General features: G+C 47.6%; 2 protein-coding genes across 2 annotated transcripts; both read left to right on the plus strand.

Annotated features, from left to right (window-relative positions):
- Positions 1-8,867: 8,867 nt before the first annotated feature.
- Positions 8,868-73,145, plus strand: LOC127048446 (butyrophilin subfamily 1 member A1-like). The gene is made up of 8 exons (XM_050948279.1): positions 8,868-9,317; positions 13,138-13,255; positions 18,335-18,682; positions 59,262-59,543; positions 61,425-61,541; positions 62,911-62,931; positions 63,021-63,047; positions 70,753-73,145. Exons 2-8 carry the CDS (start codon positions 13,141-13,143, stop codon positions 71,295-71,297), a joined length of 1,455 nt encoding a protein of 484 aa, XP_050804236.1. The 5' UTR covers positions 8,868-9,317; positions 13,138-13,140; the 3' UTR covers positions 71,298-73,145.
- A 20,370-nt stretch (positions 73,146-93,515) lies between these two features.
- On the plus strand, positions 93,516-113,721 carry LOC127047350 (tripartite motif-containing protein 15-like). The gene is made up of 5 exons (XM_050945470.1): positions 93,516-93,594; positions 107,662-107,808; positions 109,729-109,782; positions 112,372-112,441; positions 113,487-113,721. The coding sequence occupies exons 1-5, from the start codon at positions 93,516-93,518 to the stop codon at positions 113,563-113,565; spliced, it is 429 nt and encodes a 142-aa protein (XP_050801427.1). The 3' UTR covers positions 113,566-113,721.
- Positions 113,722-124,914: the final 11,193 nt, after the last annotated feature.

The following is a 124,914-nucleotide window of genomic DNA, read 5'->3' on the forward strand; positions in this document are numbered from 1 at the left end:
ATTAGGGGGCTGGAGCACATGACTTATGAGGAGAGGCTGAGGGAACTGGGATTGTTTAGTCTGCAGAAGAGAAGAATGAGGGGGGATTTGATAGCTGCTTTCAACTACCTGAAAGGGGGTTCCAAAGAGGATGGATCTAGACTGTTCTCAGTGGTAGCGGATGACAGAACAAGGAGTAACAGTCTCAAGTTGCAGTGGGGGAGGTTTAGGTTGGATATTAGGAAAAACATTTTCACTAGGAGGGTGGTGAAGCACTGGAATGGGTTCCCTAGGGAGGTGGTGGAATCTCCATCCTTGGAGGTTTTTAAGGTCAGGCTTGACAAAGCCCTGGCTGGGATGATTTAGTTGGGAATTTGAGCAGGGGATTGGACTAGATGACCTCTTGAGGTCCCTTCCAATCCTGATAGTCTAAGGCCATGGCTACACTGGCGCTTTACAGTGCTGCAACTTTCGCGCTCAGGGGTGTGAAAAAACACCCCCCTGAGCGCTGCAAGATACAGCGCTGTAAAGCCTCGGTGTAATCAGTGCCACAGCACTGCAAGCTACACCCGTAAGGGATGTGGTTTACGTGCAGCGCTGGGAGAGCTCTCTCCCAGCGCTGGCGCTCTGACCACACTCACACTTCAAAGCACTGCCGCGGCAGCACTTTGAAATGTCAAGTGTAGCCATATCCTAAGATTCTTCCCCAACAGAGCTATGTAATCTCAAGCACAAGAGCTAGAACTGCGTAAGGAGGAGCTGTAACGTTAGAGGAAGGAATGTTCTGTGGCTGAGGGTTTACGCTGAGACTGGAGATCAGGGTTATATTCTTTGCACTGCCCCAGCCACCCTGTGTGGCCTTAGGCCTGCTGCCAAAAGGGGGATAGGACGTCCCTTTCTAACAGTGGTGACTGAGTTTGCTGCTGGGGAATTAACAAAAGCTTTTGTAGATTTTGCTTTGGGAGAGAAGCAGGGGAGGATTTTCCCCACAAGGAGGAGGATGAAAGTCTTGGTTTGGGAATACAGTATTGCCAGCCCCAAATGTTCAAAAAGCATGTCATGCACGGCAGTGGTGTAGACTTTTAGGGAAGGTGTCTGTTCGGAAATACAGTCCACCAGGGAAATATTGGAGTTACTTTCCTGGGTGCACCTCTCATTGACACTCCTGCTCATTCCTCTTGGTATTGCCGATATCCAGTGATGTGTTCTGTGTGGACGTCCCTCGACCACCTGATGGCATCTGACACCGCGAGTGGCCACATCAGCCAAGCATAGTGTTGACCGACTCCACATTCTCTCAACACTTGCTCATTGCTGTGATGATCAACATGTGGGTTTGGACCTCGTAGCCCCTAGCTCTCAAGGTGTCGGCCAGAGGGGCATACTTCTCCAGATTTCAGGATCTAGCATCGTGGAAGGCTGGCTTCCTGTTCTCTAAGGGCACTGTGACATCCACCATGATGATCCTCATTCATGATGATGATGTCTGGACGCAGTTGGCTGTCCATTCCAGGGATTGCAGAGTTCACGGCAACCTTCCCCACGGGTGGTGGGATGGCTCTGATAAGGTAATTCTGGATGGAGTTGTGTCGCAGCTGGCAGGCTCTGGAGTGGGGCTTGCAGCTACATGGAGTGGGGTAGCATTTCATTAGCATAGCTGCATTTTCTGCAGTGCTTGTCCCGATTCCCGTGGTGGATGGCTCCATTCAATGGAATGCAGCTGAGCCTGGATCGGTGGATGAACCACCAGTTTGTAAATCAGGTGAAAGAAGTGTTTGCTGGCATCTCACTTGCAGGTCACCTCAAAGGCCTTACATAAGAACATGTCTTATAAAAAAAATTTGGTTGTCTGTAATTTTTTTTCTATACTATCTATAAAAAATATTTTCAGCAGTTGGCAACCACATGGGAGCAGGGAGACCCTGTTGCAGAGGTTTCTTGTGAGAGCAGATCTGGGAAGACGGACATGAGTCACTCCCATATTTGTTAACTTTTCTTCACAGAGTTTGTGCTGAAAGGCTCCTTGTCTCTGCAGGCAGGAATTGTAACCTTCAGACTTTACAGCAATAAATAATATAGGTAACACCATAAAACGTTCCCATATCAGTTTAACGGTTGCCTGATGGAAAGCGGCACATTAACTTTCTGGCTATTGGGAAGTTTCATTCTTAAGAAGAGAAGGAAGAAAAGTTAGAAAACTTCATTTAAAACTGAATGATGAAATAATAGTGGCAGATACTGGCTCACACAGGAGACAGGAATAATGGTACAGAACCCCTCAAGGGGCAAACTCTCACCCTGCCCCAATTGCCCCCTCCTGATGGCACCTCTACCTCTCCACTGCCACTCACCTCCCCATATTCCTCCTCCCAGTGTCCTCCCACTCCTTTCATCTTAGCTTGTTCCCTTCTGTCCTTGTCAGATCCGGCTTCATAATAATTTCCCTAGTCTATGTATGATCATATCAGCATTTTATATATATGTTAAGGAGATGGTTTCCAAGAATATCTAACATTTTGCAGACATGAAGGCGCTCTAGAGTTATTAAATACAGCATAATGAATAAATTCCTGAATGTGCTTACACATTGGTCAAGATCAGTGTTCTGGGTCTTAGACTTCAGGCATACTCTTTGCAGAAGATAAAGATTTTAAATAGTTAATACATATACATGAATCAAATATACAGAAAGAAAGAAAGAACTAAAGGTATTACTAACAAGTACTGACAGGGAGCTGAGAGCTCTGGGCTCTGGACTATTCCTATGGAAGTTGCTAACTTTCTGTTCTCTGTTTTAACTAAGTGTTTTCTACGCTGTGTTCCAGGCATCTGATAAACCCTTCTGCTTTTACTGTACTGGCTGAGAGTCATAGGAGCCGACTAGTGCTTCCGCCGGTGGGTACTCGACCCCCCTCTGCTATTTGGCGGCAGCTGGATGGGAAGTGCTTGGAAGTAAGTGGAGAAGCGAGGGCACGGTGCTCTGGAGGTGGGACGGGGATGCGGGGAGCTTGGCTGCCAGTGGGTGCAGAGCACCCATTAATTTTTCCATGTGGATGCTCCAGCCCCGGAGCACCCACAGAGTTGGCGCCTATGCTGAGAGTCATCCAGTCGGGAAATGGGGGGTGCATTGCTCCCTTTGGGCGTGTAAGTCTTCCCCAGCTGTCCAATCCAGGCAGACACACTGAAGGGAGCTCACAGCATGAACCAGGGCGGGGTGCTGAAGCTCTGAAGTTTGGTCCTAAGAGGCAGTGAAGCCAAGAGGCTTACTCCAGGGAAAGATTGTGGTCCTAAGGGGATTGACACACTAAAGAGGTCCTCCCATCCCACGGACTGTTCCAGAGCCCCGGACCTGTGGATCCATGACCAATAGTGACTTCTCCATGTTGCTGGCTCCCGTTGCTGGGAGCACACAGACCAAAATGGTGGCTCAGCAGACTGTGTTGATGGGCTGCTCAAACTTCCTGTGATGCATGGCGGCGCACAGCCAAGTATTCATAGAATTATAGAATATCAGGGTTGGAAGGGACCTCAGGAGGTATCTAGTCCAACCCCCTGCTCAAAGCAGGACCAATACCCAACTAAATCATCCCAGCCAGGGCTTTGTCAAGCCTGACCTTAAAAACCTCTAAGGAAGGAGAGTCCACCACCTCCCTAGGGAACCCATTCCAGTGCTTCAACACCCTCCTAGTGAAATAGTGTTTCCTAATATCCAACCTAAATCTCCCCCACTGCAACTTGAGACCATTACTCCTTGTTCTGTCATCTGCTACCACTGAGAACAGTCTAGATTCATCCTCTTTGGAACCCCCTTTCAGGTAGTTGAAAGCAGCTATCAAATCCCACCTCATTCTTCTCTTCTGCAGACTGAACAATCCCAGTTCCCTCAGCCTCTCCTCACAAGTCATGTGCTCCAGCCCCCTAATCATTTTCATTGCCCTCTACTGGACTTTTTCCAATTTGTCCACATCCTATTTGTAGTGGGGGTAGGGGCGGCTCCAGGCAGCAGTGCAGCAAGCGTGTGCCTGGGGAGGCAAGCCACAGTGGGTGGCCTGCCAGTTGCTGTGAGGGCGGCAGTCAGGTGGCCTTTGGTGTCATGCCTGCGGGAGATCTGTTGGTCCTGCAGCTTTGGAGGCAATTCAGCAGCGGGTACACTGAAGCCGCAGGACTGGCAAATCACCCACAGAAATGCCACCGAATGCTCATGACCGTGGATCACCCACAGGCATGCCACTGAAGCCTGCCTGATTACCATGATTGGGGCTGCGAAAAACATAGAGCTGCCCCTTAGTGGGGGGCCCTAAACTGGACATAATCCTCCAGGTGAGGCCTCACTTGTGCTGAATAGAGGAGAATAATCACTTCCTTCGATCTGCTGGCAATGCCCCTACTTATACAGCCCAAAATACCATTAGCCTTCTTGGGAACAAGGGCACGCTGCTGACTCATATCCAGCTTCTCGTCCACTGTAACCCCTAGGTCCTTTCTGCCACATTTCACCACAAACAAAGGACAATAGAGTGGTCACATTTCAGGAGGACACTAGGAAATATGCTATATAGTTGTTCAGACTCAGGCCTGCGTACTGTGGTGTGGTTGCTGGTGATCAGGATTGGGGCCTGGATTCAGAAATTCTCAGCCTAGGGTCTTCAATCAGTGTAGATGCTCATGCAGTGCGTTCTCAAACCCAGGGTTCATTTACCTGAGTTGCACTTATCCTGGGCTTACATTGCCACATGTAGGCATACCCCTATAGAGCCCTTTGCATCTCTGCACATGGCCTTGATGATGTTGATGACTTTAGCTGATTCTGTAGGACTGGAAAATATTCCACAATATGTGTCTGCACAGACTGTCAAGTGCCTTTCAAAATCAATGAAACTAATGAAAAGGGAAGCGAGCCATTCTGTACATTCCTCTGTGATCGTCCTCAGTGTGAATATTTGAGAGCCTGTTCTGCAAACTTTGCATCCACTGATTCTGTCATCCTGTGTACTATCACCTTGCAGCCAAGGCCGGCTCCAACTTTTTTGCTGCCCCAAGTGGCAAAGCGAAAAAAAAAAAAGATAGAGCCAATCGACGGTACTTCAGCAGCAGCTCAATCGCGCCGCTGCATTCTTCTGCGGCAATTGGGCAGTAGGACCTTCGTTCCCTGTCTTCCTCTTCAGCAGCACTTCGGTGGCAGCTCAAAGAGCAAGAGAGAGACTGAGGGACCCGCTGCCAAATTACTGCCAAAGACCTGGACATGCCGCCCCTTTTCACTGGCCACCCCAAGCACCTGCTTCCTTCGCTGGTGTCTGGAGCTGGCCCTGCTTGCAGCAAGTTTTCCCTACAACAGAGAATATGGTGACTCCTTCCCATTTGTTACAATCATACGCAGATAATTCCCAGTGAATTGCCAGCTCCAGGGGAGCCAAGTTAAAGTTGTGTGGGCATTTACCATAACATTGTATTTCCTGGTTTTCAGAAGTTTGAGTTTTGCTGAACTTGATATGCTAGAAGAGTGTGAGCTATCACTATTTACTTTGCATTAATGAAGTTTTTTTGCCATTTAATTCAATAAGACTTTTTATTCTCAAAGCTACTGATTCAGATTTTTGACACTCAAGATACAACTAACTAGTTCACTGGTAGTTCTGTTGAGAAGATATTTGAATGAATGAATAAATTGTTTATTAAACTAACAAGGCAGCAAATGTGTCAATAGAAATGTCGTGAATGTGGGGTTTTTTTGCTCTGTACTTGTGCGTTAATGATACATTGTTTAAAATCACTTCATAATGGACAATCAGCAATTCCAGAACTTTTGCCGTACGTATCTATTTGTGAAAATAAAGCTAGTTTATCACTTGCTTTCAAACAAAATACAGACAGGGCCTCTCTGTACTCCATTGTTAAGAAAAAAAGGAAAACAGTGTTAGAAAATTAATTTTTATGTAAAGAACCACAATTCAGATATTTGCATAGAAATAGAGTTCTCTGCCAAAATAAAACAACACAAATATATTTTAAATTATTCCACCAGTAAAATATTTCAAATCTACACCAAGAAATAGGATACAGCCTTTTTAGTCCCATTTCCATGGAAATCCGTATAACGACTCCTACTACCACCACCACCAACAACAACAATAACAATAACAAAACCGATAGGCTAACAGTACTACACATAACATTGTATTGCACAGAAGGTGGTATGGTGTTAGAAGTTGGTTTTGAAAGTGGCAAAATGACTCTGTGTTTTATAAACCTACACATTTATTATTATTCTTCCTTCAATTTAGGTGTATGAAGTTCCAGATATACTGAATCAATAATACACAAATGTATTGACTGGAATGGAGAATGAAAGGTTGTATCAATCATTATGTTCAGCAGTATTACATCATTCTCAGTTAGTTGTATTATGTGTATCATTTTGGTCCCCTGGACCACTTTGGAACCAGCTGCTCTGGGTCCTCATTGGTGTTGGTGTTAAAATGGTTTGGGGCCAGAACAAATTAATAACAGTGTGTTAGCCATTGGTTTTGATTCCTAAAACATTCTTCTCAAGGTAATGTGTTTATGTGTATAAATGTAATCCCCTGGGAGGATACCTGGGGTGGGAGGGCAGACAGGGTCTGGGATGGAATGGGTTAATGACATTATGCTACTAATCTGTTCTCATTAGTAAAATATTGTCCTCAAAGTAATGAACTAGATATATACATTTGATCTCCTGAACCACTTTGGAACTGTGTGTTACAGGTAGGGATGCCAATCCTCCAGGATTGGCCTGGAGTCTCCAGGCTATAAAGATCAATCTTTAATTAAAGATTAGTGTTGTGTGATGAAACCTCCAGGCCACATACGTCCAGCCACAACTGGCAACCCTAGTTACGGGTCCCTATTAGTGTTAAAGTGATTCTGAGATAGGACAGGTTAATGACAGTTTGCTACTAATTGGTTCTCATTGCTGAAATATAGTCCTCAAGGTAATGTACTACATGTATAAATGTCCTCGCCTCAGCCACTGTGCAAGTGTGCGTTCTGGCTCCTTTTTGGGGTTAAAAATTGTTCAGTGCTGGAATGGCTTAAGGACAGTGTGCTACTCATCAGAGCTCATTCATCAAACATTGTCCTGAAGGTAATGTGCATGGGAGGCAGGCAGAGCCCCCCTTTGGGGAAGCTAGCCCCTGGCTCCACCCCTTCCACCTGCCCCCCGGCTTCTCCCCCACGGCTGGAGCCACAAGCAGGGGAGCACCTGCCCAAAGAAGCCCAGGCCAGCTGCAGCTGCATGGCACCTCCCCTCTCCAGACCCTAAGCTGCACCAGGGAAAAGCATCTCTTCCTTAAGAAGCTTTTGCTATGTCCCATGCAGGTTCTGGGACAGCTGAGGAGGCGGTGTATGCTACTCAGCTTCCTGGCTTCATCAATAATCTCTCTGAAGTCTAGGGAGGGCACTGATGAACCCAGGAAGCTGAAGAGCACATACAGCCTCCTCTGTTACCCAGGAACCTGCATGGGGCATAATAAAGCAAAATGTTCCCTGCCGAACCCTGCAACCGGGAGTCTGGCGGCGGTAATGTGCTGGATGTGTAAGGTGTTTTGGTTAGCTAGCTCCCATTACAAAAAAGAAGGGGAAGAGTCGATGAGAAACCAGGATCCTGAGACTGATAATCCCCAGGAGCAATGGGTAGAGGCCAATGCTCCAGGTCAGCCTGATTGACAGGGCAGGCAGGCTAATGAGGGAGTCAGAGGGTCCCGTCCTCCATGTGAGATGGAACTGCCTGGATCAGATAGAGTGCGGCTGAGCTGAGGAGAGAGCCGGGGACCCGGGCTGAGCTGGGGATCAGAGCTGGGCCCGTCAGAGGGAACCACAGAAGCAGCCCAGGGAGCCGAAGGCAGAGCAGCAGAGAGTGAAACTGGGGCTGGAGCTGTCCAGAGCTGGATGTGGTGAGCAACTGGGGCCAGTGAGGGGAAGACTCTGGGCAAAGGGCCCAGAGCAGAGAGATGCCACTAGCCAAGAGGCCTTGCAGGACAGACTTGGAGGGGATCGTAACCCCGATTGGGGGCTGGTGCTGAGAAGTAGGGTCCTGCCACCTGAAGGCGAGTGGCCACCGCCAGAGCAAATGTCAAACCTGCAGCATCCCTGCACCACAGCCAGGGTGTGAGGAGGAGGCCTGGGACAGGTGAGGAGCAGACTGTGAACTGCCCTTATACTCCAGAGACTGTTGTTTTTGATGTCCCTGTGCCACAGAGCGGGGTGATGGGTTTTCCTTTAACTTTTCCTATTTTTTTCCCTTATTCTTTTTTTAATTGGTTGCTGTTTAATAAACTGTATGTGCTTTGAACTGTATGCAATGGTCCCTGGGTCAGGGAAGTGTTCAATGCAGAGAAGGAACCCTGAAGTGGGGACGCCCCAGCCCCTGTCCTAAGTGACCACGACAAGGCTGGGGGCTGAGCCCCCCAGGAATCCTGGGCCCAGCCTTGTTGGGATTACGAGGACTCTGCCACATGGGAGAGGAGCCCTCAAGTTCAGGCAGAGCTCTAGACAAAGGCAGTGGGAGCGGGAACTTGGATCCTTCCGCTAGCCCATTTCGCTGGATCAGTGTGTAAGCCAGGAAAGATCCCCACCCTATGGGGACCATTCCCCTGCTTACATATGTATAAATCAAGGCCCCTGAGGCACTTCAGAACTGTGTGTTATGGGTACTCTTTGGTGTGAAAATATTTCTGGTCTAGTGTGAGGTGGCCAGGTAGGCTTAGTAACTCCACAGGCTGCACCGGGAGGGAGAACCGGGGAGCAGGGAATTGATTGCAAGCAGGCTCAGCTCTGCAGGAATAGGCGGGACCTATAAAACCAGGAAGCTGGCAACAGCCAGGAGCTACTGGTGGGAAAGGGCAGTCCGACTCCTCCCTGGGAAGAGGGAGGAGAGTTTAGAGCTGATACACGCAGAGCAAGGCATGGAGCCGGGAAATGCAGGAAGCAGTCCAGGGAAGGAGCAGTGAAGGGAAAGCCCGGAATGGCTGAATTGAGGGTCCTTGGACTGGAACGTGGAATAGGGGGCAGGCCTGGGTTCCCCTAGCAGTCACTGAGTGCGTGGTATAGACCTGTGGGGCAGTGAAGGGGAGGACTGCCTGGGTCACTGGGGAGAACAGAGAACAGAAGGACTTTACCCCGGAAGCATGGAGAAGGCTGCATGACCAGACTGGAGGGCTGAGTCACAAAGTGGATGCTGTGGTTCCTGGGACGAGAGAACACCTACGGAGATGGTGCGGCTGCGTGCAAACTGTGGCAGCAGTGGGGTTGACCTTGGGAAACAATCCTCACAGTGACCAGGAGGGGGCGCCAGACTTGTGGTGAGTAGAGCACCCCATGGCCTCTGGAATGAGCGAATAATCAGTTCTCATTGCTGAAATATTGTCCTCAAGGTGGTGTAACATAGGTTTCATTCAGTTCCCTGAGGCACTTTGAAACCAAGTGTTCTGGATCCTTTTTGCTGTGAAAAGGTGGTTCTGGGCTGGAATGGGTTAATGCTGTGTGCTACTAATTGTTCTAAAATCTGAAATATTATCCTCAAGGTAATGTGCTGGGTGCATAAAAAAATTTTCCTGGGTTACTTTGGAAGTGGCTGTTCCAGGCCCTTGTTAGGGTTAAAGAAATGGTTCTGGGCTGGAACAGGTTAATAAGTGTGCTATTAGGTGGTTCTCATTCCTAAAATATTTTTCTTAAGTTTCTTTATTGCACTGTTTATTTAAACAGTTTTATTTATTCAAATGCCATTCTGGGCTGCTCCGGCTTTTATACCATCCTGATTTACAATAGGTGAGTGACAGGGGAATCTGCCCCAGAGTCTCCAGTGGGTAACTCCTGATTTACACCAGGGTCCTGTGTGTTTCTGCCCCCTCCCCCATGGCGTGTAACTCTAGTTCTCTGGTTTCCTTGTCTGGTTCAGTGTTTAAGCCGTTCCTGCTGCTGATCTCTCAGCCGCAAGGCAGGTCCCTGACTCCTGCCCAACCCTCCCAGGCCAGAGCCTCCTGGTGCTGCCCCAGGCCTGAGACTTATTTAGTGCTGATGCTCCATCGAGACATTGATCTTTTCCCTGTGGGTTTGCCAGTGTTAGGCCTAAATAAAAATATAGCAGACAAAACCAGGTATGCCAACCTGACCAAAGTCAGGCTAACAGAGGTTTGTGGGTAATCCCTGAGTGGAAAACACTGAGAAGCAGCAGCATGTCTCACAAGCGCTGAAAAAAAGTAAAATAAAAAAAAAGCTGCATTCCTGGCATAGTACCAAATATGCTGTGTTAAAAGCAGCTCGTTCAAAAAACTAATAAAAGCCCTAGTTTCCCAGCCTCCTTGTCTTCACTCCCTGGTTTTGTTCTTTGTTTGTTTTTAACTCCCCTACATTTCTAACTTTAGGCATGCATGTATACTAATGGTGTCTAGTTTCTAGTTGTTAAAAGAAGGGGGTGGGTTGCTCCAGTAAATAATTTATAATGCAACAAAACTGTCCATATAGGCTTATACTAAAATGTAAAAAGCGGGCTGGTTCTCTCGAAAAACAAGCTGCTCTCTATTGATTCGTGCACTTGTCAATAAAAAGCTTTTAATCGGACCTTGCTGGTGTTGCCTGTCTCTCTCGCGGTCAAACAACAAACTTTGCCGTCTGGGTTAAAGTCCCTGACACCAGGCTGTTCCTGGCAGCTCCTGTTTCAGCTGTTTCCTTCCCCACTCTCCCTGCTCAGACCCACACCAATGGAGAGCTGTCCCCCCAACTGCCCACAAATCCTCCCTCGCCCTATATGAAATATGGAGTGATAAGTGCATGAGCTGACAAGGGCCTGCTCCCGTAAATCCTCCCCGGAGAACCATCCTATTGGTGTCAGTGGGCTGCTGCTGTGATGGAGAGGGCAGGGCTCACTGGGGAGAGTAGACAATGGCAGGGGGAGGGGCAAAGGTGGGGGTGGATGGGGAGAGGAGTAAAGGTGCTGGGGGGTCTCTGGCTGGGAGCATCTGCATGAGCAGCTGAGACACTGCACCATGTGGACTACTTGCCCCCTGTCCTGCTCCCTGTTGTGGAGGGAGCTGGGGTGGGGGGGAGGGGTTCATGGGACTGGTTAGAATCCGGCCCATTGGCTCAGCCCCAGGGATCCCACAGGCATGCCCTGCCCCCGATCCCCACTCTGAGTGTGTCGTACCATGGTGCCGACCCAGACACAACCAGCAATGCACCAGCACTGAGCAGAGACAGCCCCCCACACGCCATCTCTGCTCTCCCATGGCTGAATCAGGCTCCCCAACATTCTGTAGCTCTGACCCTGCGTGACCCTGAGCCTCCCACCATTGTGCAGGTTAAACCACTGGTAGGGGACAGAGCCCTGAGCCCAGACAGTCTGTGCTCACCAGTAACAATAATTGACCCTTCTCTGGTGTCTCTCCCCAGAGGATCTCAGCTCTCCCCAGGTGTGCACGTAACCCGTGCCTGCTTGGTGTGGGTGCTCTGTTCGCGTCGAGTGGCACCTAGCCAAGTTAGAATGAGTCTGCTACAGCCTTGGCTGTGAGCCATGTGGCTTTTAGCTCATGCAGTGGATAGCGGCTCATGAACGAAGGCTTTGTCTACACTACCAACGTTAAAGTGCTGCTGGGCTGTGTAGTCGTGGCACCAGGGCTGGAGAGAGCTCTCCTGGTGCTGTAAAGAAACCACGCCTGTGAGGGGAGTAGCTACCAGCTCTGGGAGCACAACTCCAGGGCTGTAGCACTATCTCCACTGCCGATTTACAGTGCAGAAACGTGCATCACTCAGGAGGGTGTTTTTTCACCCCTCCAGGCAAGACAGTTTCAGTGCTGTAAAGTGGCAGTGTAGATAAGGCCTACGTTTCAGAGATCCCAGGTTCAATCCCACCTGCTGATGACCAGGATCTGTTAGCTTTGTACGCGTGCATGCACACACACTCCACACAGTCGCTCCCTCCCCTCTGAGGTGCATGCCAGGATGATTGTGGCAGCTGTTTCACAGCTGGCTCCCAATAAATAGGGTTGCCAACATTGTTAAGGTGTATTTTTATCACTTCCTCCCAATATTGTGATGATCATGATTTTATTATAAATAAGCAGCACTCACCTATGTTCACCAGGGGGATTTCATGTTGCTTTTTGCCTATCTCGCCATCCCCATGAGCCAGACTTTTATCGGTGGTCACTTACCCCCAAAATCACATCACCTAAGGTTGCTTCCAGTTCCAAGAAACCAGTCACTTCCCACAGATCAGTTGGTACCCTAGATCTTACACCAAAGACAACAACTGTAACCCATCCTGTAACAAGACATCTAAAGGTTTATTAACTAGGGAAGAGGAATAAGAATTATTTACAGGTTAAAACAAGCAAACATATATACATAAATGAGTTACCATCTAAATCGTAAGAGTGACAAAGTTGTAGTAAACTGTCAAGTTCAAGTGTCTTTCAGGATGACCCAGAAGGCAGTCCCTAGGGATCTCTGGCTTCAGTTTAGTGTTTCTGTCACTGGGAGTTCAAACAGCAAAGAGATGGAAATTTTACCTCCCTGTTTTGTTTTTACACCCCTTCACTGAGGGCTTGTCTACACTGGCAAGTTTCTGCACTGAAACTTTCTTGCTCAGGGGTGTGAAAAAAACCCGGGTCCCTTAGGGACAGCTCTGGCCGTGGCCAATAGGAGCCAGGCACCCCGCTGCCAGTGTGCTAACCCCATGGCAGGAGGAGAGCTGACCAACCCTGAGTGGGTTGGATTCTTTTCCCACCCGACCTGATCCTGACATGATGCTCATAGTTGGGTTGGGCCACAGGGCTTTAATGCACAATAACACCATAGGCAGGCCACACTCCTCACACTCAAGTTGTAACACAAAACCTTAACTCTTATCTCTGTAACATCATCTTGTCATACGCGTGTGATAGGCGCCCATGAATTGCTGAGCTGTATGATGTCTTGTTTTCCCTGGGGACATAGGAGGTCAGGGCTGAGTTCTGTGTTGTAGTGATAGAAGTCCCCACAGTATTTCAGAGTCTGACTGAATTTGCACACTTTGTAAAATGTACAATTAATGGCTTTAAAACAGATTTCTCCTTACAAGATGGTGCAGTTTGTCCCCATTGTAATCTTGCCTCCGACTGTTTTCTCCCCTGTTTCTCATCTCAGAATATGCCCAAAGATGGAAATTCTCCTGGTCCTTCCCAGCCCAACAGAAAACTTCTGTCTCTGCATTTTCTGTGCATCGTGTTCTCCCCTGTCGTCCATATTGTGCCCTCAGACTCAGGTAAGAATCCCTGTATTGCACGCAGGGCAATGCAGTGTTGTCGTGTACTGTATGGATTTATGCTTTGGTGCCACTAAGAGCAGAGGCACTTTACACAATTCTGAGAAATCAGCTTTAGTGGGGGTCTTGAAAGGGACCTACAGGATCAATGGGATTTCGGCACCTAAGTCTTTTGAAAATCCCAGCCTCAAAACTCTTTGCTCCTTTCCTGTGTTGACAACAGTGCAAATTGGTGTAATGTCACCATCAGAGAAGCAGTAGGAGAACATAGGGTACATTACAGGTACTTTAATGCTAACTTCTGGTTTCAGTCAAATGTACTTTTCTCAGGCAGTTTCTCCCTGGCTAAAACATCCCAGGATTCCCTTTAGACCAGAGATTAATTGCTGTGTGAAATCAGCTCTTTAAGATCCTGTGGTCAAAATTTGGTCTTAACATCCTGAATAATGTTTTGAAATATTTAATAGCACAAATGCTGATTCTTTCCTGCCATAGGGCTGTGCCAGCAGCATAAAGCAGCCATAAAATCATAGAATATCAGGGTTGGAAGAGACCTCAGGAGGTATCTAGTCCAACCCCCTGCTCAAAGCAGGACCAACCCCAACTAAATCATCCCAGCCAGGGCTTTGTCGTCAAACCTGACCTTAGAAACCTCTAAGGAAGGAGATTCCACCACCTCCCTAGATAACCCATTCCAGTGCTTCACCACCCTCCTAGTGAAAAAGTTTTTCCTAATATCCAACCTAGACCTCCCCCACTGCAACTTGAGACTGTTACTCCTTGTTTTGTCATCTGGTACCACTGAGAACAGTCTAGACCCATCCTCTTTGGAGCCCCCTTTCCGAAAGTGAGTGCATGCTATTGTAGGTGAGAAGAAACCTGTCTTAGCTTCCTGCACAGCCAGGGGACACAGTCTAGCAACCGGCTGGGTTCAGCACAGAACTTTTGGCATTCTACCCCTCTCAATCAGTTATTGGCCATCTGTGAACCAACATCATCTGTGAGAGTGAAGCCAGTGGAGACGGCATTTAGGGGCTATTTTATCGATAGTGTAGGGCAAAATTTTACCAAGCCATCACTTGAAGGCTGAGTCAGAAGAATATATTTAGAAGACTGAATTGCTGCATCACATATATTTTCTATGTGCTGATTGTTTATTATTATTTCCTATGCTTCTATAGGTAATAATAAACAATCACCAGAGAGGATCAGACAAGACATCCATCTAGTCCAGTATCCTTTCTTGACATGGGACAGAACCAGATGGCTCAGAGGAAGGTGAAATAAATCTTGTAATGGACGTATATGGAATAACCTGCCAATATGGGACATTTCCTCTTAGTTTCCCATCAGTTAGAGCAGAGGTTCCCCAATTTTTTCTTATTGCGTATACCTTCCCAGATCTACCTGCTGCCCATGCACCTATGCCAGAAAACAGGCTTTATATTTTAACTCTTTTAATACCAAAGCATTGTACAAAATGTACAAATTATAATACACATGAACATAGGATTGTAATGGCAATAATACATATCATTTACAGTTTTAGTTTTAATGTACACTTACTTTTGTCCAATTTAAGCAATGGGTTATTAAAATTGCTCATGATTAAAGTGATGAATGAGGTTGTTCGAGCACAGTGCATAATGTTTGGAGAGGTAGCTGAAAATTTGAGCCGTAAGTGGTTTTCTACCCAAAGATGCTGACGATACTTTGATTTCATTCCAGTAAGTGATTGGAAAATCCATTTTCACACAGGTAAATTGTAACAAACTGCATCAAAACCTTTACAGCCCTGTCTGACAAGGGGAACTTTGTGTTTCAGTTCAAAACTCTTTTGTTGGAACTCCAGCCTGAGTCTACCATCAGTGAAGATGTCCAGAAGATTCTCTTGTTCTTTTATGGACAAATCTTGTGGTGTGTTTTAGAGGGTTTATCCCTTCACCCTCTCACTCCCTGGTTCTTCTCACATAAACAGAGAGCCACAATACCAGAAGTCCGAAGTTGCAGACAATTTGATGTTTATTGGGATTAACATCCAGCAAGCAACGATTCCAATTTCCTTTTTTCCCAAATTACTTCCTGTTTGCCCCTAATTTATATAGTAATATACTCAGCTATATCTCAGCCAATCATTTTAATGAAATTTAACTAACCAATCCTAACATATTGTAACATGATTATCTAACCAATTATATCCCACCACCTTAATTGGTTTACACCCAGCAAAATTAATTAAGCAGCAGACAGAAACAATCGAAGAACCATACAGAGACCATACAGATTATCAATAGAGAAGTGGGGACCATAAAGACAAAAATAACAAGAAGTGAGGGTTTCACAATCACAACTATTGATAGGTGAGTTCTTGCCAAACAGGATACTATGAAACTACATTTTCTTTAAATCTTCCAGGCTCTTCCCTTTCTCAAGGCGACAGATTGGATTGTCTAACAGCCCAAAATTGCCTTATTTCAATGTGTCTGAGGACATGACCATATGCTTCCTAGTTTATGGCTGCCCCTGCTGTTTAGCCAAAGGCCTAGATGAAGAACAAGGCCTTAGATTATCCTAGTGTGAGAAGGCCTAAAAACAGGCAGACTGTGATTTTGACTCTTGTTTTGTACCTCTATAACTAGCGAAGTGATAAGATTACACCTAAATCCTTCAAGTACAGGTCATTACAGACAAGCCTGAACATCTATATCCTAACAGTGTGGTTGTGATGGAATTCCCCAGGGTGCAGCCTGGGACTGTGGAACTGCTGTGCCCCCTGAACTCTCTCCAGCCTGGGCTGTCTCTCACAATGCCTTGCTAGGGACCAGCAGCAACCCCTCCAGGTGCTGTTATCGCTCAGCAAAACCACATGTGGAGCCCTACTCCCAGTTAGATCGCATGAATGCTCCCAGAGCCACTCCTGAATCACACAGAGAAAGGCACCAACCAGATCCTTCCTAGCATTGTACCTCGGGAATATGCCATCTAATGTATTAATTGGTTCACAACGTCATCAATGGAAAGTGGATATAGAGCAGCCTTTGATAACTGAGCAATTTACCATTCACTTCAGGCAAACTCACTGGTGAAGATAAACAGTTAAACAAGTTTATTGACTATAAAAGGTAGATTTTTAAGTGGTATTAAGTGATAGTCAAAAAGTGAGAGTTAGTTACCAAAAGAAATAAAACATAATCATGCAGTCTAAAGTCTCAACCCTGTTAGACTGGGCAAAAACTAGACTGAGCAACAAGGGCAAGTGCAGAGTGCTGCACTTAGGACGGAAGAATCCCATGCACTGTTACAGATGAGGGACCGAATGGCTAGGCAGCAGTTCTGCAGAAAAGGACCTAGGGGTTACAGTGGATGAGCAGCTGGATATGAGTCAGCAGTGTGCCCTTGTTGCCAAGAAGGCCAACGGTATATTGGGCTGTATTAGTAGGGGCATTGCCAGCAGATCGAGGGAAGTGATTATTCCCCTCTATTCAGCACTGATGAGGCCACACCTGGAGTACTGTGTCCAGTTTTGGTCCCCCACTACAGAAAGGATGTGGATAAATTTGAGAGAGTCCAACAGAGGGCAATGAAAATGATTAGGGGGCTGGAGCACATGACTTATGAGGAGAGGCTGAGGGAACTGGGCTTATTTAGTCTGCAGAAGAGAAGAGTGAGGGGGGGGATTTGATAGCAGCCTTCAGCTACCTGAAGGGGTTCCAGAGAGGATGGAGCTCAGCTGTTCTCAGTGGTGGCAGATGACAAGTTGGTAGGTGACCTTTTGGCAGCAAGTGCTTCCCTATGTATACTTCAATGCACTGACATAGCATTGGGAATGACTGCTCTGATGTATGTCACTACTCCACTATGCCTACCAGCCATTGGCTTTGCTCCAGCACTGCAGAGACCAATACATCATGGCCAAATGATATCACATTAATTTATGAACCTGTCAAGCAACTGGGAAATTTTCCCAGCTGTTGTTCTGGCAGGCAGCAACTAGCAAACAAAATGTCCTCCTGTACTGCACCTTTGTAAATGTACCGCGTGTACACCAGAAGGTGAACTTTGCAACTGACCCCACACTTTAGGGTGATTGGAGGTGGGAATTTGTTATATAAAATATGGTAGTTAGTTTACTTCCAGATGTACCAATGAACACAGATATACAGAGATGCTAATGTACAGAGCCCTCATTTCCAATCACCGTACAGCATGGGTTCAGTTGTCCACCAACTGTCCAGTCTAATGGAGCTCAGCACTTAGGGTTTTTTTTTCTCAATTGTATAGGTTGCACTGTAACTATCTGCATATAACAGTGAACTATGGACAAATGGCTAAAGACAGACAGTATTAAAAATAATCTCATGAGGCATCAGTGATGAGATGTTGGGTTTTTCTTCCCCTTTCAGATTCAGTGAGTGACCTTGTGTACTGTTCTAATCCATTAGATCATAGAAGATGAGGGTTGGAAGGAACCTCAGAAGGTCATCTAGTCCAACCCCTACTCAATGCAGGACTGATCCCCAGGCAGATTTTTACCCCAGTTCCCTAAATGGCCCCCTTAAGGATTGAACTCACAACCCTGGGTTTAGCAAGCTAATGCTCAAACCACTGAGTTATCCCTCCCCCCCCAGGCACCAAGCTGTCAAAGCACCCTCTGATATCTGAATGCCTTGTGCTTGCATTAGAGAGGATAAAAAGAAGCACTTGGTTTCTCATGTCCTCTTTTATTCATCGCCTCTCTATACCAAACCATCCCAGTCTTTTCATTTCCTTCTTTTATATCTCTACTAATTGTTAGTCACAATTATGTAGACAGCACCCATCTAGAAATGGCAGCTCCCTGCTCCAGGGAGCTTACACTTCACCCATTAACTCTCACAATGTCCATGGGATAGGGGAAGAGAGAGAGATTAAGGCCATGAAGTGAGTCAATGGTGGAACAGAGACTAGAACCCCATTGTTTCTGGCTTCCAGCCCCACATGCAGTCTGTAGGACTCATCCTGCCACCCAGAATATATATTGTGGCCTGTTTTATCAGTTCTTTTTTGCCTATAATTTTCTGTGTCCTGTTTCTTTAACAGTGAATTTCAAAGTGGTCAGCCCTGCTCAACCCCTGATGGTGTCTGTGGGTGAAGATGCCGTGTTGCCCTGCCATCTCAGCCCCAGGATGAATGCTGAGGACATGGAGGTGAGGTGGTTCCGGTACAGCTTCCCTGAAGTGATCCATTTGTATCAGGATGGGAAAGACCAGCCTGAGCAGCAGATCCTGGAATACCAGGGGAGGACAGAGCTGCTGAGAGACAACATCACTGAGGGAAGTGTTGTCCTGAGAATACATAGCATTAGACCTGCTGACGAAGGACAATACAGCTGCTTCTTCCAGTCTAGCACCTTCTATGGAGCAGCCTTGTTGGAGCTGAAGGTGGCAGGTCAGTAGTTGGGACTGATCTGAGAATTCTCCCAATTAGGGTTGCCACATTTTAGAAAATAATTGATGATGTTTAGTTGCTGTCAGGTGAAGATTCATAGATTCTAGGACTGGAAGGGACCTCCAGAGGTCATCGAGTCCAGTCCCCTACCCTCATGGCAGGACCAACTACTGTCTAGACCATCCCTGATAGACATTTATCTAACCTATTCTTAAATATCTCCAGAGATGGAGATTCCACAACCTCTCTAGGCAATTTATTCCAGCGTTTAACCACCCTGACAGTTAGGAACTTTTTCCTAATGTCCAACCTAAACCTCCCTTGCTGCAGTTTAAGCCCATTGCTTCTTGTTCTATCCTTAGAGGCTAAGGTGAACAAGTTTTCTCCCTCCTCCTGATGACACCCTTTTAGATACCTGAAAACTGCTATCATGTCCCCTCTCAGTCTTCTCTTTTCCAAAGTAAACAAACCCAGTTCTTTCAGCCTTCCTTCATAGGTCATGTTCTCAAGACCTTTAATCATTCTTGATGCTCTTCTCTAGACCCTCTCCAGTTTATCCACATCTTTCTTGAAATGCGGTGCCCAGAACTGGACACAAGACTCCAGTTGAGGCTTAACCAGAGTAGAGCGGAAGAATGACTTCTTGTGTCTTGCTCACAAAACACCTGTTAATGCATCCCAGAATCACATTTGCTTTTTTTGTAACAGAATCACACTGTTGACTCATATTTAGCTTGTGGTCCACTATAACCCCCAGATCCCTTTCTGCCATACTCCTTCCTAGACAGTCTCTTCCCATTTTGTATGTGTGAAACTGATTTTTCCTTCCTAAGTGGATCACTTTGAATTTATCTTTGTTAAACTTCATCCTGTTTACCTCAGACCATTTCTCCAACTTGTCCAGATCATTTTGATTTATGACCGTGTCCTCCAAAGCAGTTGCAATCCCTCCCAGTTTGGTATCATCTGCAAACTTAATAAGCATACTTTCTATGCCAAAATCTAAGTTGTTGGTGAAGATACTGAACAGAGCCGGTCCCAAAATAGACCCCTGCGGAACCCCACTTGTTATACCTTTCCAGCAGGATTGGGAGCCATTAATAACTACTCTTTGAGTACGGTTATCCAGCCAGTTATGCACCCACCTTATAGTAGCCCCATCTAAGTTGTATTTGCCTAGTTTATCTATAAGAATATCATGCGAGACCATATCAAATGCTTTATTAAAGTCTAGGTATACCACATCCACTGCTTCTCCCTTATTCACAAGACTCATTATCCTATCAAAGAAAGCTATCAGATTGGGTTGACACTATTTGTTCTTTACAAATCCATGTTGGCTATTCCCTATCACCTTACCACCTTCCAAGTGTTCGCAGATTTCCTTAATTAGTTGCTCCATTATCTTCCCTGGCACAGAAGTTAAACTAACTGGTCTGTAGTTTCCTGGGTTGTTTTTATTTCTCTTTTTATAGATGGGCACTATATTTGCCTTTTTCCAGTCTTCTGGAATCTCTCCCGTCTCCCATGATTTTCCAAAGATAATAGCTAGAGGTTCAGACACCTCCTTGAGTATTCTAGGATGCATTTCATCAGGCCCTGGTGACTTGCAGGCATCTAACTTTTCTAAGTGATTTTTAACTTGTTCTTTTTTAATTTTATCTTCTAAACCTACCCCCTTCCCATTAGTATTCACTATATTAGACATTCCTTCAGACTTCTCAGTGAAGACTGAAACAAAGAAGTCATTAAGCATCTCTGCCATTTCCAAGTTTCCTGTTACTGTTTCTCCCTCCTCACTGAGCAGTGGGCCTACCCTGTCCTTGGTCTTCCTCTTGCTTCTAATGTATTGATAAAAAGTTGTCTTGTTTCCCTTTATTCCCATAGCTAGTTTGAGCTCATTTTGTGCATTTGCCTTTCTAATCTTGCCCCTGCATTCCTGTGTTGTTTGCCTATATTCATCCTTTGTAATCTGTACTAGTTTCCATTTTATATGACTCCTTTTTATTTTTTGATCATGCATTATCTTGTGGTTAAGCCAAGGTGGTCTTTTGCCACATTATCTATCTTTCCTACCCAACGGAATAGCTTGCTTTTGGGCCCTTATTAGTGTCCCTCTGAAAAACTGCCAACTCTCCTCATTTGTTTTTCTCCTCAGTCTTGATTCCCATGGGACCTTACTGAACACTGACTTAAGTTTTATGAAGGTTGTCACATAATTATCTTTATTCTGATTTCAGTAATTTCATATTCTCTTAAAAATCTACTTTGTGGGTCTATTACAGGAGTGAGTGGATGAGGTTCTGTGGCCTGTGATGTGCAAGAGATCAGACTTGATGGTCATGATGGTCCCCTCTGGCCTTAAAATCTAAGTCTAATAAAGCTTATACCTTATACTCTAATACTTTAGCTAAAGTTAAGCGATATTAAAAAAAAGCCCATGAGAAAGCTGGTACAGATAATTTATTAGTTAAAATTATTTAACCATTTCATGTTTTATATTATGTCATTCTTATGTTATGGTTTTGCCTAAGTCTCCTTAGCATTTATTGGAATGTTTCAAAGTAATCCGCCTAGAAGGAACACACACACGTTAAACTCCAAATATAATATTCAAATAATGGTTTAAAGCTATTTTCATCACTCTAGAAGCTAATCAGTACATTGGTACTTATGCCACATTAACCAAAGGTTCAAACAGTTGTAGAAATCTTTAGTATAAAAACAAATTTAACCTTTCTTTCCTCTCTTTTTGTAAGGAGATGTCAACTTCTTTTAACCACAAAATGTGTATTACTTCTAGGCTGATAAGTATGAAATGCACCTCGTTTCTCTTAGCTTTGCTTGCTTATAGCACAGAAAGTTTCCTGTTACAGATAGTGTCAGCCTGATTTATGAGTTCTTGCAGCCTCAGCTCTATTGACTTAGTATTTTTAGAGAACCAAGGCTAGACTTGTTAGTGAAACACAAGTGTACATTATATCCTGAAAGGTATTTATAAGGTTTTAACTTCAGTAAAAGTTTTCAGAAAAAAATATTTAGCTTAAAAGAGCCATGTTGTTACTTGAGTAAAAGACATACTTCTATTTTCTATTATATTTGCTACTTATCATTTGGAACTGGTGTGCAGGTGGGCTCTCAGGGTATGTCTACACTACAAAATTAGGTGGAATTTATAGAAGTCAGTTTTTTAGAAATCGTTTTTATACAGTCAATTGTGTGTGTCCCCACACAAAATGCTCTAAGTGCATTAAGTTGGCGGACTGCATCCACAGTACCGAGCTAGCGTCGACTTCTGGAGCATTGCGCTGTGGGTAACTATCCCACAGTTCCCGCAGTGTCCGCTGTCCACTGGAATTCTGGGTTGAGATCCCAGTGCCTGATGGGGCAAAAACAGTGTCGTGGGTGGTCCTGGGTACATGTTGTCCGGCCCCCCCCCCTCTCCCTCCCTCCGTGAAAGCAACAGCACACAATCATTTCTCACCTTTTTTCCTGGGTTACCTGTGCAGATGCCATACCACGGCAAGCCTGGAGCCCGCTCAGCTCACCGTCACCGTACATCTCCTGGGTGCTGGCAGACATGGGACTGCATTGATACACATCAGCAGCTCATTGCCTTTTGGCCGCAGACGGTGCATTACAATTGGTAGCCATCGTTGTCATATTCCTGGGTGCTCTTTTAGTCGACCTCAATGAGGTTGATCAGCGGCGCCTGGGCGGACATGGGAGTGACTCAGCCAGGTCGTTCCCATCTTCTGCTGAGCACCCAGGAGATGACGATGGCTTGCAGTCATACTATACCATCTGCTGCCAGCCTAAGATGTAAAAGATAGATGGATCAAAACAAGAAATTGACCCAATTTGTTTTGTGAACTCAACGGCCTGCTAAACCCAGGGTTTTGAGTTCAATCCTTAAGGGGGCCATTTTGTGTGACAGTTGTTTGTGTTTCTCCTTGATGCAAAGCCATCCCCTTTGTTGATTTTAATTCCCTGTAAGCCATGTCGTCAGTCACCCCTCCCTCCGTCAGAGCAACAGCAGACAATTGTTCCATGCAAAATCAGGTGAGGAGGTGATGGTAGCGTGGTGACAAGAGTGATGAGGACATAGACATGGTCATAGACTTCTCACAAAGTACGGGCCGGGCAATGTGCACATCATGCTGATGAGCTCTGCATGTTTGCCTGTGCTGATCAGCTCTCCACGCTGGCCAAACAGGAAATGAAATTCAAAAGTTCGTGGGCCTTTTCCTGTCTACCTAGCCAGTGCATCTGAGTTGAGAGCGCTGTCCAGAGCGGTCACAATGGAACATTCTGGGATAGCTCCCAGAGGCCAATACAGTCGAATTGCATCCACACTATCCCAAATTCGACCTGGCAAGGCCGATTTCAGTGCTAATCCCCTCGTTGGAGGTGGAGTAAAGAAATCGATTTAAAGAGCCCTTTAAGTCGAAAAAAAGGGCTTTGTCGTGTGGACGGGTCCAGGGTTAAATCGAGGTAACGCTGCTAAATTCAACCTAAAGTCGTAGTGTAGACCTGGCCTCAGTCTCAATTTGGTAACTGTAATGACTGGTTTCTTGAGCTAGAAAATGCAGGTCGTTTCCATTCAAGGTGTTATGGCAGGTGTATTCCAGTTCTGTTTCTGGATTTCACAGTGGGTTTCCTAAGGCCAGGTCTAGACTAGAAAGTTAAATTGATACAAATTGTCTTGCATCAGCCTAGTAGTGCATGTGTCTACATTTACGATGGTCTCCTTCTGATGTAAACAGTCCTTTACATCAACAGACTAACACCACCTCCCCAAAAGGAGCCAGGAGCAATCTAGTAAGGTAGATGAAGTGCAAGTGCAGATACCACATTGCCTACATCAACCCTCAAAGTCCTCCAGGAACCTTCTCACAATGCCGACACTGGCCACTCTATCCACAGTTGTGAACTCCAGTGCCCAGGGGTCACAAAGACTGGGATCCACGCCCCTTTAAAAGGCATTTTTTAAATGTCTTTTCCTGATTTCTCAGCTTGGCAAGCACACCAACTGTCCTTTCTTGTGTGCAACTGCCCAACCAACTAGGGCAGTTACACGCTCTGGACACACGCCTGTCTGGAGTAAACTGGAGGCATTGGATCTCCTGGGCCTATTGGGAGAAGAAGCTATGCAGGCACAGCTATGGAGCAATCATAGAAATGTGGACATTGACAACCAGATTGCCTGGGGGTTTCAGGAGAAGGAGTATGATAGAGATCAGCCGTGAAAGTAAGGGAACTGCCGCAAGCATAACAAAGTCAAGGAGGCCAACTGGCAGTCTGGAGCCAAGCTGCAGACCTGTCACTTCTGCAACAAGCTACATGCCATATGTGGCAGAGACCCCGCTGAACACCATAGATAACCTCCAAGGATCCTGAAACACAGCCCCCAACTGTGAACAGTGGAGGACCAAGAAGAGGAAGAGATTGGGAGATCTGTGGCAGGGGGACCCAGCTACGCTGTGAGCCAGGATCTTTTTGAGACTCTGCCGAAGTACAGCCAGCCCCCTCAGATGAGCATGCAGGAGCACATGAAGGAACATCAGGTAAGACGCATTTTTTCATTACAATTTGTAAATGGAGCCATTGCCACCTGCCCCAATCCCAAGTCTGAAGGACAGAAGTATTGACTTTTAATTGTTTCTTTCTTTTCCTAGTCTTACAGCTAGAGATTGAATGGTATCTACTTTCCAGGCTCTTATATGGACAGTTATGTGGGGAGGTGGAAAGGGCATGAGGAGCAGATCATTTATGTACAGAGGAATTGTATTGTACAGGGGTATCTCAAGGAAACTTTCAAAGGAGATACTCTGTAATTCTGTTCTGAAGGTTTCTAGGGTGACAGTCTTAATTTTTCCTCCATGGTAGGACACCTTCCCACACCAGTCCATGATGACTTCAGCAGACACCATTACAGCAAACAAGCTAACAGCACAGCACTCTGGGCACCTACAGGATACCAGCAGCAGCTGTTCTTTCTGTGCCTCCTAGAAACATAGAATATCAGGGTTGGAAGGGACATCAGGAGATCATCTAGTCCAACCCCCTGCTCAAAGCAGAACCAATTCCCAACTAAACCATCCCAGCCACGGCTTTGATAAGCCTGACCTTAAAAACCTCTAAGGAAGGAGAGTCCACTACCTCCGTAGGTAACCCATGCCAGGGCTTCACCACCCTCCTAGTGAAAAAGCTTTTCCTAATATCCAACCTAGACCTCCCCACTGCAACATGAGACCATTACTCCTTGTTCTGTCATCTGCTACCACTGAGAACAGTCTAGATCCATCCTCTTTGGAACCCCCTTTCAGGTAGTTGAAAGCAGCTATCAAATCCTCCCTCACTCTTCTCTTCTGCAGACTAAACAATCCCAGTTCCCTCAGCCTCTCCTCATAAGTCATGTGCTCCAGCCCCCTAATCATTTTTGTTGCCCTCCGCTGCTGGACTCTTTCCAATTTTTCTACATCCTTCTTGTAGTGTGGAGCCCAAAACTCAACATAGTCTCCAGATGAGGCCTTTTCCATGTCGAATAGAAAGGAATGATCACGTCATTCAATCTGCTGGCAATGCCCCTACTTTTACAGCCCAAAATGGCGTTAGCCTTCTTGGCAACAAGGGCACACTGTTGACTCATATCCAGCTTCTCGTCCACTGTAACCCCTAGGTCCTTTTCTGCAGAACTGCTTCCTAGCCATTCGGTCCCTAGTCTGTAACAGTGAATGGGATTCTTCCATCCTAAGTGCAGGACTCTGCACTTGTCCTTGTTGAACCTCATCAGATTTCTTTTTGCCCAGTCCTCTAATTTGTTTAGGTCCCTCTGTATCCTATCCCTACCCTCCAGCGTATCTACCACTCCTCCCAGTTTAGTGTCATCTGCAAACTTGCTGAGAGTGCAGTCCATGCCATCCTCCAGATCATTAGCGAAGATATTGAACAAAACCGGCCCCAGGACCGACCCTTGGGACACTCCGCTTGAAACCAGCTGCCAACTAGATGTGGAGCTGTTGATCACTACCCGTTGAGCCTGACAATCTAGCCAGCTTTCTGTCCACCTTATAATGCATTCATCTAGCCCATACTTCTTTAACTTGACAGGAAGAATACTCTGGGAGACCGTATCAAAAACTTTGCTAAAGTCAAGGAATAACAAGTTCACTGCTTTCCCCTCATCCACAGACCCAGTTATCTCCTCATAGAAGGCAGTTAGGTTAGTCAGGCATGACTTGCCCTTGGTGAATCCATGCTGAGTGTTCCTGATCACTTTCCTCTCCTCTAGGCGCTTCAGAATTGATTCCTTGAGGACCTGCTCCGTGACTTTTCCAGGGACTGAGGTGAGGCTGACTGGCCCGTAGTTCCCTGGATCCTCCTACTTCTCTTTTTTTAAGATGGACACTACATTAGCCTTTTTCCAGTCATCCAGGACCTCCCCCGATCGCCATGAGTTTTCAAAGATAATGGCCAATGGCTCTGCAATGACATCCGCCAGCTCCTTTAGCACCCTCAGATGCAGCACATCCGGCCCCATGGACTTGTGCTCATCCAGTTTTTCTAAATAGTCCCAGACCACTTCTTTGTCCACAGAGGCCTGGTCACCTCCTCCCCATGCTGTGCTGCCCAGTGCAGCAGTCTGGGAGCTGATCTTGTTCATGAAGACAGAGGCAAAAAAAGCATTGAGTACATTAGCTTTTTCCACATCCTCTGTCACTAGTTTGCCTCCCTCATTCAGTAAGGGGCCCACACTTTCCTTGACTTCTTCTTGTTGCTAACATACCTGAAGAAACCATTCTTGTAACTTTTCACATTCCTTGCTAGCTGCAACTCCAAGTGGGATTTGGGCTTCCTGATTTCACTCCTGGATGCCTGAGCAATATTTTTATACTCCTCCCTGGTCATTTGTCCAATCTTCCACTTCTTGGAAGCTTCTTTTTTGCGTTTAAGATCAGCAAGGATTTCACTGTTAAGCCAAGCTGCTCACCTGCAGGGGTAGCTCTAGGCTCCAGCAAAGCAAGCACCCGCTTGGGGCAGCCCATTTGCAAGGGCGGCATGTGAGCTGAGAACCAACAGGGGGCTCTGGGAGCTGTAGTTCCCTGGTTAGCTCCCTGCCTATAGAGCCAGCCCTGGAGCAGGGAAGGAACTACATTTCCCAGCATTCCCTTGGCCACTACCAACTGGAAAGGAAGGAGGGGGACCTCGTGGCAGCGTGCTGTGAGTGGAGAGTGGTAGGGAGACCATATTGTAACATTCAAAAAAACAGGACACTCCAGGGGGAGGAAAGCCCCACCCTGCCCCCATCCACTCCCTCCTGCCCTCCACAGAAACCCCCCTGCTCCCTGTCCTCTGATCACCCCTCCCGGGACCCCTGCCCCTAACTGCCCCCCAGCACCCCATCCTCTATCTAAATTCTGCTGCTCCTTGTCCCCTGATCACCCCCTTCTGGGACCCCTGCCCCTAACTGCCCCCCAGGACCCCACCCCCTATCTAAGCGCTGCTGGTCCTTGTCCCCTGATTGCCCCCTCCTGAGACGCCTGCCCCTAACTGCCCCTTTGGACACCACCCCCTATCTAAGCCTCCCTTCTCCTTGTCCCCAACTGCCCCTTCCTGAGACCCCCCCAAATTTCCCCTAGGAGCCCACCCTCTACCTGTCCCCTGACCAACCCCCGGGACTCCCATGCCTATCCAACCACTGCCTGTCCCCTGACTGCCCCCCCTGAAGCTCTGACCCATCTAACCCCCCCTTCTCCCTGCCCCTGACTGCCCCTCTGAACTTCTGACCCATCCAACCCCCCTTTACTCCCTGTCCCTTGACTGCCCCCCCCGGAGCCCCCTACCCCTTCTCCAACCCCCCAGCCCCCTTACCGTACCACTCAAACCAGTGTGTCTGGCTCCGCGCAGCTCCAGACACACTGCTGCATACATGCTGCCGTGCTCCCCCACGGAGCCCACAGCCCCCCCCTCCCCAACACACACACACCCAGCACCTGCCTTCCAGATTTGAACACCTCAAAATTCAGGAGTGCTCAAGCTCAGTTTGGGCAGCTGTTACTTCATTTCTCCCAAATCAAATATACTGATCCACTGTAACCTGCTGTAGAAAAAGTAGGATGAAATTGAGCAAGAAATGCTTCCCAGTGGTTATTAGGACTGGAATTGCTATTTTCAACAGCCAGTGTCTTTTCTGAGTTTTATTTGTTGAAAAGGAAGACAGTTATATTGCATTGTCAAATTCCCCATAGAAAGAAAGAGTGGAACAAAAGAATAATAAAGGCACCTCAACTTTTCCTCATTTATGGAGGACAGTCTTATAATATGCATCCAGAGATCCTCCAGTCACACAAGCTGAAAATTGTTCACTTTACTGCAGCTCTGTAACCATATGGGAACCAATCCTGTCTGTGTTCTGTGCACATCCAAAATTCCTGCCGAATGACCCGCCCTGGGAGCAAGTTACCAGTGACCCAGGGCTGTGGCGGAAGGAGGGTGCAGGTGGGGACGGGAGAGCCCAGGGCTGGGGCCGCAGGAGGTGTGTGTGGAGGGAACTGGTGGGGGGAAGAGGGGATCCTAGGGCTGGGGCAGCAGCAGAGTGGGGAGAGGGCCCTGGTTGCGGGGAAAAGGGGGAAGCTCAGCGCTGGGGCGACAAGGGGTGTGGGGGGGAGAGCCCAGGGCTGGGGCAGCAGGGGGGTGCACGGAGGAGCTCAGGGCTAGGACGAGGGGCAACCAAAATTTTTTTTGCTTGGGGCAGCAAAAAACCTAAAGCCGGCCCTGGTCGGCTGCCATATTTACTATTCTTTCTACACATCAGAATGCTTTTATCCTGCAACCTCGATAAGGATTCCCTCAGCCTCTCCTCATAAGTCATGTGCCCCGGCCCCCTAATCATTTTCGTTGCCCTCTGCTGGACTCTCTCAAATTTGTCCACATCCTTTCTGTAGTGAGGGGCCCAAAACTGGATGCAATACTCCAGGTGTGGCCTCATCAGTGCTGAATAGAGGGGAACAATCACTTCCCTCGATCTGCTGGCAATGCTCCTACTAATGCAGTCCAATATGCCGTTAATCTTCTTGGCAACAAGGGCACACTGTTGACTCATGTCCACTGTAATCCCCAGGTCCTTTTCTGCAGAACTGCTGCTTAGCCAGTCGATCCCCAGCCTGTAGCAGTGCATGGGATTCTTCCTTCCTAAGTGCAGGACTCTGCACTTATCCTTGTTGAATCTCATCAGATTTCTTTTGGCCCAATCCTCCAATTGTCTAGGTCACTCTGGACCCTATCCCTACCCTCCAGCATATCTACCTCTCCCCCTAGTTTAGTGTCAAATGCCAACTTGCTGTGGGCACAATCCATCTCATCATCCCAATCATTAATTAAGTTATTGAACAAAACTGGTCCCAGAACCGACCCTTGAGGCACTCCACTTGATACTGGCTGCCAGCTAGACGTGGAGCCATTGATCACTACCTTTTGAGCCTGATGATCTAGCCAGCTTTCTATCCACCTTATAGTCCATTCATCCAGCCCATACATCTTTAATTTGCTGGCAAGAATACTGTGGGAGACCGTATCAAAAGCTTTGCTAAAGTCAAGGAATAGCACATCCACTGTTTTCCCCTCACCCACAGAGCCAGTTATCTCCTCATAGAAGGCAATTAGGTTAGTCAATTAGGTTTAAAATACAGCCAGCTTTCTTGTTCTCCTTTCGCCCTCATATTAGCCTCTCAGGGGATCCTGTCCGTCAGTTCCCCGAGGGAGTCAAGGTCTGCTTTTCTGAAGCCCAGGGTCCATATTCTGCTGCTCTCCTTTCTTCCTTGTGTCAGGATCCTGAGCTCGACCATCTCATGGTCACTGCTGCTCAGGTTGCCACCCACTGCTACTTCCCATACCAATTTTTCCTTGTTGGTGAGCAGGTTAAGTGGAGCATGGACCCTAGTTGGTTCTTCCAGGACTTGTATCAGGAAATTGTCCTCACCACTCTCCAAAAACTTCCTGGATTATCTGTGCCACATCCACCACATCTGGGACTGGAAAGCAATGCAGTGCCATTCCAAAGCTGAAGTATCAATAACCATGTCTTCTTTTACTCCTGGGGGAATTCTGCAATAAGTTAAAAATTCTGTGCACAATATTTTAAAATTTTGCATATTTGTCAAAATAACACTATAATGATTTTGGGAATTTATTTCAAAATACCTGTCAGTAAGTATGTCTGTAACAATACAGAGAAAGGAAAAAAATACTAGGAAATGTTTTTTTGACAAATAGATTTCTTATTAGCCATATTAATACAGAATCTGAGCAATAATTCATATAAACTACAATACAGGACCATGTTTCCCACCCCCTTCAGAAGCAATGCAAAGGCTTGGGGGAGTCAGGGTAATGGAGTTGCTGCGGGGAGAGGGAAGTGACTGCTGGGAAGGAGCCTGGGTGTGGGTGAGAGAAGTATGGTGTGACAGATTGTACCCCTTGGGATGTCCCCTCGGGTGCTGGGACATGACCGAGACAGATTCTTCTGCCAGCCTGTGCCCTCCTTTTCCTGGATTTGCTGGGCTAGGCTCACTCTAGCCAAGAACACACAGGCAGGGCCACCCCCAGCTGCACAGAGACCTAGACCCATTCTGAGAAGACTCAGCTAAAGAGACTTGCCACAGCACCCAGATATCCACCCTCCTCCCCTCTCTCTTGGAGTACAAAGCCAAAGTTATATGAAATTTTCCTCTTCCCTCAGTGTGGAAGAGTGTTCAGAGTTTCTTGCTCCCCTCCAGTTAGAAATCACATAAACTGGGTTATATTATAAACCAGAAAGAAATGTGTTAACTATAACTGGTGTATTTTAAGTAGTTAAGGAGGTGGCAGATGACTAAGAAAATAAAACAGAGCATGCAAACTAAGCTTAATATACTAAAGAAACTTGTTGCATGTGAGTTCTCACCCTAAATATTGTTCTAAGAATCTTCCCAGGCCAAATGCCCTTCCAGCCTGGGCCCAGTTCTTTCCCTCTGTTCAGTCTTAGTTGTTCCCAGCAGTCATCTTGAGTGGGGTAGCCAGGGAGAACTGATGACCAGGACTCTGCACCCTTAAATAGTATTTGCATAAGGCAGAAGTCCCTTGTTCCCTAGTATGAAACAACCGCCCTACCCCAGCTTCTCGTGGAAATTCAAGATGGGTTCCAGTATCAGGTGACATGATCACATGCCTCTGCAAGCCCCTGTGGCCATTCTTCACAGGCTGACCAGGGCTGTCCTTACCCACACACAAAGTATGCATCTGCGTAGGGCACCAGGAAATGTGGGACACCCTGCTCTGCCTCATCTCCATAGCCCCTGCTCCATCCCAGCCCCCGCCCCCACTCCATCTCTTCCCCAAAGCCCCTGCCATGCTCTGCCCCGGCCCCGCCCCCACTCCCTGAGGACTGCAGCAGGAGTCGGGCCTGCACTCACCGGCGGCGGGAAGTGCAGGGATTCAGTCCCAGCCTGCTCCGCTCCGCCGGTGAGTGCTGGAGGGCAGTTCCCCTCTGCTCCCCAAGCCAGCCACCCCCCACGCAGAGGCCTGGGGCCAACTCCTCCCCTCCATGGGGGCGCTGCGTAGGGCCCCAGAATAGCTAGGGATGGCCCTGAGGCTGACCCCCACATCCACAGGAAGACAAAGCTCCTTTACAGTTGTAACCCTTCTGCCAGGTCAAATTGATAGCAGCAAGGGCCGGGTTCAGTACACAGGGGTCCCTTCCCTACAACGTAATGCAAAACCAGCTCGAGCCCCCACCCAGTGACCTGGGAAAATCTTACACACACCCCTGGGTGTCTCAAAGAGGCGATACTTCCCCTGTCACAAGCACAGAGTCTTGGTGTAGCAGAAAATGTTTAATAACATGAGATAAACAACATCAGTATTAAATTGGGAAAACACCTCAACTAGAACAAGAGTACTTGTGGCACCTTAGAAACTAACAAATTTATTTCAGCATGAGCTTTCATGGGCTACAGCTCACTTCTTCGGATGCATAGAATGGAACACACAGACAGGAGATATTTATACATACAGAGAACATGAGAAGATGGAAGTATGCATACCAACAGGAAGAATCTAATCAATTGAGATGAGCTGTCATTAGCAGGAGAAAAAAAAACTTTTGAAGTGATAATCGAGGTGACCCATAGAAGGTGTGAGGAGAACTTAACATAAGGAAATAGATTCAATTAGTGTAATAACCCAACCATTCCCAGTCTCCGTTTAAACCTAAGGTAATTCTATCTAATTTGCATATTAATTCGAGTTCAGCAGTCTCTCTTTGAAGTCTGTTTTTGCAGCAAAAAAACTTCAAAAACAAACTCCAAAGAGAGACTGCTGAACTTGAATTAATATGCAAATTAGATACAATTAACTTAGGTTTAAACAGAGACTGGGAATGGTTGGGTCATTACACTAATTGAATCTATTTCCCTATGTTAAATTGTCCTCACACCTTTTATGGGTCATTTCAATTTTCACTTCAAAGGTTTTTTTCTCCTGCTGATGATAGCTCATCTCAATTGATCGGACTCTTCCAGTTGGTATGCATACTTCCATCTTTTCATGTTCTCTGTATATATAAATATCTCCTGTCTGTGTGTTCCATTCTGTGCATCCGAAGAAGTGAACTGTAGCTCATGAAAGCTTATGCTGAAATAAATTTGTTAGTCTCTAAGGTGCCACAAGTACTCCTGTTCTTTTTGCAGATACAGACTAACACGGCTGCTACTCTGAAACCTCAGCTAGAGTTCATAGACCAAGCCATGAGCAAAGACCCACCCCAGGAAATTGGGCCATGTCCTTCTCCCTGGACTCCTGAGTCCAGCAACCCCAAAATCACCCCAAGACTCCAAAGTCCAATACCGCAAATGTCCGTAGAGTCCAGCAACCCAAAAACCACCCACAGTCCCAAAAGTCCCACAATCTAAAAGTCTCTGTCTCGGGTCAGTGCAGCCCCCGAGTTCAAGAGTCTATCTGCAGGGTTCCCCCCTCCCCACAGCCTGGGTAGAAAGGGGTACCTTACGTGATCTGGGGCCAACTGCCTTGCCTCTCCGTGGGGTTCTGCTTCTGCCTTCACCACAAACTGCTCTGCTCTACCAGCCACTCCACTCTGCTCCTTCCACCATCCCCACAAACTGCTCAGCTCTACTCTGCTCCACCAGCTGCTCTGCTCCACCAGACGTCCCATGATCCGCTCCAGCCGTCCCCACAAACCGCTCGTCTCTGCTCGTGCCGTGGGCTGCTCCAACCATCCCACAAATTGCTCCACTCTGCCAGCTGCTCCGCTCCACAATATAGCTTCAGGCTCCCCCACAGCACTCAGTGATCTCAGCTCAGTAATTTTAGCTCTTTAGTGATTTCAGCTCATAGCAGGAGACCCAGTGCTGGTGCATCATTAGCCCCAAGTGAGTTCAGCTCAGCAGCCTGTAACTAGATTCTTAATAGAATCAAAAATCAGCTCTGACATTCAACAGTGGAGAGAGAGGGGAGAAGGTACAATTGGTGCTTCTGAGTCACACAAAGGGCCCACACCAACCAGGTACACATACCTAACCCTAGTCTCTCTCAATTCACTGGGTTTTGGAACCCATGTCCCTTGTCTAGCAAGTGCTACTTAGTAGATGGTGAGACCCTCTGTCATAAAACAGGTTCATAGTTTTTCATTCACATAATCAGGGTAACAACACTTTATTCCTCCTGCCCCAATAACAGAGAAACTGGGGATCCCACAGCTGTCAAAGTGACCATTTTAGGCAGCCGTAGGCTATGCTAGGCGAGGTGCGTGTGCCTATGCAAACAAGATCAGCCCCTGAAATTCTTTTCCACACTCGCCATAATTCACCACCAGATGTCAGGGTAGAGCTCATCCTGACTCTGCTTACACAGTTCATTGTCAGCGCTGATGGGCCATCAACACTGTCTGGCTTTTCCACTGTTGTACCTGAAGTGTTATCAGGGGTGTCACCCAAAGTAGCATAGTTGAACTATAGATACATAGTCAATATTTCTATTTCAGATACAGAAATAATACAGGCATACAAACAGGATAATCATATTCAGTAAATCATAACCTTTCCACTGATATCTCACAAGAGTTATCTGGCATAAAGCATATCTTAGTTACCTCATATTCCTCCCACAAGCATAGAACCCCATGTGCCCCACATTGTTTGTCCTCCTATAATCTCATCTCCTGACTTGGCCCTACTGGCAGGACACTGCCTTAAGGAAGGCAGCTTCTTCTTTCCTACCGGCAGCTGAGGCTGGCCCAGTAGAGCTGCTCTGTTCTAGTGCCTGGTGGGGAAAAAGGCATAACTGCAGCAACTTTCTGGCAGAAGTTATTTTCTGCAGAAAAAAATTTGCTCAGCACATGAACTCTGCACATGTATAGTAGCATAGAATACACCCAGGAGTATTATTTTAAAGTTTTATGTGAATGAGAGGAAAGGGAGTTCTGAAAATTGTCTTTCACTGTCTATGATAACTGTAAATACAATGGTGCATTTGTGTGTTTTATCTGTAGCTGATACTGTTTTGGTCTTGAGTCACTCCAGCCACACCTGCGGAACATCTGACCCTCATTAAGAGGAGGAAGAAGAGAACTGAGGAGGACATGTTGCCAAGATCTTGCAATGTAGTGCAGCGTCAGACCATGAACATAGGACCTGAAGAGTGGATATGGCTGATACCCTGGAAAAGGAGACAGAAAAAAGGCAAAGTCCAAGAGAGAAATTCACTGGGATATCTTGGGGCTTCTCCAGCAACAAACACAAATCCTTCAATCTCTTGCTAAACTACATGTTCAACAAACACAGCCTTGTCTCCATTGTAACACCTCCCTAAGGCCCCCCCCCCCTCCAAAAAATTCAGTGTGAACTCAGGGGACAGCTTCACATGCACTGATTTATGAAAGATGGTGTATGTGCAGAGAAAAATGAACTGAAACGGATACCAATGTCCCTTTGTTAAAAGATTAATTTCCAGTCACTTAAAAGTTCCATTTGCTTTTGTTTGTATTTTAATTGCACACCATTATTTTGCATTGCTTTGTTATGTAATAAGGGTTGGGTTTTTTGGAAAATAAATGCGTCTTTAATTCACAGCATCTACCTCTCAGCGCCTAGCACTACTGTTCACAGTCACTACTTGTAACTGTGCAGGGCCACAGAACTCGTCGATGCAGCACAGCATAATAATTATCAATGTACAGCAAGCTCTGCGTAACTCAGAGGTGCATAAACAAACAGTGTTATAATGATAAATCATATGGACACCAAGCACTACAAAATATGTGAAATCCCCAAAACGTCAGGACACCATACATTCTGGTGTCCCTGTGGGCTGGGCTTGGCCTTTTGCATCCAAAAGTTCTGCAGCTACTGCTTATCATCACAAACCTGCGTTATGATGCACTCTCACCAGTCGGTGCTTGTTTCTCAGGCCCAGAAGCAGTGCAGATGTTCCATGAACACCAGCACTAACCTTGAATTTTTTTTTTTGCTATGTCATACAGGAATCCACTAAATTCTCATGTTGCCCATTTCTGTGGGTCTTCTTTTGGCTCTGCAAGTACCAGAGGATTGTTGCTCCTGTGTTTGCAATGCTCAGTGACAATAGTGCAGAGCTTTGCAGGTGCCATGCATGGTGGGCTGTGAAAAATGCCATGCAGATTTGTGCTATTTTAAAAAAGTGAAAATGATTATATGGATGGCATGATGTGATGGGAAAAGTAGCATAAGGGGAACTTGATCCCTTGATCCTAAGTATCCCCACATAGTTAATTTCTGTCCTTCTACGAATTGTCAAAATTTCCCCCAAGACTCTGCACTGGATGATACATGGGGATACCTACTCATGGTGCACAGCACTATGCATTGGCACAAGGACTTCTGGTGAGTACATGCACCACCAACGCAAGAAGCCAAGTATGCACGCACATGAGTGACATACCAACGATGGCGCGGCCACACTGGTGTAACATGCATCAACCTAACTTAGTAGCATAGATAAGGCCAAGATTCCAAAAAAGCAGAGTTCATATGGTGTTTACTTTTGATAAAAGTGTAGGTGTTACCAGACAGGGAAGGTCTTGGGGGCCAGCCAGTGGCCAGCCAGTTGTTCCTCTTATATCTTTCTTCAGGATGTGTTGCCTGGGAAGCAAAGTGCGAAATAAAGCAGACTTATTTTATCCCCTTTCTGATGGATAAGGGTATGGCTATACTTAGAGCTGTACAGCGCTGGGAGTTACAGCTGTCTTCGTACAGCTGTGTAGGGAAAGCGCTGCAGTGTGGCCACACTGACAGCTACCAGTGCTGCAGTGTGGCCACATTTGCAGCATTTGCAGCGCTGTTATGGGCAGCTATCCCACAGAGCACCTCGTCCCATTTTGGTGCCGTGGGTTGTGGGAAGGGGACCGAAGGGTGTGGGTCATTCCGCTTCCTGTCCCAACACCCCGTGATGCATCGCTTCACATCCCAGCAGTCACTGTTTTTCCGTCCACATTTGGCACCATTGTGCGTCTCCCAACAATTTCTGTGCAGCGCGATTTCTGTCGGAAATGGAGCCCTAGCTGCTGAGGACTTGGCTGATGAATGTCGCCAGCACATCACGTTTGGCAGTTGAACTATTGCTTCAGCTCCAAAGTGACAGTGAGGAGTCCGACGATGATAGCGAGTCACCTGACGCGTATGACACTAAATTGCTTGTGTCAGTAACGGAAATGCTCAGCACCGTGGAACGCCGCTTTTGGGCTCGGGAAACAAGCACTGAGTGGTGGGATCACATCGTCATGGAAGTCTGGGATGATGAGCAGTGGCTGCAGAACTTTCGGATGAGAAAAGCCACTTTCATGGGACTGTGTGCTGAGCTCGCCCCCACCCTGCGGTGCAAGGACACGAGATTGAGAGCTGCCCTGCCAGTGGAGAAGCAGGTGGCTATTGCAATCTGGAAGCTGGCAACTCCAGATAGCAACCGATCGGTCGTGAACCAGTTTGGAGTAGGAAAGTCGACCATTGGAATCGTGTTGATGCGAGTTTGCGGGGCCATTAATCACATCCTGCTAAGAAGAACCATGACTATGGGGAACGTGCAGGACATTCTGGATGGCTTTGCACAAATGGGTTTCCCTAACTGTGGAGGCGCGATAGATGGGACGCATATTCCTATTCTGGCACCACCCCACCTACCATCTGAGTACATTAATCGGAAGGGGTATTTCTCTATGGTTCTCCAGGCACTTGTGGATCACCGTGGGCGTTTCATTGACATTAACAAAGGCTGGCCTGGAAAGGTGCATGATGCACACATCTTTCGGAACACTGGCCTGTTCAGGAAGATGCAGGCAGGGACTTTTTTCCCAGACCAGAAGAACACAGTAGGGGATGTTGAAATGCCCATTGTGATCCTTGGAGACCCCGCTTACCCATTAATGCCTTGGCTCATGAAACTGTATACAGGGAAGCTTGACAGCAGCAAGGACTGGTTCAACTACAGGCTGAGCCGGTGCAGAATGACTGTGGAGTGTGCTTTTGGCCTTTTAAAAGGGCACTGGAGATCTCTGTATGGGAAGCTGGACTTGGGAGAAAGCAGCATCCACGCGATTATATCCACATGCTATACCCTCCATAATATTTGTGAAGGGAAGGGTGAAACATTCAGTCAGGAATGGACCTCCGAGGTTCAACGCCTGGAGGCTGAATTTGCACAGCCAGAGAGCAGGGCTACTAGAGAGGCCCAGCACAGGGCTACAAGGCTTAGGGATGCCTTGAGGGAGGAATTTGAGGCTGAAAACCAACAGTAATGTTTGGTGCCTTGCACGGGAGTGAAGTGCAGTGGTTACAATGTTAGTAGGAATCTGTTTTTCCTGAAATGATTTGCAGTGCCTGTTTCTTTCCTGGGCTACAGTATCTTTGACTTTCTGCAATAATGAAGACTGTTTTCAAAGCCAAGAATTCATTTATTGAAAAGAAAATAACTTTCTTGACAGACACACAACATTTTGGGAACCTGAAAGGGCAGGGGGTGGGTGGTGAACTGTACAGTCAGAGGTTTGAATATGTCCTGTCTGGAATGCTGTGCAATGATTGCTGCACTTCAGGATGAAAATACTGCATGGTTGAGTGCAGAGGGTAAGGGCTGTAGTTCTCTGGGCTGGTTGGTGAATGTACAGGTGTTGGGGGCAGCTGGTGGTGGTAAGAACCTGGATGCTGGAGAAGGGGGTTTGGAGCTGACATTGGGTCACAAGGGAAAGAGCTTTGGGATGGGCTGGGGTCAGCATGGTAGTGCTCTGCTGCATGGCTACGAGTGACTGGATAGAGTCTGCTTGGCGCGCCAGGATGCTTATCAGCTGTTTTGTGCTTTTCTTCTTAGCCGCTGCGTTTCTCTGGCGGAGCCTGCTTTCCCTTTCCCTCCAGTCCTGCAGTTTTTTATTCTTTCTGGCAGAGTGATCCATAACTGCTTTCAGCATGTCTTCTTTGCTTTTTTGCGGCTTCTTCCTGAGGTTTTGTAGCCTCTGAGCAGTGGATGATACGGACAGTCGAGTAGTCAAGGCCACTTTTCTAAAGGCAAAAATGGCAACAGTTAACAGAGGCTGCATTGTTTATAATCTCTCCCAGACAGTTATTCCCACACGTGAAGGAATTTACAATCTTCACTTTAGCATACTTTTCCCATACCCAACAGAGCGCACATAACCCACAGGAGCCACGAAATGGTGAGTAAGGGGGACTGATTGCTTCAGGGATGTGCAGGGGTTTCTGTGCATTGGGGAAAGCAAACTGCTGCAGGGGGCATCTACACTGAACAGTCTCCCAACATTTCCCACAGGAGTTAATCCTGGAAGATATCTTGCTGCTGCGGGTCACCTGGGAAGAGCGGGAGGGTCTTCTACAGCAGTGCGGATTCCGCCCTGGCCCCTATGCAGCTTGCCTGTGTGCAGCAATGGTCCCCCCACCCCTCGCGGCACAGGGGCGCGGACGCATTAGCCTGACTGGGACAAGGACCGCAGTGGCTCTCCCTATAAACTTGCACAAGTGCATTGCCCATGCTCTGGCTGAAACTTTTGAAGAGATTACCGGGGCCGATTACCGCGATGTGATAGACCACATCAATGGGCTATTCCACATCTAGGCATGCATGCGTGCAGCCCTAACCCTCCCTCCTCTCCCAAAACATTTCCATCCTGAAAATAAAAGCTGCTTACCGGGAACCTGCTCCTCTGCTTGTCCTTCACCAAGTACCGGCTGCTGCGACTGGCTACCTTCCTCCTGGCTTGAGAAGAGCTCCCGGCTGCATGCCTCCTGGGACTCTGGGGTGTCTCCCCCCACCCCAGTACCCTCACTCTCAGTTTCCTCCTCCTCCTCCTCCCCCCTCCCTTCTCTCCCCCCTCCCCCCGGCTCTGAAGTGTCCATCGTGGTCGTCAGATTGGCAGTGGGGTCACCCCCAAGTATCGCGTCCAGCTCCTTGTAAAAACGGCAGGTTGTGGGGGCAGCACCAGAGTGCCGGTTTCCCTCATGGGCTTTGCAATAGGCACTCCTCAGATCCTTCACTTTAACCCTGCACTGCACTGCGTCCCGGCCATGGCCCCTTTCCAGCATGGCCCTTGAGATCTGCCCATAGGTATCATAATTCCTACGGCTGGAGCGCAGCTGACTGTACAGCTTCCTCCCCCCAAACACTGATGAGGTCCAGCAACTCGCCGTTGCTCCATGCTGGGGCTCGTTTGGCGCGTGGAGCCATGGTCACCTGGAAAGATTCACTGATTGCACTCCACACCTGACTGAGCAAACAGGAAGGGGATTTTTAAAATTCCCGGGGCACTTAAAGGGTGGGTCACCTGAGGCCAGGGCGGTAGAGTTCGAACTGATGAGCAAAGTGGCTGAACAGGCATTCTGGGATACTTCCGAATGCCTCTGGAGGCCAATAACAGCACTTTTGGTGGCCACACTGGCGGAGCAGCACTGCATCACCAGCGCTGCAGTTGTTATTCCCCAGGCAGAGGTAGAGTACAACCAGCGCTGTATCCAGGGAGATACAGTGCTGTATGTGCCTTGCAAGTGTGGACGGTGAGTAAGTTGCAGCGCTGTAAAGCCACCACCAGCGCTGCAACTCTCTAGTGTAGCCATACCCTAAGATATTCTGAGGAAAAAATTGAAGTGTCCCAACAAGAATACAAGTTGTGCCTTAAGTCATCTTCAGACTATATAGTGAGAAAACAAAACCTCTCCGTTGCTTTTTTATTTTTAATTCTTGCAGTTGTTTATAATTTCTCAGTCTTTCAAATCTATATCTTCATTTGCAAAATATCTCAGACCATATCAGTTCTGCAATTGCGGTAAATGTTGTTTAGGCCATCCTGGTTGAGGATGTGATCAGCGTCTTGCCTTCAACGGGTATATTCTGTTCACCTCTTTTGAGTCTTCTCCTTTGGCTAGGTCTGCATGTCTCCATTTATCCTCCAAGTCACAGCTTCTCTTTTCAGCACCTGTTAAGGGGCTTCTCTGTGAAAATCCACTTTAATGTTCACAGACTTTATATGGAGAGTCTTTGGTTCTATATTTGTTCAGTAGCTCATTATGCAGTAATATAAAGTCACTTAAGAAAATGTTGGCCTGACACCAATAAGATGTAACAGTTAATGAAATAGTAGGACAAGAAATCTGTTCATATCCTTTTCTGAGTTCCTGGTTATTATTCCATTGACTACATTTGTAGGTTTCATTATTTGTATATACTAAGTGCTCTCTCATTAACTGATGTTCAGCAGTTAAGCATTTCTTGTGGTCATTTAGACCTCATAACAAGTTGGTTCACTTTAAAGATGCACTTCACCTTGGCTTTCCAGCATGCATTTAAGGGTATATTGTACTTTTTAAAATCATTAGCTAGGTATATGTTCTTACTTCTTACATTCTTTATTTTAAATAGAGAGCATTGCCCAAAAAACTTATCAGCCATGGTTATGGTTACCCTGGCAATGAAACTCCATAAACTGCAGGGTTCTTCTTATAGACTGTTAGCTTAAATCTCTGTCTAGTTTCTTTAAAATACCTTTACCTGCTAATGAAAGATTCTGCATCACCACAATACTGTATTAAATAACAACTTGATATATACACTGTATTATTCATTGACCAAAACCTTCATTAACACAGAGTTAAAGTTGCTCAGTTGTATAGAATTCTCTTCCACAATCCTCAGTTCAGCCAAACTTTTGAAAAAACCCATAGATGTAGAGTTCAGGTACGTGCCCATACAAGCTTAACTCACCCCCCCACCCCACCCCCGGGTCTGGCAATAGCCACTGGGAGTTATCTGCATGTACTCCAGGTGAATTCACTGTTCGTTCTCACTGTACTGAATGATGGCGGCATTAGATGGCCCAGCCTGGAAGAGTTGTGATTGTGATATGTGGTGATCTGGAGGGCTCTGGCTTTCTGGGGGTGTATGTGAGCCCCTTTCCCTGATTACTATGCATGTGATCAAAGGGAAGACAACCAAAGTACCTTTGGGAGATGCAGTAAGCCTCATCTCAGCACTGAGTTGTGTAGGTTGTACCACTAGAGGAGCACGGGGGTCTTTTCGCCATGGGGCTATCATTAGCTAAGTGGGAGATGAGTGAGGTCTGGAGGTTTCAGGAAGGGTAAGTGGCAGTACAGCGTTAGGTGGCATCGTGTGCAGGAGGATGAAGGCGTTGTAAGAGGAGCTGAAGGGAGATGCAGTGTTCGTTTTGTGGAGCAGGCGAAGTATCTGAATGCAGGGCAGGTGGAGGTCGCTCCAGTTGAGTACAGTGCAAAGTCCAAGTGTGAGTATGTGTTATGGGTGTATTGGGGCTCAAAGAGGGCAGAATTAAGGTTGGTGAGTATATACCTTAACTCTGTATCCCCCTCCGGTCCCCCGCCAAACCAACACATTAGACAGCAGCTCATCTCTGGGCTAAAAGCATTCCTGGGATATGTTAGCCAGGGAGTAACTGCCTGAAAAAACAACAAGGAGTCTGGTGGCATCTTAAAGACTAACCGATTTATTTGGGCATAAGCTTTTGTGGGTAAAAAGCCACTTCTTCAGATGCATGGAGTGAAAGTTACAGATGCAGGCATTATGTAATGACACATGAAGAGACGGGAGTTACCTCACAAGTGGAGAACCAGTGTTGACAGGGCCAATTAGATCAGGGTGGATGTGGTGCACTCCTAATAATAGATGAGGAGGTGTCAATTCCAGGAGAGGAAAAGCTGCTTTTGTAATGAGCCAGCCACTCCCAGTCCCTACTCAAGCCCAGATTAATGGTGTTAAATTTGCAAATGAATTTTAGTTCTGCAGTTTCTCTTTGAAGTCTGTTTCTGAAGTTTTTTTTGTTCAAGAATAGTTACTTTTAAATCTGTTATAGAACGTGCAGGAAGATTGAAATGTTTTCCTACTGGCTTTTGTATGTTACCATTCCTGATGTCAGATTTGTGTCCATTTATTCTTTTATGTAGAGACTATCCGGTTTGGCCAACGTACATGGCAGAGGGGCATTGCTGGCACATGATGGCTTGTATAACATTAGTAGATGTGCAGGTGAATGAGCCCCTGATGGTGTGGCTGATCTGGTTGGGTCCTCTGATGGTGGGGACAGATGAGTCAGTGGGGTTTGTTGCAGGAATTGGTTCCTGGGTTAGTGTTTGTGGTATGGTGTGTAGTTGCTGATAAGTATTTGCTTCAGGTTGAGGGGCTGTCTGTAAGCGAGGACTCATCTGCCTCCCAAGGTCTGTGAGAGTGAGAGATTGTATTCCAAGATAGGCTGTAGATCATTAATGATGTGCTGGAGGGGTTTTAGCTGGGGGCTGTACATGATGGCCAGTGCTGTTCTGTTATTTTCCTTGTTGAGCCTGTCCTGTAGTAGGTGACTTCTGGGTACCCGTTTCACTCTGTCAGTGTGTTTACTCACTTCCCCAGGTGGGTATTGTAGTTTTAAGAATGTTTGATAAAGATCTTGTAGGTGTTTGTCTCTGTCTGAGGGATTGAAGCAAATTTGGTTGTATCTTAGGGCTTCCCTAGATCCCCCACATCCCTAGATAAGTTGTTCCAATTGTCAGTTACCCTCACTGTTATAAATGTGTGCCTTATTTTTTTGGTCTAATGTTCCCACCATTGGATCTTGTTATGTCTTGGGAGATTAGAGGACCCTGTACAATCAGAAACCTCCTCCCTATGGTAGTGAATATAGACTGTGATAAAGTCACCTCTTAATTGTTCTAAGATTGAGCTCCTTAAATCTTTTGCTGTAAAATAGGTTTTCCAGAACTTAAATCGTAACTGTACCCCTTTCCAATTTGTCCACATCCTTCCTGAAATGAGGAATTAAATCTCATTGTGAACAGGGTGTTTCAAATAAAATTGTCCTTTAGAATTTCCACAATCTTGGCAAATGTTTTGTCTGCTGGTTTAGTAAGAGTCGTTAGGCTGTGTGGCAGGTTGTAAGTGTTAGCCTGTGACTGAGGTCAAAAGGGGGCCCCACAGATTGCTAAATCAGGGCAATCTGCAAAGAATGGGGCAGATGATCCCCCAAACTGGAGGTTATGTCTAATACACCTCTACCCTGATATAACGCGACCCGATATAACACGAATTGGGATATAACATGGTAAAGCAGTGCTCCGGGCAGGCTACGCACTCTGGCGGATCAAAGCAAGTTCAATATAACACGGTTTCACCTATAATGCGGTAAGATTTTTTGGCTCCCAAGGACAGCGTTATATCGAGGTAGAGGTGTACTTAGATTCACCAAGCCAGCAACAATGCATCTTCTACAATACCTTACCATTTACCCAGAAGCCAAACACAGCTCCCTTAAGGCACCCTAGCCTCGGGTTTCCACCCAGACAGCCAAATCAAATATGATGAAGTTTACTGAAAATCTTGTTCCTCATATAAAAAGTTCTAGCAATCCCAAAGTATCAGACACATTGCCCACCAGATCAATAAATATTTCAGATCTTACCCAAGCATATGTTTAAGGCTAATTCTTCTTAACTAAACTAAGATTTATTACAAAAGAAAAGAGTATACGTTAAAAGATTATTATACATACAAATATGAATAAATTCTTAGGTCAGTTTAATCTTAGAGATGGTGAGCTTTAGAGTTGCAAATGTTCTTTCAGAATTAGTCCATAGGTTACAGTCCAAAGTCAGGATGCTCCAGATGGGACAGGAAACCTCAGTTTTGTGACGCAAACTTCCCTTGAGGTTTAAGCAGATCTGAGATAATAGGATCAGAGTCTAAGAGTTTTCTCTAGCAGCCTCTTGACAGTAGGTGAATAATAGGTGAAGTATTGTGGCTTTGAAGTAGACCTCCTATTTCCCGAGCATCACTGGTAATTGGCTATTTGGATTAGCATAAGGCAATTGCCCATCTCCCACCATTTACAGGGTTTTTTTATTGCAGACTTCAAAGAGAAATGAAGACAATATTACCACATTCAGAGTTCGTCTACTGTTAATATTCCCTTTTGATCTCTGAATCAATAGAACATAGTGACAGACAGGAACCGTCTGGTTACACTGTTAACCTCTAACAAGATATAGTTAAACATACGCTACTACAGTCACTATCTTCTTCCTATTCTTTAACAATAAAAAGTCTACATTTCAAAGCTCTAGTCTATCTGACATGGCTGTGATAGCTCTTGGTAAGGAATAGCCCTAATTACTATTTACGTACTTTCTTAATATGTGTTTAAAGGTAGAATTTGGGTCATTTAGCCGGCAAGTTGCTTACCCCTTTCTGACTTACTGTCACATAGCCACCACTAATTTTTCTCCTCAGTTAGACCATTAGCTATTACAGGGGTCGGCGACCTTTCAGCAGTGCTGTGCCGAGGCTTCAATTATTCACTCTAATGTAAGGTTTCTCATGCCAGTCATACATTTTAACATTTTTAGAAAGTCTCTTTCTATAAGTCTATAATATATAACTAAACTACTGTTGTATATAAAGTAAATAAGGTTTTTAAAATGTTTAAGAAGCTTCATTTAAAATTAAATTAAAATGTAGAGCCGGGACCCGAACAGCGTGAGTGCCACCAAAAATTAGCTCACATGTTTGGTTTTTTTTTAATTTTTACACTTTTTTTGTGATTTTTAGCACAACTATTAATTAAAAACCTTTATTTATTTATTTTTATTCAATGTTGTATTTTTGACTTTAGCTTATATGGTACAACCTTTTGGGGTTGTGGAGGAAAAATGGTCTGGGGCCTAAACTTTGGTCAGGTGAACTGTATGTGTGGCCTGGAGGAAGGAGAAAAGCGAGGGGAGGTAAAAGGAGAAGGGTAGACAAAAATCATAAAAGCAAAACTAACCGTAGAAATTATAAAAGTAGAATTAACCTTTGTAACAGACTGTGATTAATAGATGCCCCGTGACAGAGCAAGAAACCACAAAGGGCAGAACTAAGAGAAACAGGAAGGCTTGCTTTGCTTTATTCCTTATATGGATGTAAAACTTTAAGGAAGTATATGTAATTTTTGTGGTGTTATCCTATATAAGCTCTCGCATTTTATCTGTCGGGGGGGGGGGGGGTCAGCTGCCTTGGCTGACTCCCCCATGCATCCATGTTTGATTGATCAATGACGGAGCCTCAGGCTGTCTGATCCAAAATCAACTGTGTGGTCAGTTTTCCACAACAGGGTTCAATTAAATACAATAACAAAGCATGGTTAGAATGAACAAGGGTTTTTTTTTGCCAGGTTATGATACTTTGTGTTTTTTACCAGGTCCAATTTTTAATGTTTTTTGTAATTAAGGCTCCCTGGACTTTGGCAATTTTAGTGAAATGAATGTACCTTTTTTTTTGTTTTTTTTTTTTTGGAACAGTCGTGGTTTAGCATTATACAGGGGAGAGGTTACCAGCCCGTTACCCTGTAATAACTGGGTTCCTCCAGCAGATGGTGGATGTATGGGGGTTTTGTTAGTGGACAAGGGAGAGGTTATTAGCATTTTACCCTTTTCTTTTTTTTTTCTTTTTTTTTTCTGTTTAGGAGGAAAAAGTATTAAAAGGAGGGACAGGCTGATTAGCAGTTGGAGGGTTATTTTGAGCTGGAGGGGCCCTTTTGCAATGAGAAGCCTGGGTTTAGGCAGTTAGTTTTTGGCACTTTACAACGATGTTGGTAGTGAACAGGACGTGGTTAGATGTTGATGGACCTTTATGTAGACCCGGTTTTTGGTTTTAGCGAGTGGCAGGCTTGCTTAGGATTTTGGGGTAGTGCTTTTTTTACCTGTGTATAAAAAGACCTGACACAATTTATTAGTGCACGGCAGTAATTAAGCATTGTGTTATTTATTAAATGAATGTTTATTTGGGCAAGGGCTAGAGGAAGCACTGCTGGAAGTTGCATTGGGCGCCCTGTTAGAATTTTATGTGGGCTAAGTTTAGTTTTTTGGTTGGGGGTGGCCCTTATGCTTATTAATGCTAATGGCAGGGCATTTGGCCATTTTAAGCTTGTTTTTGCACACATTTTGGCCAGTTTGTTTTTTATAATTTTATTTTTACGTTTTACTGCATTTTTTTTACTATTTGTTTAGTAAAATGAGTTTTACAGTTACTGTTGATACTTACAGATATGCCAAATTGTGGTACAAAATTTTTAAGCAACACTTTTATAACAGTTTTGGCATTTGCCCTTTTGCAAGGGAAGGCCTTAACCCAGTTTGAAAATACATTAATTAAAACTAATATATACTTATAATTACAACATTTAAAGTATCTGAATAAAATTAATTTGAATATTTACAAAAGGTTTTTAAGAAGGGTGTGCTGCTTTTTTAGCTTTAACTGCTTTTTTAATATTATATTGCTGACCCTCTTCCCTTAGTGAGTTTTTAGGAAAGACAGATGAGCACTGTATTTGGCCAACACTATTGCAAGCAGGTACGAGAGGCCGAGGGGAAGAGAAACAGAAGAAAGGAGCAGAGAACGAATGAATTTAATACTACAACTAACAAACTTAATGCAAAGATGATAGAACTTTAGCCCAAGGCCAGCTGCTACCTGCCAAGACAGAAGGGGGGGGTTAACCCCCGCTTGACCAGCTGCGAGAAAAAAAAAAAAGAACTAAGTGAGTCACAGGGCTGCAAAGATAACAGCCAGAACAGTGAAGGCCAAGACAGAAAAAAAAGCAGTTTTTGGAGCTGGGGATGTTTTGGAAAAGGAAAACAACAGACTACAAAGATGGAAAAATACCAACTATCAGGCAAATTAAAATTAGGTGCATACCAATTTTGCCTACCCCTGAGCTATTATATATTGTTCCAGTCTCTCAGTACAGGTGGGCTAGTCTTCTACTGAGCTATCAAACACATCCATTTTCCCCAAACAACCAGATGTTTTACCACTCACACTCCCCCCTCCCCCGCACAATTAAATGAGCAGTTTTGTGACGGTCCCAGTGATTGCAGGCTGCAATTTCCTTTTTGGTCTTTGGCTGGCTTCCATCTCCTTTTGCTTTTCATCCTCTCTTTTCTCTGTTCTTTTCTTATTTTTCTTGAAACTTCTCTTTTGACCTTCACTGACAGGAATTGCAACCTGTGAAGGGCCCATTCAACACAGTGAGTGTGACAGAGGTGGCCATTTCCTGCAATATTCTGGCCAACCTTATTGAATTAAGTTGAAGTATTTTAGGCATTGAAATTCAAAGGTGGTTGTGTTATTTTGGGATTGTATGTAATTTCTCTGGAGGGTAGACGTGACTACTGTAAACCCTAGGAAGTGATGTGAACTTCAAAGGACAATTTGAAACAATTGGCTAGCCAAGAATGAACTTTTAGTTAAGTGGGTTTCTCAGGAAATCTCTAAGGGGGAGTACAAAGGTATCCCTTCTGATAATGCAAGAACTGAGCCTTTTAAAGCTCTACCCTGAAGAGGGGACCTTTGTCTGCTGATCACCAGTTACATGAGGACAAGATCAGAGGCCCAGACTGTATAAAGGAGTGACTCGGAGAGTCATGGGATGGTTGTTCTGCACTAGCAGCGGTGATGATCTTGAGATAACAGAAAACCCCCTTGGTGGGAATTGAAGGACCAAACCCTACCAGAACCCTTGCTGGAGTTGCGTGATTCCTGACAAGCTATTTGCCTGCATGTAGGGTCTTTTAATGTTTTAATAATCTCTGCAAAGTTTTCACCTTAGGAATTGACATGCTTGCTTAGAAAGAGCTGTGTGGTACCTTATAACTGTGGGCAAATATACTGGTTTTAGCCTCTGAGGAGAAAAGCAAAGCAGGCCTGTGCAGGCAGTCTGACTTGCTGGGGAAATCACAGTGTACGGAGAGAACTATGTAGCCTGGGAATCCCGTTTTCCAGAGGGAATGAGTGTGTGTTTCCACCCAAAAGATGTGATTGCTAAGGAGCTGGAAGCCTGAGAGTGGGTGTCCTTGGTGGAGCATACAGGGGAAATTCGGTGCAGTTGCCCTGTACTGTGAGAGTGGGCAACAACAGGTGCTATAATAGTGTGAAGTTTTGTATAACGAGATCAGTGATTTCTGTGCTCAGCTTGCCTTTATAGCTATTGTATGAAACATAAGAAGAAGAAAAGTGGACCAAAGAATGGAACCTCAAAATTTTTTCATGAGTAAGAGACTGAACATGTGGTTTAGTTCTTGATATATGGCTTAATAGGGCCTATTTCATAAAGCTGAAAACAATTATGAGCTAGATGAGCTGAGAGGAAGAATTTAATCAGAAAAATGTAATAATTGGGAACCATTTGAGAACACCTTAGTAGATGCCCCATGTAAGGGGGCGCAGATGCACCACCGCAGCGCCTCCTGCTGGTTACTCTGGGAATTAGCTTAGTCCAGCTCCGGCACACCCTCTGTGGGTGGTGTCTCACCCATTGCTGCTCTCTCTGCTGTCTCCACCTTCCTTGGGACCCACGTTGCTCTTGGACCATGGCATCCTCTTCAGAGCACAGCCCTCCAGCTGTGCCCCCAACTCAGTCCTCCCCCCCTTCCGGGCAGGGTATCTGCAGTCCTCAGTCCGCACCTGCCGCCGTGGTCAACTGCAGTCCCAAAGTCTAGCCCCTTGCCTCAGGGGCCAGCAACAGTCTGCATAGGACCAGGCTTCTCCATGCCAGGTGCAGTGCAAGGGGGGAGGGGGAGACCCAGGCCCACCCACTACTCGGGATCCCAACCCTGGGACCCTCTGGCAGCAGCCAGGTCCTGCCCTCCTGCTCTCGCCTCTACTGCTCACGCTCCCTGGCCCACTTCCCGTCATACCTTCTTGGCTCTTTTTATCAGGGGCCTCAGCCTGGAGCTTACCCTCTGCTCCCCTGAGCCTGACCAGTGCTGCTATCCCTGAGAGCCAATCCTCTGCCCTTGCTTGTGAGGAAATGACTCTCCTCTGCTCTCCTGGGCAGCCCCTTATACCTGGGCTGCCCCCACAGCTGCTTCCTGTCTGGCTCCTAACGAGCCTCCCCTAATTGGCTGAAGGTTTGCACAGTCTCCCTGCCTGCTTCTGCCCCTCCCCCTGCTGGAGTGGGCCACCTATACCACTATACCCCCAAAAGTAAAAAAAAACCATGCTGCTTAAGAAATGATAGTTTTAAAGGGTAAGTGAAGGCAGCTAGAAAAAGATGGAAGAAAGGGGAAAGTGGTAATAATTCATTCAGATCTGAAGTTTGGAATTGTAGAAGATTGATAAGGGAAGACAAGGGCATAAGAAGAAAGCTATGGCCAGCAGATTTTTTAAATATATTAGGAACAAAATTACTTCTGAGAATGGTATTGATCCATTATTACATGGAAATAGTAGAATTATAAGTAGTAATGCAGAATAAGTAGAAGAGTTCAATAAATTTTTCTGTTCTGTATCCATGGAAACAGATGAAATAGTCCCATTTTATTGTCATGATAACACTCTTTCCGTTCCACTAGTATCTCTGGAGAATATCAAACAGAAGCTTCTAAAGTCAGACCCTTTTAAATCAGCAGGTCCAGATAATTTCATAGAATCTTAGAATATCAGGGTTGGAAGAGACCTCAGGAGGTCATCTAGTCCAACCCCCTGCTCAAAGCAGGACCAACCCCAACTAAATCATCCCAGCCAGGGCTTTGTCAAGCCTGACCTTAAAAACCTCTAAGGAAGGAGATTCCACCACCTCCCTAGGTAACCCATTCCAGTGCTTCACCACCCTCCTAGTGAAAAAGTTTTTTTCTAATATCCAACCTAAACCTCCCCCACTGCAACTTGAGACTGTTACTCCTTGTTTTGTCATCTGGTACCACTGAGAACAGTCTAGATCCATCCTCTTTGGAACCCCTTTCAGGTGGTTGAAAGCAGCTATCAAATCCCTCCTCACTCTTCTCTTCTGCAGACTAAACAATCCCAGTTCCCTCAGCCTCTCCTCATGAGTCATGTGCTCCAGCCCCCCTACTCATTTTTGTTGCCCCCTGCTGGGCTCTTTCCAATTTTTCCACATCCTTCTTCTAGTGTGGGGCCCAAAACTGGACACAGTACTCCAGATGAGGCTTCACCAATGTCGAACAGAGGGGAATGATCACATCCTTCGATCAGCTGGCAATTTATACAGCCCAAAATACTGTTACCCTTCTTGGCAACAAGGGCACACTGTTAACTCATATCCAGCTTCTTGTCCACTGTAACCCCTGGGTCTTTTTCTGCAGAACTGCTGCTTAGCCATTCGGTCCCTAGTCTGTAACAGTGATTGGGATTCTTCCATCCTAAGTGCAGGACTCTGCACTTGTCTTTGCTGAACCTCATCAGATTTCTTTGGTCCAATCCTCTAATTCGTCTAGATCCCTCTGCATCCTATCCTTACCCTCCAGCGTAAATACCACTCCTCCCAGTTTAGTGTCCTCTGCAAACTTGCTGAGAGTGCAGTCCACGCCATCCTCCAGATCATTAATGAAGATATTGAACAAAACTGGTCCCAGGACCGACCCCTGGGGCACTCTACTTGAAATCGGCTGCCAATTAGACATGGAGCTGTTGATCACTACTCGTTGAGCCTGACGATCTAGCCAGCTTTCTATCCACCTTATAGTCCATTCATCCAGCCCATACTTCTTTAACTTGCTGGCAAGAATAGTGTGGTAAAGTCAAGGAATAACATGTCCACTGCTTTCTCCTCATCCACAGAGCCAATTATCTCCTCATAGAAGGCAAGTAGGTTAGTCAGGCATGATTTTCCCTTGGTGAATCCATGCTGAGTGTTCCTGATCACTTTCCTCTCCTCTAAGTGCTTCAAAATTGATTCCTTTGCATCCAAGAGTTCCTTTTCATACAAGAGTTGTAAAAGAGTTCCGTGAGGAGTTCTCTGAAACAATGTTGATTTTTCAACAAGTCTTGGAACATTAAGGAAGTTCCACAAGTCTGGAAGAATGCTAGTGGTGTACCATTTTTTTAAAAGTATAAATGTGGTTGTCCTGGGTATTTATAGGCCCGTCAACCTAATACCAATCCTCAACAAGAGAATGGAGCAGCTGATATGGAACTTGATTAACAAAGAATTAAAGATAATTATCAGAGTGGTAGCCGTGTTAGTCTGTATCAGCAAAAAGAACAGGAATACTTGTGGCACTTTAGAAACTAACAAATTTAGTTGAGCATAAGCTTTCATGGGTTAAAGCCCACTTCATTGGATGCATGTAGTGGAAAATAAAGTAGGAAGATATATATTGTGGCAAATTGCTGGTACTGTTATGCTGGGTCTTGCGCTTTCTCTTCTTTGGGGAAGGTTCAGGGCGCCATTGCTTGCCTCTGAACCGGTATTTTAATTACCCCACTAGTGTCCTTGAGGAGGGGAGTGGAGAGGGAGGGACTTGGGCCCGCCCTCTTCTCCAGGTCCCAATCCAGGGGCCCTGAGGTTTGTGGTGAACCACTTGAACTAGCGGTTCCTTCCCCTGGGCTACTTCCCTCTCCTGCCCTTCAGCTTGGGAAAGGGCTTCTTGCCCTCCTTCTACACAAGCCAGGTGCCCCTTACCTAGGGTTTCTTTTGGATTTCTCAGCCCACCGCAGCACTCCTCCAAACTTTCCTTTTGTCTCTCTTCAGAACTGTTCTCTGCTCCAACTCCTTCAAACTGCTCTCTGCTCCAACCAAACCTTCTTGCTCCAACTCCCACACTGTCTGACTGAAGCAGGGGGGTTTTATCACACGACTGACTGCTGGTACTCTAATTGGCTTCAGGTGCTCTAGTTAATCTATAGCAAACCTTCCTCCCCTTGCAGGGAATAAGGCTCCCTGCTAACACTCTCCTGCTGCCCTCTGGCCATGCTGTATCACAATATATAAAGAGAACATGAAAAAATGGGTGTTGCCATACCAACTGTAACAAGAGTAATCAGTTAAGGTGGGCTATTAGAACCACCTGATCAACATCCTAAACAGCAAACAGGGAAAGCACCCTATCTACATTTAGCTCTTAAAACTGGATACTCTCATAAAAAATCAACCTTCCACACAAACTTCCTAGTGGCTGGACTTTACAAAACTAGATAAGCCATTTACAACACACACTTTGCTTCTCTACAACGGAAAAAGGACACTAAACTATCTAAACTACTACATGCCACAAGGAGCCACAACAGTGGCTCCCTTTGTTAGGATACAGATATTCAGGCCTGTCTGCAAAGGCCTATACTTTAAGAATTTAGGTGTATTCTTATCACTTAGCTAGTTATAGAGAGATAAAAGAAAGAATAAAAAATCACCGTCTGTCTGTGTAAGGGCCTTCTCTTACTGTGACAGTCTGAGGCCCTGTTTAGTCATGTTGAAATAAGACAATCAGGGGCTGTTAGGAAGGTGATCCGATTTATCACCTCCAGAGAAAGGGAAGAGCCTAGAAGATGTAAAAGGAAACTTAGTTTGTTAGAGTCCTGTCTGGTAGGAACTCACTTATCAATAGACACAGCTGGAAAACCCTTATGTCTGTATAATTGTAGTTTAGAAATCCTCACTTCTGTATTGTTTTGTATGTTTATTTGCATGGTCTTTGTCTGGTTCTGTGATAGCTTCTGTCTTCTGTATAATTAATTTTGCTGGGTGTAAACTAATTAAGGTGGTGGGATACAATTGGTTAAATAACCATGTTACAATATGTTAGGATTGGTTAGTTAAATTTCAGTAAAATGATTGGTTAAGGTATAGCTAAGCAGAATTCAAGTTTTACTATATAGTCTGCAGTCAGTCAGGAAGTGTGGGGGGGAAATGGGAACAGAGACTGAGGATGGGGGAATTGGGATCATGTTTTGCTAAAGGGGGAAATGGGAACAGGGGATGGGAACAGAAACAGGGACACAGGCAAGGCTCTGTGATGTCAAAGCTGGGAAGGGGGACACCGAGGAAGGAAACTGGAATCATGCTTGCTGGAAGTTCACCCCAATGAACATCGAATTGTTTGCACCTTTGGACTTCGGGTATTGTTGCTCTCTGTTCATGTGAGAAGGACCAGGGAAGTGAGAGGGTGAAGGAATAAGCCCCCTAACATCATTTACCCACCCAACAATATTGTTAAACTATCCAACTATAGTCTTAGCCCAGCAGAAGAATCTGTCCTATCTCGGGGCCTCTCCTTCTGCCCCTCCACCCCCACGAACATAATACAGTTCTGTGCTGACCTAGAATCCTACTTTTGACGTCTCTGACTCAAGGAATATTTCCAACACACCTCTGAACAGCATACTAATCCACAGAGACCTTCCTAGCAACACTACAAAAAGAAAGATTCTGGGTGGACTCCCCCTGAAGGTTCAAACAATACTGGACTTCTACATAGAGTGCTTCCACCAATGTGCACGGGCTGAAATTGTGGAGAAACAGTATCACCTGCCCCATAACCTCAGCCGTGCAGAACACAGTGCCATCCATAGCCTCAGAAACAACTCTGACATCATAATAAAAAAGGCTGGCAAAGGAGGTGCTGTCATCATCATGAATAGGTTGGAATATAAACGAGAGGCTGCCAGCCATTACCCTCTGATCCCACTGAGGGTTACCAAAAGAAACGACACCATCTACTCAAGAAACTCTCTGAAAAAGCACAAGAACAAATCTGCACAGACACACCCCTAAATCCCCGACCAGGAGTATTCTATCTGCTACCCAAGATCCATAAACCTGGAAATCCTGGATGCCTCATCATCTCAGGCATTGCACCCTGACAGCAGGATTGTCTGGCTATGTAGACTCTCTCCTCAGGCCCTACGCTACCAGCAGTCCTAGCTGTCGGAGAAAAACTCAGTTCTCGCTTTTTGTTTGGGTGCAGCAGAGTCAGATACTTTATTCTGTTTAGCAGCTACAACAGGAAGAGAGTGCACTAGAACATAGGGTCTCCACTTCCTAGACAGGTCTCTCCACAGGTAAACAATTACAGCAAGCATTTATACTTTTGTTACAGATAATAATAAGCAACAGCTGCATTTTGTTTATACATAGGTCATCCTGATATCTTGTTTTTCTCACTTAAGAGATGCCTGTCTACATATTGTATTATCTACACAAGGTTGAAAAACAACTTCTCACACAGTTCTTTTCCACTCGCCTCACGCAATCCTTGCTTGTACAAATCTCGTGTTATTAGGGTTACAGTTAGCCTAACTCTTGCTAACAGAGACTGTCATGCATGAAGATCCCCTACAAATCCATGTCAGTTCTTTCTGTACTTCCACATAGCTATCTTCGAGACACCACTGACTTCCTAAGGAAACTACAATCCATTGGTGATCTTCCAGAAAACACCATCCTAGTCACTATGGATGTAGAAGCCCTCTACATCAACATTCCACAGAGAGATGGACTACAAGCCATCAGGAACAGTATCCCCAATAATGTCATGGCAAACATGATGGCTGAACTTTGTAACTTTGTCCTTACCCATAACTATTTCACATTTGGGGACAATATATACCTTCAAGTCAGCGGCACTGCTATGGGTACCCGCATGGCCCCACAGTATGCCAACACCTTTATGGCTAACTTAGAACAACGCTTCCTCAGCTCTCGTCCCCTAACACCCCTACTCTGCTTGTGTTACGTTGATGACATAAATTTGTTAGTCTCTAAGGTGCCACACGTACTCCTCATTCTTTTTAAAGATAATTATATAATTAGTACAAATCAACATTGGTTTATGGAAAATAGATCCTGTCAAACTAACAATATCTTTGTTGACACGATAACAAGTTTGGTTGAGAAGAAGTATGGGCTGGATGAATGGACTATAAGGTGGATAGAAAGCTGGCTAGATCGTCGGGCTCAACGGGTAGTGATCAATGGCTCCATGTCTAGTTGGCAACCAGTTTCAAGCAGAGTGCCCCAAGGGTCGGTCCTGGGGCCGGTTTTGTTCAATATCTTCATTAATGATCTGGAGGATGATGTGAACTGCAGTCTCAGCAAGTTTGCAGATTACACTAAACTGAGAGGAGTGGTAGATACGCTGGAGGGTAGGGACAGGATACAGAGGGACCTAGACAAATTAGAGGACTGGGCAAAAAGAAACCTGATGAGGTTAAACAAAGACAAGTGCAGAGTCCTTCACTTAGGACGGAAGAATCTCATTCACTGTTACAGACTAGGGACCGAATGACTAGGAAGCAGTTCTGCAGAAAAGGACCTAGGGGTTACAGTGGACGAGAAGCTGGATATGAGTCAACAGTGTGCCCTTGTTGCCAAGAAGGCTAATGGCATTTTGGGCTGTATAAGTAGGGGCATTGCCAGCAGATCAAGGGACATGATCATTCCGTTCTATTCGGCATTGGTAAGGCCTCATCTGGAGTACTGTGTCCAGTTTTGGGCCCCATACTACAAGAATGATATGGAAAAATTGGAAAAAGTCAAGCAGAGGGCAACAAAATGATTAGGGGGGGCTGGAGCACATGACTTATGAGGCAAGACTGAGGGAACTGGGTTTATTTAGTCTGCAAAAGAGAAGAATGAGGGGGAATTTGATAGCTGCTTTCAACTACCTGAAAGAGGATTCCAAAGAGGATGAATCTAGAATGTTTTCAGTGGTAGCAGATGACAGAACAAGGAGTAACAGTCTCAAGTTGCAGTGGGGGAGGCTTAGGTTGGATATTAGGAAAAACTTTTTCACTAAGAAGGTGGTGAAGCACTGGAATGGGTTCTCTAGGGAGGTGATGGAATCTCCTTCCTTAGAGGTTTTTAAGGCCCAGTTTGACAAAGCCCTGCCTGGGATGATTTAGTTGGGGATTGGTCCTGCTTTGAGCAGGGGGTTGGACTAGATGACCTCCTGAGGTCCCTTCCAACCCTGATATTCTATGATTCTATGGTAATAATGTTGACATAATATACTTAGACATCTGTAACGTGTTAGACTTTGTACCACACAACATTTTAACTAAAAAATGATTATATAAAATTAACATGGCACACGTTAAATAAATTAAAAACTGGCTAACTGATAAGTCTCAAAATATAATTATAAATGGGGAATCATCATCAGATGTGTATTTCCAGTGGAGCCCTGCAGGGATCAGTTTTTGGCCTTGTGTCATCTAGCATTTTTATCAGTGACCTGGAAGAAAACAAAATCACCACTGATAAATTTTGCAAATGACACAAAAAATGGGGGAATGGTCAATAATGAAGAGAACTGGTCACTGATTCGGAGTGATCTGCATTGCTTGGTAAACTGGACACAAGTGAAGAATAGGCTAAATGTATATGTCTAGGACCAAAGAATGCAGGCCATGCTTACAGGAGGGGGACTCTATCCTGGGAAGCTGTGACTCTAAAACAAGATTTGGGGGTCATGGTGAATAATCAGCTAAATGTAAGTTGTTCCCAAAAGACCTAATGTGACCCTGGGATGCATAAACAGGGCGATCTCAAGTAGGAAGAGAGAGACTGTCTGGCACTGGTGCAACTGCTGCTGGAATAGCGTGCCCAGTTCTGATGCCCACCATGAAAGAGGGATGTTGATAAATTCGGGAGGATTCAGGGAAGAATTATGAGAATGATTAAATGATTAGAAAACGTGCCTGGATTAAAAAAGCTCAGTCAATTTAGCTTCACAAAAATAAGGTTAATGGCTGACTTCATTACAGTCTAAAAGTATCTGTAGGGGGAACAAATATTTGATAGAGATTTGATATTTGAGTAAGATCTGATGTATTAATTATTTTGGAGCAGTTCGGTATCCTGCATTATACAGGAGGTCAGACTAGATGATCACAAAATGGTCCCTTCTCACCTTGGATTCTGTGCACATAGTGATAATACCATTGATTCTCTCCTGGAGTCTTCTTATCCTCTGACCTGCACGTCTTCATTTCCCATTACATTAGCTTTTTTGTTAAAGAACCATCAGGGCGCATTTTTGGTGCCCCATGGAATGTTACTTCTGCACAGAAGTAACAAAATAAGGGACAGTCAATCCTGTGCTTTGGGTTGTTTTGTTTTTTGTTTTGTTTTGTTTTTTGGCAAGGCCTGCTACAAGATCTACATAGGCTTGATTTACTCCATCATTAATGAGGATGGAGTGTTTATCTTCTTTTTCCCCAGTAATGTAAAATACGGCAATGAATAATGTGTAACCCTTCTGCCTCTCTGAGTTGGCAGCAACAAGGGCCGGGTTCAGTAACCAGGGGTTCCATTTCAATAACACAATGCAAAACCGTCTCGAGCCCCCACCCAGTGACCTGGAACAATTACATACCACCCCCCCGGGCGCCTCTAGGAGGCAATACTTCCCCACTCGCAAGCACGGAGTCCAAGTGTAGCAAAATCCTTTTAATAAAGTAGGGAAACAATGTGGCATCACGTTGGAGAAACACCACAAACAGGATTATAACACAAACCATAAGCAAAAACCCACCACCAAGTACGTTTGGCAATGTCCTTTCCCCCTTAGGGTCTTAAGTCCAATCACCCCAAAGTCCAACAACCCAAAAGTCTCTGGTCAATGCCACCCCAGAATTCAAAAGTTTATCTGCAAAGTTTCTCCCCCTGCCCCAGCCTGGGTGGAAATGGGGGGGGGCGTACACATGGTGTTAAGGGAACCTTACGTGGGCCAGGGGCCAACTACTCCGCCTCTCCATGGAGTTCTGCTGCAGCCTTCACCACGACCAGCACCACTCCACCAGCTGTGCCTCTCCTCCAGCCGACCCGTGAGCCGCTCCAGCCGTCCCCGCAAACCGCTCCACTCCGCTCACTGTTCCGTGGGCTGCTCCAACATGCTGCAAACTGCTCCACTCTGCCAGCCACTTAGCAATAGAGCTTCAGGCTCCCCCACTAGTTAACACAGCACTCAGTGATCTCAGCTCAGTAAGCTCAGCTCTTTTAGTGATTTCAGCTTGTAGTAGGGGAGCCCTGGTGCTGCTGCACCATTGGCCCAATGAATTCAGCTCAGCAGTCTCTAGATGGACTCCTAATTGATTCAAAATTAGCTCTGCTCTTCAACAGTGGAGAGAGGAAAACATGCAATTGGCATTCCAGACCCTCAAAAGGAGCCCATACCATCAAGTACACACCAATCCCCAACCTCTTCCCCCATTCACTGGGTTTTGGCACTCATGTCCCTTGTCTAGCAAGCACCACCCACCTGATGGTGAGACATTTCTGTCACAAAGCAGTCCCACAGTTCCTCATCCACACAACCAGGGCAACAACACTCTACTCCTCCAGCCCCAACAACAAAGAAACTGGGGATCCCAGAGCTGTCAAAACAACCATCCCAGGCTGCTGCGGGCCACGCCAGGCGGGGTGGGTGTGTCAATTCAAATTACTGAAATTCCCTTCCACACTCCCAACAATTCACCACCAGATGTCAGAGCAGAGCCCACCCTGACTCTGCTTACAATGGAAATGTAGAAAAAATTAAGTTCCCTTGTGGGGCAATAGGAACCAGTTTGGCACTCCACCTCATTACGAACGGGAAAGAAATATATTACAGCGGGGGACAGCGAAGTTCTCCAGCCAGCAAAGCAGACACAGAAGCAGCGAGGGCAAGTTCTGCAGCAAGGACTGATGGGTACTGATGATGTCATCAGGGTACTGACTACAGTATTCACTCTGGACATTATCTCCCCTGTTCTCATTGGCTGTTTGCTGCAGCCCTTCATCAGTCTTCTTACCTCAACCTCACGCCATCTGCTGCCATATTCTCCCACCATCCTCCCCTCCCTCTTCTTCCTTGCCCTGACTGTCTCTCCCCTGCCTTCTACAACCCTCTTCTTTCCTTTGTCTCCTGGTTCAGCTCCTCCCCTCCTCTCAAAAACCAACCAAAAATTAAAAAGAAATACCATCCCTCCACCTAAAAGTCATGGTATTATCCCCCCATTTGGAGCCCATCATTCTGCTCATATTATTTCCCTTCCCCTTAACCCATTTAAACTGTAAACTCTTCAAACCAAGGATTGTCTACTGCTCTATGTTTCTACAATGACTAACATGGTAAGGCTCTGATCCTGGATAGTTCCTAGGTGCTACCATAATACTTACTATTATTATTCTACTTCAGGAGCAAACTCTCACTCTCTGCTGAATATTTACAGAAATGAAGATGGAGGATTAATAGAGGTTTCTTCTATTCTCTTCCAGGTTTGGGCTCTGGGCCCCACATCTCTATTGCTGACTATGAGGCTGGTGGGATCCGTGTGGTGTGTACATCGGGTGGGTGGTACCCAGAGCCTGAAATGCTGTGGAGGGATTCTAGTGGGCAGCTTGTACCATCACTGTCCCAAACGAAATCCCAACAGGAAAATGGCCTGTTTGAAGCTCAGATTTCTTTTGTTATAAAAGAAAGGACACATTCTGGTTTGAATTGTTACATAAGGAATCCCCGCCTCAACCAAGAAAAAGAATCAACAATTTACATAGCAGGTCAGTTCTCATCACAGCCAGAGCAAGTAATTGCCAACAAACACTACTAGTGATAAGCTTATATTAAAGTTATACTGTATATGCGTCCAGGGCTGCTCAAAGAGTATTCCATGTGCGTCTCCTGACAAGGGGTGTGCAAACTGCTCGTACACACTAGTGCAACCAGGGACATCTGCTGGTGAGCCTGGTGCCCATCCCATTGGGTGGGGCTGGGGACAGTACAGCCGCCGGAGGAAGTGCCGTGTTGTTTTTGTGTGTAATCCTGGTCACTCCATCTCAGAAAGGATATAGTGTAACTGGAAAAGGTTCAGAAAAGGGTAGCAAAAATGATCAAGGGGTATGGACCAGCTTCCATATGTGGACAGACTAAAAAGATTATACCTGTTCAGAAAAGAGATGACTCAGGTAGGTATGATAGAGGTCTATAACATCATTAATAATATTGAAAAAGTAATACAGAAGTGTTATTTACCCCTTCATATATCAGAAGAACCAGAAATCACTTGATGAAATTAATAGGCCACAGGTTTAATACAAACAAGAGGCAATACTTCTTCATACAACACAATTAACCTGTGGAACTCATTGCCATAGGCAGTTGTGATGACCAAAAATATAACTGGGTTCAAAAAAGAACTAGATGAATTCATGGCAGACATGTCCATCAATGACTGCTGGCCAAGATGTTGGTGACCCTTAATCGCTCACTATCAGAGGCAAGGAGGGAAAGGCAAGGGTGGATGTCTCCAAAATTACCCTGTTCTGCACACTCTGCCTGAAACTCTGGTACTTGCCACTTTCAGCAGACAGGATACTGGGCTAGATAGACCATTGATCTGACCTAGTCTGGCTGTTCTTATGAGAACTGGGTGCAGATTCATTGAAAGAAAGGGGAAGGCAAATTCTAAGGATGCTCATATGTCTCTGTTCCCAAGGGATGCAGAGGTGGATACGGAGGTACCCCAACAGGTCCCTGTGATGGGAGATTGGTTGTGGAGGAGCAATTGCCAGGGTGTCCTCGAGGCTCCATCACACTGTAGTCTCAACAGACAGTCTGGCCATAACAAATAGGCCTAACCTAGAAAACACGAACTTTGCACTCACTGATAATCTAAATCCAACCGTGAGCAATGTCTCCTTGACTAAATATATATATAAATATATATATATATAACTTGAGAAGGTAGACAAACATGGAAACCTCCAGAGATGGCAAACTACCTGAACTATTAGGAAATAATGTTTTAAATTATTATTCCACTAGAGAGAGGAATGTTTTGGTGATGGGTGTAGACAGCACTTCCACCAATAGATGGAGCTGTATCTTTATCATAGCATTAAGTAGGTGTATTGTACTTTATTATGTTGTTTTTGATCTGCAGGGTCTGTCAGGAAGTTCAGTCCTGGCTGTGATGCTGGAGTTGTTACTTGCAGTGTTCCAGTGAACCCCTATGATTCTAAGCATTGCATTATGTCATGTGTGAAGGAGCATTAAGGCTATGTTGCAAGTGAAGAAGCAAATCAACAAAGTGTTTTTGTTTTTTTGAGAGACTCGTTTCTGCCTATGTAGGGCCAATCTACAGAGCAAAGACAGAAATGCCAGGGACTTGCCTGCAATATGGTTGACCCCTGCCTTGGTTACCACGAAATTCCTTCTCATCACGTAGGTAGGCCCTAACTGTGTTCTGTAACAGGTCAAAGCTTGCACTTCCATTGGTTTCAGAGTGAAATGTGAAGGAACCTTATCTCAGTAGGGAATTTATTTGGAGTCTCAGGAAAGTTTCTCCCGCCCAATCACATTATGTTACTTTTGTGTGCAGAAGTCCTGCTGGAGGCATAATTCTCTCACTATTTCCAGCTTAATTAGGCTTTCTCTTCCAGACCCGTTTTTCCCAAGGACTTCCCTCTGGATGGTGGCTCTGGCTGTGGTCCTGAGTGTCCTGGGTTTTCTCATTTCCCCAGCCATTTACTATTGTTGGATGCAGCACAGAGAGAAAGGTAAAGTAATAGTAGGAGATTCCTTGGGTGAAACTGTTTCAGTTGAGAGAAATGCAGCAAATGGAGCTATTCTTTACATCTCACTAATGAATCCAAACCTATTTTTAGTGTCAGATAAAAACTACATTAAACTGTAAGTCAGGTTGGGAGTATGTATCTCTAACTCAAAGGTGAATGTTTTATGTATCCCAGAAGCAAACATCACACTAATTCAGCATAAAAAATCCCCAACAAGCTAAGGTCTGGAAGCACACAGTAACACCATCCAAACGGTTTTAATTCTGCCATTTAGTGTTAACTATACAATTACTGTTACTGCATGATAGAGACTAGATTAAAGTAGACACATTAGATCTTTTTTCAGTTTTTCCAATGTGTCGGGGGCCACCATCTTCCCTTCAGAGAAACCTGGCTCTATTCCATTTGCACAACCAGGAGGAGGGAAGGTGTGTGTATGTGACGCCAGCGTTTACTGTACAATCAGTGATGTAAAATTTAGCAAATCTCTATTGGGTAGTGCAATGGGTTATACCTCTCTAGCACCCCCTTAGGGTGAGAGGAGCACCACCTCTCATCTTTGCTTTCCTTTCCTGGATGGCAGAGTTACTGTAGTCTGGGTTCCAGATTTAGGGTACAGCCCTCCATCTGTACCTCTTAGAGACCCTCACCCTTTCTGGAGAGGAGGGGGTTAAGCAGCCCCCCAAAAAAGGACAGAGTGCCTCCAGAGCCCAAAAAAGGGCTGTGTCTGCTCAGTCTCAGACAGTGTAGAGGTCAAGAGCCTCTGGGAAGAGATCTGGTCTCTTGTATGTCCAAACAACCAAGGCTGGGTCCCAGTGCTCCATACAGAAAAGTCAGTCCCTCTACTTCCTCAGAGGGCCTGGCTGGCTGATGTTCTCAGGAGCATAACCAGTAAACAACCCTTATGCCCTGGGACTAGGGAGCTCTTGCTCTGTTTACTCCAGAGTGATCTGGGATCCTCCATTGTAAGGATCTGCCCTTCTCCAGGGTTGGCATGTCTCACAAGTGTACTGGGTTGGGGCTGATTGTGCCCAGAGAAGCTCGTTAACCCCTTCATGGCTGATGCAGGGCACTTCCCAGCCACAGGTGGACAGTGACCAAGGATATAGTGGCTGGGAAAAAGCCAGTGATGGAAACTTCATTAGGAATGTCCAGGCATTCAGACATTTAAGAGTTGGTTATTTTTTTACAGCTGTTTTTTGGGAATAACATTAAGTTAAGGTTAATAAAAGGGTTTAGTTTATGATAATTGTCTAGGCAATGGGGATTCATATAATAAAGAATCCTGTAAAGGGCTAGTTTCTATAACACGAGCTCTAGTAACATGTCCGTTTTTCTTTGTTTGTTTTAGGGAAACTCTTGGCTGAACTTCGTAAGTTCTGTTTTCTCATAATTAAAACGTAGTTAGAAATTGTGCCTTCTTCAGACTGTGTTCATCTCTGTGTCTGTGCTTGGTTTCAGAGTGGAGAAGAGCCCAAGTATATGCAGGTAAATCAAGCTGACATTTCATTTATGTCAAAATTCCTTTGCTTATTTTTACTAATCACACATAACAAGAAGGAAAAAGTCAGTTAAAACATTTAAAACTTAAAGTTAAGTAAGGCCTCATTTTAACAATTTCCTATATTCCATTTCCCTTTAGTGTATGTTTTGATAAACTTTTTTCTATGAATTCAACGTTTTTAAGGTAATTTCATTTAATTAAAGGAAAACGTGGATTTTAATTGAATTTTAATTTCCATCCATTTGCTTGAAGCATAGGCATCTAGAGAACTTGAATCACAAGTAAAAATGAAGTTTTTAAATAAGAAATCCAACATTCACCATTTTCTAACATAACAAAAGAAGAAAAAATTAAGCATCTGAATAAATGTGAATTACGCTATGTCGCTGATTAATTAAATATATGATATGAGCCCAGATCCTCAAAGTTTTTAGGCATCTAACTCTCATTGATTTCAATGGACGTTAGGAGCCTAAATACCTTTAGAATCTGGGCCACAAGGTATCCTCCTGGTTAGCAAAAAGAAGCACCAGGTGTAGTATAATTGTGAATCGATATGTTTTAATGGTTACCAGCTAATAAGAATCAATCTTTCTTCAGAAAAATAACTAAAAAGTCCAAATGCAAAACATGATGAAAATCAATGCTTTGAATCAAGGTTTCCTGCTTGCTTAATTAAATCATGATTAAAATCACTTATTTAAATCTCTTAAATGAATCCATCCTGCACCACCCCATAACCAGAAAGAGTTGGCAGCCTCATTTCCTTAAAATAAATGAAAGCACATCTGGCAGCTCACTTTATACTCCCTGATCTGGATGCTCAAAACAAGTTAATAGAATCATAGGGTCAGAAGGGACCTCAGGAGGTCATCTAGTCCAACCCCCTGCTCAAAGCAGGACCAATCTCCAACTAAATCATCCCAGCCAGGGCTTTGTCAAGCCTGACCTTAGAAACCTCTAAGAATGGAGATTCCACCATCTCCCTAGATAACCCATTCCAGTGCTTCACCACCCTCCTAGTGAAAAAGTTTTTCCTAATATCCAACCTAAACCTCCCCCACTGCAACTTGAGACCATTACTCCTTGTTCTGTCATCTGCCACCACTGAGAACAGTCTAGATCCATCCTCTTTGGAACTTCCTTTCAGGTAGTTGAAAGCAGCTATCAAAATCCCCCCTCACTCTTCTCTTCTGCAGACTAAGCAAGCCTAGTTCCCTCAGCCTCTCCGCACAAGTCCTGTGCTCATAAGTTAGGTGCTTAAATCCCAGTTTTGGGCCAGATGCCCAAAACTCCTGCCTCAGCCCCGTAGGTGCCTAAACTATCAGGATAAAAGTTTGCTAGATGTCTGTTTCGGCCTCTGGGCATGTGCACCACTGCCTCCCTTGGGCGTCCAAACACCTATCTCCCATCTCAACCCCAGAGATTCTCAAACCAGGCAAAGACAGGAATTTAGCCACCTAAATCACATGTGGGGCCGAATCTGACTGGCATTGTTAGAGGCCACCTGCTGGATCAAGTCACATTCAAAATGTGGTGGTAGGGCCCACCTTATCCCTTGTAGCCCAGTGACTGTCACTTACTTGGGATGCGAGAGACCCAGGTTTTATTTTTCCGTCTCTGCCTGATGCGGAGAAAAGGTTTGAATGATGGGGGTGTCTCCCACCTCTCATGAGAGGACCCTGGGTAGATCCAAACATTGGCCCAGAGAGAATAAGAATGACTCTGGAGTGTAATTAGGTACCAGCTGGGAGACCTGGGCCCCTGCTTCAATCCCTCTTTCATTACTTAATCACAGTGAAAGAGTTTCAGCAGGAGTCATAGATCAGAACAGCTCACAGCCCAGTGACTAGAGCCTCTCTTGAGAGGTGGGAGATGCCTGCACTGATACTTTCTCCCCCTCTTGCAGAGAGGGGAAAATTAAACCTGTTTCATCGACATCCTGGGTAAATGCCCTGGCCTCTGGGCTAAAGGTTATAAGGTGGACAACCCCCTCCTCCATGCTAAAACGACATCGGCGCCTAGCTCTGCAGAGGGGTCCCAGCTTCAAACTCACAAGCTGACATGTGAGTGTCCAGACATGTCTCTGAGAGACGGTGGGCCCTCCCCGCCCCCTGCCATGGGCTGGCTCAAGTGGCTCTGCCTAGCATGATGGCTTTTGGAAGTCACAGGGAGCTTTAGAGAATGCCTGGCTCAGGCTTTGGGAGTTGCAGCAATTTCTCCAGGCACCTATAATTAAGCTGAGCATCACAGTGTCTAACTCCTCTGGAGCCTTCAGCCCATCCTAGTAACCTCGGGGGGGTGGACACTTGTAAAGTGAGTTTAGTTGACTATAAGTTACAGCAAACCAGATCTCATGGGTTGAGCAGAGCCCCTCAAGGCTGGTCCCAGGCAGACTGCAGCCCTCGCTGGCAGAGGTGAAAGTAAGCCGGTACGGGCCGGTACGGAGGACTGTAAGAAAAGGTGCAGTAGCATATTGGCAAGAAAATGAAGCATTCTCTCCCTCTCTGACTCCTCCTCCTGGCTTCAGCAATACTGAGGGTCCAGGGGCCCGGCTCCACAACTGTTCGGGGCTGGGTCTCCCACCTGACTGGCCCCCTGCACCTCCCTGGAGTTTGCCCCAGCCCCCCTTTGCTGCCCCCATGCACCTCCCTGGGTCCGACCGGAGCACTGAGAAGGCCCACTGCTCAGTGAGGAGGGGGAAACAGTAACGGGAGACTTGGAAATGGCAGAGATGATTAATGACTTCTTTGTTTCGGTCTTCACTGAGAAGTCTGAAGGAATGTCTAATATAGTGAATGCTTACGGGAAGAGGGTAGGTTTAGAAGATAAAATAAAAAAAGAGCAAGTAAAAAATCACTTAGAAAAGTTAGATGCCTGCAAGTCACCAGGGCCTGATGAAATGCATCCTAGAATACTCAAGGAGTTAATAGAGGAGGTATCTGAGCCTCTAGCTATTATCTTTGGGAAATCATGGGAGACGGGGGAGATTCCAGTAGATTGGAAGGGGGAAAATATAGTGCCCATCTATAAAAAGGGAAATAAAAACAACCCAGGAAACTACAGACCAGTTAGTTTAACTTCTGTGCCAGGGAAGATAATGGAGCAGATAATTAAAGAAATCATCTGCAAACACTTGGAAGGTGGTAAGGTGATAGGGAATAGCCAGCATGGATTTGTAAAGAACAAATCCTGTCAAACTAATCTGATAGCATTCTTTGATAGGATAACGAGCCTTGTGGATAAGGGAGAAGAGGTGGATGTGATATACCTAGACTTTAGTAAGGCATTTGATACGGTCTCTCATGATATTCTTGTAGAAAAACTAGGAAAGTATAATTTAGATGGGGCTACTATAAGGTGGGTGCATAACTGGCTGGATAACCGTACTCAGAGAGTAGTTATTAATGGCTCCCAATCCTGCTGGAAAGGTATAACAAGTGGGGTTCCGCAGGGGTCTGTTTTGGGACCGGCTCTGTTCAATATCTTCATCAACGATTTAGATGTTGGCATAGAAAGTACGCTTATTAAGTTTGCAGACGATACCAAACTGGGAGGGATTGCAACTGCTTTGGAGGACAGGGTCAAAATTCAAAATGATCTAGACAAATTGGAGAAATGGTCTGAGGTAAACAGGATGAAGTTCAATAAAGATAAATGCAAAGTGCTCCACTTAGGAAGGAACAATCAGTTTCACACATACAGAATGGGAAGAGACTGTCTAGGAAGGAGTATGGCAGAAAGAGATCTAGGGGTCATAGTGGACCACAAGCTTAATATGAGTCAACAGTGTGATACTGTTGCAAAAAAAGCGAACGTGATTCTGGGATGCATTAACAGGTGTGTTGTAAACAAGACACGAGAAGTCATTCTTCCGCTTTACTCTGCGCTGGTTAGGCCTCAGCTGGAGTATTGTGTCCAGTTCTGGGCACCGCATTTCAAGAAAGATGTGGAGAAACTGGAGAGGGTCCAGAGAAGAGCAACAAGAATGATTAAAGGTCTTGAGAACATGACCTATGAAGGAAGGCTGAAGGAATTGGGTTTGTTTAGTTTGGAAAAGAGAAGACTGAGAGGGGACATGATAGCAGTTTTCAGGTATCTAAAAGGGTGTCATCAGGAGGAGGGAGAACTTGTTCACCATAGCCTCCAATGATAGAACTAGAAGCAATGGGCTTAAACTGCAGCAAGGGAGATTTAGGTTGGACATTAGGAAAAAGTTTCTAATTGTCAGGGTAGTTAAACACTGGAATAGATTGCCTAGGGAAGTTGTGGAATCTCCATCTCTGGAGATATTTAAGAGTAGGTTAGATAAATGTCTATCAGGGATGGTCTAGACAGTATTTGGTCCTGCCATGAGGGCAGGGGACTGGACTCGATGACCTCTCGAGGTCCCTTCCAGTCCTAGAGTCTATGAGTCTATGAGTCTCTCCCCTGAAGCTCCATGCTGCCTGCCTGCATTAACTGCCACCACAGGGTCCTATTGCCCCCCTCCAGTATTGCCAGGGCAGGCTGCACTTCCCTCTCAGACCCTTTCATTTTGCGGTGGGACCCTCCACCAGTACAGCCGCCCCCCCCGTCTTCAGTCACTGCTCTTGCCCCACACTGGGCAAGGGGCAGCCCCAGTGAGCAGCGCCGGTGCAAGTATGTTTCACACCTTAGGCGAAACTTCCACCTTGCGCCCAACTCCGTCTCCGAGCCCCCGCCCTGAGGCACCCCCACGCAGCAGCTCCTGCCCTCCGCCCTGAGGCGTCCCCCCTGCGGCAGCTCCCCGCCCCCCACCCTCCACCTTGAGGCACCCCCCTGCCCCTGCTCCGCCTCCTCCCCGAGCACACTGTGGCTACTTCACTTCTCCCACCTCCCAGGCTTGCGGTGCCTACGCTGATTGACGCCAGAAGCCTGGGATTTGGGGGGCGCCATTTTCTTCAGCAACGACTGCGGCGGCCGGATCTTCTGCCACCCCGGTCGCCACTGGCATTTAGGTGGAGGGAGCTGGGGCAGAGGGGTGCAGGGAGGGCCTCCTGCAGCAAGTAAGGGGGGGGTGGCACACAGGGTAACTCCCCGCCTCAGCTTACCCCTGCCCTGCCTCCTCCCTGAGCACACCGTTGCTGCTTCACTTCTCACACCTCACAGGCCTGTGGCGCCAATCAGCTTGGGTGCTGCAAGCCTGGGAGGTGGGAGAAGTGAAGCAGCCACGGCGTGCTTGGGGGGAGGTGGAGCAGGAGTGAGCTGGGGCGGGGAGTTCCCCTGTGTGCCGCCCCCCTTACTTTCTGCAGGTGGCCCTCCCCGCGCTCCCCTGCTCCAGCTCCCTCCACCTAAATGCCAGTGGCTACCGGGGTGGCCAAAGATCTGGCCGCCGTGGTCGCTGCCAAAGAAAATGCCACCCACCAAATCCTAGCGCCCTAGATGACTTCCTAGGTCACCTAAATGGTTGCACTGGCCCTGCCAGTGAGGCTACAGTGAGGGGCAGCAGCTGGGGAGGAGGCGCACATGTGATGGCAGCCCCCCCAGGCATGGCACTCACCAGAGGGGAGGCGAGGGGGATTCCTGGACCTGAGAGGGGCCCTCAGAGCATGTGCAGTGACAGTGATGGGGATGAGTGTGCTGCCGGGGGGGGAGAAGGGGGTCCCTACCCCAGAGCTCGCTGCTGTCAGCAGGGAGAGGGCTGGGGGGAGTCCTCCTCTCTGGCTCCAGTCCCAGGGCAGCCTGCCTGCACCCCAAACTCATCCCTAGCCCTGCCTCACCCCAGAGCCCATGCCCCCAGCCAGAGTCCTCATCCCCACGCACCCCAACCCTCTCTCCAACACCCCAAACCCCTCATCTCTAGCCCCAGCCAGAGCCATCATCCCCATGCACCCTTACCCTCTGCCTCAGCCCTGAGTCCCCTCCCATACCCCAAACTCGTCATCCCCAGCCACATCCCAAATCCATCCCCAGCCTCACCCCACAGCCCTCACCCCTGTACCCCCTCCCTCCTCACCCCCTCCCATCCCTAAACTGCCTCCCAGAGCCTGCACCCCAGTCCCCTGCCCCAGCCCAGGGCCTGCATCCCAAACTGCCTCCCCAACCCAAACTTCCTCCCAGAGCCTTGGGCAGGTGGGGGGGGTGGAGTTTGGGGGGGCAGAGTTTGGGCAGGGGCAGGTTCTGGGCACCACCAAAATTTCTACAAACCTGCCACTCCTGCTGGCAAGAGATGGTGCCCCATTCCGGGGTGGACCGGCTTCCTGAAGCAGCAATTTAAAGGGCTGGAGCCCAGAGCCCCGCTGCCAGAGCCCTGGGGTAGCGGCAGTGGGGCTTGGGTGGCGATTTAAAGGGCCCAGGGCTCCTCCTGCCGCTACTGCCCCAGGCCCTTTAAATCGCTGTTGGAGCCCCACTGCCACTACCCCAGGGCTCCGGGGACAATTTAAAGGGCCCGGCCCTTTAAATAGCCCCCGTTTCCCGCCGGAGCCCTGGGGTAGCAGTGGCAGGGCTCTGGTGGCTATTGAAAGGGTTCGGGGCTCCCGCTGCCTCTACCACCCCGGGCCCTTTAAACAGCCACTGGAGACCTGCCGCCGCTACCCCAGGGCTCCAGCAGCAGGGCTCCAGAGACGATTTAAAGAGCTCTGGAGGGTAGCGGCAGCCAGAGCCCCAGGCCCTGCTGCTGGAACCCTGGGGCTCTGCCTGCAATTTAAAGGGCCTGGGGCTCCGGTGCAGTAGCAGCAGCTAGTGCCCCAGGCCCTTTAAATCGCCCCCTTTAAATCGCTCCTGAACCCCAGGGCTCCCAGACACCTCTGCAGCTGGGAGCTCAGGGGGTGATTTAAAGGGCTTGGGGCTCCCAGCTGCTGCTACCACAGCCCTAGCCCCGGGCCCTTTAAATCCTGATTTAAAATGCCTGGGGATTTAAAGGCCCCGCCTCTTCTGGTGGAGACCACGCCCCTCCTCAGGACTCCGGAGTACTGGCAAGTCCTTTAAGTTACTTTCACCTCTGCTTGCCAGACAGGTTTGCCATCAGGTCCCTGTCCCCTTGTGGCTGTCAACACCCCCTGGTCTCCCAGATCTGAGTGCCAAGTGGCTGTGAGGTGCTTGGGGCCAGCTGTCTCTCTGTCTCACTCTCGGCCATGCTCAGCAGCTGGATACCAAAGGAAGCTTACAAGAAGTGGAAACGTGAACAGATGACTAGGGAGGAGTATAAAAATATTGCTCGAGCATGCAGGGGTGTAATCAGGAAGGCCAAGGCACAACTGGAGTTGCAGCTGGCAAGGGATGTGAAGGGTAAAAAGAAGGGTTTCTACAGATATGTTAGTAACGAGGTGGTGGTCAGGGAAAACATGGGGCCCTTACCCCTGATTGCAGCGATTAGCACCTTTCAGCCTATCAGTGTACATGCTTCTGCGCATACCATCTATTTCCTCACACTTGAGTCCTGCTCAGATACCAAGCAACTTTGAGAGATAGACGCCATAAGACCCCAGGGATAGGGTATTTTGCATTTATTTTGCACTAAATCAGCTCCTCTGTCTCCTTCCCCATGGAATAAACAGGTCCGGTGTGAAAGTCTCACTGCCTTTTGGGGGGAAGGGGTATTTAATATTTTCCCTCAATTTCCCCCTCTAGGAAAGTGATTTTATAATTAGGGATTAAAGAGGGTTAATTTCCCTTTGATCCCAGTGACCGGCCCCTGCCCCAGCACTGACTCTGTGACTCTCTCCCCAGTGAATGTGACTCTGGATCCAGCCACAGCTCAGTCCAACCTCATCCTGTCTGAGGATCGGAAAAGTGTGAGACATGGAGATGAACGGCAGGATCTTCCCGACAACCCTGGGAGATTTGAACCTTATGTCATTGTTCTGGGCGCTGAAGAGTTCATGGGCGGGAGGCATTACTGGGAGGTGGAGGTGGGAAAGAAGCCTGAGTGGACTCTGGGGGTTTGTAGGGAATCTGTGAGTAGGAAGGGGAGTATTAATGTCACATCTGAGAATGGATACTTTGTGGTGTGTTTGAGAGATGGAGAAAAATACTGGGCCCGCACTTCCCCCCTAACTCCTCTTCCCGTGAGAGTCAGGCCCAGCCGGGTGGGGATTTTCCTGGACTATGAGGGGGGCGAGATCTCATTTTACAATGTGACTGACAGGTCCCATCTCTTCACTTTCACCGACACCTTCTCTGAGATGCTCCGCCCTTATTTCAGTCCTTGTCTCAATGAAGGGGGTAAAAATGCAGATCCCCTGATAATCTGCCCAGTCCCAGAGAAAGCCTGAGGGAATCTCTGTCCCTCACAGTAACACCCGCAGCAGAGACTGTCCCCTCCCACCACTGATGAGCCCCCAGGCCTGTTCCCATGGGGATGGTGTTAAAGGCATCAGCTGCCTGCCCCCTGTTACCCCCTCCCCTCTCAGCTCTCAGCTCTCAGCACCAGGCCTGTGAGCTGCAGGAAGAGGAGAGAGGCAGAGAAGGGGTGGGGAGAGACAGCTGTGGGGTGAGGTGAGGTCAGGCTGCTTGGAAGTGGGGATGCAGGGGCAGAGGGAGGTGCGGATTCCTGGGCATATAAAGGTGAAAATGTGGGTCTCATGCTGCAGGCATTTCAGAGACAATTATTTGCACAATGAGCGTGAATAACAGTGAGAGAAATGCTCCTACCTGGCCTAGTCTGACAGCAGAGAGCCATGAGCAGTTGGGGGAGTCCCACGGCTCTGGGGAGGGCACTGGCCTGATTCAGCTGCAGCACAGAGCCCTGCTGACACAGGAGGATGTATCAGTACACAGGCAAGGGGTGGAAGGGGGCTGGTTGGCTTAGGGGATGAAGTTGCTGCCCCTGACTGGACAGTGTTTCTCTGGGGGAGCACTAGGCAGCTCAGCCCCTGATTCCCACAGCCCCTCAACATGTGCTTGAGGCCCATCGAACTGAATTCACCCCCCATTAAACACAGGGTATGTCTACACTACGAAATTAGGTCAATTTTACAGAAGTTGATTTTTAGAAACCGATTATATACAGTTGATTGTGTATGTCCACACTAAGCACATTAAGTCGGTGGAGTGCATCCTCACTACCGTGGCTAGCATTGACTTACGGAGCGTTGCACTGTGGGTAGCCATCCCACAGTTCCCACAGTCTCCGCTGCCCATTGGAATTCTGGGTTAAGCTCCCAGTGCCTGATGGGGCGAAAACATTGTCGCGGGTGGTTTTGGGTACATGTCATCAGGCCCCACTCCCTCCCTCCTTCCATGAAAGCAATGGGCAGACAATTGTTTCGCGCCTTTTTTCCTGGGTTACCTATGGAGAGAACATACCATGGCAAGCATAGAGCCTGCTCAGCTCACCATCACTGTATGTCTTCTGGGTGCTGCTGGTAGATGCAGTACTGCATTGTGACACAGCAGCAACTCCTTGCCTTCGCGGCAGATGGTGCAGTAAGACTGATAGCTGTCGTACATCTCCTGGGGGCTCCTGGCAGACCTCGGTGAGGTCTATCAGGGGCTCCTGGACAGACATGTCTATTCTCCTCTTAGAGCACCAAATGGGAGCCAGAGACTCCAGATCATTCTCTTCTCTAAGTTTCGTCTCATGGAGATTCAGTCCTGCCTGGAATATCATGCGAGCTGAAGGCTTCTGCCTCAGACCGCTCTCCCAGCCGGCAGCACCATGCGGTTGCACCGACCCCAGCCTACCCCTAGCTCCCATGGTTCATGAAGCCTGGACAGTAGTAAGGAGCAGTTCAACTATAGACTGAGCAAGTGCAGAAAGGTGGTAGAACGTGCCTTTAGACTTTTAAAAACTCACTAGCGCTGTTTGCTGACTAGGTCAGACCTCAGTGCAATCAACATTCCCATTGTTATTGCTCCTTGCTGTGTGCTCCATAATATCTGGGAGAGTAAGGGGGAGACATTTATGGCGGGGTGGGAGGTTGAGGCAAATCGCCTGGCATCTGATTTTGAGCAGCCAGACACCAGGGCAATTAGAAGAGCACAGCAAGGCGCGCTGCGCATCAGAGAGGCTTTGAAAACCAGTTTCATAACTAGCCAGGCTTTCGTATGACAGTTGTGTGTGTTTCTCCTTGATGAAAACCCGCCCCCTTGTTGATTTTAATTCCCTGTAAGCCAATCACCCTCCCCCTTCAAAATAAAGTAACTATTGTTTTGAAACCATGCATTCTTTCTTTATTAATTTTTTTTAAAAATGAGATAATGGACAAGATAGCCTGGGTGGGGTGTGCGAGGAGGGAAGGACAAGGCCACATTGCTTAGTGTAGCCACACTAAAAATCAAACTGTTTAAATGACAGCCTTCTGTTGCTTGGGCCATCCTCTAGAGTGGAGTGGCTGGATGCCTGGAGCCTCCCCCCACGTTCTTGGGCATCTTTGGGTGAGGAGGATATGGAACTTGGGGAGGAGGGCAGGCAGTTGTACATTGGTTGCAGCAGGGGTCTGTGCTCTTGTTGGCTTTCCTGCAGCTCCTTCATCATGTCCGTTTGCTCCCTCATTAGCCTCAGCATCACGTCCTGCCTCCGCTCTTCACACTGACTTAATTCTTTCCTGTTCTCTGCCACTGAATGCCTCCATGCATTAAGTTGTGCCCTATCATTGCGGGAGGACTGCATGAGCTCAGAAAACATGTCATCATGAGTGCATTTTTTTCACCTTCCAATCTGCGATAACCTCAGGGATGGAGATGATAGGGGAAGTGTAGAAACATTCTCCACACTACGATTCTGAGGGGACTGCATGGTCACCTGTGCTGCTGATTTCACCACTCTGACCAAACAGGAAATGAAATTCAAATGTTCCCAGGGCTTTTCCTGTGTGCCTGGCTAGTGCATCAGAGTTCAAAGTGCTGTCAAGAACAATCACAATGAAGCAGTTGTGGGGGAAGGATAGCTCAGTGGTTTGGGCATTGCTCTACTAAACAAAGGGTTGTGAGTTCAGTCCTTAAGGGGCCCATTTAGGGTTTTGGGACAAAAAACTGTCTGAGGATTAGCTCTGCTTTGAGCAGGGGGTTAGACTGGATGACCTCCTGATACTCTTTGATAGCTCCTAGAGGCCAATGCTATCAATATGCATCTACACTACCCCAAATTCAATCTAGTAAAGTCAATTTTAGCACTACTCTCCTCATCAGGGAGGAGTACACAAGTCAATTTTAAGAGCCCTTTAGGTCAACAGAACAGGGTTGGTTGTGTGGATGCAGTCATTTTTAAATCGACCTAACGCAGCTAAATTTGACCTAACCCCATAGTGTAGACAAGGGCACAGTGACCAGAGTGACAGAGACCTTTTTCTGCCCATGATAGGACCCCACCCAGCATTACCTGGCCAGGGTGGGAGTCTGTTTCCATGCAGCAGGGGGAGGGGGTTCAGTGGATTCCTAGGTTCCCCCAAGACCTTTAACTGCATTATCTGACTCCCAGAGAAAAGCCAACTCCAGGAGCTGAGTGAGTGTAACAGGTCCAATGAGTGACAGGGAATGTCCCAGCTTTTACTGTCCTGGGAGGTCTCCTACAGGTCTGCTCCACCATGGCCGCATGGCTCCCCACCACCCCATGTCCTTATTGTCTCTTTCTGGAACCTGATCCCAGTGTGATGGAGGGCAGGGGATGGGAAATGGGGACAGCTGGGGAAGGAGGATCAGGCCAAAGTATGGGGATTGAGAGCCCAGCCCCAGGGCTGTGTGATCAATGGGCTCAGGCTGCGTGAATGGGACCTGCTCATGGGAAGAGCCCAGGAACTTTTCTCCTTCTTCCTCAATGAGTTTGTGCCAATCGGCCACATAGCCCCACTGCCACACTCTTCTCTTCTGCATGGAGCCTGCTTCAGTGCCTCAACCCTCCCATCTCCTTCCTGTCCCTCTTCAAAACTCTTTTCCCAGGGAGTCCTGAAACCACCTCCTGTCCCAGCAGGGAACATTGAAACATAGGTCAGTCTTGGGTGTGCAGAATGTGAGCTTCCTGAGCAGAGCCCAGGTCTGGGAGGGTTCAGAGGTGAAAGTAAGCTGGTACGGTCCAGTACAGAGTACCAGCAAGAGATGGTATGCTGTGCCGGACTGGACCGGCTTCCCTGGCAGTGAATTAAAGGGCCCAGGGCTCCAGCCACTGCAGGGATCCCCGGGCCCTTTAAATCACCACCAGAGCTCTGGCAGCCGGGCTTGGGTGGGGATTTAAAGGCCCAGAACTCCAGCTGCTGTGGGAAGCCCCAGGCCCTTTAGAGCACAGCCACTGAAGCTCTGGCAGCAGGGCTTGGGCAGCGCCTTAAAGGGCCTGGGGCTTCCCACAGCGACCGGAGCCTCTGGCCCTTTAAATCCCCACCGGGGCCCAGCAGCCAGGCTCGGGTGCGGATTTTTCTCCTGCTTTGGGAAGCCCCAGGCCCTTTAAATCCCCACCGGAGCTCCAGCAGCGGGGCTCGAGTGGGAATGTAAAGGACCCAGTGCTCCTGCCGCTGCAGGGAGCCCTGGGCCTTTAAATCACTGCTGGAGCTCTGGCAGTGGGGCTTGGGCAGCGCTTTAAAGATTCATAGATTCTTGGATTCATAGATTCTAGGGTCAGAAGGGACCAATGTGATCATCTAGTCCGACCCCCTGCACAAAGCAGGCCACAGAACCCTACCCATCCACTTCTATAACAAACCCCTAACCTATGCCTGAGTTATTGAAGTCTTCAAATTGTGGTTTGAAGACCTCAAGCTGCAGAGAATCCACCAGCAAATGACCCATGCCCCACGCTGCAGGGGAAGGCGAAAAACCTCCAGGGGCTCTGCCAATCTGCCCCGGAGGAAAATTCCTTCCCGACCCCAAATATGGCGATCAGCTAAACCCTGAGCATGTGGGCAAGACTCACCAGCCAGCACTCAGAAAAGAATTCTCTGCAGTAACTCAGATCCCATCCCATCCAACATCCCATCACCAACCACTGGGCATACTTATCTGGCAATAATCAAAAATCAATTGCCAAAATTAGGCTCTCCCATCATACCATCCCTTCCATAAACTTATCAAGCTTAATCTTAAAGCCAGATATGTCTTTTGCCCCCACTATTCCCCTTGGAAGGCTGTTCCAGAACTTCACTCCTCTAATGGTTAGAAACCTTCGTCTAATTTCAAGTCTAAACTTCCTAGTGTCCAGTTTATACCCATTCGTTCTTGTATCTACATTGGTACTAAGCTTAAATAATTCCTCTCCCTCCCTAATATTAATCCCTCTGATATATTTATAAAGAGCAATCATATCCCCTCTCAGCCTTCTTTTGCCTAGACTAAAGAAGCCAAGCTCTTTGAGTCTCCTTTCACATGACAGGTTTTCCATTCCTCGGATCATCCTAGTAGCCCGTCTCTGAACCTGTTCCAGTTTGAATTCATCCTTCTTAAACATGGGAGACCAGAACTGCACACAGTATTCCAGGTGAGGTCTCACCAGAGCCTTATATAACGGTACTAACACTTCCTTATCTTTGCTGGAAATACCTCGCCTGATGCATCCTAAAACCGCATTAGCTTTTTTAACGGCTATATCACATTGGCGGCTCATAGTCATCCTGTGATCTACCAATACCCCAAGGTCCTTCTCCTCCTCTGTTGCTTCATAGACTCATAGACCCTAGGACTGGAAGGGACCTCGAGAGGTCATCGAGTCCAGTCCCCTGCCCTCATGGCAGGACCAAATACTGTCTAGACCATCCCCAATAGACGTTTATCTAACCTACTCTTAAATATCTTCCCTAGGCAATCTATTCCAGTGTTTAACTACCCTGACAGTTAGGAACTTTTTCCTAATGTCCAACCTAAATCTCCCTTGCTGCAGTTTAAGCCCATTGCTTCTTGTTCTATCATTGGAGGCTAAGGTGAACAAGTTTTCTCCCTCCTCCTGATGACACCCTTTTAGATACCTGAAAACTGCTATCATGTCCCCTCTCAGTCTTCTCTTTTCCAAACTAAACAAACCCAATTCCTTCAGCCTTCCTTCATAGGTTATGTTCTCAAGACTTTTAATCATTCTCGTTGCTCTTCTCTGGACCCTCTCCAGTTTCTCCACATCTTTCTTGAAATGCGGTGCCCAGAACTGGACACAATACTCCAGTTGAGGCCTAACCAGAGCAGAGTAGAGTGGAAGAATGACTTCTTGTGTCTTGTTTACAACACACCTGTTAATGCATCCCAGAATCACGTTTGCTTTTTTTGCAACAGTATCACACTGTTGACTCATATTAAGCTTGTGGTCTACTATGACCCCTAGATCTCTTTCTGCCATACTCCTTCCTAGACAGTCTCCTCCCATTCTGTATGTGTGAAACTGATTGTTCCTTCCTAAGTGGAGCACTTTGCATTTATCTTTATTGAACTTCATCCTGTTTACCTCAGACCATTTTTGAATTTTGACCCTGTCCTCCAAAGCAGTTGCAATCCCTCCCAGTTTGGTATCATCTACAAACTTAATAAGCGTACTTTCTATGCCAACATCTAAGTCGTTGGTGAAGATATTGAACAGAGCCGGTCCCAAAACGGACCCCTGCGGAACCCCACTTGTTATACTTTTCCAGTAGGATTGGGAACCATTAACAACTACTCTCTGAATACGCTTATCCAGCCAGTTATGCACCCACCTTATAGTAGCCCCATCTAAATTGTATTTGCCTAGTTTATCAGTAAGAATATCATGCGAGACAGTATCAAATGCCTTACTAAAGTCTAGGTATACCACATCCACCGCTTCTCCCTTATCCACAAGACTCGTTATCCTATCAAAGAAAGCTGTCAGATTGGTTTGACATGATTTGTTCTTTACAAATCCATGCTGGCTATTCCCTGTCACCTTTCCACTTTCCAAGTGTTTGCAGATTTCCTTAATTACTTGCTCCATTATCTTCCCTGGCACAGAAGTTGCAACTAACTGGTCTGTAATTTCCTGGGTTGTTTTGATTTCCCTTTTTATAGACGGGCACTATATTTGCCCTTTTCCAGTCTTCTGGAATCTCCCCCGTCTCCCATGATTTCCCAAAGATAATAGCTAGAGGCTCAGACACCTCCTCTATTAACTCCTTGAGTATTCTAGGATGCATTTCATCAGGCCCCAGTGACTTGCAGGCATCTAACTTTTCTAAGTGATTTTTTACTTGCTCTTTTTTTATTTTATCTTCTAAACCTACCCTCTTCCCATAAGCATTCACTATATTAGACATTCCTTCAGACTTCTCAGTGAAGACAGAAACAAAGAAGTCATTAATCATCTCTGCCATTTCCAAGTTTCCCGTTACTGTTTCCCCCTCCTCACTGAGCAGTGGGCCTACCCTGTCCTTGGTCTTCCTCTTGCTTCTAATGTATTGATAAAAAGTCTTCTTGTTTCCCTTTATTCCCATAGCTAGTTTGAGCTCATTTTGTGCCTTTGCCTTTCTAATCTTGCCTCTGCATTCCTGTGTTATTTGCCTATATTCGTCCTTTGTAATCTGACCTAGTTTCCATTTTTTATATTACGCCTTTTTATTTTGTAGGTCACGCAAGATCTCGTGGTTAAGCCAAGGTGGTCTTTTGCCACATTTTCTATCTTTTCTAACCATTGGAATAGCTTGCTTTTGGGCCCTTAATAGCGTCCCTTTGAAAAACTGCCAACTCTCCTCAGTTGTTTTTCCCCTCAGTCTTGATTCCCATGGGACCTTACCTATCAGCTCTCTGAGCTTACCAAAATCGGCCTTCCTGAAATCCATTGTCTCTATTTTGCTGTACTCCCTTCTACCCTTCCTTAGAATTGCAAACTCTATGATTTCATGATCACTTTCACCCAAGCTTCCTTCTACTTTCAAATTCTCAACAAGTTCTTCCCTATTCGTTAAAATCAAGTCTAGAACAGCTTCTCCCCTGGTAGCTTTTTCAACTTTCTGAAATAAAAAGTTGTCTGCAATGCAGTCCAGGAACTTATTGGATAGTCTGTGCCTCGCGGTGTTATTTTCCCAACATATATCTGGATAGTTGAAGTCCCCCATCACCACCAAATCTTGGGCTTTGGATGATTTTGTTAGTTGTTTGAAAAAAGCCTCATCCACCTCTTCCACCTGATTAGGTGGCCTGTAGTAGACTCCCAGCACGACATCCCCTGTGTTTTTTACCCCTTTTAGCCTAACCCAGAGACTCTCAACACTCCCATCTCCTATGTCCATCTCCACCTCAGTCCAAGTGTGTACATTTTTAATATATAAGGCAACACCTCCTCCCTTTTTCCCCTGTCTATCCTTCCTGAGCAAACTATACCCATCCACACCAACATTCCAGTCATGTGTATTATCCCATCAAGTTTCAGTAATGCCAACAATGTCATAGTTGTATTTATTTATTAGCACTTCCAGTTCTTCCTGCTTATTACCCATACTTCTTGCATTTGTATATAGGCATCTAAGATACTGATTTGATCTTGCCTCCCAGCTTTGCCCTGACCCTCCTTTCTTTCTGCCATTATAGCCCGTGCTCCCTCCTGTTTCCAACCCATCTCCCAGGTCTTGTTCCCCACTTACCTGTGGGCTTTGCTCACCTGTCCCCGTCGAACCTAGTTTAAAGCCCTCCTTACTAGGTTAGCCAGTCTGCGTGCAGATAAGGCCTTTCCCCTCTTCGAAAGGTGAACACCATCTGTGCCTAGCAGTCCTTCCTCGAATAGCATCCCGTGATCAAGGAAGCCAAAGCCCTCCTGGCGACACCATCTTCGCAGCCAGGCATTCACCTCCACGATGCATCTGCCTCTGCCCGGGCCCCTACCTTCAACAGGAAGAATCAAAGAGAAAACCACCTGCGCTCCAAACTCCTTAACCCGTACTCCCAGAGCCCTTTAGTCACTCTTGATCTGCTCAGTGTCACACCTCACAGTATCATTTGTGCCCACATGGATGAGTAGCATGGGGTAGTAGTCAGAAGGCCGGATAATCCTCGACAATGCCTCTGTAACATCTCGGATATGGGCCCCTGGCAGGCAGCATTCCAACTGATGCGTCCCCAATCTATATCTAAAGTTCTTATTATTAATCCCTAAGTGCATGACCTTGCACTTTTCATTATTAAATTTCATCCTATTACTATTACTCCAGTTTACAAGGTCATCCAGATCTTCCTGTATGATATCCCGGTCCTTCTCCGTGTTAGCAATACCCCCCAGCTTCGTGTCATCCGCAAACTTTATTAGCACATTCCCGCTTTTTGTGCCAAGGTCAGTAATAAAAAGGTTAAATAAGATTGGTCCCAGAACCAATCCTTGAGGAACTCCACTAGTAACCTCCTTCCAGCCTGACAGTTCACCCTTCAGTACGACCCGTTGTAGTCTCCCCTTTAACCAGTTCCTTACCCACCTTTCAATTTTCATATTGATCTCCATCTTTTCCAATTTAACTAATAATTCCGCATGTGGAACCGTGTCAAATGCCTTACTGAAATCGAGGTAAATTAGGTCTACCGCATTTCCTTTGTCTAAATAGTCTGTCACCTTCTCAAAGAAGGAGATCAGGTTGGTTTGGCACAATCTACCTTTAGTAAAACCATGTTGTACTTTGTCCCAATTACCATTGACCTCAATGTCCTTAATTACTTTCTCCTTCAAAATTTTTTCCAAGACCTTACTTACTACAGATGTCAAACTAGCAGGCCTATAGTTACTTGGATCACTCTTTCTCCCTTTCTTAAAGATAGGAACTACGTTAGCAATTCTCCAGTCGTACGGTACACCCCCTGAGTTTACCGATTCATTAAAAATTTTCGCTAACGGGCTTGCAATTTCATGCGCCAGTACCTTTAATATTCTCGGATGAAGATTGTCTGGGCCCTCCAATTTTGTCCCATTAAGCTGTTCAAGTTTGCCTTCTGCCTCAGATTTAAAAGGCCCGGGGCTCCCCACAGCAGCTGGAGCTTCTGGCCCTTTAAATCCCCACTGGAGCTCCAGCAGCGTAGCTTGGGTGGCGCTTTAAAGGGCCTGGAGCTCTGCGGTGGCCGGAGCCCTGGGCCCTTTATTTCACCCCACAGCCCTGGGGCTCCCAGCCACCTCTGCAGCTGGTAGCTCCAAGGTGATTTAAAGGCCCTGGGGCTCCGGCTGGGGCTGGGGGTCACAACCTCAGCCAGAGCCCCAGGGCCTTTAAATCTTTAAAGGCCCCACCTCTTTCTGATTGAGGCCACGCCTCTTCCAGTTGAGGCCACGCCTCTTCCAGTTGAGGTCACTCAGGACTCTGGTGTACCTATAAGTCCTTTCAGTTACTTTCACCCCTGGGAGGGTTATAGGGATTGTGACCAGGTGCCTGAATGGGCCACGCTGAGGATGCTATACTCAGGGTAGACTGCAAGGAATAGGGCAGACTATCTCCCAGACTGGTGGTTTATTCTATAATTAGAATCACCAAGTCAGTAACAAAATTGTCTCTGTAATACCCTGGTTATCAAAAGCTAAATACAATTCTAGTTAAGCATTCCAGCCCTTGATCCCAATCTATACAGACAATTGTAATATAGTGAGAGGTTACTGAAAACCTGATTCACCATATGTGAGATTCACCAATCCCAGAGGACCAGACACTGATCCCCAAGTCAATATGTGTTCCAGATCTTACCCAATAATCACTCAGATGTCAATCCTTTAGTGACTAAAACAAAAAGTTTTAATAATAAAAGGAAAAAAGGAAGAGTGTTGCAGTCGCTAAGAGATCAGGATACATACAGATATGTGAAAACTCTTTAGGTCCCAGTTTCATAGCAGAGATGGCAATGCTGCTGATTTGTAAAAGTCTTTCTGGAATCAATTTGAAAGGTTTTAGTCCAACAGTCAGTCCAGGGGTAGAGTTTGCTCAAATTCTTCCATGAGAATTCCAGGGTAAATCCAGAGTAAACCCGGAGACCTCAGTCTTGTGGTTTAAACCTTCCCTGCCAAAGTTTAAGCAGACCTGAGATAAAAAAGGATCAAGCCCTGGGACATTTTCTTTATAGTCTTCTAGCAAATTGATAAACTTATTGACAGCAATTATCACAGCAGCATCTTCTCCCAAAGAAGAATAGGCAGTGCGGATTGTTGCTTTGAAGCTAATTTTCTATCTCATAGATGAACTAGTTGTGTTCAGCCACACAAGGCAATTAGCTGGTCGAACTGTCAAGACAGTTCACATGTGGTTTACAGTGTGGAATTACAAGTTTTAAGGAGAAATTAGGATAATTATATTACTGTACCACGAGTCCCATCTAAATAATAATATGCCCTTTTGACCTCTGAATCCATAGAACACAGCATTAAGAGACAGGAACAGAATTGGCATCTACAAGCTAATTAGATCACATTGTGAAAAGTCTAACAAGATACAGGTAAACACAGACAAATACACTTAGCATCTACCCGTGATTTCTATTACTACAAATAAATGGGTTGATTGCTGATCTAGGACATCTCTTTGAAATACACATACAAATAGATTGTCTTGGTTACATTTCAATGTGTCTTGTTAAGTTATAGGTCATACCCAAGTTGACCATTCTGTGAGCATCATAAACGCACTGTTAGGAAAGATGCTTTCAGCACCTTTTAAAGAACCAACATCATGTTTGTCATTTGAGTATTCTGTTAATTAGATTCTTCTTTCTTTCACTGAAAAAAGTCTCTGCAGTTATCTTTATACTCTAGGCGCTTTGTTGCGATGTGTCATTTCAACTTTGCAGGCTTCATTGCTTCATTTGATAGGATTTGTAAGCACGTGATGCATCGCGGTTGTCAATCACTGAATTCCATAAAACCAAAATCAATATAACTTTCGTCAAACTTTCTGTTCTTTGTTTGTTTCTTACTATTTGACTGCATTGTCCATGGCTTCAGCACAACTAGCAGGACTAGAATAAGGTTGTATTAAAAACTTACTCATTTTCAATATAGCTTGCTCACACACTGTAAAAATATATTCCACTTCCACCTGCCAAACATGTCGCAGTCAAAACGGATGTCAGTTCTGATTTGCTGTTGCAAAGCAGTGAGATTTTTTACGTTGATGCTTATGCAATGTATTACGGCATTGTTCGTGCACTGTGGAATACGTTGTGTGAACAGAAATAATTGATTAGTCAGCAAGGCAGTGCAGACAGGGGTGATGTGTGATTGTTGATAGTGGAGACGGTGGCACATGACTACCCTATTCATCACTGCTGGATCTAACAGAGGTTTTCAAACTGTGGGCCGAGCCCTGATCTGACAACAAGACGAGGGCCAGCTGTGCTGTGCGTAACCCTTGTCTGCCTGCTGCCCATGCTGCTCGGGGAAGAGGCAGAGTGCAGAAGAAGAACAGCCTCTGGGTTATGCCCCATGTGCCTGGTTCTGAAGGCCTGGCTGTCCTCATTGAAATGGACTCAAGCTTTTCCATCAGTGCAAGTTAATCCACCTCTGGGGGCGGCAGTAGCTCCGTTAACAGAAGAATTCTTCCATTGACCTAGCTGTGTCTGCGTCAGGGGTTAGATCAGGGGTCTCAAACACGGCCTGTGAAGTTATTTCCTGTGGCCCCCATAGGAGCCAAGCTTCCCTCTGATCACATAAGAAATAGTTACAAGAGTTTATATTTTATTAAAACCCCTCTTCACATTACAGTTTTTAAAAAGTTAATACATTGACTTTTAATAGCATACTATATTACTCTTCATTTTTTTCATTTTTGACTATACTTTCGTATCATTGTACTAGTTCTCAGGTGACCCTCAAAGTGATTTGAGTTTGAGATTCCTGGGTTAGATCAACCTCATGAAATATTTCACAGCTCTGTGTGATGTAGCTAAGTCAACCCAAGTTTTAGGTGTAGGCCTCAGGAAGAATAAGGGTATGCCTACATTACAGCCACTACATCAGCATAGGTTCAACTCTGTCACTGAAGTGCTGTACTGTAGATGCTTCCTACACTGACAGAAGTGGTTTTTCCATCACTGTAGTTAATCCCTCTTTCTGAGAAGCAGATAGCCAGGTCATGGCAGAATTCCATTGTCTACACTGGGGTTAGATCGATCTAGCTGTGGCACTCAGGAAACACAATTTTTCACAGCCCAGGGTGCTGTAACTAAGGTTGATTATAGTTTCAAGTGTAGACCAGGCCTAAGAGGGGTAATCCCGGAGCTAGGTGAAAACACAGGGTCTAAGGGATTGGCAGGCAACTTAGTGTGTGTGAGGCAGTGGTGAGGAGGGATAGGGATAGGTCAGGGGTTTGAGTATTGGGCTGCTAAACCCAGGGCTGTGAGTTCCATCATTAAAGGAACCATTTAGGAAGCTGGGGCAAAAATAACCTGTCAGGTAAGGTACTTGGTCCTATTGTGAAGGCAGGGACTGGACTGCCTGACTCTTGAAGGTCCCTTCCAGTTTTATGAGATAGGTGTATATCTCTATATTATAAAGAAGGCCAAGAGAAGCAGTCATGAGTGGGATCATGGAAAGACAGAGCTTGCTTCAGGCACTGAATTCCTTGGAAAGGTAGACTTGGATTTCTGGGTAGGGTTGCCAAATTTCTAGACCGGATGTCATTGCCACAAATGGTGTCCAGTCCTTCTGGTCAAGAAAGTTGGCAACCCTATTTCTGAGTAAGATGGCTGCTGTTTGCTTCTAATATTTTCAGGACACAGGAATGTATGGACATTGTTTGTAAATAGGAACAATTGCACCAAAGAATTACCTGACTCCATGCAGTGGGTGTACTAGGCCCTCAGGGTTCTGCCACACCCATCCCAGGAAAGGAGCAGTGGAGAGGTCCTCCAAGCAGCCAAGTGTAGATGTGAGGAAGCAACCAATCACAGGGACTGCTAGACTGGCCAGTAAGGGGCCAGGAAAGCCATATAAAAGGAGCTGCAGACTACAGTAGTAATTAGTTGCTGTGTGGAGCTGTAGAGGAAAGGACTGTGTGCCTGGCCAGAAGAGCAGCAGGACCAAAGACAGTCTGTTAGCAGGGACCAGAGAGCTAGAGGCTGCTGGCTGCTAGGACTATGCCAAAGACAGTTTGCTAGCAGGGATTGGGGGAGGCTGAGGGGACTGCGTAGGGACTGAATCTTGTGAAAGTAGAATGAATTATATAGTAAGAATAGAAAGGATTAAAGAAATGCTGTCTGTATCTTTAAGCAAAACTGTTGGAATGCTGCAATCCAGGGGTCAGGAATACAGACATTAACATAGAACAATTGCACCGTTTAAGGGCAATTGGTGAAGTATTAGCCTTAAATCGATAACGGTTAGTAAGGAAATAGGATATGAATGCTGTGCCCCAGGTGAATTTTCCTGTTTTGCTTTCTTTGTCCCTTTGTCTAAATTCCCGCTCTTTTATCTGTATAAATAAGACTGTTTGGGCCTTGCATGGCCACTCACATATTCTGAATGTTATTGGCGGAGCGCTGCGCTAATAAACAGAGTGGTCTGACAAATTGTGAGTCCTGATTCTAACTTTGACAATTTGGAGGTTCCACCGAGATGGCAACCGTCTTTACTGGGGCTGTGTGATTCCTGACTGTTTTTGTAGGATGACTGTGGCAGCCGGCACCTGGGCATTTGGCCCAAGCGGTCCTCCACTAGAGCAGAAAGGCGCACAGCCACAGTGAGGTCTACGCCATCGAACCTGTTGGTTCCCACTCTGTTCTGGTAGGGATCCCGGGATCTGACATCAGGAATCTGGTCAGGTAATTATTTCTGTGTTTTGTCCGGACTGAGGACTGTCCTGTCTCTGTGTCTATCTGTCCTCTTGTGGAGTGTTTGAGTTTGGGTGCCGTCTCTGTCTGGGGATCGGCCGACCAAGGGGTTCCTGTCCCCGCGGTCTGAGTGAGTGGAATCTGCACAATTGCAGCCGCACCGCACTTTGGGTAAAACCCCTGGTGTGAAAGCAAGGGCGATTGAGGCAGTAGTCTGTGGGCTCCTTTTGTGTGTTGCACTGGGCATCGCTCCGACGAACCCGAATTTCCTTCTTGTGTGATTGGTGTGTGAAGTCCTCCTGTATGGGTAACCAGACGTCTAAGTCGGGACAGTTCCCTAAATGAACGCCAGCTCATTTTATGTATTTAGGATGAGTCCAGACTCCTGTAAAAAGGGTCCAGACTCCTGTAAATTTCTGGGAAAATGGTCTAGGCTAACTCAGGGGGATCCCAAAACTCAGTGGCCACTGTTAAAATCTTGGAACAAAGACTGAATGGATGTCTTAAAAGACAAACTCGGCCAACCTAAAACTAAATTTGCTAAAGGAGAGGTTAATTGTTTCATGCAGTGGTGGCAAGAGGCAAATCATAGGTGGACAAAATCAAAACTGGCCTCTCTCAATTATTCAAATAATAAGTTAAAAGCTTTATTAAAAGCCTCCTCTCCCACCACTAGACCGAGCGCTCCCCTTTACCCCGTTCTCCAAACCCCGGATCGATCCAAACCCCCTTCAAGCTCCCATCTCACTGTAAAAAGGACAAAAAGCTCCTTGTTCTGCTCCCCTTTGTCTGCCTCAGAAACTGATTCATTAGTGTTCCACTACCAATTCAGCAAGAGGGGGGACTCCTCAACTAGCCACCACCCTTCCTGATCCCTTTCCTTGAACATTTCTTTCAAAATTGTGAAGTGACCACAATAGCACTCACAAACGGTTCATTAGAGGAAGAAAAAAAAAAAAAAGCAGGATCGGGCCCAGAAAAGCAGGCAAGCAACAGATAAAGAAACTGAAAAACAGGTTGAAAGCCCTAAGGGAATAGTGTTAGAAGTAAGAAAAGCAGTAAGTGCAGGTATGAACCCCTGGAACAATACCTAAAATGGTGAAATCTGAGGTGATAAAGGTGTCATTTTGGGACATAAACAAGTGATTTAAGTAAAGAGAGTGAAAAGTTAACTCTACAGAGGCTGGAGAGAATTAAGCAGTTAAACTTTGTGAAAATGTTAAAAAAGGACCATGTTAAAGAGAGAGAATTCTTGGTTTCTTTGTAGCCATTCTGAAGGGAAATGGGCCCTTTTCCAGAAGAGTGCCTGTAAATAATCCATATATATATACAGCTATGTAAAAACAAAGTAGTGTAAAGAAATGTTAAGAAAAAAAAAAGTGTATGTATCTATTTGTCTGTGAAAATATGTAAAGTTCTAAGAATCTTAACCAGCACATCTGGTTTGTAAAACTCCTGTTTTGTAGGGGTAAGATAAATTGATTTTGTTTTTGTTTTTAATGCCACTACAAATTCATTTGACTCTAATTCAAAGTTGCAAAACTGACAGATCTTTTTGCAAGACACAGGCAATTAGTGTTGTTTGGCTTTGGGATTTAGCATTTAACCCTTAAGGAGTAACTTCATTCTTTACAAAAATTAAAATGTTTTTAAATAAAGACCAAGTCATGGCTGCAATAGGGCAGTCAAAATCAGGAGAATAGGTAAAGATTCTGGAGTCTGTTTGTTTGTTTGGTTTGGTTTTTTTGTAACAATAGCAGATAAGAGCTGTAGTGAAAGAATAAGAAATTAACAGTGACCCTCTGAAGCAACAGCAGAGGTCAGGTGCACAAAACAAAAAGAAGCAATGTTAAAAACACTGAGCCTTAAAATGGCTCTGTGGAATCAGACTATCACTTTGATAAGGATACATGAAAACTCTGTAAGAACAAAAGAAACAGTTACACCTTATGTAAAAATTGATATGGCTAATGTTTTTAAAAAGTTATAGTATAGAAGGAATGTGCATTTTCCCTCGGACATATGCGGTGTATATTGTAAAAAGGGGTAAAAGAAATGCAAATGAAACATGCTGCTGAATTAAAATCCTATTAGGGCTCCAAAAAGAGCCGCAATAGGCTGTTTTTTTCTTTTTCAGATCCCTGTGTGTTAAGACAGTGTCTCTGAGCTCTGCTGATGGCTTTGAATCCAAAAGTCAAGCCTGTGTTGATGCAAATTACCTAACTGATAAAGAAAGGTGAGAACTGCCAGGACAAAAGAAGCTGCAAATAAAGAACATACCTGGTCAGCACACAAACTGCCTACATAAAAGGCATGGTATAACAAGATACCTTTTATAAATTTGATGCTAATGTTACTGTTAATATTAAACATTAAAATAACTTTAATGTTAGTAAGTACCCCTGTAACAACTTGTAGTGTGTATGATTTTTGAAAAAATCCTTTAAAGTAATATGGTACTGATGCTTCCCAGCTATTACCTGTAAATAAACTTAAAGCTTAACACAGCAGGAAAAACATTACAAACTTGGTCTGCTATGTAAGAGGCAAAACTTGAGGTACACCACCTCATGAATTTAATAACTAAACAGTGGAATAATTTTTGCATAACCCTTAAAAAGTAGAACCCATTAAAACCTGGCCTGCCTATAGAACAAAAAACCACAAGAAAATAAGGGGGTAATTCCTGTTTTGCCTGCAGTCAGGAAGGGTATTTGTAAAAGAATGGAATCTTTAAGCAATAATCAATGCCACCCCAAAAGGGGTAGAAAAATGTTCTTTTTGTCTTTCAGATAATCCAAAGTACTGTATAATGGACTATGTGTATGTGTTAATTCTTGGGGAAAAGTGTTTAAAAAGTGTTAGCAACTTACCAGAAGACAAATGTAAATGTAATGTAAGTACTGTGTTTACCAATAATCACATTTACTATTTGCCACAACAACAACAACACCAAAAGAGTCTCAGCTTACTGTAAGCACTGATTTAGTTGAGTTCTCTATCAATCTTGGCATTGAATGGCAAACAGTTACCAATCATCTGTTAAAAGGTAAAAAGGTAACATGGTTCCTAAAAAAAAAAAAAAAATTGTGGAAAACTGGACTATTCATATTATACACGCAAATGGGGACATGTTAAGAATTGCCACTGCAGAAAAGCATAACAGCTTACCATTGGTATAACATATTTTCTGGATGGTCTCCCACAACTACTGGCATACTAATGTTACTACCCCTAATTGTTTTTGGTTTTAAATTGTATGTGTTTAATTGAAATGCTTAAAATGTGCTGGTGGATAAAACAAATGTATGTAAAGCTAAAGCCACAGGCCCAAATCATCTCCCAGTATTTTCTATTACATGGACTAAATAAGAAGTGACACTGGTGATTAATAATCTTAGAGTCAAAAGGGGGATATGTAGGAGCAGGATTTTATCATGTCCCATAAGAATTACAGTATAATTTGATTTCATCCTGCTAGCCGCCTTTTTTTAAATACCAGAAAGAAATGACCCTCTGGGACTATAAGATTCTGTTTTCCCATATGCATTACAAATTGGGCCCTCTCTAACTCTTTGTTTTAAGATTTAGGTAGTAAAAGACAGGATTCTCTATTGTGTCTGTGTTAAGTAAATTAGAGAAACATTGAAGGCCTGGGTCTCAATGTAAATTGTCTTAGTTATCAATTGTAAAACTTAGCAAGGTTTAATTTGCAATGCTTTTTTTTGTTCTATATAAAATACTACTGTTTGTATTCTCAATCTGTTTGTGTGAATGAGGAATGTATGCATCAGGAAAAGACAAGGTGTGAAGGCCATTGTTACAGCCAGAGTCAAGGGACAGCTGTTAAACTGTCTGGCATCTCAGAGTGGATACATGCTTCGCAGTGTAAGAATGCACCACCCCCAGTGAACCAACCACCACCTCAGGACCACGCAGAGTCAATTTTTTTTGACTCCAGAAGAAGACGTAGAGGAACAGCCTGCAATAACTTACAATCTACGCTCTCGTAAGGGTTGCCAGAAGCAGATGACTACATAAAGCAAGGCCCAAGAAGAAGCAGTAGTGAGCTTAGCGCCTGCTGCCTGGTGGACATAAAACTGTGACTGCAGTTCCCTCAGTTGAGGTTGTCAGAACCAGAAGGGTCCTGCCTCCAACATGCGCCTCTGGTGGTGCCTGTTCTTCGGCTGCTGGTATCTTAAGGTCTGGGGAGTCCACAATGACAATTATTTTATCCAGCAGCAAGTGTGGATAGCTCAGACCCTTATTATTTCTAAATGCTGGGTCTGCAGCCACATCCCAGCCCACTCTCAAACTGGTGTTCCTGTCCTGGCTATCCCACTCAATTCCCCAGACCTCACTGGAGGACCTTGTCCGTTTAACACAATATGGAACAGTCATGACACCTGGAAGAGGCTATTGGCAGTTCCTTTATCCCACTTGGGGGAGCAATACACCAGGCAAAAAAAGGCTCCTAAGTAATTAAATAATGGCAAATAAAACCAGAGAAAGTTTAAGAGCCCTGGCCAAATAAACAGGGGCGATCGGACAAGTGGCTCTCCAGAACCGTCAGGCATTGGACATAGTGCTGGCGGCCAAAGGAGGGACCTGTGCTCTCACTGGAAAACAATGTTGTATGTTTATACAATACCAATAAGGTAATAGATCACTATAGCCACTTAGAACAAATCACATATCTTCCCCATGAAGAGTCGAGTTCTTTATGGAAGTGGCTAAGTAACCTGCTCAATTTCTCTGGCATAGGAAACTGGTTGTTTCAGGGAGCCCTAACTATCCTGTTTGGAATCTTAGTGATTTTTGTATGCTTTCAGTTAATCTCCTGTTGTATCCAGAATTGTGTCACCCAGGTGACTGCCCCAAACCAGAGTGCTAATATGATGATTTTGAATATCGCTGATGAACTAAGAGATAAGGAACGGTTAATTTGTGGAACTCAGTAAGGGTTGGTCATGGCGTACGCCTGACCAAAAGGAGGGATTGTGAAAGTAGAATGAATTATATAGTAAGAATAGAAAGGATTAAAGAAATGCTGTCTGTACCTTTAAGCAAAACTGTTGGAATGCTGCAATCCAGGGGTCAGGAATACAGACATTAACATAGAACAATTGCACCGTTTAAGGGCAATTGGTGAAGCATTAGCCTTAGATCGATAACAGTTAGTAAGGAAATAGGATATGCATGCTGTGCCCCAGGTGAATTTTCCTGTTTTGCTTTCTTTGTCCCTTTGTCTAAATTCCCGCTCTTTTATCTGTATAAATAAGACTGTTTGGGCCTTGCATGGCCACTCACATATTCTGAATGTTATTGGCGGAGCGCTGCGCTAATAAACAGAGTGGTCTGACAAATTGTGAGTCCTGATTCTCACTTTGACAGTCTGGAGAGGGCCACAGGAAGATAGTGTCTCCAGGGAGGAAGCCTGGAGATACAGCCCCATACCAGGGGAGGGACTACTTACTGAAAGAACACAGACACACCCAAGCATGCAGGACACTCATGAGAGGGGGGTGCTGACCCTCTTACTCTCCTGTAATCAATTTCTCCTCCCAATGGAAGAACCTAGCAAGGCCCTGAACACTGGCTAAGTGCTCAGGTCAAAGAGAAATGCTACAACCCAAGTGAGAACCTAGACCTGTGGTGGCAAATGCATTGGAAGGGAACCTTTGCAGGGCGTTTTAGCAGCAAGAAGCCTATGCAGAGGAGTAGATTGCTCATAACTGTGGACTTCAGCATATTCAGCTTTCTGTGCTGAAAAGTCCTTATTGTTCCCTCTCTCTGAGCTGACACACCTCTCCCCACAGTCAGACAAAACCAAAATGAGGATCCCTAGCTTGTATTTCGCCCCAGCAAATCTAGTCCACACAGTTATGATGATCTCAGCCTTGGCCCACGGAGAAAAAATGACAGGAAGGGGGAGGGGAGCTGGTAAGATTGTTACTTTCCCTGCTGTGTGGGGAGTTTTACAAAGTTTAAACTGAAAATCTTCTTTCCAGCTCTCAGCCGGCACTGTGAATGGGCTCGGCTGTATCCTTGTGACGACCTGGGAATGTTCTTAATGTTTTCTCTGAATACCGTGTTGGTGCCTCAGTGTCCCCTAGGCAGTTCTTAAGTATCTAGGTGGTGGAATAAGGGTGTGTGATTGCTGTAGAGCAAAGGGCCAGTGTACATAAATGCCTGACACTCTATCTCCTAGCAACTGTTGACCTGGGCCCCTCTTCTGCAAAGGTGCCAACAGAAGATGTTGGAGACAAAGAGGTCAGGTGACCTCCTGGCCTGGGAAAGGAACTGAACAGGGAGGAGGGGCTGGAGGGGATTTTCAGTCTGGAGATGGCTGGGGATGAGGAGTGAAGTGCATACGTGGGTGTCTGGCTCACTGCCCCCCAAAATGGACCCAGCAGAGGGGTCCGGTTCTCTGTACCTGCAAACTCTGTTTTAGACTATGTTCCTGTCATCAAATAAACCTCTATTTTACTGGCTGGCTGAGAATCACGTCAGACTGTGAAGTGGGGTTGCAGGACCATGTGGTTTCCCCAGGACCCCGCCTGGGCAGACTCGCTGTGGGAAGCGCATGGAGGGACGTATGCTGAATGCTCCAAGGAGAGACCCAGGAGGTGAAGCCGTGTGAACTTCTTGCCCTGGAGACAGTCTGCTCCAAGGGAGAGGAGGCTCCCCAAAGTCCTGACTGGCTTAGTGGGGAGCAGTTCCAGAGCCTTGCCCGAGGTCTCTGTGACAATCCCTTAGACGGCAAAGTCATAAACTTTGAGGATTTGCCGTAATTTCACCCTTCAGCTCAAGGGTTGCTCTCGATTAGTTGCTGCTGTTTTCCTGCTGTGTCACTAGCACAGACCAGCTGCCTCTGGCCTTAACCCAGGAAGCCCCTGTAGCCTGGCTGGTCGCAGGCGGGTGTCTGGATGTTCCACAAGACACAGCCCAGCCAAGGCTCCTCTGCACACACATTGTCACTGACATCACTCAGTGGGATTTAGTTCCCACCTATTGTGTCAGTGCAAGTCTGTGTGTGGCTGTGGGTGCCCCCACTGTGAATTAAGAAAATCCTAGTTTGATTGAGGACACATCTACGCAGCACCTGGGAGATGTGATTCTCAGTTTGGGTAGATGTGCACACGCTGACTCTGCTGGAGCGAGCACATTCCTGTGGCAGCAAGAGGGTGGGATGGGCCAGGCACTGGAGTACAATCCACTCCGACCCCTGCCTGGACTGTGTAGACAGACCCAGAGTTTAAACTTTTGTGTTCTTGTTTGTTTGTTTCCTTTCCCTCCTTTGCCTTTCATTCACTTTCTGCTTCTTTACACCCCCCTGCTCCTGTTCCTTGCCTATGTAATTCCTGCGTCCTTGTTTTCTTATCTTTCTCCTGCTCCACGTCCCAGCCTCTCCTTTCTCTTCACTTCATTCTGCACCTATGCAGCTGCTATGAGGTGGGACAGACACCTCCCATTGTCAGCAAAACCATTTCTGATGCAGAGAGAAGAGAAGACCAGAGATCCTAGCAGCCATGGCCTCAGTGATTCCTGTACGGGAAATCCAAGAGGAAACTAAATGCCCCATCTGTCTGCAATATCTGACAGACCCAGTGACCCTACAGTCACTGGGTCTGTTGTGGGCACAAGTTCTGCCAAGGCTGCATCACTCAGTACTGTGAGACATAGGCAGAGGGGGACTATGACCCTGTGTGCTGCCCCAGTTGCAGTGCCCAGATCTGGAAAGGGGCTCTCCGGAATAACTATCAAATAGCAAATATAGTGGGAAAAATTAAAAAGATGGATTTCAAACCAGCAGAGCCCTGGATTTGTTCTGTGAGGAGGATGGGGAAGCCATGTGTGAGGTTTTTGAGAGATCCCCTGAGCACAAATCTCAATCGGTGCTTCTCATGGAGGAGGCTGAAGAAATACAAGGTAGGAAGCACTGAGGATCTGTGTTAATTCAATCCTTCCTTTTTCAGATTGAGTGTCCCAGAGCCACAGAATCTCCCACTTTTCTGGAGCTTCTCCCTTGATCACTGGCTCCACCTGAAATCTCTCCCCTGCAGGCTCCTTCTTCTGGGAAAGTGCAGGGAGCCCTGGCCACTGATGCTGTCACAGCCTGTCAACCCTGCACTGTTCATTAAGAAGATGTGGGCACTGGAGCTCTGTGTGAGGCATTTTCCTCACATGCAGGATTGAAGCAAGATGTGTCCAAGCTGCTGCCAGGCTGGGAGTGGAAGGAATGAGCTGTGCACACAACACCCGACAGCCCAGGCACTGCCAGCCAGGTGTTCACATTCATTGTGAACACAGCAGCCCTTGCTCAGCTGCATGGAACGTACATACAGGTGTGGGTTTAAGCACAGGTACTGTGGACTGTTCCCTAGGGACCAATATCTGGAGTTGCCTGATTAGAACAGACCTCTGGTTTCATCATAAAATATCACCAGTCAAAACATAACTTGCCAGCCCTTGTGATTGAAAAGTTTTAAAATGTGACCCAAGCATAACAGATACAGTGCCATATGCCTGAGTCTGCAGAGAGCCTGAGCTAATAGCTCTGAGAGGAGGGAACTACCCCATGCATGCCAATGGGTGTTCTCTCTAAGAATTATTGCTCTAGAGTCCTCATTCACCTCTCCCAAGATGGGGGCTGTGTGTGTGGTAGGCCAGGAAGAAGACAGTGGACCCAGCTCACCATCCCAAGAAAATACACAATACACAAATCTGCTGGGCAGTTTACATGTACTGAAGACCCTGTCCCAAAGAGCTTGCACTGTATAAAGATGAATAGCGACAAACTCCCCCTTTCCTCCAAACAAGCATTAGTACTTTCTTTTCAAACATAGTTTGAGCACCTGCTGAATTTTCTGCTGTACTCAGTTTGCATTTTCCCAAAATTAAAAATAGCCCTTTGAGAGAGGTAGATTGTAACACTACGACCCTTTACACAAACTCTGATTTTTTTGCTCAGGGCCATGTTTGATTCAGTGTTTGTGTACTACTCAGGTTAAATGGCTGCACGATTGTCCCTTGAGCCTCTGAAGTCTGTGATTATTAGCTAGCTTTCAATCCTGAGCTTTTCTCTCTCCATGTATATGCGCCAGTGTCATTCTTTGGTGCTTGACCCTGAGCAAACAGCAGAGTCGGTGCCAGAAAGGAAACACCCAGTTGTATTGCAGGTTGGGTGAATTTAAGTGAACCCTACTCTGTTTCACGGTCCAGAACCCTGTGGCAAGTCTCCAGCATGAAGCTACCTGTCCAAGCTGTGTGGAGTATTTCATGGAACCCATCACTCTGCAGTGTGGGCACAATCTCAGCCAAGCCTGCACCAGTTGGTGCTGGGAGGGATCTGATACAGACGCCTCCTACCCCAAGTAAGGAGAGACTGTGGAAGTAGGTAACATCTGACCAAATAGGCAACTAATGATAGAAGTTGAAACAGCCAAACAGCTGAGTTTCGAGGCACTGGATGGAGCAGGAGAGGAGAGGGTGTGTGAGGAACACTGGAAGCCTCTGAAACTGTTCTGTGAAGAGGATCAAACTTCTATTTGTTTAGTTTGCTATCTGTCAGCAGCGGCGGCTCCAGGACCAGTGCTCCAAGCGCGTGCCTGGGGCGGCAAAAAAACTAGGGTCTGTCAGGGACTCACAGGGCTCATACTGTGGTTCCCATAGAGGAGACTGCTTGGAGTACAAGGTAAGGAATTGCTGTTAAGTTGAATGACTTTAGATTTTGGATACCTTAATACATTATTAATCAGAGTAATAACTTTGGATTTTAATTACAGATTAACTCCATAGCAAGTTGCCTATCACAGATATTGGTGTAACTGCATCACTGAGATCTGTCAAGCCTCCATTGCATGAAGCTGGCTATAAAAAAGTCAGTTATGCAGCATGAAGACTTGAAAGATATCTGATGTGGGAAACCTTTCTCTGAGAAGCTGAGTTCTTATCCAAATCATTTCCCACTTGGGGTCCATTGAGCAAGAGGGCCCATGGTTGCAGGGAACCCAGTGTAACTGCATTACTCAGCTCTGTAAAGCCTTCATTGTATGACAGGTGCTTTAAAAAGTGAATGATATGGCAGTGTGGCAAGAAAGGCACCCCCTCCCCCAAGAATTTAAAGATGTCTGATGTGAGAGAATTTTTGTCTGAGAAGCTGAATCCTCTTCAAACCCAGCTCCCACTGGTGACATAAGAGAACTTTCTACAGAAGTAGCTAAATGACCCATGAGGTATAAAGCTCACGAGTTGCAGACCAGTCTGTGATAGTGTCACCTTCAGAGTGGAGACTAGGAAGCTACAAGCTGTTAGTGTTGCTGATTTGCACCACAGTGTTTATTGTTACTATTTCCATCTCAATAACCCCAACAGCCCCCAAATGAGATCTGACCGTGATTGTACTAGGCCCTGCACAAAACACAGCAGGGGACAATCCCTGCCCTGGGCAGGTTACAGTCTTAGTAAACAAGACAAAGGGTGGAAGGGAAAACAGAGGCACAGACTTGCCCAGGGTCACTCAGCAGATCAGTGGCAAAGATGAGAATAGCACCCAAGTCTCCCAAGGCCCAGACCAGTGCCCTAACCACTAGGTCATGCTGCCTCCACAGCAGCACTGAGCAGTGATGAAGTGCAGCTGTTAGGAGGCAGACACCTTGATAAAGGTCCCAGACCCAGCAGGGAGAAGAGGTTTCTCACTGGGTTTCTGAATTCCTGTATTGCTCCATGAGGGGTTAAAATCAGATACTGGTCTGCACTAGAGGAGGTCACTGTGCTAAGTCCTGTGTGGACCCTGGACACCCTGAGTCCACACACAAAAGGGATCCAGACAGCACAGGTCCATGCCAAATACCATTGGGATTAGACTTGTTTGGAGCAAAAATAACCACTGTCAGTCTGAACAGGTTTGTTGTGTATGTAACCCTTCTGCCACTTGCAATCTATAGCAGCAAGGGCTGAGTTCAATTTCTAAGGGTTCCTTTTGAATAATACAACAATACAACCCAGAACTGGCTCGACTTCGACCCAATAACTTGGGACAATTACACACCACCCACTGGATGCCTCTAAGAGGCAATACTTCCCCTCTCACAAGCACAGTGTAGGGAAGAAACTTTTACTAAAAAGGGGGAAAGTCACCTGGCATTAACTGGGGAAAGTGCCACAAGCAGGATTCAGTTTGGGGGGTCACATGGCTCCTTGCCCCCAAACAATGCCCATGTTAAAAAGTGAGCAGGTGTTGCGAACCGCGGCCAGTGGGAGCTGCAGTCGGCCGAACCTGTGGATGCTGCAGGTAAACAAATTGTCTGGGCCTGCCAGCGGCCTTCCCTGCCGGGCCGTGTGCCAAAGGTTGCCGATCCCTGTGGTAGGTGCTTGTTGTTATTAACCTGCAGGGTCACTGAGGTGGGGGAGGTGGGGGCAAAGGGGGCAATTTGTAAGGGCCCCTGTCATAAACAGATAGTTAAGGGTTAATGTCTCTTTTACCTGTAAAGAGTTAACAAACAGGGACCCAAACACCTGAGCAGAGGACCAATCAGGAAACAAGATACTTTCAAATCTAGGTGGAGGGAAGCCTTTGTTTGTGGGTTTTGTTTTGTTCTCTCTAGGCTCTGAGAGTGACCACACATACCTACAGGCTCTCTAATCTTCTGTTCCAATTTTGTAAGTACAAAAGTAGAAAGACAGTTTAGTCTTTTTAATTGTTTTTATGTATTTGCAACTGTGTATCTGGCTGGTAGAGTTTTACTGTGTATTTGGGTGAAAGTATTCTAAATTGTATTTCTGCTGGAGAAAGCTTTCTTTCTATTGTCTATAAGCTATAAAAAATCTGTATATTTACCATCTTGATTACAAAGACAAGTTTTATGTTTTTTCTTCTTTTATTAAAGTTTTCCTCTTTTTTAGAATCTAATTGATTTTTTTGGTTATCTTTTGTAAAACTCCAGGGAAGGGAGTCTGCACTCACCAGGGAATTGGTGGGAGAAGGGAAAGGGAGGAGGGAAGAAAAACCTGCTTTCTGCGTTTATCTCTGTATCTCTCTCTGGGGAAGAAGGGAGGGGGAAGGAGTGATTCAAGGAGTTGAATCACGGTGGTCTCCTAGTGTACCCAGGGCGGGAAAGAGCTGGGAGGAAGAAAGGAGGGGGGAAGGGAAATGGTTTATTCCCCTTTGTTGTGAGACTCAGGGAATCTGGGTCTTGGGGATCCCTAGGAAAGGGTTTAGGGAGACCAGAGTCTATCAGGCGCTCTACCTAAGTCCTGATTGGTGGCAGCCTATCAGATCTAAGCTGGTAATTAAGCTTAGGAAAATTCATGCTAGTACCCATATTTTGGACGCTAAGGTTCAGATTTGGGAATTATACTATGACAGGGTCGTGTGCCAAAGGTTGCCAATCCCTGTGGTAGGTGCTTGTTGTTATTAACCTGCAGGGTCACTGGGGGGGGGGAGGGGAGGACAAAGGGGGCAATTGGTAAGGGCCCCGGGCGATGTAAAAGGGCTCAGGGCGCCCAGACGCCATTGCCGCCACCTGGATGTGGCAGGGCTCAGGCAGGTTTCCTCTGCGCGCTACTCCCGGAAGAGCTGGCGGCCCTGCACATCCCTGCGGCACTGAGAGGGGTGTCTCCACGCACTGCCTCCACCCCAAGCACAGACTCCATAGCTCCCATTGGCCGGGAACTGTGGCCAACGGGAGATGTGGGGTGGTGCCTGCAGGGCGGGCAGTGGTGCCTGTTGCCCCCCCACAAGCACAAACCTAGAGCCACCAGCAGACTGGTGTGCTGCTTGAGGTAAGAGCCGACCCCGACCCCCTCGTGCACCCCAAACCCCTACCCCAGCCCAAAGCCAGCATCCTGCACCTATACTTCCTCCCAGAGCCCGACCCCTCCTCCTTCCCACACCCAAACTCCCTCCCAGAGCCCGACCCCTTGTGCATCCAAACTCCTTCACAGAGCCCAACCCCTCTCCACTCCTGCATCCAAACTCCCTCCCAGAGCCTGACCCCTCCTCCTTCCTGCATCTAAACTCCCTCCCAGAGCCCGACCCCTTGTGCATCCAAACTCCCTCCCAGTGCCCGACCCCTCCTCCTTCCCGCACCCAAACTCCCTCCCAGAGCTCGACCCCTCCTGCATCCAAACTCCCTCCCAGTCCCCGACCCCTCCTCCTTCCCGCACCCAAACTCCCTCCCAGAGCTCGACCCCTCCTGCATCCAAACTCCCTCCCAGTGCCCGACCCCTCCTCCTTCCTGCATCCAAACTCCCTCCCAGTGCCCGACCCCCTCTTCCTTCCTGCACCCAAACTCCCTCCCAGAGCCCGACCCCTCCTGCATCCAAACTTCCTCCCAGAGCCCGACCCCTCCTCCTTCCCGCACCCAAACTCCCTCTCAGAGCCCGACCCCTCCTGCATCCAAACTCCCTCCCAGTGCCCGACCCCTCCTCCTTCCCACACCCAAACTCCCTCCCAGAGCCCGACCCCTCCTGCATCCAAACTCCCTCCCAGTGCCCGACCCCTCCTTCTTCCCACACCCAAACTCCCTCCCAGTGCCCGACCCCTCCTTCTTCCCACACCCAAACTCCCTCCCAGTGCCCGACCCCCTCCTCCTTCCTGCACCCAAACTCCCTCCCAGTGCCCAAGCCCTCCTCCTTCCTGCACCCAAACTCCCTCCCAGTGCCCGACCCCTCCTCCTTCCTGCACCCAAACTTCCTCCCAGAGCCCAACCCCTCCTCCTTCCCACACCCAAACTCCCTCCCAGTGCCCGACCGCTCCTGCATCCAAACTCCCTCCCAGTGCCCGACCCCTCCTCCTTCCCACACCCAAACTCCCTCACAGAGCCCGACCCCCTCCTCCTTCCTGCACCCAAACTCCCTCCCAGAGCCCGATCCCTTGTGCATCCAAACTCCCTCCCAGAGCCCGACCCCTCCTCCTTCCTGCACCCAAACTCCCTCCCAGTGACCGACCCCCTCCTCCTTCCTGCACCCAAACTCCCTCCCAGTACCCGACCCCCTCCTCCTTCCTGCACCCAAACTCCCTCCCAGAGCCCGACCCCCTCCTCCTTCCTGCACCCAAACTCCCTCCCAGTGCCCGACCCCTCCTCCTTCCTGCATCCAAACTCCCTCCCAGTACCCGACCCCCTCCTCCTTCCCGCACCCAAACTCCCTCCCAGTGCCTGACCCCTCCTCCTTCCTGTACCCAAACTCCCTCCCAGTGCCCGACCCCTCCTCCTTCCTGCACCCAAACTTCCTCCCAGTGCCTGACCCCTCCTCCTTCCCGCACCCAAACTCCCTCCCAGTGCCCGACTCCTCCTCCTTCCCGCACCCAAACTCCCTCCCAGAGCCCGACCCCCTCCTCCTTCCCGCACCCAAACTCCCTCCCAGTGCCCGACCCCTCCTCCTTCCTGCACCCAAACTCCCTCCCAATGCCCGACCCCTCCTGCATCCAAACTCCCTCCCACTGCCCGACCCCTCCTCCTTCCCGCACCCAAACTCCCTCCCAGAGCCCGACCCCTCCTCCTTCCTGCACCCAAACTCCCTCCCAGAGCCCGACCCCTCCTCCTTCCCGCACCCAAACTCCCTCCCAGTGCCCGACCCCTCCTCCTTCCTGCACCCAAACTCCCTCCCAGAGCCCGACCCCCTCCTCTTTCCTGCACCCATACTCCCTCCCAGAGCCCGACCCCTCCTCCTTCCTGCACCCAAACTCCCTCCCAGTGCCCGACCCCTCCTCCTTCCTGCACCCAAACTCCCTCCCAGTGCCCGACCCCTCTTCCTTCCCGCACCCAAACTCCCTCCCAGAGCCCGACCCCTCCTGCACCCAAACTCCCTCTCAGTGCCCGACCCCCTCCTCCTTCCTGCACCCAAACTCCTTCCCAGAGCCCGACCCCTTGTGCATCCAGACTCCCTCCCACAGCCTGACCCCCTCCTCCTTCCTGTATCCAAACTCTCCCCCAGTGCCCAACCCCTCCTGCATCCAAACTTCCTCCCAGAGCCCAACCCCTCCTCCTTCCCGCACCCAAACTCCCTCCCAGTGCCTGACCCCTCCTCCTTCCCGCACCCAAACTCCCTCCCAGTGCCTGACCCCTCCTCCTTCCTGCACCCAAACTCCCTCCCAGAGCCCGACCCCTCCTCCTTCCTGCACCCAAACTCCCTCCCAGAGCCGACCCCCTCCTCCTTCCTGCACCCAAACTCCCTCCCAGAGCCCGACCCCTCCTCCTTCCTGCACCCAAACTCCCTCCCAGAGCCCAACCTCTCGTGCATCTAAATTCCCTTCCAGAGCCCGACTCCCTCCTCCTTCCGGCACCCAAACTCCCTCCCAGTGCCCGACCCCTCCTCCTTCCCGCACCCAAACTCCCTCCCAGAGCCCGACCCCTCCTGCACCCAAACTCCCTCCCAGTGCCCGACCCCTCCTCCTTCCCGCACCCAAACTCCCTCCAAGAACCCGACCCCTCCTGCATCCAAACTCCCTCCCAGAGCCCAACCCCTTGTGCATCCAGACTCCCTCCCAGAGCCCGACCCCTCCTCCTTCCTGCACCCAAACTCCCTCCCCGAGCCCGACCCCTTGTGCATCCAGACTCCCTCCCAGAGCCCGACCCCTCCTCCTTCCTGCACCCAAATTCCCTCCCAGAGCCCGACCCCTCCTGCATCCAAACTCCCTCCCAGAGCCCGACCCCTCCTCCTTCCTGCACCCAAACTCCCTCTCAGTTCCCGACCCTTCCTCCTTCCCACACCCAAACTCCCTCCCAGTGCCCGACCCCTCCTCCTTCCCGCACCCAAACTCCCTCCCAGAACCCGACTCCTCCTGCATTCAAACTCCCTCCCAGAGCCCGACCCCCTCTTCCTTCCTGCACCCAAACTCCCTCCCAGAGCCCGACCCCTCCTGCATCCAAACTCCCTCCCAGAGCCCAACCCCTCGTGCATCCAAACTCCCTCTCAGAGCCCATCCCCCTCCTCCTTCCCAAACCCAAACTCCCTCCCAGTGCCCGACCCCTTGTGCATCCAGACTCCCTCCCAGTGCCCGACCCCTCCTCCTTCCTGTATCCAAACTCCCTCCCAGTGCCCGACCCCTCCTCATTCCCGCACCCAAACTCCCTCCCAGAGCCCGACCTCTCCTGCATCCAAACTCCTTCCCAGAGCCCGACCCCTCCTGCATCCAAACTTCATCCCAGTGCCCGACTCCTCCTCCTTCCCGCACCTAAACTCCCTCCAAGAGCCCGATCCCTTGTGCATCCAGACTCCCTCCCAGAGCCTGACCCCTCCTCCTTCCTGCACCCAAACTCCCTCCCAGAGCCCGACCCCTTGTGCATCCAGACTCCCTCCCAGTGCCCGACCCCTCCTCCTTCCCGCACCCAAACTTCCTCCCAGAGCCCAACCCCCTCCTCCTTCCCGCACCCAAAATTCCTCCCAGAGCCTGACCCCTCCTGCATCCAAACTCCCTCCCAGTGCCTGACCCCCTCCTCCTTCCTGCACCCAAACTCCCTCCCAGTGCCCGACCCCTTCTCCTTCCTGCACCCAAACTCCCTCCCAGAGCCCGACCCCTCCTCCTTCCTGCACCCAAACTCCCTCCCAGAGCCCGACCCCTCCTCCTTCCTGCACCCAAACTCCCTCCCAGAGCCCGACCCTCTCCTCCTTCCTGCACCCAAACTCCCACCCAGTGCCCGACCCCTCCTCCTTCCCGCACCCAAACTCCCTCCCAGTGCCTGACCCCCTCCTCCTTCCTGCACCCAAACTCCCTCCCAGTGCCCGACCCCTTCTCCTTCCTGCACCCAAACTCCCTCCCAGAGCCCGACCCCTCCTCCTTCCTGCACCCAAACTCCCTCCCAGAGCCCGACTCCCTCCTCCTTCCCGCACCCAAACTCCCTCCCAGTGCCCGACCCCTGCTCCTTCCCGCACCCAAACTCCCTCCCAGAGCCCGACCCCTCCTGCACCCAAACTCCCTCCCAGTGCCCGACCCCTCCTCCTTCCCACACCCAAACTCCCTCCCAGTGCCCGACCCCTCCTCCTTCCCGCACCCAAACTCCCTCCCAGTGCCCGACCCCTCCTCCTTCCCGCACCCAAACTTCCTCCCAGAGCCCGACCCCTCCTGCATCCAAACTCTCTCCCAGTGCCCGACCCCTCCTCCTTCCTGCACCCAAACTCCCTCCCAGAGCCCGACCCCTCCTCCTTCCCGCACCCAAACTTCCTCCCAGAGCCCGACCCCTCCTGCATCCAGACTCCCTCCCAGAGCCCGACCCCTCAACCTTCCTGCACCCAAACTCCATCCCAGAGCCCGACCCCTTGTGCATCCAGACTCCCTCCCAGAGCCCGACCCCTCCTCCTTCCTGCACCCAAACTCCTTCCCCGAGCCCGACCCCTTGTGCATCCAGACTCCCTCCCAGAGCCCGACCCCTCCTCCTTCCTGCACCCAAACTCCCTCCCAGAGCCCGACCCCTCCTGCATCCAAACTCCCTTCCAGAGCCCGACCCCTCATCCTTCCTGCACCCAAACTCCCTCTCAGTTCCCGACCCTTCCTCCTTCCTGCACCCAAACTCCCTCCCAGTGCCCGACCCTTTCTCCTTCCCACACCCAAACTCCCTCCCAGTGCCCGACCCCCTCCTCCTTCCTGCACCCAAACTCCTTCCCAGAGCCCGACCCCTTGTGCATCCAGACTCCCTCCCACAGCCTGACCCCCTCCTCCTTCCTGTATCCAAACTCTCTCCCAGTGCCCAACCCCTCCTGCATCCAAACTCCCTCCCAGAGCCCGACCCCCTCCTCCTTCCCGCACCCAAACTCCCTCCCAGTGCCCGACCCCTCCTCCTTCCTGCACCCAATCTCCCTCCCAGAGCCCGACCCCTCCTCCTTCCTGCACCCAAACTCCCTCCCAGAGCCCGACCCCCTCCCCCTTCCTGCACCCAAACTCCCTCTCAGAGCCCGACCCCTCCTCCTTCCTCCACCCAAACTCCCTCCCAGTGCCCGACCCCTCCTCCTTCCCACACCCAAACTTCCTCCCAGAGCCCGAGCCCTCCTGCATCCAAACTCCCTCCCAGTGCCCGACCCCTCCTCCTTCCTGCACCCAAACTCCCTCCCAGTGCCCGACCCTTTCTCCTTCCCACACCCAAACTCCCTCCCAGTGCCCGACCCCTCCTCCTTCCCACACCCAAACTCCCTCCCAGAGCCCGACCCCTCCTGCACCCAAACTCCCTCTCAGTGCCCGACCCCCTCCTCCTTCCTGCACCCAAACTCCTTCCCAGAGCCCGACCCCTTGTGCATCCAGACTCCCTCCCACAGCCTGACCCCCTCCTCCTTCCTGTATCCAAACTCTCTCCCAGTGCCCAACCCCTCCTGCATCCAAACTCCCTCCCAGAGCCCGACCCCCTCCTCCTTCCCGCACCCAAACTCCCTCCCAGTGCCCGACCCCTCCTCCTTCCTGCACCCAATCTCCCTCCCAGAGCCCGACCCCTCCTCCTTCCTGCACCCAAACTCCCTCCCAGAGCCCGACCCCCTCCCCCTTCCTGCACCCAAACTCCCTCTCAGAGCCCGACCCCTCCTCCTTCCTGCACCCAAACTCCCTCCCAGTGCCCGACCCCTCCTCCTTCCCACACCCAAACTTCCTCCCAGAGCCCGAGCCCTCCTGCATCCAAACTCCCTCCCAGTGCCCGACCCCTCCTCCTTCCCGCACCCAAACTCCCTCCTAGAGCCCGACCCCTTGTGCATCCAGACTCCGTCCCAGAGCCCGACCTCTCCTCCTTCCTGCACCCAAACTCCCTCTCAGAGCCCGACCCCTCCTCCTTCCTGCACCCAAACTCCCTCCCAGAGCCCGACCCCCTCCCCCTTCCTGCACCCAAACTCCCTCTCAGAGCCCGACCCCTCCTCCTTCCTGCACCCAAACTCCCTCCCAGTACCCGACCCCTCCTCCTTCCCACACCCAAACTTCCTCCCAGAGCCCGAGCCCTCCTGCATCCAAACTCCCTCCCAGTGCCCGACCCCTCCTCCTTCCTGCACCCAAACTCCCTCTCAGTTCCCGACCCTTCCTCCTTCCCGCACCCAAACTCCCTCCCAGTGCCCGACCCCTCCTCCTTCCCGCACCCAAACTCCCTCCCAGAGCCCGACCCCTCCTGCACCCAAACTCCCTCTCAGTGCCCGACCCCCTCCTCCTTCCTGCACCCAAACTCCTTCCCAGAGCCCGACCCCTTGTGCATCCAGACTCCCTCCCACAGCCTGACCCCCTCCTCCTTCCTGTATCCAAACTCTCCCCCAGTGCCCAACCCCTCCTGCATCCAAACTTCCTCCCAGAGCCCAACCCCTCCTCCTTCCTGCATCCAAACTCCCTCCCAGAGCCCGACCCCTGCTCCTTCCCGCAACCAAACTCCCTCCCAGAGCCCGACCCCTCCTGCATGAAAAACTCCCTCCCAGAGCCCGACCCCTCATGCATCCAAACTCCCTCTCAGAGCCCATCCCCCTCCTCCTTCCCAAACCCAAACTCCCTCCCAGTGCCCGACCCCTTGTGCATCCAGACTCCCTCCCAGTGCCCGACCCCTCCTCCTTCCCGCACCCAAACTCCCTCCCAGTGCCCGACCCCTCCTGCACCCAAACTCCCTCCCAGTGCCCAACCCCTCCTCCTTCCTGCACCCAAACTCCCTCCCAGTGCCCGACCCCTCCTCATTCCCGCACCCAAACTCCCTCCCAGTGCCCGACCCCTTGTGCATCCAGACTCCCTCCCAGTGCCCGACCCCTCCTCCTTCCCGCACCCAAACTCCCTCCCAGTGCCTGACCCCTTGTGCATCCAGACTCCCTCCCAGAGCCCGACCCCTCCTCCTTCCTGCACCCAAACTCCCTCCCGGAGCCCGACCCCTCCTGCATCCAAACTCCTTCCCAGAGCCCGACCCCCTCCTCCTTCCTGCACCCAAACTCCCTCCCAGAGCCCGACCCCTCCTGCATCCAAACTTCATCCCAGTGCCCGACTCCTCCTCCTTCCCGCACCCAAACTCCCTCCCAGAGCCCGACCCCTCCTCCTTCCCACACCCAAACTCCCTCCCAGTGTCCGACCCCTCCTCCTTCCTGCACCCAAACTCCCTCCCAGTGCCCGACCCCTCCTCCTTCCTGCACCCAAACTCCGTCCCAGTGCCCGACCCCTCCTCCTTCCTGCACCCAAACTCCCTCCCAGAGCCCGACCCCTCCTCCTTCCTGCACCCAAACTCCCTCCCAGTGCCCGACCCCTCCTCCTTCCTGCACCCAAACTCCCTCCCGGAGCCCGACCCCTCCTGCATCCAAACTCCTTCCCAGAGCCCGACCCCCTCCTCCTTCCTGCACCCAAACTCCCTCCCAGAGCCCGACCCCTCCTCCTTCCTGCACCCAAACTCCCTCCCAGAGCCCAACTCCTCCCCACTCTTGCATCCAAGCTCCCTCCCAGTGCCTGCAACCTGCACCCAGACCCTGCACCGTACACCCAAACTCCCTTGTGCATGGGGGTCCACTCACTGTTCTTGCCTGGGGCCCAGAATTGCTGTCGGTCGGCCTGTTTAGCTGCAGAGAGTTATAGTGAGAGGTCTGCTAGTAGGTGGATTCCTCTGTGTCCTTGGTGAATGTGGATGTGTGTGTGTTTCTCCATGATCTTAGATTTTCTGTGGTAGATTTGTGTGCAGAAGTCTCTGGAACGAACCACTCAGTGGGAAAGATTAACCTAAAGTTTTTCCTAGAGATGTCACATCCCTAGAGCAGGGGTCCCCAATGCGGTGCCCACGGGCACCATGGAGCCCGCGTCTTGGCCAGCGGTTCAGCATCTGCTGAAATGCTGCCGAATTTCTGCAGCAACGCCTCTCGATGACCCCGCTTGCAGCCGACAAGTGACGTCATCGAGAGGCGTCACAGCCAAAATGCCACAGAAATTCGGTGGATGCTCGACCACCACCACGGTCCTTCATCTGGCGCCCTCCAGACGAAAAGGTTGGAGACCACTGCCCTAGAGGACTGGTTGTTGCAGGACTATGGGGGGCTGGAATATGGCCCTTTCACTGCTGGGGCACTGGTTACCATTCAGCCCAGGGCAGCAGCGGACAGCACCAGTAGAAAAAGGGGGGGCAGGGCACTGCTAAAAAAGTGGGTGGGGGGCATGGGGACTGCCGGAAAAAATGGGGAGGGGCCCACGGGGGCAGCACCGACACAGGGGGGTTATGTAACTCTCATTGCCCCCCTGTACTGGTGCCTCGTGATCAAGAGTCTTTCCCACCTGAGGACAGTTTGGAGACCTGTGTGGTATAAGATGGGGAAGGAGGAGTCGGTGTATCAGGCTAATTCCTAGTGGCCAGATTTCTACAGCATGACACCAAGGACTGAATTGGCCAATTCCCCTTCTATCCCCAGAGCAGGTCTCTCCAGGCTGGAGCTGAAGAACATTAATGTGACCTTTGGGGGAGGGTGGCACTGCCATGACCAATGCTGCACCTGCTGTGAGGCTGGGAGAAGTAGAGAAATTGTAACTCCAGGTAGGGGTGCCGGAACCAGAGGGGATCCAGGGGGGCCTTGGCCATACATACACTTTTAAAAGTCGGAGGGCAACACTTGCTCACTTTTTAACATAGGCATGGTTTGGGGGCAGGGAGGCATGTTACCCCCCAAACTGTGAGCCTCGGGCAGGCAAGGAGCAGTGCCAGCAGGGGCCGCACTGCCAAGCGGGGTGATCAGCTCCCCCACCACGAAGCACAGCCCCCGTCAGCAGGATCAGCCTCTTCCCAGTCGGGAGCAGGGACATGGGTTAGGGGCTGCTTTCAGCCCCTCCCCAGACCGCCCTCCCTCCAAGGCAAGTGGAGAGTCTAGTGTGCCTCACAGTGGCCTAGGCTCCTGGGCAGTTTTTACCATGGCCCAGCTCTGGTTTCTGGCCTAGCCAGGGGTAGGGCCTCTGCGGGGAAGAGGAGGAGCAGGGGTCATCAAGGGGGTGGGGCCTTGTGGTCCCCTCGCCCCAACTTCTGCTGAGGTTCTGGCACTGTTCAGGCCAGGCAGCAACTCATTAGCAAGAACTTATAATGAGTCACTAAACAGAATACAATTGTGTGAAATTGTTTCTCTCTATATGTGAGAAGTGGACGTTCCAGCAGCCAGTGGAGATTTCCCCTGAGCTGCAAAAAAGACTCAGTGATTTCTCCCAGAAACCTGTTGCTCTAACAGAGACTCTGAGGAAGTTCAAAGGTACCGAGAAGGGATCTAGGGGGGTAAATTGGGATGAGCCTTGAGACTGTGCGAGGAGATGGGTTCTGGCCAGTTGCTTCATAATTATATTATCCATTGATTTAATTGTTGGGTGACAATGCCACACAAGACATTCAGGCTAAATAATTTGAACTTTTATTTTAACCAAAGCATGTCTTGCAATTACAATTACTGTTAAAGTAAGAATTGACAAAATTACAAAATGAAGAACTGGCTAGTTACCATCTCCTGGGGGATAGGTGGGTCATGATGTATTTCTCCTATAAAGCTCTGACTATCACTTACAATGTCTGACATATTATACACATCCAAATTACATAAATGTTAGTTCTCTTCCAATCACGTTTGAGTGTTGTGCATATTAAGTATCTTATACAACTCATACAATACACATGCATGGACTTTTCAGTTGGCAGGGCTTTTGCTGTCCAAGCTCTTTTCATGTTATTGTTCTGTTTCATGATTGGTTTATTACCACTGATTATGCATAGGTCAGAGAGAGGCTTAGGGGTTTTCAGACTTTGCTAACTGCTCCTGGGCAGTACATTTTGGATGTCTGTTGTTTTTAAGCACATTGTGGGGCCAAAACATCTTTGTCCCACATAGCAACTTATGAACACATCTCTTAATATAACAAGGTCACTTAAGGAAACATTTCTTTATGTGAAGCCAAAGCCAAGTCAGTCAGTACAAATGCACAATTTCCGTCTGTCAAAACTTATGCATGAGAAATGACCCATGTACCAATTCTCAATACTTAACATAATAAATAGTGGAGAGTAGACAAATGGAGCAGATGGAGCAAAGGTGCAGGTGTCATGGAGTCTCACATTTAATTCATGACTTTCCATGAGTAACAACATTAAGGCCCAAATTTAGCAAAATGGCCTAATTTGGGGCATCTAACTTGCTCTCTCCCAACTAGAGAGCTGCAGGGCAGGTGCTCCAGAGCTGTGTAGCATCCACAGCTGCAGGTGGAGTCAATGGGAGCTGCGGGAGCCCAACCCCTCTACACAGGCGCCTCTTGTGCCTTCTCCCCAGCAGCTGCAGGCCCAAGGCGTGTTCCGGAGGGGCCTGGGAATGGAGGGCGGGTGGAAGAGGGAGGGGGTGGATGAGGATATTGGGATGTGAGCAGTGTAAGCTGGGCCTCTGACACTCTGTGCACTGGCCAAGACACACAGGGGCCATTGTCATAGGGATGTAACTCTGGCTGGGGTCAGAAAATCCTTAGCCTGCGCCAAGGTCTGCACTGGCCCCTGCAGTCACTAACTGCCACCTCTCTCTCTGTTAGCCAGGACAGGGGTGAATCTGGCCCATGGAGCCAACCTTCTCCCTGCCTCCATTTCCAAATGGATAAAATGATGTTATTGTTATTCCTATTTCTGCCTATGGAGGACGAGGCCCCATGTGCTGCTCTCTGTAGAGGCACTGAGTGAACAGCCCCAACAGCTCACAATTAGAGCCAGGATTTCACAAACTCTGAACATCCCGTTGGTGTCAAAGGGACCAAAGTGGGTCAAGTTATTTTTCTGCCAAAGTCTTTGCATGACCTGGGTCTAGGTTGTGACAAAAGGCAGTGAGTGAATGAGAGAAACCAACCAGGGTCTGAAGGGTGGGAGGGGATGATGAGGGACAAGTAAATTGCACTGATAGATTGTGTGTTCTGGGATGTTTGCAAGGCTTCATGGGTGTTGGCTTGATTGCTCGGAGATGCCTGAAAGAGAGAGGAAATAGAAGGCTTGCAGACGACTTTATATTAAATACCTGAGTGTGTCTCTGGGCCTCTCTGTCTGTTTCTCTGCCATGCTGAAAGCACAGCTGTATGAGTTCGGCATGGGGATGCTGTTATAAATAAGAAAGCCTAAAATATCACCTATCTTTTCTCCTTTCTCCCTCCAGACACTCTGCCATCTAAACTGGAGACAAGAAGAGGGGAACCCCTAGGAGCACTCGGTGAGATTGCAGGTGGAGATTAGCTTTAAATTCTGAGAAAAATCCAGAGAAAACAGCTTTATGAGATTGTAGCTAAAGTTACCAACCGAACTGACAGTGGCCATGACACACACAGCCCTAAAAATACACACATTAAACAGTGAGGAGATCCCACGCTGGAGTCATAGAATCACAGAATATCAAGGTTGGAAGGGACCTCAGGAGGTCATCTGGTCCAACCCCCTGCTCAAAGCAGGACCAATCCCCAACTAAATCATCCCAGCCAGGGCTTTGTCAAGCCTCTCCTTAAAAATCTCTAAGGAAAGTGATTCCACCACCTCCCTAAGGAACCCATTCCAGTGCTTCATAACCCTCTTAGCGAAAAAGTTTTTCCTAATATCCAACCTAAACCTCCTCCACTGCAACTTGAGACCATTACTCCTTGTTCTGTCATCTGCTACCACTGAGAACAGTCTAGATCCATCCTCTTTGGAACCCCCTTTCAGGTAGTTGAAAGAAGCTATCAAATCCCCCCTCATTCTTCTCTTCTGCAGACTAAACAATCCCAGTTCCCTCAGCCTCTCCTCATAAGTCATGTGCTCCAACCCCCCTAATCATTTTTGTTGCCCTCCGCTGGACTCTTTCCAATTTTTCAACATCCTTCTTGTAGTGTGAGGCCCAAAACTGAACACAGTACTCCAGATGAGGCCTCACCAATGTTGAATAGAAGGGAATGATCACGTCCCTCGATCTTCTGGCAATGCCCCTACTTATACAGACCAAAATGTCGCTAGCCTTCTTGGCAACAAGGGCATACTGTTGACTCATATCCAGCTTCTCATCCACTGTAACCCCTAGGTCCTTTTCTGCAGCACTGCTTCCTAGCCATTCGGTCCCTAGTCTGTAGCAGTGAATGGGATTCTTCTTTCCTAAGTGCAGTACTCTGCACTTGTTCTTGTTGAACCTCATCAGGTTTTTTTTGGCCCAGTCCTCTAATTTGTCTAGGTCCCTCTGTATCCTATCCCTACCCTCCAGCGTATCTACCACTCCTCCAAGTTTAGTGTCATCTGAAAACTTGCTGAGAGTGCAGTCCACGCCATCCTCCAGATCATTAATGAAGATATTGAACAAAACTGGCCCCAGGACCGACCCTTGGGGCACTCCACTTGAAACCGGCTGCCAGCTAGACATGGAGCTGTTGATCACTACCCGTTGAGCCTGACGATCTAGCCAGCTTTCTATCCACCTTATAGTCCATTCATCCAGCCCATACTTCTTTAACTTGCTGGCAAGAATACAGTGGGAGACCTTATCAAAAGCTTTGCTAAAGTCAAGGAATAACACATCCACTGCTTTCCTCTCATCCACAGAGCCAGTTATCTCCTCATAGAAGACAATTAGCTTAGTCAGGCATGACTTGCCCTTGGGGAATCCATGCTAACTGTTCCTGATCACTTTCCTCTCCTCTAAGTGCTTCAGAATTGATTCCTTGAGGACCTGCTCCATTATCTTTCCAGGGACTGAGGTGAGGCTGACTGGCCTGTAATTCCCTGGATCCTCCTCCTTTCCTTTTTTAAAGATGGGCACTACAGTAGCCTTTTTCCAGTCATCCGGGACCTCCCCCAATCGCCATGATTTTTCAGAGATAATGGCCAATGGCTCTGCAATCACATCCGCCAACTCCTTTAGCACCCTCAGATGTAGCGCATAGTCCTGAACCCATGGACTTGTGCTCATCCAGTTTTTCTAAATAGTCCCGAACCACTTCTTTCTCCACGGAGGGCTGGTCACCTCCTCCCCATGCTGTGCTGCCCAGTGCAGCAGTTTAGGAGCTGACCTTGTTCATGAAGACAGGCAAAAAAATCATTGAGTACATTGAGTCACACAGACAATCCTGACACCAACTTTGGTGCTGAGTTCATGCCCACACTGATGAGCAGATACACTGAGCAGCACCTGAACAGAGCTCTCTGCCCTGAGAGCTGATGCATCTCTTTGCTTTACCTCAGTGCAGGGGGTCTCCCTATCGCTCTTCTCCAACATCCTGCCTTTCCTCTGGGCAGGGCTAGGCTCTCCCAATCGAGCTACTCACTGCTTCCTGGATTGGGGAGATGCTCTGCCTCTGGTACTGGCCCCCTTCCCTTCTCTCTGCACTGGGAATGGAGCTACCCCATCAAATGTCACCTCCTACTCTCCGGTCTTAAGTGGCTATTCCCCAGTGCTGTACCTTCCTCTCTGTTCTCTGAGCTGGGAACGTAGAGGCTGCATTTATGGGAGAGAGCTTGACTCAAGGGTATAAAGCTGGTACCTGCCTCCTCTGCTCACTCATCACTAAAATTTTCTCTGCTGTGTCTCTGACGCTGGGAATGGAATGTTCCCTTTCAGGCTCAAGTGAAGCATCTGCAAACAAATGAGAAACTAATTCAGTGGGTCCTGGACCTGCAGTGACATCTCTGCTCAGCCTCAGGTGCCCAGGACAGAGGCAGCTCCCTGGGATCCAGGCCTGTCCCAGCCAGAACAGCGTTGCTGCTGGGGAGTGTGAGAGACGGTCCCAGCCTCCCCCAGGGCTGAGCTCTGCCCCTAATGCTCTGATTCTCTCTCTCTCTCCAGTGAATGTGACACTGGATCCAGACACGGCTCATCCCCAGCTCATCCTGTCTGAGGATCGGAAAAGTGTGAGGTGGGGACACACATGCCAGGACCTGCCTGGCACTCCTGAGAGATTTGACTCTGAGTCCTGTGTGTTGGGCTGTGAGGGATTCACCTTGGGGAGACATTCCTGGCAGGTGGAGGTCAAAGTGCAGGATGGGGGACATTGGGCTGTGGGTGTAACCAGAGAGTCTGTGAGGAGGAAGGGATGGATCAGCCTTAACCCTAAGGAGGGGATCTAGGCTGTGGAGTGGTGTTGGGGTTGGTACTAGGCTCTCACCTCCCCTTTGTCCCCCCTGCCTCTGAGCAGGGTCCCCAGCAGGATCCAGGTTTGTCTGGACTGTGAACAGAGGCAAGTGATATTTTTTGATGCTGGTAATGAGGCCCCGACCTTCGCTTTCCCTCTGGGCTTTGTCCCTGGGGAAAGAATCCACCCTGGGCTCTGGGTTGGGGGGATCCCAGCTCAGACTGTGTTCCTGAAACACAGGGGAAGGAGGGAATATTCCCCTGGGGACCCTGAAATCAGCCTCTCTAGCCTCGGGTGTCCTAGTTTCTGACTCTGGAGGACTCCTGTCTTCCTACAGACTTTGTACCCTGCACTCTCTGTGGAGTCTCTGGACTGTCAAACCATAGAGAGCAGGGAATAATGGAGGCAGAGAAGCCAATCTCATTGTCCCAAGGATTTTGTAGCCTGTTTGTCACTGTTCTCTATGGACCAGGATGACTTTGAGCATCCAGGCTCACACTATGTCACTGATAAATGGGCAGGGGGTGAAGGAATAAGAATGAAAAGATGGACTTCTCTAACTACCATCATTTCATTCTCTGTGACCTTGGAGGACTCCCTAACCAGTCCCCAGCCCCTCATCTCTGTGACCCCTGGAAGCTTCTCCTCTCTCCCTGCCTGCAGCGTCAAGGATGGGGAGCAGGAGGATGGTGAAGAACAAATCTTCTTCTATACCATCACCCCAATTTTTGTGCTTTGTTTTCTGGGTTGAAGGAAGTAGGGATTCATGTCTTGCTATTGCCAGTCACAACAGCTACAGTTGAGTGTTCTTTTTTTTCTCATTGAATAGAATTTTGTGTTCTGAAAGAAGATGTCTTCTGCCTGATCATGAGCATATCATGAAGGACTGGAAGTACCAGATACATTAGAAACCACCAAAAATGAATGCACTGCATTTGAGAAGTTCATTAACAGATTTGTGCAAAATCACAAGAAGAAACCAAGAAGGATGTAGCTATAGTGCTTCATAGAAGGCTTAAGTAGCCAACTTTATTGTGTGAGATGATTTTAAAACATGTATTAAATCTAATAAAATGGTCATGAAACATTTTTCAGTTTTTACTATGGTGCCAAACAGCCCCCCTTCACCCTCACAGTTTCACCCTTCATCGGTCCTCCCCACTCCCCCATACTTTTGAGTACACCCCCTAATTTCAATTTCTGGTGAAAACATAAACTGCTGAAAGTTACTAGATAGACCTTGGGTCTGATCCAATCTGGCAGTGCCTACGTTCATCTTTAGGGTAGAAAGTCTGTGTCCATTGTGAATTTGCTTTAGAAACTGTGATTAAAAACAAAGATAAACAAACGAACAAAAACCCACACTGAGTCTCAGTGAGTTGAATGGCTGGAAAAGGCCAGCCGGAAATGACCCTTTTCTCATGTTTAGAAAAAAGCATTCTCAATTTTTGAACTAATTCAGTAATATAAATCATAGGAAGGGAGGTTTAGGTTGGACATTAGGAAAAACTTCCTGATGCCCTGCTGAGTATGGAAAAAGCTTCAATCAGTGCTCACACATTATTTCTCATCAGAGAAGAAACACGGGAGAGAGACCCTATAGGTGCCCTGAGTGTGGGAAACGCTTCTCTCACAGCACTACCCTCATTATCCATCAGAGAATCCACACAGGACAGAAGTCCTACAAGTGCCCCAAACATGGGGTGAGCTTTGTTTGGAACTCACAGTTTGTTATGCCCCACAGAATCTACATGGGAGAAAAGCTGCATAAATCCCTGACCTGTCAGTGACAAATCACACTTTAATCTACACGAGAGAGTCCGCACAGGAGAAAAACTCCATAAATGCCTGATCTGTGGAAAAAACTTCCGATGGAGTTCAACCCTTATTACACATGAGAGAAAACACACAGGAAAGAAACCTATAAATGCCCCAAGTGCATGATAAGATTTGTTTGGCACTCTGAACTTGTTATACACAAGAGAATCCACATGGGAGAAAAGCCCTATAAATGCCTGATCTGTAGAGAAAGCTTCTGATACAGTTCAACCCTTACCACACATAAGAAAAAACAGACGGGAGAGAAACCTTATAAATGCCCTGAGTGCAGGAAAAGCTACCGTGACAGCTCAACCGTTAATAGGCATTAGAGGAAACACACAGGAGAGAAGCTTTTCAAATGCTGTGATTGTGGGAAAAGCTCCAGTAAGAGCTCAGACATTAATGAACATCAAAGAATGCATTCAGGAGAGAGACCCTATGAATGCATGAAATGGTGGGGGGAAATTCCGATATAGCTCACACCTTCCTAAACATGAGAGAATCCACACATGCAAGAAATCCTGGAACTGTCTTGACTAGGGAAGGGCCAAGTGAATAACATCTCTGCCAATTCCAGTGAACCTCAGAGCGTCAGGCCAGGCTGGAGTGGCCGTAAAATGGGGATATGCAATGGCTATAAAGTAGAAAATAAAATCACATTCTGGGGACAGAGTCGGGTGGAGCAGAAGGCTGGGATAAGGTTCCCAGGTTGTGATGGGATTTCATTATGAGTTTTCAAGAAGCTCTGAACATCCTCTGATAAACTCTTACATTTAAGTTAATTCCCCACATTTGTCAGTTCAGGCCATAGTCTTTGAGCACTCTTGGATTCCTCGTTGACAGTAAGCTCTCACACAGCAGAATCCAAAAGTAATATTCTCTATCATCTCCCCTTGGCTAGAAGATGCTGTTTCCTGCAGGCAGACAAAAATCTGGCCTCAGTTACTTACAGCTTTGTTACCCCTCAGCAGGTCTGCAGCAATGTGATCTGGCTGGTCATGAAACCATCAGTGCCGAGGGACCAAATATGGCAGGCAACCAGTTTGACTTAACAGTGAAATTTTCGGTGAGCTTAAATTCAAAAAGGAAGCTTAGAATAAGTGGAAATTTGGACAGATGACTAGGGAGGAGTGTTATAAACAGATAGCACTGCTCTACAGCCAAAACGCTTCTGAAATAAATGTAGTCCATCTTTACTAATTCTGGGTCACTGAGAATGAAAATGATGCTTAAAATTGTTGATTGGCTCTAGTTTTCAAGATATGCTATTGGGTCAGTATATACGACCCTTGACTTGGAATGGCGGAGGATAAGTGAGTTATAAAGGGAAGGGATCTCAATTTAAACCAGAAATGACTAAAATACATCTTTGACTGGATCTATGAATAAATCTATGACTGGGTTTGGACACTACTTGCTTTTTAGGCAAAACAATGAATGATGCAATCTGAAGCTGGTATTGCGTCACACATGATATGAATTGCATCATGTTATTCCTAGAAGTCATGGATGATGCAATCATAACGAAGCTTACATCACCCTGCTGAACAAATTGCCCTATATCAGCTCTAGAAATCATACAGTGTCGTGCTCTCTTATTTGTCAGTGTTTGATTTTGCAAAGGGACACATTTCTGTTTAACCAAATTGAGCAGAGATGCCTCGTACTTATGTAAACAGTGCAGGAAGGGGTCCGGGCAGAGACAGATGCATTGTGGAGGTGAATGCCTGGCTGCGAAGATGGTGTCGCCAGGAGGGCTTTGGCTTCCTCGACCACGGGATGCTACTTGAGGAAGGACTGCTAGGAACAGATGGCGTTCACCTTTCGAAGAGAGGAAAGGCCTTATTCGCGCACAGACTGGCTAACCTGGTAAGGAGGGCTTTAAACTAGGTTCGACGGGGACAGGTGAGCAAAGCCCACAGGAAAGTGGGGAACAAGACCTGGGAGATGGGTTGGAAGCAGGAGGGAGCACGGGCTATAATGGCAGAGAGGAAGGAGGGTCAGGGCAAAGCTGGGAGGCAAAATCAAACAAGTATCTTAGATGCCTTTATACAAATGCAAGAAGTATGGGTAATAAGCAGGAAGAACTGGAAGTGCTAATAAACAAATACAACTATGACATAATTGGCATTACTGAAACTTGGTGGGATAATACACACGACTGGAATGTTGGTGTGGATGGGTATAGTTTGCTCAGGAAGGATAGACAGGGGAAAAAGGGAGGAGGTGTTGCCTTATATATTAAAAATGTACACACTTGGACTGAGGTGGAGATGGACATAGGAGACGGAAGGGTGGAGAGTCTCTGGGTTAGGCTAAAAGGGGTAAAAAACACAGGTGATGTCGTGCTGGGAGTCTACTACAGGCCACCTAATCAGGTGGAAGAGGTGGATGAGGCTTTTTTCAAACAACTAACAAAATCATCCAAAGCCCAAGATTTGGTGGTGATGGGGGACTTCAACTATCCAGATATATGTTGGGACAATAACACCGCGGGGCACAGACTATCCAATAAGTTCCTGGACTGCATTGCAGACAACTTTTTATTTCAGAAAGTTGAAAAAGCTACTAGGGGGGAAGCTGTTCTAGACTTGATTTTAACAAATAGGGAGGAACTTGTTGAGAATTTGAAAGTAGAAGGAAGCTTGGGTGAAAGTGATCATGAAATCATAGAATTTGCAATTCTAAGGAAGGGTAGAAGGGAGTACAGCAGAATAGAGACAATGGATTTCAGGAAGGCGGATTTTGGTAAGCTCAGAGAGCTGATAGGCAAGGTCCCATGGGAATTAAGACTGAGGGGAAAAACAACTGAGGAAAGTTGGCAGTTTTTCAAAGGGACGCTATTAAGGGCCCAAAAGCAAGTTATTCCAATGGTTAGGAAAGATAGAAAATGTGGCAAAAGACCACCTTGGCTTACCCTTGAGATCTTGCGTGACCTACAAAATAAAAAGGCGTCATATAAAAAATGGAAACTAGGGCAGATCACGAAGGATGAATATAGGCAAATAACACAGGAATGCAGAGGCAAGATTAGAAAAGCAAAAGCACAAAATGAACTCAAACTAGCTATGGGAATAAAGGGAAACAAGAAGACTTTTTATCAATACATTCGAAGCAAGAGGAAGACTAAGGACAGGGTAGGCCCACTGCTCAATGAGGAGGGGGTAACAGTAACGGGAGACTTGGAAATGGCAGAGATGCTTAATGACTTCTTTGTTTCGGTCTTCACTGAGAAGTCTGAAGGAATGTCTAGTATAGTGAATGCTTACGGGAAGAGGGTTGATTTAGAAGAGAAAATAAGCAAAGAGCAAGTAAAAAATCACTTAGAAAAGTTAGATGCCTGCAAGTCACCAGGGCCTGATGAAATGCATCCTAGAATACTGAAGGAGTTAATAGAAGAGGTATCTGAGCCTCTAGCTATTATCTTTGGGAAATCATGGGAGACGGGGGAGATTCCAGAAGACTGGAAGGGGGCAAATATAGTGCCCATCTATAAAAAGGGAAATAAAAACAACCCAGGAAACTACAGACCAGTTAGTTTAACTTCTGTGCCAGGGAAGATAATGGAGCAGGTAATCAAAGAAATCATCTGCAAACACTTGGAAGGTGGTAAGGTGATCGGGAATAGCCAGCATGGATTTGTAAAGAACAAATCATGTCAAACTAATCTGATAACATTCTTTGATAGGATAACGAGCCTTGTGGATAAGGGAGAAGCGGTGGATGTGATATATCTAGACTTCAGTAAGGCATTTGATACAGTCTCGCATGATATTCTTATAGATAAGCTAGGAAAGTACAATTTAGATGGGGCTACTATAAGGTGGGTGCATAACTGGCTGGATAACCGTACTCAGAGAGTAGTTGTTAATGGCTCCCAATCCTGCTGGAAAGGTATAACAAGTGGGGTTCCGCAGGGTTCTGTTTTGGGACCGGTTCTGTTCAATATCTTCATCAACGATTTAGATGTTGGCATAGAAAGTACGCTTATTAAGTTTGCAGATGATACCAAACTGGGAGGGATTGCAACTGCTTTGGAGGACAGGGTCAAAATTCAAAATGATCTGGACAAGTTGGAGAAATGGTCTGAGGTAAACAGGATGAAGTTCAATAAAGATAAATGCAAAGTGCTCCACTTAGGAAGGAACAATCAGTTTCACACATACAGAATGGGAGGAGACTGTCTAGGAAGGAGTATGGCAGAAAGAGATCTAGGGGTCATAGTGGACCACAAGCTTAATATGAGTCAACAGTGTGATACTGTTGCAAAAAAAGCAAACGTGATTCTGGGATGCATTAACAGGTGTGTTGTAAACAAGACACGAGAAGTCATTCTTCCGCTTTACTCTGCGCTGGTTAGGCCCCAACTGGAGTATTGTGTCCAGTTCTGGGCACCGCATTTCAAGAAAGATGTGGAGAAATTGGAGAGGGTCCAGAGAAGAGCAACAAGAATGATTAAAGGTCTTGAGAACATGACCTATGAAGGAAGGCTGAAGGAATTGGGTTTGTTTAGTTTGGAAAAGAGAAGACTGAGAGGGGACATGATAGCAGTTTTCAGGTATCTAAAAGGGTGTCATCAGGAGGAGGGAGAAAACTTGTTCACCTTAGCCTCCAATGATAGAACAAGAAGCAATGGGCTTAAACTGCAGCAAGGGAGATTTAGGTTGGACATTAGGAAAAAGTTCCTAACTGTCAGGGTAGTTAAACACTGGAATAGATTGCCTAGGGAAGTTGTGGAATCTCCATCTCTGGAGATATTTAAGAGTAGGTTAGATAAATGTCTATCAGGGATGGTCTAGACAGTATTTGGTCCTGCCATGAGGGCAGGGGACTGGACTCGATGACCTCTCGAGGTCCCTTCCAGTCCTAGAGTCTATGAGTCTATGAGTCTATGAGTCTATGATGTGGAAAAAGCTGAAGTACTCAATGCTTTTTTGCCTTGGTCTTCACAGACAAAGTCAGCTCCCAGACTGCTGCACTGGGCAGCACAGTCTGTGGAGGAGGTGAGCAGCCCTCAGTGATGAAAGAACAGGTTAAGGACTATTTAGAAAAGCTGGACATGCACAAGTCCCTGGGTCCAGATCTAATGCATCCAAGGGTGCAAAAGGAGTTGGCTGATGTGATTGCAGAGCCATTGTCCATTATCTTTGAAAATTTGTGGCGATCGGGGTGGTGTGGGGTGCTGTGGTGGGCGATTGGAAAAGGCAACTATAGTGCCCATATTTTAAAAAGGGAAAAAAGAGAACCCAGAGAACTACAGACCAGTCAGCCTCACTTCAGTCCCCGGCTAAGTCATGGATCAGGTCCTCAAGGAATCCATTTTGAAGCACTTGGAAAAGAGGTAGGTGATCGGGAGCAGTCAACACGGATTCACCAAGGGCAAGTCATGCCTGACCAACCTGATTGCCTTTTATGATGAGATAACTGGCTCTGTGGACATGGGGATATATCTTGACTTCAGCAAAGCTTTTGATACTGTCTCCCACAGCATTCTTGCCAGCAAATTAAAAAAGCATGGATTGGATGAATGGACTATTAGGTGGATAGAAAGCTGGCTAGATCATTGGGCTCAACGGGTAGTGATCAATGGCTCAGTGTCTAGTTGGCAGCTGGTATCAAACGGAGTGCCCCAGGGGTTTGTCCTGGGGCCAGTTTTGTTCAACATCTTTATTAATGAGCTGGATGATGGGATTAATTGCACCCTCAGCAAGTTCGCAGATGACACTAAACTGAGGGGACAAGTAGATACAATGAAGGTAGGGATAGGGTCCAGAGTGACCTAGACAGATTAGAGGATTGGGCCAAAAGAAATGTGATGAGGTTTAACAAGGACCAGCACAGAATTCTGCACTTAGGAAGGAAGAATCCCATTCACCGCTATAGGCTGGGAACCGACTGGCTAAGCAGCAGTTCTGCAGAAAAGGACCTGGGGATTACAGTGGAAGAGAAGCTGGCTATGAGTCAGTGGTGTGCCCTTGTTGCCAAGAAGGCCAATGGCATATTGAGCTGTATTAGCAGGAACATTACCAGCAGATTGAAGGAAGTGATTATTCCCCTCTGTTCAGCACTGGTGAGGCCACACCTGGAGTATTGCGTCTAGTTTCGGTCCCCCCACTACAGAAGGGATTTGGATAAATTGGAGAGAGACACGTGGAGGGCAACAAAAAGGATTAGGGGGCTGGGGCACATGACTTATGAGGAGAGGCTGAGGGAACTAGGCTTATTTAGTCTGCAGAAGAGAGGAATGAGGGGGAATTTGATAGCAGCCTTCAGCTACCTGAAGGGGGGTTCCACAGAGGATGGAGCTCAGCTGTTCTCAGTGATGGTAGACGACAGAACAGGGAGCAATGGTCTCAAGTTGCAGTGGAGGAGGTCTAGGTTGGATATGAGGAAACTATTTCACTAGGAGGGTGGTGAAGCACTGGAATGAGTTACCTAGGGAGGTGGTGGAATCTTCATCCTTGAAGGTTTTTAAGGCCCGGCTTGACAAAGTGTCATAAACAGATAGTTAAGGGTTAATGTCTCTTTTACCTGTAAAGGGTTAAGAAGTTCACCTAGCCTAGCTGACACCTGACCAGAGGAACCAATGGGGGAACAAGACGTTTCAAAAGGAAGGAGGGAAGTTTCCTTTGTTTAATCAGTTTCAGTTTCAGCCGGAGTGAAAAAGATCAAGGAACCAGTCTCTTATCAGAGTAGTAAGTTTTAGAAAGGGATAAATAGGTTTATGTTTATTTTCTTTTGTAACTTGTCTTGGTGCAATTAGGGGAATTATCAAATTGGGTATTCTTGTGTGCATTAAGGCTTTGTCCAGGGGAACATCCTGTGTTTTCTATCTGTTGTCTGTGAGGTCAGCTGTATGCTGTCTCCCAGAGGTTTGTTTCTTTTACCTTTCTTTTATTTAATTAAAAGCCTTCTTTTTAAGAACCTGATTGATTTTTTCCCTGTTTCTTTTTTTTTTAGATCCAAGGGAATTGGATCTGGACACACCAGGGATTGGTGGGGGGAAAAAGGGAGGGGGAAGAAGTAATTCTTCCTTGTTTTTGAGATCCAAGGGAATTGGATCTGAACTCAACAGGGAATTGGTGGAGGAGTCTCTCAAGGCTACCCAGGGAGGGAAGGTTTTGGGGGGGAAAGGGAGTGATCCAGGTACTCAGAAATTCTGTATAGTGGCAGCGAGACCAGATCTAAGCTAGTAATTAAGCTTAGAAGTGTCCACGCAGGTCACCACATCAGTACCCTAAAGTTCAGAGTGGAGGTGAGACCTATGACACAAAGTCTTGGCTGGGATGATTTTGTTGGTTTTGGTCCTGCTTTGAGCAGGGCCTCCTGAGGTCTTTTCCAACCCTAATATTCTGTGATTCTATGACCTTCAGCTAGCACAGAACGCTGCAGCAGGGCCGGTGCAACCTATTAGGTGACATAGGTGGTTGCCTAGGGCGCTAGGATTTGGGGGGCGGCATTTTCTTCAGCAACAACCGCAGCGGCCAGATCTTCGGCCACCCTGGTCGCCGTCGGTATTTAGGCGGAGGGAGCTGGGGAATAGGGGCACGGGGAGGACCGCATGCAGCAAGTAAAGGGGGGGCGGCACGCAGGGAAACTCCCCACCCCAGTTCACCCCTGCCCTGCCTCCTCCCCGAGCACGCCGTGGCTGCTTCACTTCTCACACCTCCCAGGCTTGCGGTGTCTAAGCTGATTGGCACCGCAAGCCTGGGACGGGGGAGAAGTGAAGCAGCTCACCCCTGTTCCGCCTCCTCCCCGAGCACGCCATCACCGCTTTACTTCTCGTCACCGCTTCACTTCTCCCGCCTCCCAGGCTTGCAGCACCAATCAGCGTAGGGATCTCAAGCCTGGGAGGTGGGAGAAGTGAAGCGGCGACAGCATGCTCGGGGTGGAGGCGGAGCAGGGGAGAGCTGGGGCACAGGGGGGTGCCTCAGGGTGGGGGGGGGGGGGTGGGGAGCTGCCGCAGGGGGGGCACCTCAGGGTGGAGGGAGGGAGCTGCTGCGAGGGGGGGAGTGCCTTGGGGCGGGGGCTCGGGGACGGGAGAGGGCTCAAGGTGGAAGTTTCGCCTAGGGTGCAAAACATCCTTGCATCGGCCCTGTGCTGCAGTGCATCTTCTCTGCCACACAAGCTCTTGTGAGCATATCACACCTCTTCTCTGCTCCATACACTGACTTCTAATGGATTATCAAATTATATTCAAGATCTTGGCCCTTATCTTCTGGGTGCTCCATGGCCTCAGCCGAGGTTATATAAAAAGACCAAATATTGCAGAAGTCCATTAATTTTGCAGTGCTGTTTGTGGCAATCTTCAGGTGTTAAATTCTCTTCTCTAAGGGCTCGACAGTACTCTGTTTTAGCATGATGCACACTGTAAGGGCTGGCAGGATAGGGGGTGTTTTCCCCCCACTCCTGCACCAGCTGTGGGGGCATCATCTTCACTACAGATCTCGCTGATTTACCCATTGCCTTTTTTGAACAAGACCCTTCTCTGCCTCTCTGGAACACACCTCAAGGTAAAATCCTTCAACATAAGAACAGGCTGCAGAAGTGTACCTGCAAATATTAACCTATCCCTTGCTTTCCCCCCACCCCCACACACCCAGTAGTTGTACAGGCATCCTATTCAAGGGTGAAGTATGGTGGAAAATGTCTTAGCATCTCTAAAAGCAGCCCCATCTACAAAAGCATATGGGAGTGGCTTTTAAAAAATGAAACCGAAGCAATCTGTTAACATGGCTGACTTGGAAATGAGTGTTGGCACAAGAACGATTTCTGATATCTTTGAGTTCCCCTAGCACCTGCAATGCACGGTCCATGCACAGAGGGGCCTTATAAGCCACTGAATGCCTGGTAAATCATCAAGGAAATGGAAAGAAGATGAGAAAAGACGTGGCTGTTGAAACTGTGGTTGCCTTCCAGCCGAGGGTCCTATAGGGCAGAAGTGTGGAGAAGAGGTTTCCGGACGCAATGTGAAAGTCCCATAAGTGAACAGAAAGAGAAGGAAAGGCAGCACCTGGCCCGGGAAAGTGAGTGATGCATCTGGTACAGATGCAAACAGCTGTGCGGGAGAACATTCTGTTGCCAAAATCATGACTAGCCACCCAATCGAGCCATATCCTGCACCCAGGGGAGAACACAGGATTGTGCAATCTCCATTGACACCACCCCCTCCCAAGTAGCAGGGCTTTGCCCCTGCTATTCTACCCCCAGGAAAAGCAAAGGGTGGGCTGATGGTTCCTCTGTGACCAGCTCCGAGCACCCAACCTTCACGAGTGTTGGAACCCAGCAGCACACACAGAGGTGCACTGAGCACTGGGGCTATGCTCAGCCTCTGCTCCATTGCTCCTACCTTTGCACCATGTTATTGGGTAACTTGTTTTAATCAATTGGAGCTACTTTACTTTTATAAAGTCCAACTCTACTAAAAAATCCAGTCTGGAATATTCCCACCAATATGTAACATTCCCTAGAGCAAATCCTAATAAAATCAAAACTGCATCATATTTCAGTCATTTTTTTGCTTTCAGCACCTTCATTTCCCACCCTTCCACCTTGCTAGGATCACCGTACCATGATGCCCCTATTTCCTTTACTATTTGGGGCATTACACTGTGGCATCTTCTCTACCAGTTCCACACTTTCCAGAAAATCTCTCCCCATCTGCCACCCACCCAGCAGCGCGGATCTCCCCAAAGCACCTGGCACAGAGCTGTCAATCTGCAGCTACCCAACATATAGTCCAATGGCTGCTCTCTCCTCTCTGTTGATAAGAAACCTGACCAGGCACCTTCGTCTTTTGCTACAGACCAAATCTGTGGAATTATGTTTGATTGGAGCCTTCTGGGCTGTCCAGCCAGAGTCAGTGGAGCCTGCAGAAAGCACACACACATGCAGCCTAACATCTGACCACACCTCCCACTGCATCGCGAACAAGCCACCCTGATTTGAACTCTGGGGGAGGGAGAATCTGATTACAAATGACGTTGCACTGCATCAGCAGTACCCAGTGCATTCTGCTCTGTGCCCTTGTGACTGGGGGCTGGGGAGGGGGAAAGAAAACAAACAGATGCTCTGACATAAGAACATAAGAATGGCCGTACCGAGTCAGACCAAAGGTCCATCTAGCCCGGTATCTGTCTACCGACAGTGGCCAATGCCAGGTGCCCCAGAGGGAATGAACCTAACAGGCAATGATCAAGTGATCTCTCTCCTGCCATCCATCTCCATCCTCTGACAAACAGAGGCTAGGGACACCATTCTTTACCCTTCCTGGCTAATAGCCATTTATGGACTTAGCCATCATGAATTTATTCAGTTCCCTTTTAAACATTGTTATAGTCCCAGCCTTCACAACCTCCTCAGGTAAGGAGTTCCACAAGGTGACTCTGTGCTGTGTGAAGAAGAACTTCCTTTTATTTGTTTTAAACCTGCTGCCT

This window comes from Gopherus flavomarginatus, chromosome 3 (assembly GCF_025201925.1).
Source record: "Gopherus flavomarginatus isolate rGopFla2 chromosome 3, rGopFla2.mat.asm, whole genome shotgun sequence".
Taxonomy (NCBI): Eukaryota; Metazoa; Chordata; order Testudines; family Testudinidae; genus Gopherus; species Gopherus flavomarginatus.

What these genes read in the sequence shown, in the direction of transcription:
- LOC127048446 (XM_050948279.1), top strand. Translation starts at nt 13,141, where the DNA reads ATGCCCAAAGATGGAAATTCTCCTGGTCCTTCCCAGCCCAACAGAAAA. An exon ending in ATCAACAATTTACATAGCAG is followed by an intron (nt 59,544 to 61,424) that starts GTCAGTTCTCAT and finishes TTTCTCTTCCAG; the next exon opens with ACCCGTTTTTCCCAAGGACT. An exon ending in GAAACTCTTGGCTGAACTTC is followed by an intron (nt 62,932 to 63,020) that starts GTAAGTTCTGTT and finishes GCTTGGTTTCAG; the next exon opens with AGTGGAGAAGAGCCCAAGTA.
- LOC127047350 (XM_050945470.1), top strand. Translation starts at nt 93,516, where the DNA reads ATGTGTGAGGTTTTTGAGAGATCCCCTGAGCACAAATCTCAATCGGTG. An exon ending in GACTCTGAGGAAGTTCAAAG is followed by an intron (nt 107,809 to 109,728) that starts GTACCGAGAAGG and finishes TTCTCCCTCCAG; the next exon opens with ACACTCTGCCATCTAAACTG. An exon ending in GAGGATCGGAAAAGTGTGAG is followed by an intron (nt 112,442 to 113,486) that starts GTGGGGACACAC and finishes CTCATTGAATAG; the next exon opens with AATTTTGTGTTCTGAAAGAA.